At 42.1% G+C, this 144,179-nt stretch overlaps 1 protein-coding gene and 1 long non-coding RNA gene across 4 annotated transcripts; one reads left to right on the top strand and one right to left on the bottom strand.

The window, feature by feature from the left end:
• Positions 1-33,794: 33,794 nt before the first annotated feature.
• On the bottom strand, positions 33,795-107,645 carry lyplal1 (lysophospholipase like 1). Of its 3 annotated transcripts, XM_048535998.2 has the most exons (6): positions 107,476-107,645; positions 97,899-97,998; positions 95,564-95,733; positions 81,370-81,485; positions 53,799-53,915; positions 36,131-36,547 (listed from the first exon to the last, which is right to left on the bottom strand). In XM_048535998.2, the coding sequence occupies exons 1-5, from the start codon at positions 107,552-107,554 to the stop codon at positions 53,817-53,819; spliced, it is 564 nt and encodes a 187-aa protein (XP_048391955.2). In that variant the 5' UTR covers positions 107,555-107,645; the 3' UTR covers positions 36,131-36,547; positions 53,799-53,816. The 3 variants fall into 3 exon arrangements, with proteins under 3 accessions (XP_048391953.2, XP_048391955.2, XP_048391952.2); XM_048535996.2 differs by lacking the exons at positions 36,131-36,547; positions 53,799-53,915 and adding an exon at positions 33,795-34,858; XM_048535995.2 differs by lacking the exons at positions 36,131-36,547; positions 53,799-53,915 and adding an exon at positions 79,779-80,262.
• A 1,561-nt stretch (positions 107,646-109,206) lies between these two features.
• On the top strand, positions 109,207-116,690 carry LOC125454790 (uncharacterized). The gene is made up of 3 exons (XR_007248101.2): positions 109,207-109,427; positions 112,784-112,840; positions 114,711-116,690. It is a non-coding gene; the product is annotated as an uncharacterized LOC125454790 (long non-coding RNA).
• Positions 116,691-144,179: the final 27,489 nt, after the last annotated feature.

Here is a 144,179-nt window from a genome sequence, read left to right as displayed (position 1 = left end):
CAACCTGTCTGTCCTCCCTAGACTGACCTATCCCCCCTAACTCCCTAACTACATTCACCTTCACTGGCTCTAACGCCACCTCTTTGACCTGTCTGTCTCCTCTCACCCTATTTTCTCCTTCATCCATCTTCTATCTGCCTCCCCCGTCTCGCTATTTATTTCAGAATCCCCTTCCCCTCCCCCATGTCTGAAGAAGGGTCCTGACCCGAAACGTCAAGCTTTCCTGCTCATCTCATGCTTCTTGGCGTGCTGTGTTCATCGAGCTTCACGCCGTGGAAATTTTTAACTTCTGTTTTTATGCAAAATAAAACTTTGAGTGCTCTAGACACACATAAGGTCCTTATGTTTGCCTGCTCCTTCTGCCTCAGCACGGGAGCCATGCTAATTTCCTGCTATGTCACAACTGGCAAATGGAATTATGGTAAATGTTTGTCATTTAAAACTCTGTAGCAGTGTTTAAATGAACAGAAATGCTTCACTGCCATCTGATGTAGGTTTTTAGATGCCTTCATTCCAATTGTGAGCAAAGCTTGTCAAAGTCTGTCCCAATCAGCAGCTAAACCAGGATTTTGAATGAATCTAACATCTATCCTTTTCAATACAAGTATTTGATTCTTGAAACTTCTTTTCACAAAGACTTCAGCCCATAATATTTCTTTCGCTTTGTTTGAAGTGAGACTAATTTGTGTGGATGACAAAAAGGCACTGTTTCTTCTCTAGGTACATTGGCTACACAAATAATGCATGCTTCATGATAAATAGGGCTTTATAATAAAAATATGTGGCGGCATATCTATGGAGTATACTGCATTGTGTTTGTTACGTTTTAAACAAGAACACTCCAAAATCTCAGATTTTTTTTATCGATAGTATGAAGCCACAATACTTTGCAGTTCAAAATGGAAGAAATTTTGTTAAGGATAAGCACTTAACAAAGCAAGCACACGATATTATCTGAAATAAGATCACACATTCTAAATCATAGAATCAAAATAAGTTGAAAATGAAACAAGAGGCACAGTGTGGCTGATTGTAATCTATAAATTACTCATTAAATGGCAGGTGTAACTGAGATAGGGGTTATGAATAGATGGAATCATTGGACTGCCTTAAGAGGAAAGGCTGGACAGAGTAGGCCTGTATCCTCTGGAGTTTAGAAGAGTTAGAGGTAACTTAATTGAAACATACAAGATCCTGAGGGGACTTAACCAGGTGGATGTGCAAAGGATGTTTCTTCTTATGCGAGAATCTAGAACTCAGAGTCATAGTTTGAAAATAAAGTAGTACCCATTTAAAAGTGAGATGAGGCAACATTTTATTCTCTCAGAGAGTTTGGAGTTCCGTTCCTTAAAAGGCAGTGCGGACAGAAATTTTAAATATTTTTAAGGCAGAAGTAGATAGATTCTTGATTACCAAGGGGATGAATGATTATTGGGGATATGCAGGAATGTAGAGATGAGGTTAAAATCAGATCAGCTATGATCTTTTTGAATGCCAGTATTAAGGCCTATTCTCGTTCTTTCTTTGTATGTTCATCGTTAATGTCAGACAAAATGCCCTTCAAGATTCTACCTTCCTCATGAAGATTTTTGGCTCCCTCTCTGCTCGGATTTTACCTGATGCCCGGCCCACAGCAGCAAATAACCCAACACGCATTTCAGGAGTGAAGGCTTCATGAAAGATAACACAAGTCTGCAGAACATGCCCAGTTCAGCTCGTTACGTTCTGGATGGCACAGATCCACAAATGTTATATCTAAGAATTTGAAAAACCTGCAAATTTAGTATGTTTGCTTCTATAATGAGCTCTTTATTCTTCAGCCTGCTTGTACTGTACTGTTGGATTCATATACCTACTGAGGTTGGATGGCTATATGCTTTTGTGTATGTTTCACCCAGTTCTAGTCTCCCTGGAAGTTTGGGTTACAATCGCACTTTCAATTGTAGTTTCCTTTTTGTTTGCCTTTACAGTTTCCCTTTTCAGTTGAGGTCAGCCTTGAAAGTTATAAGCTTTGAAACCTCAGATTCATTCATAAGTTTGACCATTACTTTCAAATTCTAATCAATGAAATATGTTTTTATTGCTTAGTATCTTCCAGCTCAAACAACTTTGGAAGTAATAGTTGAGGAACTGAAGTTCAAGAGTTACCTGGACACTTTACTGACATGCCTTAGATTAGCTAATTCAAACAAAGTCTGTGAACAAGAATATGAGGGTATGATTTGGTGAGGCAGGTACGGGGATCCAAGATATAACTCTCAAAGAGCCTCATTCGTTGCAATTATCTTGCAAGCTATAGATGAGACTGGAAACTGCTCAGAGCATGATTTTGGGAGGGGGACGCATTCAAGTTGGTGGGGAGGGGGTTGGAAATAGAAATACAGTAGTGGTAGGGTACAGTATAATTCAAGGGAGAGATACTGATTCCTGTAACTATGAGCATGATCCTGAAGGCTGTGTTGCCTGTGTGGGGTCAAGGTTAAGGGCATCTTTTTGGGGCTAGGGATGAACTTAAAGCAGGAGTCGAGTGATCTGTAGTTCATCGTCCATGCTGGTACAAAGATGACTAATAGATCTAGACAGGAGGTTCTGTTGAAAGATTTTGTATTAGGGTTTAAACTAAAAAGCAGAAACTGTAAGGTCTTAATCTCAGGATTATTACCTGAATCATGGAAAAACTTGAGTAGGGAATGGCATGTGTGCCTTTACAATTAGAATGGAAGGAATGAGTTTCAATTCATGGAGCACTGGCACAGTGCTGCATTAGAGAAGAGATGTTCAAGTGGGATGGGCTTCACTTGAACTGCATTAGGACCAGTGTCTTGGTGGATCAATTAACTATGGTGTTTGAGATGGCCTAAAGCTAAATGAGGGATGAGGGGTGAAGGGTTCCATGGAGGGGAAACAAACACTTACAATGCAAAAGAATATAATAGCATTGCAGTGATAATGGGAACTGCAGATGCTGGAGAATCTGAGATAACAAGCTGTAGAGCTGGATGAACCCAGTGGGAAAAGCAGCATCAGAGGAGCAGGAAAACTAACATTTTGGGTCTACACCCTTTTTCAGAAATGAAGAAGGGTCTAGACATGAAACGTCAGCCTTCCTGCTCCTCTGATGTTGTTTGGCCTGCTGTGTTCACCCAGCTCTACACCTTGTTATCTACATATTCGGGGATATGTGATCTTTTTGAAAGGACAAGCAAAGAGTGAAGGGAGGTGGCCAGTTTTGTTATACAAGATGGTTCAGATGATTTTGAATCATATGAGTGGAAGTAAGATGTAACAACGGAGAGAAGACACAGGTTAAGACAAAGTTGGCTGGAGTGGACTAGGGAAGGAGTTTAGCAGAAAAGATGATTGAGGAAAATGAGAATATTTTTAAGAAAACATGTCATGCCTAATGCAAAGATATATCCCAGTGAAGGAGAATGGATTTAGGAAAGGGGTAAACCAACCATGGTTAACAAAGGAGGTTAAGGATAGTATCCAGTTGAAAGAAAAAAACATACAACATGGCAAAGATTAGTGGTAAACCAGAGGATTGGGAATGTTATAGAAGTCAACAAATGGTGACCAAAGAAAGAGTAGAAAATAGACTATGAGAAAAGGCTAACAAATAATACAGACACCAACAATGAAAGCTTCTTTAAATATATAAATTAAGAAGAAAGAGTCCAAGTGAACATAGATCCCTTTGTGAATGAAGCTGAATAAATAACAATAGGGTACCAAAAAATGTTCGAGGTTTTGAACAAATATGTTGCACCAGTTTTCATGGTAGCAGACATGAATAGCATTCCAAAAATACTAAACCATCAAAGCTCAAAGGGGACAAGGGGGTGGGGTGAGGTAGTGGTGGAAATAAATACAAGAAGTATCGTTTGAGAAAAATTACTAGAGGCACAAATGGCGTAACGGCTGGGGAGTCCCCAAGATCTGATGGTTGCATCCTAAAATTTATAGGAAGTAGCTCTTCAGATAATGGGTGCACAATGTAATCTTCCAAGAAACTTTAGATTCCGGAAAAGTCCCAGAGGACTGGAAAACCACCAATCTAACATCCTTATTCAAGAAAAGAGGGAGACAAAAAATGGGTGACTAGAGGTTCGATAGCTTAGCATCTGGCATTGGGAAAATGTTTGATGCTGTTATAGAGGATGTAATAGCAGAGCATTTAATATACAGAATACAATCGAGCAGAATCAGCATGGCTTTAGGAAGTAGAAATCATGCCTGATGAAACCATCACCATTATTTGAGGACTTACAATTTAGGGATTAAAAGGAACAAGTGGGTGTATTCTATTTGGATGTCTAAAAGGTGTTCAATAAGGCACAATTCATAAAGTGATTTAATAACATCAGTGCTCACGATATTGAGGTAGTGAATTAGCATGGATACAGGGTGGCCAATTAATAAAAGACAGAGAGTTGTGTTGGGGGTGGGGGGTGCATTTTCAGTTTTGCAGCCTGTAAGTAGTGGAGTGCCACAGGAATAGATACTGGAGCACAATTATTTATGATATCTGATTTGAATGAAGGAAGTGACTATGCTATTGGCAGGTTTGCAGATGACACAAAAAATGTGTGAAGTCAATTGATGAGGATGACACAAACAGTCTATTGAGGGATATAGGCATGTTAAGTGATTGAACATAAACTTTGTAAATGGAGCATTGTATGGGAAAATGTAAGGTTATGATCTTCGGCTGGAAGAATTGAAGGTTGAATATTAAATGAATGGAGACTGACGACAGAAAGCTGCAGCACAGCTACAAGTGAAAGTGAATTATTTACCCCTGTGGATTCCCTCACTGCTTGTCTTCCAGGTACCAGTGCCTCCTTGTGCTCTTACCTCAGTGGATATAGCATGGCTTGTGAAAGGCTGCTCATCAGACTTCAACTGTGCGCCTTACGTGTCTGGCTTTGGACTGTAGCACCTTGGCAAGGCTGGCTGATGGTATGGAGTGGCAGTGATAGGAGCAAGAGTTTTGCAATCCTGAATGAGCACAGCATGTTATGCTGCATGGAATCTCAGCCACTTTGTGGGGCCATGCCCTCAGCAATCCTCACAACCCATTGGAGTGTAGTATGTTGGACTGTGACATGAACCTGCAACCCCTTAGCATGTCGCAAGTGAGGCAACTTCTGTCTGAATTTTCTTTTCAGCAGCCAGAGATTGCGTAGCTTTTGTATGCATGCATCAACTTGCATTGCAACCCATTACATTGGAGTTTAATTTAGATAAATGTGAAGTGTTGCATTTTGCTAGTTCAAACCAAAGTAGGACTCACACACTCAATGGTAGGGTCTTAGGCAATGTTACGGAGCAAAGAGGTCTCGGGGTACAGATTCATGGCTCCTGGAAAGTGGAGTCACAGGTTGACAGGATGGTGAAGATGGCTTTCGGCTTGCTTGCTTTCATCAGTCCAAGCAGTGAATATAGGACTTGGGACAACTTGTTGCAGCTGTAAAAGACCTTGGTAAGACTACATTTGGAGTCCCACGTGCAGTTCTGTTCACCCTACTACAGAAAGGATATTATGAAACTAGAAAGAGTGCAGAAAAGTTTTACTAGGATGATACCTGGACTGGAAGGTTTGATTTAGAAGCAAAATTTGGATAGGCTGGGACATATTTCCCCAGGACAATAGGGACTGAAGGATGATCTTATAGAGGTCTATGAAATCGTGAGAGGCATAGATAAGCGAGCAGGCCAACAGCTTTTCCTCATGATAGGGGAATCTAAAAGTAGAGAGCATAGGTTTAAGGTGAGAAGGGAGGGATAAAAAAGGGTCTAGGGGGTTATTTTCTTCACACTGAGGGCAGTGAATGTGTGGAATGGTTGCCAGTGGTAGTGGTGGAGGCAAGTACAATATCGTCTTTTAAGAAACATTTGGACAGGTGCATGGATGGGATAGATATGGAGGGATACGGACTAAACGGAGGCAAATAGGACCAGATCAATTGTGAAAACTGAGCAGCATGGATAAGTTGGGTTGAAAGGCCTGTTTCCATATTGCAAACCGCCATGACTCTATGACACAGTTGGAATAATAGCTAGGTCGGTAAATGATCAGTTAGCCACTGCAGCCTCAGTCCGGGCATGGGCTCCAAGCTTTGTCACTTGCCATGTACCACACAGGAGCCGAACCCTTGCATGCTTTGTGACAGTGGAAGGAGATTCTGTGTCGGTCTGCCAGTGTACCAACAACCTCAATGCACATGACAATCAATGGTTTTCTCCATGTCAATATTGTCATAGAAGTTACTTGTAGCAGAATGCAAATGCATGATTTTGAATAGGCACTATCCTTTTCCACTGAGGTGTCTGCAGCCACTTGTGCTTTGGTCCCACCAAGTGTGTATCCTATTCTATACTCATCTTTAAAATTCATATAGTACCATAATTAGTTAATGAATATACGAAAAAGAAACAGAATATCATATTCTGCCAATGGTCTCAATGTGGACTTTACTAGCTTCAAGATCTCCCCAACACCGACCTCATCCCAAGACCAGCCCCCGCATCCCCGCCTCATTGAACTGTCCATCTTCTTTCTCACCTATCTGCTCCTCCCATCTCACTGAACAATCCCCATCACTACCTAGCGACACTCACCTTTACAAGCTTCATCCCCGCCTCCTTAACCTGTCAATCTTCTTTCCCACCTATTGGCTCCTCCTACCTCACTGGCCTCCAATCCCCACCACTACCTACCTGCTATCATCGACCCCCCTCTTTATTTCAGAGCCCCCTTCCCCTCCCCCATTTCTGAAGAAGGGCCCTGGCCCGAAACATCAGCTTTCCTGCTCCTCTGATGCTGCTGTGTTCTTCCAGCTCCACACTGTCATAAGGGCCCTTGGGCCTTCTCTGCCATTCAGTAATATCATTGTTGATCTGATCTTGGCCTCAGCTTCACTTCCCTGCCCATACCTGCAATTCTGTACTCCTCTACAGTTCAAAAATCTATCTCATCCATAAATACACTCAATGTCTCAGTCCCCACATTTCTCTGGAATAGCGAATTCCAAAGATTTATGATGCTCCTGATTGCTTCCCCAAATGGGTGATGCCTTATTTTGAAACTGTGCCTCCTAGTTCTTCTCAAAAGAGGAAACCACCTTGCCATATCTAATCTGTCAATCCGCACAGAATCTTGTGAGTTTCCCTCGGATCACTTATCATTTGCCGGAAATTTGATCAGTATAGACACAATCCATTCAACCTTTCTTCAGAAGACAACTCTTTCATTCTGAGAATTAACCTAGTGAACCTTTTCTGGATGCCTCAAATACAAATATCCTTACATAAGACAAAAACAATGTACTGTACACCAGGCATGGTCTGACTGACACCATATGCAGTTGAAACAGGACTTTCCCATCTGTATACTCCATCCACCTAGCAATTAAGGTCTACATTTTATTTGCCTTCCTACTTACTTGCTGCACCTGCATCTTAACTTCTGGTGTTGTACAAATAAGGACACGCAGATCTCTTAATATTGTGGGAATCTGTGGTTTCTGTCTGTTTAAGTAATAGCTTGCATTTCTATTCTTTTTACTAAACCCTGAATTTTTCCAGATTAAACTTCATCTCCCAAAGTATGGGAATTTACAACCAATGCATCTACAACTTCGCTGCCATTCTTTTAAGACCCAGGAAAGGAGGCCATCGGGTCCAACGGCTGCACTGAAGTTTTCAAGTGACTGATGAAGCACTGGTGTTTCTGCACTAGAGGATAGCTACACCTCTCTCTTTTGAGTTCCTGCGTTGCTAAAGCCAGCAAAGTGGCAGTTTTTAGGATTATGAAACCGTGGCTTCAGAAGGGAGGGGTACATATGAGAGGGGAGTGTGGGTTTGGAAAGAAAATTGTTAACGGCCACACCATCAGTATCTTAGGTATCATGCCAGTTGGCAGGATGAGGCTGAAGTGGGAGCGTAGGAGGCAAATAAGGAGTAACATATGCTGAACACTCTCAATGACATTGGAAGCTTTGCTACAGATGGCTCTATAAGATGCAGCACCAAGTCCTGAAGATGAAAGTTGTTCATATGTGCATTGCACTTTTATTTCTTCTCTCATTCAGAAACTAATAAACACTGTCTTTCCATTAATCTAAAATACTCTGATTAAGTTGGCCCCTTTTAATCATGAGTTCATTTCGGACTGGGAGAAAGGTGCTCATAAGGTAAAGGATTTTCTTTCAACTAAACCTCGATGTGATCAACTGAGGAGGCAGGTAAATAACAAAGCCAGCTGTTCATCCATCCTCATTTGGGAGCTTCATGGTTTGAGATACTCTGCTGGAGCAGTAACAAAAGAGGAAACATTTCTCAGGGTCTAATCATAACAATGGATGACTAGGCAAGGACAAAGATAACAAAGTGTGGAGCTGGATGAACACAACAGGCCAAGCAGCATCTTCGGGGCATAAAAGTGGACATTTTGTGCCTAGACCCTTCATCAGAAAAGAGGGATGGGGAGAGGGTTCTGGAATAAATAGGGAGAGAGGGAGAGGTGGACCGAAGATGGATAGAGGAGAAGATAGGTGGAGAGGAGAGTATAGGTGGGGAGGTAGAGAGGGGATAGGTCAGTCCGGGGAGGACTGACAGGTCAAGGGGGCGGGATGAGGTTGGTAGGTGGGAAATGGAGGTGCGGCTTGAGGTGGGAAGAGGGGATAGGTGAGAGGAAGAACAGGTTAGGGAGGTGGGGATGAGCTGGGCTGGTTTTGGGATGCTGTAGGGGGAGGGGAGATTTTGGATCTTGTAAAGTCCACATTGATACCATTGGGCTGCAGGGTTCCCAAGCGGAATATGAGTTGCTGTTCCTGCAACCTACGGTTGGCATCATTGTGGCACTGCAGGAGGCCCAGGATGGACATGTCATCCAAGGAATGGGAGGGGGAGTGAAAATGGTTCGCAACTGGGAGGTGCGGTTGTTTATTGCGAACCAAGTTTAGGTGTTCGCAAAGCAGTCCCCAAGCCTCTGCTTGGTTTCCCCAATGTAGAGGAAGCTGCAACGGGTACAGCGGATGCAGTATACCACATTAGCAGATGTGCAGGTGAACATCTGCTTGATGTCAAAAGTCATCTTGGGGCCTGGGATGGGGGTGAGGGAGGAGGTGTGTGGGCAAGTGTAGCACTTCCTGCGGTGGCAGAGTAAAGTGCCACGTGTGGTGGGGTTGGAGGGCAGTGTGGAGCGGACAAGGGAGTCACGGAGAGAGTGGTCTCTCCAGAAGGCAGACAAGGGTGGGGATGGAAAAATGTCTTTAGTGGTGGGGTCGGATTGTAGGTGCCGGACGAGTCAGAGGAAGATGCGTTGATCCAGAGGTTAGTGGGGTGGTATGTGAGGACTAAGGGGATTTTCTTTTGGCGGTTATTGCAGAGGCGGGGTGTGAGGGATGAGTTGTGGGAAATGCAGGAGACACGGTCGAGGGCGTTCTCCACCTATCTTCTCTTCTATCCATCTGTGGTCCACCTCCACATCTCCTCCTATTTATTTCAGAATCCTCTCCCCATCCCCCTTTTCTGATGAAGGATCTAGGCCTGAAACGTCAGCTTTTATGCTCCTAATATGCTGCTTGACCTGCTGTGTTCATCCAGCTCCACGCTTTGCTTTCTCAGATTCTCCAGCATCTGCAGTTCCCATTATCTCTGAAGACAAGGACAAAATCTGCTTTCAGGCTTCAGCTTCGTTACAACACCTCTTTTTTTCCATGTTCAGATTACATACTATAATAAATGGTATTCAGAAATGTACCACTACTCATCTTACTTTTCTGAAAGCCTTTTGAAAACTCTGCTGCTTAATGCTAGTCAGCCTTCTCTACATTCTTGTCCACATGTACTTCTAGCACTTCCATGTGGCTAGACTTCAGAATTCTGCTTAAATGTCTGTGTATTTCTGTCTCCCCTTATAACACTGCTCACATCATGCTATTAATGCTGAATGAGGAGCAGTTCCATGACATCATTACAAGGTTGTTCCAGTGTCCTACACAGCATCCCCGAGTCTGGCATCTTTGGAAAGTGCGTGAGGGTGAGGTTAAGTATTTGAAATCTAGACCTGAGTCCAGACTGCTAGGAATTGATAATGCATGAATGATGGATGCATTGAGCAATCTGAAAAACAGACTGGATGGTGAGTAGGAAATTTCTTTTAAAGGTGCATTCATGAGGTTTGAGCACCCATAAAGGACTGAAGGAATAAAGGTGGATTACAGGCATGGCATAGGGTCTGGGGATGTAGTTAGTGATGCATGTGTGGTAAGATGTGGCAAAGAAACATACTGGGCTTCATGGAGAGAAGCCCTCTGTGAAATGCAGTAAAATAAATGTTTTACCTAAAATATGTGAGCTACAGCCCTTAGTCTTCTTTGCATTGAATTTCAGCTTCTCTACTATGATGTAGTCTGATTCTCAGCTGCCAAAAATGCACTATTTACTCAGGTTCTACAGGCATACTCTTCACTAAAATGGCTGCTATCTTCAAAACCTGATCAACTCTGTTTATGAATAGTGTGGATCTAATCATACTGTAATATTGTCTTCAAGTATTGGGAACAGTTGCAACAGCTGTACATTATCCTATTCAAAACTCTTGGAGTTCACCTTCATCTTCCTAAGCCTTCCTATACTGCATCACTGGGACCACCATATGAGCACTGATCGCTCTTGATAACCTTTTATATAGTTTCAGGTTTCCGCTTTTCCTGATGTTTTGGTTTCCAATTGCAGTTTCAATCTCAACTTCCTTCAATTAGTGTTTGTCTAAAAAAAAACTACAAGCTTTGAAACCACAGAATCAATCACACATGGACTCTATGTAGACAAATACACCACTGACTAGCACAATAACAAGAGAAAATTGAACTGTCTTACTGTAAAAAAAGGATTGTTCCTTTTCCACACTCTGATGGCTGATCTTTGGATGCAGGAAATGATTTGCTCAATCTTCTGTAAAAAGTGGGTGAATTGTGAGGTTTGGAGGATGGTCAATTCCAAATTAATACTTGTTTTTCTCATCTTTTAGAATTCAGGGAAACAACAACAGTTCTGGACATATATCGTTGTTAAGTGCATGGCCTCAGCTCGGCATCTCTCATAGAAATAAAGCTAAGACTGGGAATTCAATAGCTGAAGGAGATCATGTGTCTCAGCCTTCACAGCACTGTATGTTGTTGTTCCAACACATTACTGTACAACTGTAATCTTCACTTGTGGGGATGAAGGGGTGGAGTTACTCAAAACCTTTTCATCAAATACAGATAAATGTTTTTGGCTTTCCCCCTTCCTTTCAATGAACTGGAGAGAGTGGCGAGGTTGCTGGTTAAGTCAAAGTTTGAGTTTTAGTCATGTGTAGCAGTGAAAAACTCCAGAAATAAAAGCAGTGGGTTGTGTTATCCTGCACTTTATCTGCTATATTCATACAAATCAGTTTAAGCTGCTGGGAATCCTCAAAATTTAACATTGCAACTTTAAAAGAAAATAATTTGAGTCGCCTCCCAGTATCGGAATTTGCTCTCAAATTGACCCAAATTCACAGTCCAAATATTGGTCAAAACAACTGAGTATTGCATGACTCTGGGTGTGCCATAAAAAAATGTTTTTTTTTGCTGAAAATTCGAGTAGGCAAGGTCTGGGAAATTGGCTGAAGTCCAACGTTTGTATTTTATATGGGCTGTGCTCTTTTCCGTGGCATTTATTCCACGGGCAGTCCTTTTCTTTAGCTTTGGCGAAGTTACGACTACTCGGTTCACAGATTTGGCAGGAAGATTTTGAGAGGTTTGTTCAGTAAGTTGTCCCACTTCATGTCGCACAACTTTCTGTGGTTAACCAACAAATATCACAAACAGGCAAACATTTGGTTAAGAGTGCAGTAATTAAAGCCAAATGCTATGATGTTATAATCAGCTGATAATGATTTAACAGAAAGTGCAGCAGCAGTAGGCTGGATAAATTATGTTGGCAAACCTCACTGCTTAGGCAGCAACTTTCAGATGTTCCTTTTTAAAATCTTCTGTTCATTTGCATTTTTGCATTATTTCAGCATGTTTCTCATCAAGCGCTTGATAATATAAACCCTACTTGTAAAGTGAACATTATGTTTGTGAAACAAGAAAAAAAATCTAAGCATGATTTCTTTTTTAAAAAAATTATGCATTCGTTAACTAATTCCAACATTCCCAATGAATTCTTTTGTGTTTTTCCAATAACTTATGCACTTGAATGTCATACAAACAGTAATAGACAGATGACAAAAAAACTGTGACAAAAGGAAAAGTAAAATAAATACCGGTACATAATCCTAAAACCAGATATTTTAGAATGAATTTTGCATCACCTATTTTAATTTTGTTCAATGAAAATGAACTTATCTGGTCAATTAAATTCAGAGCTGAATAGTGTTGGATTTGTATTTGCTTTGTTGCTTGCGCACTGTTCTATCCCCATGCTCTTTTGACACTACCCACCCCGGACTGGTCTGATCCATCCAGAACAAGACATGGCGTACATGGGTTTGGGCCAAATTCTGTAAAATGGTTTTGAAATATTTAGGTTGTTGTTTTTGATGATACAGACCTGATGGGCTGAAGGGCCTTCCTCTGCGCTGCAGGCATCTATGATTCTATAACCCTAAATACCTGAGCCAAAATCCATCAAAATCAAAAATTCAATATAGCCTCGGTTCCAGAATGCCAGTTTTGAAAGAAATTGTTAAAAAGTGTCCATCAGATCAGTGAACGTCTGAGAAGAAAAAGCCTCCAAGTGCTCTCATGAAGGGTCAGTTCGCAGCTTTAAGCTATTCGTTTTTTGGATACTAATCAATCTTCTCTGCATTAGGACTGAATTCTTTCTTACTTATGCAATAAATAGGTTTGTGCTACTTTGTGAAATCACCCACTGGTAAATGACTGAAAACAGTCACTGACCTTATTTGCAAGGTAAACATATTTTAAACTGCGAAAGAAAAGAGTGCTGTCATATTGTGTAAGTCAATTTTGGAAGAGAAGAAACTCAATGAGTCAATTGCTTGAGTCGGGGGGGGTGGGTCTTTGATAAAACTTGCAACCACATTGAAACAAAGTTTCCAAAGACAACCTCCAATTGTAACCGTGCGGAAAATCAGTGGAAAGTCAGGGAAAACAGCATAAGTAGCTGTCTATAGCATTTGGATTGAACTTAATGCATACCCCACATCCTTCCCTGAGGTAAGCTCAAGGGAAGGGGAGAAGGCATGCGAGTGGGTAGGAAGGTACAAGGTGTAGATTCCACCACCTTCACACTCTCTTTGAGGAGAATGGGCCAGGAAGATTCAAGGACAACCATCCTAACCAGAGACTAAATAAGACCCTGAAAGGCCTCTCCATGCTGGAGGATATGAAATCACACAGGCCTATTCCTAGAAAAGCCTGATATGTAGACCTGGTTTGGGAATGCTCCTCCAGGCTTGGCACTCAATGGAGTTTAATGGAGGCGCTGGCCAGTGGGACCTGGAGGAGGACCCCTCTTTGACTTTCAAATCAACAAACCTCTTTGCAGTAACTGGATCTCCTTGTCTGGTCTTAAAAAAACTTGGGCCTTCAGACTAATTTCTCATGTAAAGCCCAACGCAGTACTGTCAGCAGTCCCTGCTTCTTGTGTCACTGCTGGCACTGGACAACAGCTGATTTCTGGGAAAATACCCCTCAGAAATTCTGGGGATATCAATGGTAGAAAGGTAAGTGACTAATTGAGACCGAGTCCCATCAAACATCCTGAAAAAGTGTTGCCATCGGTTTTTCAGTTGGTCGACAAGCCATCTACTTATAATTGTTAAATTCAACCCTTTCTTTGGAATGTTTACTAACCTTCTGGCAACTTTACAGTGATGGATCGGGAGAATCTCTTCACCATCAGCCATAGTAAAGTCTGAGACAAAGCCCATGCTATGACAATACTGTGATGATTATTGCTATAACATAGGCTCTTAGGAATTCCTTACCAACATAGGGACTTGCTCTCTTCTGCTCTGGTAATCATGTGGTATAGCAATACATCTACTACTGTATCCATGCTAACAGGCTTGAAGAGAGCTTAACACAGTGCATTGAATATGCTAGCTCCACCTACATATGGCTAATTGCCATTCTGATTAGCAAATGAAAATGAGTCATAGACAGTGATAATGGGAACTGCAGATGCTGGAGAATCCAAGATAACAAAGTGTGGAGCTGGATGAACACAGCAGGCCAAACAGCATCTCAGGAGCACAAAAGCTGATGTCTTGGGCCTAGACCCTTCATCCAGCTCCACACTTTGTTATCATGAGTCATAGACACCCTAATTTCTATGATTTTCTTGCTAGGTGAATGTACGTGTAGTTTAACTTCCTTATGTAAATGTTGTTACAATTGCAAGACAAAAAGGAAGGCATGTAAATGTTTTCTTAGTGATTACAGGCTTTATTCCCTTGTTTGTTCAAGGCTAATAATTTAATTAATGTGATTTGCACTTACCCGTATTGTCTTACAAAAATGCGCTATACAGGTAGATGTATTTCTCATGTGTATATAGACATAGCAAATATTTATTACCATTTCTATATCAAGGAAGTAAAACATTTCCAACAATCAAAAAGTAAAACCAGTGTAACCTGCTGTCGGCAAGTTCCGTTTGATAAAGTTAGCTATGTTACAATATTCAGACTTAGTAAGAACTGCTGATGCTGGAGAGTGAGATAACACAGTGTGGAACTGAAGGAGCACAGCAGGCCAGACAGCAGCAGAGGAGCAGGAAAGTTGACGTTCCAACTGGGGCCTTCTTCCGAAATGGGGGAGGCGGAATAGGAGCTCAGAAATAAATAGTGATAAGGAGGGTGGGGCTGGAGAAAGTAGGTGGGATGGTGATAGGTAAGCGCAAGTAGGCAGTGGTGGGGATCAGTCAGTGAGTTGGGAATGGCGGATAGGTGGGAGAGAATACAGACAGGTTGTGGTAGATCAAGGAGGTGGGGTTGAGAGGGTGGGTTGGTGGTGGGATGAGGCCGGGGGTGGGGAGATTTTGAAACTGGTAAAGTGCACATTGAGACCGTTGGGTTGTAGGCTCCCAAGGCAGAATATGAGGTGCTGCTCCTCCAGTTTCCGGGTGGCATCATTGTGACACTGGGGGAGGCCCAGGGTGGACATGTCGCCCAGGAAGTGGGTGAGAGAGTTGAAATGGTTCACGACTGGAAGGTGTTGTTGTTTGTCGCGAACTGGGTGCTGGTGCTCTATAAAGCGGTCTCCAACCCTCTGTTTGGTCTCACTGATGTACAGGAGGTCACATCGGGAGCATTGGATACAACAGACCACATTGATGGATGTGCAGGTGAACCTCTGACTGATGTGGAAGGTTTGTTTGGTACCTTGGATGGAGGTGAGGGGGGATATTTAGGGGCAGATGTAGCATTTCTTGTCATTGCAGGGAAAGGTAGTGGGGCTTGTGGGGAGTGTGGAGTGGACGAGGGAGTCGTGGAGTGAGTGGTCCCTACGGAAGGCAGATAGTGGTGGGGAGGGAAATATATCTTTGGTTTTGGGATGAGATTCCAGGTGACGGAAGTGGCGGAGAATGATATGTTGAATCTGGAGGTTAGTGGAGTGATATGTGAGGCCGAGGAGGATCCTATCTTTGTTTTGTTGTGGGGGTGCAGTGCGGAATGTGAGGGCAGAACAGCGGGAAACGCAAGAGATGTGGTCAAAAGCATTTTCGATCACTTGAGGGGGGATGTTGCGGACTTTGAAATAAGAGGGCAGCTGGGATGTTCAGGAGTGGAATGCCCCATCTTGGGAGCAGACCTGGTGGAGGCAGAGGAATTGGGACTAAATGCTTGCATTCTTGTGGGAAGGTGGGTGACAGGAGGTGTAGGCCAGGTAGCTGCGGAAGTCGGTGGACTTGAAATAGATATCGCTTTTAAGGCGTCACCAGAGATGGAGACAGAGAAGTCCAGGAGGTATCAGAGATGGTCCAGGTGAATTTGAAATTGGGGTGAAAGGTGTTAGTAAAGTTGAAACTGTTCAAACTCCTCATAGGAGCACGAGGCAGCATTGATAAATCATCAATGTAGCGGAGGAAGAGGTGCGGTAAAGTGCCAGTTTAACAGCGGGAAAGGGACTATTCCATGTATCCTACACAGGGGCAGGCATAGCTTGGGCCCATGCGGGTTCCCATGGCCATCCCCTTAGTCTGTAGGGAATGGGAGGAGTCGAAGGAGAAATTGTTAAGGGTAAAGATGAGTTCGGATAAGCAGATGACAGTGGCGGTGGAGGGGCTGCTGGTTGGGCCTGCGGGAGAGGAAGAAGCAGAGCGCTTTTGGGCCATCCACGCGGGGGATAAAAGCGTACAGGGATTGGATGTCCATAGTGAAGATGAAATGTTGGGGGCCAGGGAACTGGAAGTCTTGGAGGAGGTGGAGGGTGTGGGTGGTGTCCCAGATGTAGGTGGGGAGTTCCTGGACAAGGGGAGGAAACAGAGTCAAGGTAAGGAGAGATGAGTTCAGTGGGGCAGGAGTGGGCAGAGACAATGTTACAATGTTAACATTTTTGTATATGGAGCAGTGCTTGTGAGCCTGAGGTGTGTCAGTTCCGTCTGCTTTTCTTTTTGTTTCTTTTTTTCTCTTTTCTCGTATTTTTATCTTCTACGTTAGTTTACTCCTTGGTGAAGAGCTCAATTATAGCAGCAGCAAGTGGGCCCAGCAGCGTGAACTCGTATGCGTGTGTCAGAGGTGAGTTTGAGTTCTTGGCACTTCTGCATCATCATTGACTCACAGCTGTTGCTGTGTATCCTTTGTCACGTACATTCAAAGTAAAATGCAGTGTAAAGTGTGCACCGTCGCTCGTACGTAAGCGCCATTCACAGAATAAAATACAGAAAGATAACTTAAAGAGAGTCCAACTTTCCTACTTTGCTGCTTCATCGCTGCCAGAGTCCTGCTCCAGGCTACACCAGTCTGTGCCATGCCACTGTCAGGGGCCTACTCCACAAGGAGAACAAAAGCCCCACACCAGGCCTGACAGGCCAGTCGACTGACTCAGCCGGCTCTGAAAACACCTCCGGAACCCATCGAAGCTGATTCCCACCAAACAGCTCTCTAAGCCACATGTTGCCCTGAGACTCAGCCCCCACAATGCTCCGGTACACGGCCTCACAGTCGCTCCTGCTACACGACCATCTGTTGTTCTGGAGATGTGGCTCCTCTGCTGCTCAGGGATGTAGCCCCTTGGCCCGTCCAGGGCGTGTTCTGACCCACGTCCGATCCGCCAATGTCCCTCTGGCCCGCACTCACTCCGCTGTCCCTGCAGGGCATGGCCGCGCACTCAGCTCCTGCCTGGCCCAGTTTGAGGCTCGGTGGCGTCAGGGACAGCTGCATCAGGGAGGTGAGCCTGAAATGGACTCATGGATTCAAATTGAGCTGGTTCAGTACCCGGCAGCACTGATGGTACCTGCATCGGAGAGATCCAGTGTGGGTTCATAGCGATGAGAGCATCGGTGGAGACGAGATGGTACCAAAGAGCAGTGACTTTGATCAAGCAGCAGCAGAGCAGCGAATGGGCCTTGTGCCTGGCCAGCAGGCCCATGGCCCATAATGCTGCACTTGACAAGAAGGACAGCAAAGTTGGACACTTTCATTATTTTTTCACTTTTCTGCTTTTATATTCTATGTTTTCTTTTAATTTTCATTATTTTAAGTTGATGCCGGAGAGTGGTAACACTCTACTACACTTTTCACTGTATTTTGTAACAAGACACAAGTGAGAATAAATAAATCCAATCAAATCAAATAAATCTATACATATATATCACATATATATGGATACAGACTTTAGTGGTCGGCTCAGTTTATAGGCTATTGAATGTGAATGTCATTCTGAAGCTGTAGAATCCTGACAATTTGTTACTGGGACATAAAATTGGCATTACAAAGCACAGCCAGGAGGTCCATGAGAAGGATAGTTTTGAATATTGCAGAGAAGTATAAATTTGTTTGAAAGTCTCAGAAGAGACAGGCTGATGGTCGAGAAAGATGAGAACCAATTTTGTTGACTTATAATTCAGTTAGAAAGGGTTATTTTGGTTCTTAGATTTGCGACTGTCACTATTTTGTCTGCTAGAAGAACTGGATAACGATGTTCTCCTGCAACAATATGAAACAACATTACATCACTGCAAGATTATCCACTTAGTGTTCATCTAATAAATTCACAATTTTACATTATAAATGTGACACAATGTAACATTCTGCTTTTAAAAGAAAGGAGAAATGGAGGCTTATCATGAGAATGTAACATAAAGAAATCATGGAAAGAATAGAACATTTGCTCCTTTTAAGCATACTCTGCCATTCAATATTGATTGTGGCTTTAACTCCATTTTCCTGAATATATTCAATGATTCAGCCTCCATTGCTTGCTGTGATAATTACAAAATCGAATGGCCCTCAGAGAGAACAAATTCCTGCCGGCCTCCAAATTAAATAGGCTAACACTTTAATCTGAGCTCCCTGTGAGGAGGCATCAAACCTGTCAAATGCCGTCAGAATCTGAAATATTTCATCTCATCTTCTAACTCGAATCACTAATGGTCCATCCTTCTCAACCTTCCTCATGAAACAACTGTTTCATTCCAGGAATCAATCCAGGGAACCCTCTATGCAGTACCTCCAATATAAATATATCCTTCCTTAAATGCAGGGACCCAAGCTATATATAATAATCTGGGCCTGGTCTCATCAATGCCCTTTACAGTGGTAGTAAAACTTCCCTAATTTTATACTCCATGGCTCCCCTGGTTCAGCATGTTCGAACTGACATATGTTAAGGTAAATAGTCTACACATTCTTATCTTCTGATTCCCTACTTTCTTGACTAGAAGAGTTGCATTAGCTATTATCAATTTTCTGGCACCTTTCCAGTGTCTAGGAAATTTTGAGAGATTAGAACTAATGCATTCTCCGCTGCCACTTTATTTTTAGACCTTAGGGTGTAGACCACTAGGTCCAGGGGACTTGTTACCTTATTGTTGCATTGGTTTCTGTAATATAGTCCAGTCATACAGATACGTTCAAAACATTGCCAAAATGGGATACTTCCAGTCTAGAATAGGGCATTTAGAAACCACCCCAAAGCATATTATACCTAACTTTCTTTATTGAAATGTTTGTAAGTGGCCACTTCGCATGTGTGTGTGTATGTGCGCGTAGGTGTGCGCGTGTATATGCGTGTGCATATGTATATGTTTGTGTGTGCCTGTGTGTGTGTGTGTGTGTGTTGTGTGTGTGTGTGTGTACTTGTACATGCACATCCCATGGTAGAAATCACAGTATTACAGCAAGCCATTTGTATAAAGTTGGCATTTCAATCCAAGCACTGGTATGCCCAAGTGTGATCTTAGAATTTCTGGCAAGTGACCTTATGACACACGAGGAACAATTTTATGTATTTATGTTATAATGATCGGGACTTAGGCTGTAACTTGGAGAGGACATTATTCACCTGTGTTGCTGCTTTTATTTTCCTTGGTATTGGAGGTTTGTTATGATTGGATGAGGAAGGTTGATCAACTGCTCACTTTTTAATCCTATTTCAGTTGTATGTAACAAATACTTTTATTTCATTTTTTGCACATAGCTTTGCACTCCTACCAAATTTAGTTACAAAGATCAAATGAAAGAAAGCCAATTTTAAGGTTTCTCTGAATGAAAGAAGGTGGAGTTTTATTCCTTAGTGAATCCAAAGAAATTTAGAAAATGCAACATTAAACACATAGACGCAAATACAGGCCACAGAGTGTTAAAAAGAAAGTGGTTGGGGAGAAGGTTACCCAGCAGAAGCAGAGATACCAAATGCAATTCCAGACCTTGTCCCTTGGTTACAAGAATAAGAGGTGGGTCTAACTGTCTTGTTTCTTCCATAATGATGAAGCTACTGTTGGCCTGATATTCTCAATGAATAATTGCCCCAAGTTGTTTGCAATGGTTAGTTTCTGATTTCTTCAGAGAGATTGAGAGAGGAGAGAAGCATCCTTGTGTTAACGGTTCATGTTGTTTTCTCTCTCCCATTTGGTCAAATACGACTGCCAATGCATTGTTCCTTTGCAGACTCTGTTGTCAGTGTCATTGTTTCACCCCAGTCTGGATAGTTATAGACAATCTTCATCTCTCACATGTGTAGTTATCATGCGAATATGAATAAAATAAGTGGTATAAATTTATTCATGCCTGACTGAGTTCCTTTGCTTTTGATTAAAATAGTTAGTTTAATATAGCCAATCTCATATATTACCTGGTCTGGTCAGGTAATCTTTTCTGATCAGTGCCATCTGAGATGAGGAGAAATTTCTTCAGCTGGAAAGTGCCGCTCCTGTGGAACTCTCTGCCACAGAAAGTGTTTGATGTCAAATCGTTGAATGTTTTCAATAAGGAGATAGATATAATTGTTAGGTCTAAAAAGATCAAACAATATGGGGAGAAAGCAGGGACAGAGTGCTGAGTTGGATGGTCAGCCATAATTGTATTGAATGACAGATCAGGCTTGAAGAGCCGAATGGACTACTCTTGCTCCTATTTTCTATGTTTCTATGCTTTTAAAACTATTTTCAGTTCATGGAAGTCTTAAGTATTGAAGTCAAATAGTGAAAATTGAATATTGACAACCCATCTTATAATAAGAATAAGTTATAGGTGTGCATTCTGTTGATTTCCCATGCAGCAGCCTAAGATTGGAAGGAGTAGATACTGAATCCTGGTGTAGAGGGTGTGGTCAAGTGCTTTAATTTATTTTGGGTATTGTTGAGCCTCTTCAGTGTTGTTACAACAATGGCCATCCAGGTGAATCATGGATATTCCACCACACGCTTCACTTAAATCCTTGAATAAGAAAGTTTCATGAGGCAGAAAGTATGCACCTTCTGTTTATTCGTATTGCCACAGTTTTACCAGCTGGGTCAACCAACTTTCTGGTCAGTGATGGAGCAGATTACTACAGATGCAGGTATCTGTGCTGAAAACAAAACTTGCTGGAAATCACAGTGGGTCTGGAAACATCCATGGAGAGAGAGCAGGTTAATGGTTCGAGTCTAGACGATCCTTCCTCAAAGTTCTGATGAAGAGACTTATAGATTCGAAATATTGGCTTGCCCTCACTCCGTGGATGCTGCCTCATCAGCTGCGATTTCCAGCATTTTTTTTTGTTTTCAGTTCTGGTCAATGATGACTCTTTAAGATAATGCTTGTCAGTTTCCCACTATGACTCCCAAAGGAGATAGAGTGCTCGGTGATGTGGTGGCAATGAAAATAATCTGTCTCTCAACATCAGCAAAACTAAAGAACTGATCATTGACTTCAAAAAGAAATGAGGAGAACATGCCCCCCTCTACATCAATGGAACGGAGGTTGAGACAGTTGAGAGTGTCACGTTCCTTGGAGGACGATAACCAACAGCCTGCCCTGGATTTCCCACATAAATACAATGGTCAAGAAGGCACAATAAAGCCTCTTCTACCTCAGGCAGCTGAGGAAATTTGACAAGTCCATAAGGAAACTCACCAACTTTGAAAGATGCGTCATGGAGAGCATACTGTCTGGGTGCATAATGTCTGGTACAGCACCTGCCCCACCCAGGTCTGTAAGAATCTACAGAAGGTTTGGTGCACAGCCCAGATCATCATGGAAGCCCATCTCCCATCCATGGACTTCAAGTACTCATCTTGTTGCTGCAGAAAGGCTGCCAACAGCATGCAAGGCCCATCCTGCTCTGATAATGCTCTCCTACAACCTCTTCCATCAGGCAGAAGCTGTAGAATCTTGAACACATGTACCTGCTTCTTCCCTGCTATCATTACGAATGGGCTCTCTAACTTTGAGTGATGCTGATCTTGTTAATGTTGATCTTGCCTAGCGCATGTCCTGTGCGGAGTAAACTGTCTGCCATACTCCGTCAAAGTTTGTTTTTCACCCTCTGATGTGTGTGTCCTTGATGCTATGATCTGCCTGTACTGCGCGCAAATATTGCTTTTCATTGTACTTGGGTACACGTGACAATAAATCAATTCAAATTGTTGTAATCCCTCAGTAAACTTTGAGAGCTGAGTGTGGCGGTCTGCGTGAGACCATAGGGTAACAGCCCCTTTGTGGTCCCATCCCCTACACTGGGAAGCTCTGCCTTAGAATTTAGCAGATTAGATTAGATTAGATTCCCTACAGTGTGGAAACAGGCCCTTCGGCCCAACAAGTCCACACTGCCCTTTGGAGCATCCCACCCAAACCCATCCCCCGAAAACCCACACACCCCTGAACACTACGGGCAATTTAGCATGGCCAATCCACCTAGCCTGCACATCTTTGGACTGTGGGAAGAAACCGGAGCACTCAGAGGAAACCCACGCAGACACGGGGAGAATGTGCAAACTCCACACAGACAGTTGCTCGAGGCTGGAATCGAACCCGGGTCCCTGGTGCTGTGAGGCGACAGTGCTAACCACTGAGCCACCGTGCCACCCCGTAGCCAAGGATTAAATGTCAGTGGTGGTGCTGCCGGATGTCAGTGGGAGATGGTTGGGCTCTATCTTATTCATGATGACCATGTGTGAAATTTATATTGTCTGAAAGTTGCCAACTATTTGTCAGCCTGAGCCTTTGTTGTTTTTACATTGTGCTGTGTGCTAGCATGAGTTAGCTAATTATCAATCCAATATACATTCTCTGTATACTAAGAACCACTGAGGCCAAAATGTTAACATTTTTGCAACAGATGTTCCAAGTTAAAAAGTCTTGAAGATGTTATCGAGTAGGGTTTGGATTTCAACACTACAGAAGTTCCTATTTTTTTAGTTACTTGTTCTACACGCGGTAAATGTTGAAGAATTGCGGGATAGAATTTATAGGGTTGATCTGGTTGAACAAAATCACAAGTGATTCATGATCACATAACTGGCAAGTTATTAATTTTGGTGCAGCACAATATGTATACTAAATTGTGAATTTCATATAAAGTGGGCAATAGATAACGCATACCAGGTTGTAAAAATGCTCAAATAAAAGCAAAATACTGCAGATGCCAGAGTTCAGAAATAAAAATAGAAAGTGCTGGGGAAACTTACCAGGTCAGGCAGTATCTGTGGGGAAAGAAACAGAATGAACTTTGTGTGTCCCATAACCTTTCTTCCAACGCGTTTTCTTCTGATTCATTTGGGGAAAAAAAATGTTGCTGTTTAAGGAGGGATACAGTTCTGAGTTTTGAGCAGAAACATGTTGATAGGCAGTGGCTTTTCTTGCATCTAACCATGTTTTACTTCACCTGGGAATGACAGCTCCTGATGCTGAATACCCCAGGCAAAGAAATATGCTCTTTTCCAGGAAAAATATTCATCCTTTTAATGAGTGCAAATGCAGATATTTTTCTGCATGTTAACGCAGAAGTGTTCAGACTTGTGACTAATCTCCACAAAATAGGTATTACATTTAATGTAGAATGCCATGACGTGTAATATAAAGATTGTCAAAGTATGATCATTCCAGAGTATAAATGTGGGTATATTGTGGCAGAGAGCAAACTATTTCAAAACATACACGCACAGGCAGTGAGGACAAGTTCTTGCCTTGGCTAGAAACATGATGAATTGTTAACTGCTTGAGTTGGTTGGTAAAAAGCTTCAAAAATTTTAGTCTCAGCCATTATTGAGTTTGTCATATTACTTGGGTCTAATAGATGTAAGACTAAAGATTAAATCGATTTTCTCAAAGTGAGAGGATTAAAAATCACTTTTTACAAAATGGGGCAGTAATCTTGGTGAACTTCCATGATAACCTGCAACTAAACCAAGACTGTTTAGTTTAGATAACTCTGCACTCACATCATTACTAATTACAATTATGCCATGTAGGCTTAAACATAGCCCATTAAACCAGTTTTGTGTCCCTTAACAGCCCTGACTGCTTTTTGCATCAGCAACTTTTTATTGAAAGACTCTACAATCACATTAGTTGAAATTTAGTTGAAGGTGAGAATGAAATGTTGGCCCAAAGCAGATGGAAAATTTTCAAACATGAAGGAATAAGAACAGGAAAAGAAAACTGACGCCCTGAAAATACTGCAGCTTATTACTTTTACATATTGAACACATTTGCATAAGCTTTTTCTTTGCTCCAGGCGTGCAATTGGTTGCTGAATTTCTATTTTTGTTACTGTGGCTTGCTCCTTCAGAGCTGGACACAGTGAAGTGCATTTTTGTAATTTACTTCATGTTGGAATAAACTGCATTAACTTTGCTGCTTTGTTGTGTGAAGAATACATTTGCTGGGGTTAAAAATGTTGTGTGTTTCTGTTAAATTCTATTTATATACATTCATTAAGGTCACTGGAGCATGAGTAGGCAATACGGCTCCTGCAGCCTACCCCAGCACTCAGTGAGATCCTGACTGATTGGTAGCATATCTCCATTCATTCAACTTGGTTCTGTATCTCTTAATAACCCTTTGTTTAACAAAACTCTATCAATCTCAAATCAGCATTTTCAATTGACCCTGCCTTAACAGCTTTCGGAGGAGAAGGTTTCAGCTTTTCTCTTTTATTTGTTTGAAGAAATTCTTCCGGCCATCACCCCTTAACAGCCTAGCTCTTGCAAACTGAGTAAAAATGTTTTATCTTTGCTTGAGAATAGTCCTCTGTGACATCCACACCACAGAACAGCTCTGCAGAAATAGTCCCTTACCACATTTTGCAGAAATGGTTTTTGTTCTAAAATTTTGAGTTTTTTTTGTCAGGGGAAAGAGTGAATGTTGCTGCTTATCAAGGTAAGGGATGTCACTGTTGTGGAAAACAGCATTTTATAGTTTTGGCAGGCATTGTCAGCATCAAGTATTGCTGGAGTTAGATACATTGCAGACTTGCTGTAGAGTAAAAGTCCCTCTATTCTGGGCCAACAATAAACTGTGATTTAACCCCAAACTCAGCACAGCATCTCTGTCTGGCTGTAAAAATGACGTTTCTATTTCCCAGACCAGCCAACCCGTGGCCTCTTTTTGAGCGACAATTGCCAATTTCATGGAAATCATCAGTAACTATTGGCTGTGACCTGACACTCAGCAAGGCCACGACTGAGATTGCCCAGACTAATTTCCCCTGAGCTCCTTCCCACGCAACGACACTTTTATCCTGAAGGTCTGAGCTGGAATTAATCCTAATGCTGGATGTAAGAATTGCATTCTCTCATGCTGTGACACCAATTCCTAATGCAACCAAGGATTCGGTCAGCGTTGTACTGTCTGCTTTTTTTATCCACAAGTTTTGAGTACTTCTGTGAGAATTGAAACAAAAATCCACACATATTTACAGACAGTCCTAGTCAGCTCTTTGAGTAACAGTAAGGTTGGCATCAACCAATGGCAGTGATTAGATTGCATTTTCGGCGCCTGTATTAAATTCCTCATTGTCTTTACACCAAAAGTACATTCCAATGCTGCCAGTGAGAATTTAGCAGGATTAGCTTGACAAATAGTGACACTGAATCCTGATTGGTCATGGTAGATTCCAGTCACCGCCACTAGGCAACACTGAGACCCAACAAGTGTGTCCAACAGCATCCTCCTCCTCTCATTTTACATACACAGGGAAAACCTGCACCTAATATACACAATTTTTCTTTTTCTTTCTGCTTTTGTGCTCTTTTTGATATCGTTTCGATCAGTTTTGGGCAATGTGGTGGCTTAATGGTTAGCACTGCTGCTTCACAATGTCAGGGACCCATGTTTGGTTCCAGCCTCGGGTGACTGTCTGTGTGGAGTTTACACATTCTCCCCATGTCTGTGTGGGTTTCCTTCTGGTTTCCTCCCACAGTCCAAAGATCTGCAGGTTAGGTGGATTGGCTATCCTGAAATTGTCCGTAGTGTTCAGGGATGTGTCGGCAGGACAGATTAGCCATGGGGAACATGGAGTTATGGAGACACAGTAAGGGCCTGGGTTGAGATAGTCTTCAGTGGGTTGGTGCAGATTTGATGGGCCAAAAAGCCTCCTTCTGCACTGTAGGGATTCTATAATTCTATAAATACAGTACTTACAACCATTTAGAAGAATATACATAACATTCTGATAATGTAAATCTTTTCCTTGCTTTCTTTCTCAGTTAAATTGTTATTCTCTTGCTTTAGAACCTGCTTATTATTCTGTCACTGTCCTTTATCTGGAATTCATGCCATATCTTGTCGTCTGCTATGTTCCACTTGTTGAATATCATTCTTTTATTTAAGGGTGATTTCTAGAATTGTTATTGAACCATTTTTCATGTTTGGTGCTGTTTCCAACACGAATCTCTGTTAAAGATGTTATCCGATGTACAGCAAACGTACTCGAACAATACTTCTGATACTATCCCAGTCCCTACCTCCCCACCTATACTCTCTCCACCTATCTTCTTTTCTCTCCATCTTCGGTCCGCCTCCCCCTCTCTCCCTATTTATTCCAGTTCCCTCTCCCCATCCCCCTCTCTGATGAAGGGTCCAGGCCCGAAACGTCAGCTTTTGTGCTCCTGAGATGCTGCTTGGCCTGCTGTGTTCATCTAGACTCACATTTTATTATCTTAGTAAGCACATTGTTGACCTTAGGTTTTCTCAGAGAACAAGTGGCACCTAGACTCCAGAGGATTCTCACACTGCATGAAGAACATTTACATTCGATCCTGATAAACTGGTGAGAATTGTAAAGGATGGAGCCATGTGTTTCGACAAAGTAATGGGTCAAGAGTATTGGAACACACACAGAGAGTTGTGGTGATCGGATGTCCCTTGCTTGAAAATATTTTGGAGAGACCAGTGCAACAGCACAGTGACTGCAGAGTTAAGTCCAACAAAGAACAAAGAACAGGACCTTCGGCCCTCCAAGTCTGTGCTGACTCATGATGCCTTTCTAAAATAAAAACCTTTCGCCTCCACACGGTCTGTATCTCACAATCCTTGCCTATTCGTAGATCTGTCAAAATGCCTCTTAAACATTTCTACTGTATGCACCTCCACCATCTTCTCCAGCAGTACATTCCAAGCAGTGCCAAACTCTGTGTAAATAATGTGACTCTCACATTTCCTTTAAAATTATTCCCTCTTAGCTTAAAGCTATGTGCCCTCGTAAGTGGCATTTCTATCTTGGGAAAAAGACTTTGACTATCCATGCCTCTCATAATTTTGTAAACTTCTATCAGGTGCCCCCTTCATCCTTCAACATACAATTGGAAACAAACCAAGCTTGTCCAGTCTCTCCTCATAGTTAATACCCTCTAAACCAGCCAACATCCTGGTAAACCATCTCTGTACCCTCTCCAAAGCCTCTGCATCCTTCTGGCAGTGTGGTGATCAGAACTATACACAATATTCCAAATGTAGCTTAACTAAAGTTCTCTCCAGCTGCAACATGACTTGCCAGTTTTTATACTCTGTGCTTCAGCCAATGAAGCCAAGCATTCTGTATGCGTTCTTGTCCACTGAATCTCCTTGTGTTGCCACATTCAAGGAACTGTAGACCTGTACATCTATATCCCACTGTGTGTTGATACTACTAAAGGTTCTTCCATTTACTGTTTACCTCTGTCCTGCATTAAATTTCCCAAAATATATCACCTCACATTTGTCTGATGAAACTCTATCTCCAATTTCTGCGCTCAAGTCTCTAGCCTATCTGGCATTCCCCCTCTCTATCTGCAGCTCCCCCAGTCTTTGTGTCATCCACAAATTTACTGATCAGGCCACCTGCATTCTCCTCCAAATCATTTTTATATATTATTAGCAATAGAGGTCCTCAGTGCTTTGGGAATACCACTGGTCACAGATTCCAGTCAGACCAACATCCTTCCACTACTACTCTCTATCTTCAATGACTTAGTGGAGCCTTCTTCAAACTGAGGGTACTGGAACATTGGCATCATGTTCATGGTAGAAGGGCTGAAAACACACAGCTTAGTAGCCCGTAAATCAAACATAGCAAATATTGTTTTAACCAGCATGTTATGAACCAGTAGGCTTGATAAACCAGCAAAATGTATACCCGAAGCTTTGGCATCATGTTTATTATATTATGGTGATCTCTGATGTCTGAGTAGTCGTTGAGGGTGAGAATGAGAAGGCTTTCTGTCGGAAAGTTGAATTTAAGGCAAAGTTGCTTATTATTTAAGTGATTCATATATTATTATATAATAGCGATGTGCATATTCCTTGCAGTATGTTTTTATTACTTACTGTGTGTTTTACATCATTTATGCAGACCTCTCGATCAACTGGAATATTTGATTAACTGGCACACTGCTGGTGCCGTAGGTGCTGGTCAGTATAATGCTTGCTGTACTTTCATCTCCGGCAGAAGACCTCCATTTCTGACATCCAGAATGCTTTGCACCACAAATGTCTTTAAAGAAAAATGTTTGGTAATGGAATTTGAGCGATGTAAGGTAGTGTTGTCCAATGGTCTGCTATGCTCCAGGACTTTTAATTCTCCGGCCCCCAAAACCTCACCTTTACCATGGACTCCCAGTCTCTGTACACGAATACACATGCCGAAAAGCCCTCCGCTTCTTCCTCTCCCACAGGTCCTACCAGTCCCCCTCTGCCGACACCCTCATCCAATTAACAGAACTTGTCCTTACCCTCAACAAATTTTCCTTTAACTCCTTCCACTTCCTACAAACCAAAGAGGTTGCTATCGGCGTCCGTATGGGTCTGAACTATCAGAGATAATGGGAACTGCAGATGCTGGAGAATTCCAAGATAATAAAATGTGAGGCTGGATGAACACAGCAGGCCAAGCAGCATCTCAGGAGCACAAAAGCTGACGTTTCGGGCCTAGACCCTTCATCAGAGAGGGGGATGGGGAGAGGGAACTGGAATAAATAGGGAGAGAGGGGGAGGCGGACCGAAGATGGAGAGTAAAGAAGATAGGTGGAGAGGAGAGTATAGGTGGGGAGGTAGGGAGGGGATAGGTCAGTCCAGGGAAGACGGACAGGTCAAGGAGGTGGGATGAGGTTAGTAGGTAGATGCGGGTGCGGCTTGGGGTGGGAGGAAGGGATGGGTGAGAGGAAGAACCGGTTAGGGAGGCAGAGACAGGTTGGACTGGTTTTGGGATGCAGTGGGTGGGGGGGGAAGAGCTGGGCTGGTTGTGTGGTGCAGTGGGGGGAGGGGACGAACTGGGCTGGTTTAGGGATGCAGTTGGGGAAGGGGAGATTTTGAAACTGGTGAAGTCCACATTGATACCATTAGGCTGCAGGGTTCCCAGGCGGAATATGAGTTGCTGTTCCTGCAACCTTCGGGTGGCATCATTGTGGCATTGCAGGAGGCCCATGATGGACATGTCATCTAAAGAATGGGAGGGGGAGTGGAAATGGTTTGCGACTGGGAGGTGCAGTTGTTTGTTGCGAACTGAGCGGAGGTGTTCTGCAAAGTGGTCTCCAAGCCTCCGCTTGGTTTCCCCAATGTAGAGGAAGCCACACCGGGTACAGTGGATGCAGTATGCCACATTGGCAGATGTGCAGGTGAACCTCTGCTTAATGTGGAATGTCACCTTGGGGCCTGGGCTAGGGGTGAGGGAGGAGGTGTGGGGGCAAGTGTAGCATTTCCTGCGGTTGCAGGGGAAGGTGCCGGGTGTGGTGGGGTTGGAGGGCAGTGTGGAGCGAACAAGGGAGTCACGGAGAGAGTGGTCTCTCCGGAAAGCAGACAGGGGTGGGGATGGAAAAATGTCTTGGGTGGTGGGGTCGGATTGTAAATGGCGGAAGTGTCGGAGGATGATGCGTTGTATCTGGCTGTTGGTAGGGTGGTGTGTGAGAACGAGGGGGATCCTCTTTGGGCGGTTGTGGCGGGGGCGGGGTGTGAGGGATGTGTTGCAGGAAATACGGGAGACGCGGTCAAGGGCGTTCTCGATCACTGTGGGGGGAAAGTTGCGGTCCTTGAAGAACTTGGACATCTGGGATGTGCGGGATTGGAATGTCTTATCGTGGGAGCAGATGTGGCGGAGGCGGAGGAATTGGGAATAGGGGATGGAATTTTTGCAGGAGGGTGGGTGGGAGGAGGTGGATTTTGGGAGGGACATGTCATCTAAAGAATGGGAGGGGGAGTGGAAATGGTTTGTGACTGGGAGGTGCAATTGTTTGTTGCGAACTGAGCGGAGGTGTTCTGCAAAGCGGTCTCCAAGCCTCCGCTTGGTTTCCCAAAATCTACAAACCTGCCTGCCCTGGTCGACACATCGTCTCAGCCTGCTCCTGCCCCACCGAACTCGTCTCCACCTATCTGGACTCCATTTTCTCCCCTTTGGTCCAGGAACTCCCCACCTACGTCCGTGACACCACCCATGCCCTCCACCTCCTCCAGGACTTCCAATTCCCTGGCCCCCAACACCTCATCTTCACCATGGACGTCCAGTCCCTATACGCCTGCATTCCGCATGCAGATGGCCTCAAGGCCCACCGCTTCTTCCTGTCCCGCAGGCCCGACCAGTCCCCCTCCACCGACACCCTCATCCGCCTAGCTGAACTCGTCCTCACCCTCAACAACTTCTCTATTGACTCCTCCCACTTCCTACAGACTAAGGGGGTGGCCATGGGCACCCGCAAGGGCCCCAGCTATGCCTGCCTCTTTGTAGGTTACGTGGAACAGTCCCTCTTCTGCACCTACACAGGCCCCAAACCCCACCTCTTCCTCCGGTACATCGATGACTGTATCAGTGCCGCCTCTTGCTCCCCAGAGGAGCTCGAACAGTTCATCTACTTCACCAACACCTTCCACCCCAAACTTCAGTTCACCTGGGCCATCTCCAGCACATTCCTCGCCTTCCTGGACCTCTCAGCCTCCATCTCAGGCAACCAGCTTGTAACTGATGTCCATTTCAAGCCCACCAACTCCCACAGCTACCTAGAATACACCTCCTCCCACCCACCCTCCTGCAAAAATTCCATCCCCTATTCCCAATTCCTCCGCCTCCCGCCCCATCTGCTCCCACGATAAGACATTCCACTCTCGCACATCCCAGATGTCCAAGTTCTTCAAGGACCGCAACTTTCCCCCCACAGTGATCGAGAACGCCCTTGACCGCGTCTCCCATATTTCCCGCAACACATCCCTCACACCCCGCCCCCGCCACAACCGCCCAAAGAGGATCCCCCTCGTTCTCACACACCACCCTACCAACCTCCGGATACAACGCATCATCCTCCGACACTTCCGCCATTTACAATCCGACCCCACCACCCAAGACATTTTTCCATCCCCACCCCTGTCTGCTTTCCGGAGAGACCACTCTCTCCGTGACTCCCTTGTTCGCTCCACACTGCCCTCCAACCCCACCACACCCGGCACCTTCCCCTGCAACCGCAGGAAATGCTACACTTGCCCCCACACCTCCTCCCTCACCCCTATCCCAGGCCCCAAGATGACATTCCACATTAAGCAGAGGTTCACCTGCACATCTGCCAATGTGGTATACTGCATCCACTGTACCCGGTGTGGCTTCCTCTACATTGGGGAAACCAAGCGGAGGCTTGGAGACCACTTTGCAGAACACCTCCGCTCAGTTCGCAACAAACAACTGCACCTCCCAGTCGCAAACCATTTCCACTCCCCCTCCCATTCTTTAGATGACATGTCCATCATGGGCCTCCTGCACTGCCACAATGATGCCACCCGAAGGTTGAAGGAACAGCAACTCATATTCCGCCTGGGAACCCTGCAGCCTAATGGTATCAATGTGGACTTCACCAGTTTCAAAATCTCCCCTTCCCCAACTGCATCCCTAAACCAGCCCAGTTCGTCCCCTCCCCCCACTGCACCACACAACCAGCCCAGCTCTTCCCCCCCACCCACTGCATCCCAAAACCAGTCCAACCTGTCTCTGCCTCCCTAACCTGTTCTTCCTCTCACCCATCCCTTCCTCCCACCCCAAGCCGCACCCGCATCTACCTACTAACCTCATCCCACCTCCTTGACCTGCCCGTCTTCCCTGGACTGACCTATCCCCTCCCTACCTCCCCACCTATACTCTCCTCTCCACCTATCTTCTTTACTCTCCATCTTCGGTCCGCCTCCCCCTCTCTCCCTATTTATTCCAGTTCCCTCTCCCCATCCCCCTCTCTGATGAAGGGTCTAGGCCCGAAACGTCAGCTTTTGTGCTCCTGAGATGCTGCTTGGCCTGCTGTGTTCATCCAGCCTCACATTTTATTATCTTGGGTCTGAACTATGCCTGCCTCTTCAGTAGGATATGTTGAACAGTCCCTCTTCCACTGTTACACTGGCACCATCCCTCACCTCTTCCTCCGCTACGTTGATGACAGTATTAGTGCTCCCTCGTGCTACCATGAGGAACTTGAACAGCTCATCAACTTTACTAACACCGTTCACCCCAACCTCAAATTCACCTGGACCATCTCCGATACCTTCTGCTCCTTCCTGGACCTCTATGTCTCCATATCAGATAACCAATATCTATTTCAAGTCCACCGACTCCCACAGCTACCTAGACTACTCCTCCTCTCACCCACCCTCATGCAAGTATGTAGTCTCTTACTCTCAAATCCTCCACCTCCACTGTGTCTGGTCCCAAGATGGGGTGTTCTACTCACGGACATCCCAGACCTATTTCAAGCACTGTAACAGGCCCCTGTCTGGTGATTGAAAATGCCCTCAGCCACATCTCTTGCATTTCCCACATTTCTGCCCTCACACCCCCTCCCCCCAAAAAACCAAAGACAGAATCCCCCTGGTCCTCACATACCACCCCACCAACCTCTGCATTCAGCGTATCATTCTCCTCCACTTCCGCCACCTACAATCCGACCGCACTACCAAAGCGATATTTCACTCCCCACCCTTATCTGCCTTTCATAGACATTGCTCACTCCATGACTCCCTCATCCATTCCACACTCCCCACTAGCCCCGTCACCCCCAGCACCTTTCCCTGCAGCCGCTACACTTGCCCCTACACCTCACCCTTCACCTCCAACCAAAGCCCAAGACAAACTTTCCATATCAACAGGGGTTCACCTGTATATTCTCCAACCTGGTCTACTATATCTGTTGCTCCTGATTTGATCTTCTCTACATCGGTGAGGCCAAATGTAGACCTGGTGACAGATTTTGCAGAACACCTACACCCCGTATGCTATAATCAACGCCACCTTCCGTTTGCCAACCATCTTAACTCCCTTTCCCACTCCCTGGGTGACGTCCATTGTGGGCCTCTTCCAGTGCTACAATGATGCCACACACAAACTGGAGGACCAACACCTCATATTCTGCCTTGGGACCCTACAGCCTGATGGCCTAGACATAGAATACACCAGTTTCAAAATCTACTCACCCACCCGCACACTCCCCCTCCCCTCCAGCCTCATCCCATGTCCAACCCTCCCTCTCAACCCCTCCTTTTTGGCCTGACACTGCCTGTCCATCTTCTTCTTGATCTATCTGCCCCATCCTTTTCATTGACCAATCCCCACTACACTTACCTGCATTCACATATCACCATCACACCTATATTCCCCCAGTTCCACACCCTCTTTCCTCTGTTTATTTCCCAGCTCCCTTCCGCCTCCCCAGTCCTGATGAAGGGTCTGGGCCCGAAATGTTGACTCTCCTGCTTCTCTGATGCTGCTGGACCTCCTGTGTTCCTCGAGCTCCACATTGACCGGATGGTGATACTCCATTTGCATATAAAGCATTTATATCAGCATATTTGTTTGGTTTTCGTTAATGATTAGGCCACTGTTGGTTTAACATTGAAAACAATTATAACAAAAGGAAAAGACATGCTTAGCTGCAGCTGGAGAATTATTGTACCCTATATGTAAGACCGTTACATAAAATGTGTGTTAACTGGGCATTTTACAATCTGTGTCAGTTTTCAACCTCCAGCAAAATCATTCTTTTGTCATAGAAGAGGAATGATTTATATTTGTGCAGCATTTTTCATGAGTCCACATGTTCCAAAGTAGCACCGTTGATTACATTGTCTTGTCCTTGCAATAAATAATGAGAGACAAGTTGCTCATTCAAAGAACTACTCTATCTTCACATGGTTGTGCAAGTGGCATCACAGAAGAACATTTATTTATACCTTCCAAACATATTTTAGTATTTTGTATTACTATTCTTTCTCCATCTGCTGCATCTTTCACGAGTATATCATTACATTGCATTGCTGTTTTTCTCACTTTTCCTGCTCTGCCTTTTCCTCATGGTGTAAAAATGGTGATTTTATATTTATGACAAGGTGCTTTTTGGTGATCAGTCCTACTTCTATAAGTTCAAACTCCAGCAGTGATGAGGTTTATATGATTACTATGTTTGGAACTGTGAGAGGAATAGCAAGTGGATCACATTCTCACCCTCAAGTTAAATTTTAATAATTCCACTCTCCTCCCTGAGCTGCCACATCAACTATCTCACAAGCTGCAATGGAGGTGCTTATTAGCATCTCACCAACAGCACAATTCATTGGACTTCACTTTCTCAACTATTTTCTGCCCAATCCCCAATCATTGCTTCAGAAAACAGTTGGCATATGCATGGTGATATTTCACTTCTTCCTCAACTTTTCAGTAAGTATGTACAGTGTTTTCCTGACAACAGCTTTAAACATGAAAGGTCTAGGCCCGAAGTGTCAGCTTTTCTGCTCCTGAGATGCTGCTTGGCCTGCTGTGTTCATCCAGCTCTACACTTTGTTATCTCGGATTCTCCAGCATCTGCAGTTCCTACCATCTCTGACAGTCATCCACTTCTCCAAGTACAGGCAATGAGTCTGAGTGGAGCAAGGTAGCCTCTCTCTCTGGGTCATCTCCAAACCCAACTGGCACATGGCAAACAGAGGGGGCAGCTTTGTCTGGAATACAAACACAGAAAAGGAGTGTTACTGACTGGAGGGTGTAGCATTGAGAAAGCAGCAATCAGGGAATGCCAGTGTCTGCCCTGTAAACAGCCAGGGCTCTGGTACCAAGAGGGTAGCTGTGGTTGAAGGGCATGGAGCCAGGGAAGCAGTGAAGAGAAGGAGGAATAATTTAGGCATGGGTGTGCTCCAGTCATTCTGTGGGGGGGAGGAGGAGGATGTCCTCACCTGCAGTCACTCCAGGAGCAGTGAAGGGCAGTGTCCAGGGTAATATCCAAACTGAGACCAATTCATGTGTGGAGTTCAGTCAAGGAGCATCTTGTGAAGTGAACACTCACAGGAATGAGAGACAATTGGATGTGGTGGCATTAAAACTAAAAGCTAATTGTCGAGGAATGTATGGTCTTGTGGCAGGGGGTAACTAAGGAATGTAAGGCTGCAGTTTACCTCAATCAGGAGAGGGATGAGGGTCAACAGGGGCCATGTGACATTTTTTGTGAGGGGCACCAAAACAGGATTGGGGACCTTAACTGTTACAATGATGGGCTCCACAGTACAGGATGTGTATGGTGCCGGGGAGAGATGCAGTGATGCCCATAAGGCTAACAAGGATCATGAACCAGTGACAATGGAAGACAACGTGGGGAGACAGAGATGTGGTGGGTCACAGAGTGGTGTTGATCCAACTTGTTGACTGCATTTGGCCAAAGCAGCCAAGTGAAAGATCATTTAACCTGGCTCAACACCCCCCAGGTTTAAAACTTTTTTCAGTATGAAAAGTACCTTGAGCTTCTCTCTGCATCAAAACTAACTGCTGTGCACTAACACATGGGAGACCATTCAAGTTCTATGATGTAAAACTTGAAAATGGCTTTCTTGCCCTGCTTGGCAATAAATATGCTCCTCCTAAAGGTTAACCAGGGATGAACTGGAAGTGAGTAGGTTCCTGACTCCTCCTTCACCCCTCCATACCATCCCCACTGTTAAGATTACAGTGCCACCCACAGGCACCAGGATACTGACAAGCCATTTTAAGTATGATATTGTGAGCATGGTAACTTTTGTTTCAGTTCACAGTAACCACACAAAATACTGGCTATGGTTTCTAGCAGGTGTCACTGGAGAATAACCAGAATGGAAATCCTGGCTGATTCGTCCCTTCCTGGATCATGGAACCTAGGGTCAATTGTAGGCACCCAACTGATGGTGTTATCGCCATCTTCAGTTGAGCTAGAAATGGGAAGTGTCAACTGATTAAAGATGATATCTGTATTTTATTTTCTAATTTACATGGCTTTAAACAATACTGGATAATACAGAATAGAAAAGAATAGAATAGAACAGAAATCTATTGACACTTTTACATGAAAAATACAGTGAAAAACTTTGTAAATCACTACATCAGGGCATCTATATTAATGACATAAGTCATACATAGTCATAAAAGAAAGTAAAGACAAAGTGCATCACAGTTCATTTAACAGTTCCTGGGCTCAGGGGAAGCTCCTGGACTGGTGGAATGCCCAGAAAATGCAGCCGGGATGAAACTGCTATGCCGGGCCGCTTGAATACTGGGCCGGAAGCTTCCATGGAAAAATGCCACCGTGCTGGGCTGAGACCACCACTCCTGGACATGACTGCCTGTTAGGCTGCTGGAATATGGTAATAAATTTCATTTCATTAAATCTGAAAGAATGAAAAATAAGAAATGGTTTCAGGCTTTTTGTGATTTAGGAATCCTTAGATTGATTTGGATTTTAAACCATAAGTATGCATATTCATATTGTTCCAATAGTGCTAAATACAGACAATCAACTTTTGACTTCCATCATCTGATTGTTATAACTAATACCTTTCGTGGATTAAAATGGTTCTTACAAAGAAAGAAATACAGACCTAAAATGGCTGCAGTATTCACCTCATCATAGACTGAAGTAGGTTTTGTGAGATGCATGAGGAATAAACTAAATGATCAGTACTGAAATTCCCATTTTTGTGTTCAGATATCTTAGTCAGACAACTGAGTCAGCATCAAAAAAAAATGCACCTCCAGTTTACTTCACATGTGTATGATAAAAGCTCAGTTACTAGTTAAACAGTTTGGAAAGAAAATGGAGCTGGACTCTAGAATATACATTGAGCTATATTTCGACAGCTGCTTTTGCTCAGTACAGGATAGAGAGAAGAAAAAGTGAATTCGCGACAAGAGCTGGAACATTTTATCTCTCTGCCTGTTTCTCTCATCATCTTGGAAACCAGTAAGAAAGCAACTGGGACAATAGGCATTGACTGAGAACATAAGGATAGCCACAGTTTTTTGCGCTGCTGCAGCTATGATCAATAGTTAATGAACTGTGGTGTCAAACTGAAAATTCTTACATCCCAAAGCCTCTCAGAACTGTTTAAAAAGTGTAGCCTTATTACTAATTGTGTATATTACTCTCTTTTTAAACTTAGTACCTATGTTTGTGTGTGTGCTTAATATTACATCTAGATTAATTTATTTTGGGATTAGTAGATAATAAAATTCCTCTTACCTTCAGTCAAGAAAACATCCATAATTGGTACTTTCATTTTCTAGCAAATTACATTTTAATTGAAGTGTGATAGTTGCCTACTAAAAAGAAATAAAAACATGACCAACTGAGAAAGAGATAAAGAGAGTGGAGCCAATTCTCTGTCCTCACCTGGTTGTGACAATACATACACTGAAGGAAATGTTGCAGATGCACCAGCCTTTTTATTGATCATTGAGTCCCAGCTTCAACATTAATAAAGTGCAGTTTGTGCTTAATCAGGCAGTGTCTAATTCCTCGCTATTCAAGTATGCCCAAGCTGTAAGTGACTTCACCATCTTCTGTGTGTCCTCTTATGAACAATGCAAGATTAGAATGTCCACAGGACTGGCAGTTCATGCTGCTATTGATATGCCTGGGGGAATTCTGCAGCAGCACCCCCTCTGACCTTCCTCTGAGAATTTGGCAGGTAAGTAAACCATCGGAGACCCATTGCAAACAAAAATGAATTTGAGATGTCTCATAAACAGAGGATGAAAACGTGTCAACCATAACAGATTAAGCTCTGCAAGGCAACATAAGGAGATTCTGCACAGTGAGCTAAAAGTTACATTTAATGCATAATGTCTCACTGCAGATTTTATTTCCTCCAAACTTAAAGGAGTTATTTATGAATTATTACAACAGAGGAAAGTGATTAATATGGGAAATGATACAAAAAGCAATTCAGCAGAGATCTGATTTTTACAAATTTTGTAAAGAGGATCAAGCCTTTTGAAAAGTGTTAAAATTGTGTGAAAGTTGGAATATGTTCAATGAATCACTGCATTTATTCCTGATTTGTATACAAATCCCAAACTTGTTTTTGACAGTGGTTTTGTGTACTTTACAGTATTACTTCCCGTAGGAGAGGCCTAAAATAATAAAAAACTACTTTCCATTGCTGTGTGAATAAAGCATAAAGTGATTTCATATTATTTTCCTTTCACCCAACTTGGTCAGTTTTTAATATATACAACTGAAACACGCTAGGAAAACATCACAAAGTCAGAAGTTTTTTTACAGCATTAACAAGAAGAAAGAAAGTTATGTCGCATGCAAAGTTCAATCTCTTGAACCGGACAGTGGAGCAGACAGACTGATTTAAAAAGATAATCTCAATGCCTGAAGAATATAATTTGCATAAAAAATGACAAGGAAGAAACACTTAGTACCATGAATGTGAGATTGCAAATAATGCACAATACTTGGGGTAAATGCATTTGTTCCTGATTAATTTAGTTTCTCTGCAAACCGTATCTGTTATGAGCAAATGTAGGAAGGAAACATCAGTACATAAAACAATTTGATTCATCATTAATCAATAATCAATAAGATTAATGATTATTGTCAAAAATTTATGCAATCTAATAGTGACATAAGCGCATTTATTATTTATTAACTGTCTGCCAAATTCTGCAATGGAACAGAAAATTGAACAATTAGACTGATGAAATTACCTCATATTGCACTGTATTGTGATCACTATAATTTATTTGAATGCTGAAAAGTTAAAAATACACAGAGAAGTGGAAATTTGAAGTATTTACTTGTGGAGATGGCGGGGGTGGAAATATGGGAGGTGGGGGGGAACTGGTTGTTTAATTTTACACCCGAGGTCAGGCCTTAAGCATCTGTAGGAATTCTTCCTGGAAACTAATGATCATTGGAAACTGGCAGTCAAAACTAATTTATATTGCTCTTCCAGAGTGAAATTCCTTCCATCTTAGGACTGCATTTCGAGAGATTATCACTTTGCAGAACCAACATCAGTATGACACAAAAACAAAGAATATGACCATATTTAAACAGGTTAAATAATGTTCATGTATTATGTTGTTTAAAACTTTTGTCAACACTTGCTCATAGTCAACACATACACAGAGACGCAGAGATACATACACACACATACATGGAGTATTAACAATATTTTGAGTCATCTTTCTGGTACAGTGCCATCCATTATGTGCTAGAGTTTTTACAAGGAAGGTAATACTTTTAAGAGTGGAAACAGAAAACAGTTCAGTTTCCAATTGTGAGCTAATGCCTAGGTCACCATCAAAAGCTGAAAAGGGAGTTGATCCAAAATAAACAATGGCTGCACTTTTTTTTATAAAAAGCTCTCTTTGATGGCTTCCAGTTATGTGTAAAAGAATGTAATGGTATTGACCTAAACGCTTAACAAAGAACTTACTGCCTGAACATTAATTCTCCAAATGATGATACTTCCCATATTGCATTCTGCCTTGATAATTTGTGCATTTCACATTAAAGAGAGTAGGGAAGTCTTCTTATAGCAGGTCAACGAAATAGAGAGATGCAAAATACATGGAACCTCAGAATTAAACCAAACCTTTTAATCCTTCAGTTTAATATTAACCTAATAAAAATGTGCATCTCATAATTTTTCCACATAAGTACTGACGAGCCTAATGATTCCAATTAAGCAACACAAGTAACACAATTGAGTGGAAATCTATTAAAATACTTTGAATGATCTGATCATATTAATTAAGAATACACTGCAGTCAAAATAACAGAGACAGTAGTTTTATCATCCAATCCGTCATGAGAATTCCAGTATGATGAATATATTTCTTGTGTTACATTAAATGATATCAATTCAGACTGAGTTCAATCATTTTACACCTTTACACATCAAGCAGATATCAGAAATGGTCTGTATCAAGTAGCTCAGCGAAGAGAACAGGAATAGTGTTGTAGATCTACAGAAATGTAGGGACTTCACTCAGTTTACAGTCTTGAGTTCACATTGTTACAGATAAAGCTGGGCCATTGCTCTAATTCCACTCTCCCACAGATCACAACATAAATAAAATGATCTTTCCAGTTATCAAGGTGGTCAACTAAATACTTCATCGATATGAGGTTTTAACTTTAAAAAAATCTGGCAAAGAGAATTGTTAATAAGCATAAGTATTTGCTCATTATCAAAAGAAAACCTACTTAATGTGGATGCAGTAATTGTTAACACTCACAGTCAGTAATACAAAAGCATAAAAGCTTAACCCTTTAAATATTCCCAAAACACATACACACAAGCAAGTATGCACTTCAGCAAAGATTGAAAACAATCAGATTTCTCTGCAGAGACTGACTTTTTGAAAAAAAAAGACTTTGATCGTCAGTTATTCTTGAAAGCAAAATGATAAAGCACGGAATGTTCTAAGTCTGGTGTTTTGGAGTTTTTGTTCATGTGGTCAAGTCAAAGTTGTTTGTCCTGTCTTAATACACAGCTTGCTACAGGAAATGCAATATTGAAATGTTTTCTCAATCATTCTTTTAGAAAAACAAATTGAATTTATCATGAAATTAACAAGAGAGTTACTTTCAGAAATAGGAGAGACTGGCTGGGCAGGTCTTCCTTGCAGGCTTTTTATTTCCCACCGAGACCAGATAAAAACAAGAAACTCTCCAAGTCAGTCATTGTTCAAACATCCCCGATCAGGCTTTATAGCATAGCAAGCAATGATTTTTCCTTGGACGTCTCTTTTAAATAAACTCCAATGTTGACCGTGACCTTTTGATCACTGCCTTTGAAGAACTCACTTCAAGTAATTCAAGAAAACTTAAAATTAATCCATTTTACCACAACCATTTGCAAATAAGGTGCTCCAAAATATTAGACATGAAACATGTTCGTAAAACCTCTATGCTTGGAAAAAATACAAAGCATATTTAAAATCAAAATGGCTTTCAACTTATCAAAGGATGCGTCACATCACCTAAGTACACAATCTTGGTTTGACGGGATCTCCATTAGCAATCCATACTGAGTGAAGAACTGGGTTAACCTCTCGAGCGGAAATTGTGCTCAACATCATGGCAGCTGTGAATATGAAGGTCTTGTGGCATCTTGCTTTTGCTCTTGGTTAAGGGCCCACTAAATCTACCAATTCTCTACTAAATAGTTCTTCAAAAACTGGCAAGAATTAAAGGTGCCTGTTAGATTATATCTCGTGGCGGGATTTACACAATTGTACTGTGTCTTTTGAAGAGCTGACCAGTAAATAGGTTGACCTCTAAGTTTTTAGATCATCCGGATTCCTAAAAGGTCTGGTATACGGTTTTCATGGGCAATCTTTAATATTTCTTGATGAAATTTGGGCATTACCTCCATCCGAAGAAGCACTCACACAGGTCTGTGAGGAGATCTCCAGATTCCCATGTTTCACATTGTAATGGTCCAAACGCCCTTGGCTTCAACTTGAGTTTGAATCAGTTGGGTTATTTAACTCTGGATCAACTTTCTGGGCCTTGATTAGAGAAGACTTCTTGAAGACTTCTTCCTTCAGAGCATCTAAATCCCCAAATAATGTTTGAGATGACTGTCTGGTCATGGTGCCAATTTGACATCCAATGATAGACTTTGTTTAACCAATCACCTGGTCACCACACATAATGGAAATAGCAAATTTGAGAAGATTTGTAGCTCAGGTTGAGGTTCTGGATGTAAGTTTGGTCGCTGAGCTGGAAGGTTTGTTTTCAGACGTTTCGTCACCTTTTTTTATTTGAAAAAACATACTTTATTCTTAGAATGTACAAAAAATAAAACATTTATACACCTACCCAGTCATGCAAGCTGCTCCCGGTTACCCAGGGGGTACGTACACCAACTAAAGGCAAAAACAAAGCAAAGAAGAAAAAAAAGCAAAGAAAATACCCCAGCAGTCGTCTCCCCGCACAATCCCAGTTGGCCCCCTGACCAGTTGGGGAAGGCGCCAGCTGGGCCCAGTTACCAGATAGGGCCCTTGTTTCTATTCTGGACGAGGGGTTTCATATGGTGGTCTTTCCCCACCGCCGCTTGGCGGCGGCTGCCCCAAGCTTTAGCACGTCCCTCAGCACGTAGTCCTGGACCTTGGAGTGCGACAGTCTGGAACACTCGGTCGGGGCCAGTTCTTTCAGCTGGCAGACCAGCAAGTTGCGGGCAGACCAAAGAGCGTCTTTCACCGCATTGATGGTCCTCCGGGCGCAGTTGATGTTGGTCTTGGTGTGCGTCCCGGGAAACAGCCCGTAGAACACGGAGTCCCGTGTCACGGAGCTGCTCGGGACGAACCTCGACAAATACCACTGCATCCCCCTCCAGACCTCCTGCGCATAGGCACACTCCAGAAGGAGGTGATCGACAGTCTCGTCCCCCCCGCATCCACCTCGAGGGCAGCGTGTGGTGGCACAGAGATTTCGGGCGTGCATAAAGGATCTCACCGCCAGCCAAGCAATGTCCTTGTGCTTGTTTGAAAGTTCTGGCAATGAGGAATTCTGCCAAGCAACTTTGGCAATCTGCGTGGGGAACCACACGATGGGATCCACCCTCTCCTTTTCCCGAAGGGTCCCGAGGATACTACGTGCTGACCACTGCCTGATGGCCTTGTGGTCAAAGGTGTTGCCTTTCAAAAATTTCTCCACGAAGGACAGGTGGTACGGGACGGTCCAACTACTCGGAGCGTTCCGCGGCAACGAGGCCAGGCCCATCCTTCGCAACACCGGGGACAGGTAGAACCTCAGTAAGTAGTGACACTTGATGTTTGCGTACTGAGGATCTACGCACAGCTTGATGCAGCCGCACACAGAGGTAGCCGTCAGGGCGAGGGTGGCGTTCGGTATGCACTTTCCCCCATTTCCCAGGTCTTTGTACATGGTATCCCTGCGCACCTGGTCCATCCTCAACCCCCAAATGAAGTGGAAGATGGCCTGGGTGACCGCAGCGGCGCAGGTCCAGGGAATAGGCCAGGCCTGCGCCACATACAACAGTACCGAAAGCCCCTCGCACCTGACAACCAGGTTCTTACCTGCGATGGAGAGGGACCGGAGCGTCCACCTACTCAGCTTCTGCTTCAGTTTGGTGATACGCTCCTACCAAGTCTTAGTGCACGCCCCAGCTCGACCAAACCAAACACCCAGCACCTTCAGGTAGTCTGTTCTGACCGTGAAGGAGATGAAGGAGCGGTCGTCCCAGTTCCCGAAGAACATGGCCTCGCTCTTACCCATATTGACTTTGGCATCGAGGCCAGTTCAAACTGGCCGCAGATGTCCAACAGCCTACTCACCGAATGACGATCGGTGCAGAAGACGGCGACGTCGTCCATGTACAGGGGGGTCTTGACCTGAAGGCCTCCGCTGCCTGGGATAGTCACGTCCTTCAGGCTCACGTCCTTCCTGATGGATGTGGCGAAAGGCTCCATACAACACACGAACAAGGCAGGAGAGAGCGGGCAGGCCTGCCTGACTCCAGATCTGACGAGAAAACTGTCCGATTCCCACCCGTTGATCGAGATTGCACTAATCGTGTTGGTGTAGAGCGGCCGGATCCAATTGCGGATGCCCTCTCAGAACCCCAATTTGGAGAGGACGTCCCTCATGTGAGCATGAGAGACTCTGTCAAAGGCCTTCTCCTGGTCCAGGCTGATGAGGCACCCGCCTGTCCTGTACGTAGGCGATCGTATCCCTGATGAGCGCGAGGCTCTCAGGGATCTTCCTGCCCGGCACAGCACAGGTTTGGTCAGGGTGAATCACCGACTCCAGAACAGACCTGACCCGGTTGGCTATGACCTCGGCCAGGATTTTGTAGTCCACATTCAATAATGAAATGGGACGCCAATTCTTAATTTCTTGCCTCTCCCCCTTCCTCTTGTAAATGGGGGTGATGATGCCCTTCCTCATGGACTTGCACATTTCCCCTGCGTGAAGCGCACTATCGTACACCTCCAGCAGGTCTTGGCCGACCAGGTCCCACAGAGCGGAATACAGCTCGACCGGTAAGCCGTCGCTCCCGGGAGTCTTATTCCTCTCAAAGGACTTGAGGGGTCTGGTCAGTTTGTCCAGGGATATCGGCCGGTCCAGCCACTCCCTCGTGCTGTCGTCCAAGACCTCCATGATAGACGACAGGAATGACTCGGAGGCCGTGCTGTCCGCGGGCTTCGTGTCGTACAGTCCGGCATAGAAGGATCTGCTGATCCTCAAAATGTCAGGCCGAGACGACGTCACCGAGCCGTCGTCCTCCTTCAGCCGGCTAAGCACAGAGCTCTCTTTGTGCACCTTCTCAAAGAAGAAATGCGAGCACGTCTCATCCTGCTCCACGGAGCGGACCCTGGGCCAGAAGATTATCCTGGAGGCCTCCATGGCGAAGAGCGAGGCTTGCTGGCCCCTCACCTCGCGGAGGTTCTCCGTGAGTCGCGACAGCTTTCCCTGCCTCTCTCTCGCCTTCCGAACACCCTTGAGGACAAAGAACCTCTTGATGTTCTCCTTGACTGTCTCCCACCAGTTGCCTGGAGACTCAAAGAGGGGTTTCACAGTTCTCCAACGGCGTGTTCCCTCTTAAGCTCCTCAACGTTCTCTGGGGTCAACAGAGTCGTGTTGAGCTTCCACATTCCCTTGCTGGCCGGCTGGTCGTCCTGTAAGTGACAGTCGGCCAGTAGGAGGCAGTGGTCAGAGAAGAACACCGGCTGGACGCCGGTGGACCTGACCGAGAACGCCTGTGACATAAGAAGTCTATCCTTGAGCGGATAGACCTGTCTGGCCGTGACCAGGTGTACCTCCGCTGTGCTCCGTCTGCAGGGGTGCTGAAGACGTCGAGCAGCTTGGCGTCCTTCACCGTGCCCATCAGGAATCTGGACGTGACGTCCAGTTGACTCCCCCCACCCGCTGTCCCCACGCCGGATCTTCCATCTGCATCGATGATGCAGTTGAAGTCTCCGCCTAGGACGACTGGCCTGGACGTAGCCAGCAGGGGTGGAAGCTGCTGCAGGACGGCCAACTGCTCACTCCGTACCGCTGGGGCGTAAACGTTGATCAGCCTCAGGGGAGCGTTCCTGTAGGTGACATCAGCCACTAGGATGTGCCCCACCACCACCTCCTGAACTTGAGAGATGGTGAAGTTGCGCCCCCGCAGCAGAATAGCCAGGCCCGAAGAGTGACAGTTGTTACCCCCCGACCAGATCGAAGGCCCACAGGTCCAGGCGCCGGACCATTTCCCATACCTGCTGAGATGCGGCATCCTGCACTCCCGCAGAAACAGGAGGTCTGCCTTGACGGTGGTCAGGTAGGCCAACGTGGACACACATCTTGCGGTGGACTTAACACTGCAAACATTAACGCTCGCAACTCGTACCCCCATTGTGGGCAGTGACCGCAGTACCCTCCCCGAGTCCAAGGTCCAGCCCCTCCATCTGTCCCTTCATGCCCTTTGCCCGGGCTAACTGCTGGACGCTCTCCGGGCTCAGGAAACCGTCCGTGCTGCCTTCCAGGTGGCATCCCCCCGTCAGGGTACGGAGGCAGGAGAGTCCGGCTCTGGGTCAGGCTGGGGACACGCTATTTCCTGGTTCCCGCCAGAAGATTCCGGGGGGCCCTCCAGGGCCCCAGCAGTGCGTGGCTGGGTGTCAGAGGGAGCCTCAGGACACCTCCCGTCACCTGGAATTGGGGTGCTGCTTTCCTTCTCCCTTGAGATCTTTAGCTTCTGCTTTGGGCGGGCCTCCTCTGAACCCCCCTCGTCAGAGGAGCTCTTATAGCCCCCCTGCAGCTGCCTCTTCCCGCCTGATGGTTGCGGTGCTGGGGCCCGCCAGTGCACCTTCCTCCTCGCCTTCCGGACTGTCGTCCACTCCCCTGGGTCACCTGTCACCTCCTCCATTGACTCTGGGTTGTCGGGGGGGGAGCGGAGCCTGCAGAGGCGATTTGCTGGACTTGGGTCCATCTTGCGGGGCTGGGCCCTCCTGCACGACCTGGCCCTTTTGCACATTAGGGGGATCCTTGCACGGGCCTGGTGCCTTCCTTTACTCCAGGGGCCCCTGCCAGCGATCTGGGCGTAGGTGGTCCCCTGCCACGGGCATGCCCTATAGAGGTGGCCCGCTTCCCCGCAAAGGTTGCAGCTTTTTTCTTTTGGGCAATCCTTTGCTAGGTGTCCCTCCTCCCTGCAGTTCCTGCAGATGGTGCCTTTGCAGTCGGCCGCCACGTGACCTGACCTACCACAGGCATGGCAGACTTTAGGTTGCCCTGCATAGGTCAGGTAGCCCTTGCTCCCGTCGATCGCGAAGCTGGATGGTGGGTGTACGATGTTCCCATCCGCGCCCGTCCTCAGCGTCACCCTGACCTGCCTCTTACTGGTCCAGATCCCGTTGGTTAGGTCCCCTTCCACCTTCACGTACCTTCCAAGGAAGGTCAGGACATCAACTGCTGGCACATGCGGGTTGTACATGTGTACAGTCACCATACGGCTCCTCTGCGCTGGCATCACAAACAGCGGGACAGCGGTCAATACAGAGAGGGGGCCCTCACCTCCTTTCTCCTTGAAAACCTCCAGGAAGCGCTCGCAAAGCTTGGCACTCCGGAAGGTCACATCGTAGAAACCTCCTCCAGGGAAATCCTGCAGGCAGTAAATGTCCGCAGCAGCAAACCCACAACGGTCCAACAGGACCCTCTTCACGAAGAAGGTGCGGTCCACAGGTGCACCTTCATCCACCTTCTTCATGGAAACGCGGATGGTGTTCCGGACCCCCTGACCCGGGGCACGAGCACTTGCCGCAGCCATCGTTGCAGGTTGGCTGCTCCCCTGAACCAGCGTTAGGCCGAAGCCAGCATTAAGATCTACCGGTTGCAAGGGTGCACAGCCAACCTGACGTCTTCCTTCCACCTCCAACACAGTCGTGCTCTCCTCTTTTTGGTCCACAAAAGAGTGAGTCTTTATTTTGTTCCAGATGTAAGCTGGTTCACTGAGCTGCAAGGTTAGTTTTCAGACGTTTCATCACCATTCTAGGAACATCAACAGTGAGCCTCCGGTGAAGCGCTGGTGTTATGTCCCGCTTTCTATTTATCTGTTTAGGTTTCCTTGGGTTGGTGATGTCATTTCCTGCATTGGCGATGTCATTTCCTGTTCTTTTTCTCAGTGGGGTGGTAGATGGGCTCAAAATCAATGTGTTTGTTGATGGCGTTCCGTTTGGAATGCTATGCTTCTAGGAATTCTTGTGTGTGTCTCTGTTTGGCTTGTCCTAGGATGGATGTGTTGTCCCAATCAAAGTGGTGTCCTTCTTCATCTGTATGTAAGGATACCAGTGATAGTGGGTCATGTCTTTTTGTAGTGTGTTGGTGGGTTAGTGGGCTACCATGATGCCAAGAGGTCTGAGTAGTCTGGCAGTCATTTCGGAAATGTCTTTGATGTAGGGGAGAGTGGTTCTGGTTTCTGGGCACGTTTTGTCTGTTTGTTTGGGTTTGTTGCTGAGAACTCGGTGGACTGTATTCATTGGGTACCTGTTCTTCTTGAATACGTTGTATAGGTGATTTTCTTCTGCTCTTCATAGTTCCTCTGTGCTGCAGTGTGTGGTGGCTTGTTGGAATAATGTTCGAATGCAGCTTCGTTTGTGGGTGTTGGGATGGTCGCTTCTGTAGTTCAGTATTTGGTCCGTATGTGTTGTTTTCCTGTAGTTACTACTGTCTCACACTGCCAGGACCAAGGTTTGATTCCAGCCTCAGATACGACAGGGAAATGCACGAGAATTCCTAGAAGCATGGCATTCCAACCAGAACTCCATCAACAAACACATTGATTTGGAGCCCATCTACCACCCTCTGAGAAAAAGAACAGGAAATGACATCACCAATGCAGGAAATGACATCACCAACCCAAGGAAACCTAAACAGATAAATAGAAAGCGGGACATAACACCAGCGCTTCACTGGAGGCTCACTGATGATGTTACCTAGAATGGTGATGAGACGTCTGAAAACGAGCCTTCCAGCTCAGCGACCAAACTTACATCCAGAACATAATGGAAATATTCCTGGGAGCTTCTCTTGTAACTGCTCTGTTCCTTGACCTCACTGACCTTTCTGTGATGTTTTAACAAAGATCTGCAGCTTAGGTTGTGGTTGGAGTTGCTGGTTGGTTTGCCAAGCTGACTGGTTTTCGTGCAAACATTTTGTCTCCCTTCAAGATGCTATTGTCAGTGCTGAGTGTCTGTTGAAGTGCTGTTGATCTGTCCTGCTCTGAATTTATATGATCCGGTCTGTCATAGTGGGCAGTCTTGTTTCTGGTTTCGTACTGTAGTGGTATGTAGATGGGGTATATGTTTGTTAATTTTACTGGTGGTTGAAAACCAGACCTCCAGAAATTCTCATCTTGTCTTTGCCTCTCTTGTCCTATTGTAACCTTGTCCCAGTCAAACTGATGTCTTTCTATGTTGGAATGTATTGAAATGAGGGAGAGTTGGTCGTGCTGTTTTGCTGTGAGTTGGTGTTCATGTATTCCGGTGGCAGGTTTCCTGCCCATCTGTCCTATGAAGTGTTTCTTGCAGATGCGACATGGTATTTTATGTATCACATTTATCCTGCTCATTGTGGGTATGGAGTCTTTTGTCTTTGAGAGTAACTGGCGAAGTGTGGATGTTGGTTTGTGTGCTACCCTTATTCCAAGGGATTCTAAGAGTCTTGTAGTCAGCTCTGATGTGTTTCTAACGTCGGGTACGGTGGCCAGTGTGTTGGGCGTACAGTGTCTTCTTGGTGTTGTTTGCTTGCCAGGAATTGGCAGATGAATCTGTTAGGATAAACATTGTTTGCAAAGACTCTGTATAGGTGTTCCTCTTTGTTTTTGTGCAGTTCTGGGGTGTTGCAGTGGGTTATCGCTTGTTTAAACAAAGTTTTGACGTAGCTCTGTTTGTGGGCACTGGGGTGGTTACTATTGTAATTCAGGATTTGGTCTATATGCGTAGATTTTCTGCATGTGCTGGTAAGGAACTCCCCACCGTTTGTTTGTTCCACCATTACATCTAGGCATGGGAGTTGATTATTGTTCTCTTCTTTCTTGATGAACTTGATCCTGGTTAATATGCTGTTAATAATGTGGTGTGTTTTTTCTGACTTTGCTTGTTTAATAATCACAAACGTATTGTCCATGTATCTAACCTATAATTTAGGCTGGATTTGGGGAGGGCTGTGCGTTCCAGCCTTTTCATAACAGATTCCACTAATGAGCCCCGAGACGGGTGAACCCATGGGTGTCCCATTAATTTGTTCATTTCCCTGGCCATTCAAGATGGAATGTGTGGTAAGGCATAGGTCTACTAAATTTAGCATGTTGTTCTTGCTGACGGTTTCATCGGAAGTTTGTATTTTGTGATCGTCCAATAACGTGGTGAGTGCCAACTTTGCTAGTGTCATATTGATAGGGGTGAATAGTACTGAAACTTCAAAGGATGCAATCATTTCCTCCTTGTCAATTTTTATGTTCCTGATGGAAGACAAACATGAGAATTCCTGGAGGCCTGGTTTTCAACCTCTGATGCAATTAACAAACATGTTGAAATAGACGCCATCTACATACTGCTATGGTACAAAACCGGAAACAAGACTGGCAACCATGACAAACCGGGCCATATAAATTCAGAGCAGGACAGAACAACAACACTTCATTGGAGGCTATGCAGCACTGATGATGTCACCTAGAAGGAAGATGAAACATTTGCATGAAAACCAGCCAGCTCGGCGAACCAACCAACAATTTTCTGCGATGATTGGAGAATCTACTGCCTTCACTACTGCCAAATCCTTCCCTTGAAGTAAATGTACTCTGTTCTTGATTAAATAACAGACAACCCCTACATTTACTGTCTAAGGTATTAGATTATTTACGTCTATTAATATAAACAAATGGATATATACTCCCTACTAATATCATTTGGGAAAACTTGACATTGATATCACTCTCCACTTTTTCCCAGCAAAAGAACTTGAAAAGCTCCTGTATCTCCAACTATGACAATAGCTTTACTTGCCTCATTGAAGGATTAAAGAATTACCGTTCCTTCTTGACGAGAATTCCTTGTAAATTTCAGGTATCTCATTTATGTCTCCTGTGTCCCCAGCACTATTTATACTGGGCCTCACAGCTGCTGTCAGAGTTACAGTACTGTCTGCTGCACTTTCAGTCAGGGCTCCTTACCTGCATTGACCCAGTGCAACATGATAGCACACAACTTCCAGCAATCTGCAAGAAGATGTCCAACCCTGGGGTAACAGAAATGATTAGGCCTTGGAACATAAATTCCACCTTCAGCAAATTCTTTGCTGACCTAATGGGGAGGTTATGTGGCTATTCCTTCTCATCTCAGGCAACACACCTTTCTTTCACCTTCCTACCCTCTGACCATATTGGGATCATGGGCTGAGAAAGGAAGTGTGGGACTTGTGGACAAGCTCATAATCATCAAATATTTCTAAAGCCTGTCTTGCTGTTGCAACCTTTTGGTTTTCTATGTAGTTCCCATCAAAGTAGGGAGTGAATTTTTATATTCTTCCAAGAGAATTGTTTCCCCAAGTGCAACACACAAACATAGTTTCTCTCTTTAATAGTAGGCATGGTCTTATTCATCTTTCCATTAAGGCCAATGGAGAATTCCTTCCAACCATGGAACATTTCCCTGACCTGGGAAGCTGCCTCTCATCCAAGGCTGACATCATTGTGGAAATTCAACATCACATCCAGAACTTTTCAGAAATATGGGAGATCTGATGGGCAGCTCTTCCTCTTCGGCTTCTTGCCCTTCAACTGAAAGACCACGTAAAAAGAAACTTAAATATCCAGGGCTGTGCTGTTCAAACAGCCCTAACAGGGGGTGCACAGCAAAACAAGCTGGCATCACCAGTCATGTGATTTCTAGGAAGACTTGTGAAAACATTTCCAATATTCAAAGTGGCCTTCCGAACTCTCTCTCTTAAAAGACCCACTCCAAGTATTTCCACACATCTTGAAAGAAATTAATTTTGTCACAATCATTCCAAATTTAAGGACTCCAAGAAATATTAAAAATAATATCAGAATTGATTTTGAACAAATGTCCGAAGAAAGAATTTTATTCTGAAAAGTTAATACTGCAGTCAATAAAAATTATACCACATTAAAAACAAAGACTGAGAGCTATTATTTATTAGGGGTGACAGAATCAGGCAACAACTGTAGGATAAGGGTATTCTAGATGGTCAGAAACGTTACCATTTTGAGGTTGTTGACTTGCTCGCTGAGCTGGCTTGTTGTCGTTCAGACGTTTCGTCCCCGTGCTAGGTGACATCATCAGTGCAGTCTCCGATGAAGCAATGTTATTCTACTCCATTTGGAATTTACACTGTCCGGTCTGTTATGGTGAGTAGTGTATTTCCGGTTTTGATCTATATGGGTTTGTATGTGGGGAAAAATTCTATATGTTTGCTGATTGAAGTATGGCTGGAAAACCATGCCTCTAGGAATCCCCGCGTATGTCTATGTTTGGCTTGGGCTACTATGGTTGTTTGTCCCAGTTAAATTGATGGCCTTCATCTTCTGAATGTTAAGGAGAATTTGTTGTGCCATTTTGCTGCTAGCTGATGTTTATGTATTCTTCCTGTCTGTCCAATGTAATGTTCGTGACAGTTGTTGCATGGTATTTTCGAAACTATGTTTCATTCTGCATGTTGTGGGAATGAGGTCTTTAATCCCCAAGCAGAACCAAGTGTGATGACTCGATAGGTCTTGACAAATAGCACGGACTGCAGTTCCACAGAGGCTTGTTCACATCTTTCTAGTAGAGTCAGTTATTGAAATGGAAGAAATAGACATAAAAATGTGGTGTTCATCCTGTTCATGTCAATGGAAAATGTTTGGGGAATTTCCAAGCCATCCTGAGAACTCTGATGTTCCACATTACCTCTTCAACACATTGTTCAATGGAGCAACCACTTCTACTGATCTGATATCAAGGCATTAATGAACAAGGCCTCTTATAGTTAAACACATGGAACAAGAAGCTAAAGTCATTGTTTTCAGAGCCTTGCATAAAAAAATTGTTCCTCTAATTATTTGAAAACTTTGAGATTTTGCTTGGTAAATGCACTATACAAGGTGTTTTAATTGATTTTTTATTTTCTGTTTATTTGTTTGGTTTTAATGTGATTTAATTCTCTGAGAAGGGTATGATGTAATTATAAAAACAGTTATTTACTATACCAGTTAGCATAGTCCCCGATACTCTGTAGAATAGGGGAAACTGTTTACTTTTAATTACAAGCCTAGTTAAAGTCTGAATGAGGCAATTGTAATGCCCAATGTTTCAAATTTAAGTTATTCATGCCATGATAAAAAAAAAGATTGCATTAACAGGCAATGACTGTGATTGTTTTCATGGAACTGTTGATTTACAGCTTGCTGTTTTCTACCTTTGCTCTCCATTTGCCAATAATGCTGTGGTAGAGGCTGCTTTTGTGGAGAACCTCACACAAACACCTATATGGAGGTTTTACTGAACATTTTGTGCAGAGCATTACATCATTTTGGCTAGCAGCCCACAAGGAAGGCACTGCCAGCACTTTGGGCCTGTGCAAAAGGTTAGTGCGTGTGTCGATACCATTATGTAAACCGGCACTGAGGGGAAGCTGTAGTGAATGGAACTTTACTGAAAAATGCAATGAGCCTGTCAGCTGTATATTTGTGCATGTTATAGAAGCATCTTTCTGCCACCATTGCTTTAAAAATACTTAAGAAGGCAGATTTATTGTAACAACAGTGTCTATTTATTTCTGTTGGAATTTTGAATATTTTTGTTTGAACTGTGAGCACTGAAAGACATCATTGGAATTTGACTGAGAGAAGATATGGAACCCCGCTGTATTAGGAACCTGAGTCAATAGACAATGCTTAATATGCAGAAAAATGCCTCACAATAATTGTTACATTGTATCTCCCATAGATTTTAATAGAACTATTAAAATCAGTAGCCCCTCCTAACCAATTTTAACTGAATCAGATATCAAAGTCTGCTTTGTTTCTTTTTTAACTGAGTAATAGTGGATCTTCTATGGCTTTGATTACAGGTTGTCTGGCATCTGGAGCACACGTGTTGTTTCGCTATTAACCTGAACTGTGCCTTTAAGATCATTGCCTAGGTATTTTGTGCAATGTGAGAGAAATGTAGCCCAAGATCAATCGGAGTTTAACCATTGTTTGGAGAGAGAAAGATTGCAGGCTGTCAGATGCTTACAAGTGTCCAGCACAAGGTCAGAAATAGTGTACATTTCTCTTTAAAATATAGTTTTTACATTTTGAAATGTGATGGCTGAAATACCATGCTTGGAACATGACAGGCATTCATACACAAACAGTATATTTGTTGATCTGTCATGATGTTGCACATGGAGAATCAAGATTTAGATAGTGTTGAAGCATTGTCTAACAATATTCTCAAATAAAATGATGACAGAATGTGAAAGAACAGAAAATCACTGAAACTTGTAACCATATTGTAACAGCTTAGATTTTTTCATAATTGAAGAGATTAGAAGAAAGAAAATATGTTTCAATTCTTGACACAACTGCAGCAAGAATAATCAGTTAGGTGCCATATGTGTCTAACCTGATTGCTGTCTTGCATCTAAAATAATAAATCCAAGTCAAATTCCCGACGACACTTCGAGGATCTGTCTCTCAATGCGATGTCCTTCTCAGGCAGTTGTAAACCATCCAATTTCCACTTCAAAGAAGAAAAAGAAAGCCTCACAAATAGATTGGTGCACACTAATTATCATGGGTTTGGGTGTCTTGAAGTCATGAAAGGTGATACATAGATACAAGGCTGCCCCTTCAGCACAGAAACACCAACAGAAATATGCATTTTAACTCATACAATTAACCACAATAGATATTGAAGTACAATTAAGAGGCAGCCAATGACAACTCCAGAACTAACTAAGCTCCTGGCCAAGATGTTTTATCTGGCAGCATCTGACAATTGGCCAGGTATGTCCTGTCCATAAAAATTAGGACAACTTATTAGTAAATGTCTCACTTCTGACATTGTGATGGAGGGAAGGACATTGGCAAAGCAGTTGAAAATGGTTGGGCCAAGGGAGCTACCTTGAGAAAATGATACAGTGACTTTCTTTGGCTAAGAAGGCTTTTCTCTGACAAGGACAGCCATCTTGCTGAATGCTGGGTACAGCTCTAATGTCCAGAGAGTTTTTCTTGATGTTCATTGACTACAACTTTTCTAGGGCTCTTTGACGCTACATTCAGTCAAATCTGGCTTTGATACCAAGGACAGTCACTCTCACTTGACCTTTGGAGTTCAGATTTTTTGTCCATGCTTGGACTAAGGCTGTGAGAGATGTCCAGGGTCAAGTGAACCTGGCAGAAACCATGCAGAACATCAGTAAGAAGGTTATGGATGTGTAAATGCCATTTCATAGCATTGTTGATGATGCTCTTCATCACTTTATTGATGGTGAAGTGTAGACTGGTGAGGCGATAATTGGTCAGATTGGAGTTGTCCTGATTTTTGTCACAGGACTAACCTGGGCAATTTTCACATAGTTGGGTCGGTGCCAGTGTTGTAGCTGTACTGGAACAGCTTGGGCAGGCACACAGCTAGTCCTGAAGCACAAGACTTTAGTACTATTGCCAGTAATTGTAGTGTCTGCGTTATTAGACATTTCAGGACCAATCATCACTCGTCAGGTACTGAAGCAGCTGCGTCCATTGTCGCAAGATTGAAGCAACATTTAGGTTTGGCTTGATAAAGGCAAATAACATTGGTGCCTCACAAGTGCCAGGGAATGAGTATCTCCAACAAGATAGAATCTAACCATCTCCCCACTATGTGCAGCAGCATCAGCAGCACTGAAGCCTGACTATTAACACCGTATGGATCGCCATTGACCAGAAACTTAACTGGATCACCCTTCATGCAAAAGCAGATCAAAAACTGGGAATTCTGCACTGGGTAACTTAGCTCTTGGCTCCCTTAAGCCTGTCAACCAGCTACAAGGTACAAGTCAGGAGTATGATGGAATAGTAGCCTGAATGATTTCAATCCAACTACACTCATGATTGGGAAATATATTGTGATTCCTTCACTGCGTTTGTGTAAAAAAACCAAAACTTGGGACTTCCTTCCTACTGTGAATGTACCTACAACAGATTGAATCAGCAGTTCAAAAAAGAGATTTTCTACAACTCTCTACCAGCAATTATGGATAGAAAATAAGCGCTGACCCTTCCAGCAACATTCACGTCTCAGAAAAGAATCATTCGAAAATATAACTGAATGGAATAAATGACACATTCAGAAATGGCATGACAGATAGATCAATGAATTATAGGCAGAAGATACTAGTGAACTAATCAAAGAAGTAGATATTGGTAAAATTAATGTGCCACATTTCAAGTTCTTTTCATTATTTTTCCGCAGAAAGATGCGACAAACTGTTTTTTTTACGTTGTGGACTGTGGACTGTAAAGAGAAAGAAACTCTTTTTCAGAAGACAGGGATTTAACACAATGGTAATATTATTTCATAGCAAGGAATTTGATACCTAATGTGAACTTTTTTTTATGGCTACGCTTTTCTGCAACTTGCAAGCAATCAGGAACTGAGATGTTGTTTACATGTGAATCTGACTGGTTCTCAGCTAACTGGACAGTTTGGAACTGGAGATAGTAGGAACTGCAGATGCTGGAGAATCTGAGATAACAAAGTGTAGAGCTGGATGAACACAGCAGGCCAAGCAGCATCAGAGGAGCAGGAAGGCTGATGTTTCGGGCCTAGACCCTTCTTCAGAAATGGAGGAGGGGATGGGAATTCTGAAATAAATAGGGAGAGAGGGAGAGGCGGATAGAAGATGGACAGATGAAAAGATAGGTGGAAAGGAGACAAACAGGTCAAAGAGGCAGGATGGAGCCAGTAGAGGTGAGTGTAGGGTGGGAGTTAGGGAGGTATATGTCAGTCCAGGGGGGATGGACAGGTCAAGGGGGTGGGATGAGGTTAGTAGGTAGGAGATGGGGGTGGGGCTTGAGGTGGGAGGAGGGGATAGGTGGGAAGAAGGATGGGTTAGGGAGGTGGGGACGAGCTGGGCTGGTTTTGGGATGCAGTAGGGGGAGGGAAGGTTTTGAAGCTTCTGAAATCCACATCGATACCATTGGGCTGCAGGGTTCCCAAGCGGAATATGAGGTGCTGTTCCTGCAACCTTTGGGTGGCATCGTTGTGGCACTGCAGGAGGCCCAGGTTGGACATGTCGTTGGGGAATGGGAGCGGGTGTTGAAATGGTTCGCGACTGGCAAGTGCAGTTGTTTAGTGTGAACTGAGTGTAAGTGTTCTGCAAAGTGGTCCCAAGCCTCTGCTTGGTTTCCCCGATGTAGAGGAGGCCACAATGGGAACAGTGGATACAATACACCACATTAGCAGATGTGCAGGTTTTCTTGGGGCCTGGGATGGGAGTGAGGGGGGAGGTGAGGGGAGGTATAGCACTTCCTGCAGTTGCAGGGAAACGTTTCAGGTGTGGTGGGGAGTGTGGAGTGCGCAAGGGAATCCCAGAGAGAGTGGTCCCTCCGGAAAGCAGATAAGAGTGGGGAGGAAAAAATATCTTTGGTGGTGGGGTCGGATTGCAGATCCCGGAAGTATCAGAGGATGATGCGTTGGATCTGGAGATTGGTGGGGTGGTATGCAAGGATGAGGGGTATTCTCTTTTGGTTATTATTGCAAAGAGGAGGTGTGAGGGATGAGCTGCGGGAAATGCGGGAGACACGATTGAGGGCGTTCTCGACCGCTGGGGGGAGAGATGTTGTGGTCCTTGAAAAACGAGGGTATCTGAGATGTATGGGAGTGGAATGCCTCATCCTGGGAGCACGTGTGGTGGAGATGAAGGAATTGGGAATACTGGATGGCATTTTTGCAGGAAGGTGGGTGGGAGGAGGTGTATTCTGGGTAGCTGTGGGAGTTGTTGGGATGGAAATGGATATTGGTTTCAAGGTGGTTGCCAGAAATGGAAATAGAGGGGTCCAGGAAGAAAAGAGGTATCAGAGGTGGTCAGGTGAACTTAAGGCTGGGGTGGAAGGTGTTGGCGAAGTGGATGAACTGTTGGAGCTCTCCGTGGGAGCATTAGGCGGCGCTGATACAGTCATCAAAATAATGGAGGAAGAGGTTGAGTTTAGGGCCAGTGTAGCTACGGAAGAAGGATTGTTCCACGTAACCTACAAAGAGGCAGGCATAGTTTGGGCCCATGCGGGTACCCATGGCCACCTTCTTTGTCTGTAGGAAGTGGGAGGAATTGAAAGAGAAGTTGTTGAAGGTGAGGACGAGTTCAGATAAGCAGATGAGGGTGTTGGTGGAGGGGGCCTGGTTGGGCCTGCAAGACAGGAAGAAGCAAAGGGCCTTTAGACTATCTGCATGGGAAATGCAGGTATTTAGGGACTGGATGTCCATGGTGAAGATGACGTGTTGGGGATCTATCTTTCCAAAATCCACAAACCTGCCTGCCCTGGTTGACCCATTGTCTCCACCTGCTCCCACCCCACTGAACTTATCTCCACCTATCTCAACTCCATTTTCTCTCCCTTAGTCCAGGAACTCCCTACCTACATCCGTGACACGACCCACACCCTCCACCTCCTCAAAACTTCCAGCTCCCTGGTCTCCAATGCCTCTCCATCTCTCCCTATTTATTTCAGAACCCCCTTCCCCTCCCCCATTTCTGAAGAAGGATCTAGGCCCGAATCATCAGCTTTCCTGCTCCTATGATGCTGCGCGGCCTGCTGTGTTCATCCAGCTCTGCACCTTGTTGTCTCAGGTTGGAACTTGAAACATGTTATAAAGACACAAACACATAACAGTGAATAATACACAACAAAAGCTCTCCCCGACAAAAACTGCCCGTTCTCTGCAGTAAAAAAAAACTCAATTTAAATTTGGAAGGTTTAACTGGAAAAAAGATGTAGTTACCTTTCTTGTAGAATTTGCTGTGAGGTGTGATTTTTGAATTGATAAATCAGAAACAGTTTTTCAAGTGACTCAGTTGCTTTGTTCTTCTTACAAACAAACAGAAGCTTCAAGAAGTAGTAAAGGAACTATATTCATGCTTTCTATCAATCTTGGTCTGAAAGTCAGGTAAATTAGGATATTGTGTGTACCTTCAAAAAAGTTTTAACATATGGTACAACTCCAGGAATGGCAGGTTTCAACTTACAGAGATGCTTTCCCAATGGGTCATAACAAAGGATCAGAAGAAAAATGATTTTTAAGGCAAAGTTTATTATTGCAACTCAAAAAGGCATCTGAGGAAGTAAATAGTTGTGATGATAATGAGTTAGCCTTACTGTTATTTCTTGATAGGTTGTAATTGATAAGTGGTTCAGTAGCTTGTATCTATGATTGTGTAATATCTACATCCATTATGGTGAAAGGTTTTTGGATCCATCATTCATTCTACTTTACTGTGAGCATAGGCATGAAAGCATACGTTCAAGGAGCGGGAGGAAAAGGTTCTGCCCCTCCAGTCTGCTCTGCCGTTTGATATGATGATGCGTGATCTCATCTCGGCCTCAACTCCACTTTCTTGCCAGCTCTCCATAACCTTTCGTACTATTGCTTTTTAAAAATTTATCTCCTTCTTAAATTTACTCAATGTTCCAGCATTCATTGCACTCTGGGATAGTGAATTTCACAGATTCATGACCCTTTGAGAGACGTAATTTTTCCTCATCTCTGTTTCAAATCTGCTACCCATTATCCTTAGACTATATGCTCACATTTTAAAGGAATAATGTAGAAATATCTGTTATTGAGAAAAAGTCTACTTTTTGCAAGAATGATAGTTGAGGCAAATCAGTCCAGAGAAAAAAAGGCCTCAAAAGTCATGATACCACAAAATAGATCAGCTTATGTCAGGAGAGATGATTCACAGATAGTTAGCACCTTCATTGTTTTCATGTTTATAAATGTGGGCTACATTACATTTCTCCCAATGTGTTCACAGAAAGAGTGGGGACTGGAGAAGGCCCACAAATAATCAACAGTTTCCAATGTGTTGGTTAATCAGATGAGAAAAAAAAAGTTTGACAGGATTTGTAACATTAATATTCCCATTTTATGAATTAAAATTAAAGAATTTCTGTAATTTTATGATTATATGTCTGGTTAAATTCTTAACTGAGAAGAAAGAACTGAATAATAAAACCATTTAAAGATAAACTTGAATCATGTAATTGTTCTATTTATGATAATTCGTACATGGAAATATTTTATAAAATGACGTTGGTTCAGCCACTTTTGGAGTATTGTGTATGGTTCTGGTTGCCCTGCTTTAGGAAGAATATTATTAAATTGGAGAGGATTCAGAAAAGATTGATCAGAAGGTTGCCAGGACGACAGGGTTTGAGTAATAAGGAGAGGCTGGATAGGCTGGGACCTTTTATTCACTGGAGCGTAGGAGGCTAAAAGGTGACCTTCTGGAGGGTTATAAAATCATGAGGGGTATTGATAGACAAAAAGCAAAGGTCTTTTCACTAAGGTGGGGGACTTCAAAACTAGGGGGCATATTTTCAGTGAGAGCAGAAAGATTTAAAAGGGAAACTTGGTTGGATGGGCGAGTTGGGCCAAAAGGTCTGTTCCATGCTGTATGACTGATCTACTTGCTTAGTTTTCTCCTGTTTGTTAATTCAATTGTGTTCATTTGAAATTATCAACACGACAATTATGCACTTTGGATAAAAAGCATTGGCAAAATCTACACTTTTTAAAGACATAAAGTGTGTTTCAGAAAATTATCAACACAATGAAGAACTTTCATACAGGAGGCTGTAGTGGTGTAAGGTGACTGCCTGACCATTTGTTACCTGCCTTTGTCCATGTTTACTCATTCTGTCTTCCTAAACTCAAAAGCTAAATCCATTTGTTCATCTCTCACCCTTACTTTAAGTTTCACCTTAAAGCTCATTTTTGCAATTAAGCTTTTAATCACCCAACTTAATATCTCCTGAGTTCTGAGGAAGGGTCACTCAACCTGAAACATTAACTCTGATTTCTCCCCACAGATGCTGCCAGTCCTGCTGAGTTTTTCTAGCAATTTCTATTTTTGTCTTTAATATCTCCTTCTTTGGCTTAGTATCAATTTTGTCAGTGTTCCCTGTGATTCATCACAGCTTTCCTATGATAATCTCCCCTGTTCAATGTTGTTGGGGCGTTATACTGTGGACTTTGCTCTTCCATGTAGGTTTCCCAACTAAAATAACTTCTACTGCTACCACACTCAAACAGTGAGATGTTTTACAGGGCTGTGGTAAAGAGTGCATTTCACACAGAAAGGCTCAAGGGAAAATGCTTGTGGTGGAAATATTTGAGGCATTGAGTAAAAACACAATCAAGGAGAAGATTCCCTGGGAGGTTTTTGAAAGCAAGTGATGGAGGAAATTACAAAGAGCAGGATCTTAGTGGCTGAAGCAACAACTGGCAAAAGTAAACCAATCTTGGAAGCATGAAGAATGAACACATATAGCTGAACGAGGTCATCAAAGTAATGAGTAATTTAAGGTGCAGAGAGAAGATCTTTAAATCAAGACTGAGAGGTTCAGGGAGCCACCGGATTTTGGCAGAAATTTGACTGTGGATACAATTCTTTTGGTATAGAAAAAATTCATTTTGAAAATGCATGTTGGGCAAAATTTGTAAAGAAAATAGTGCAATTATATGATGTCTTAGTTTTATTGTTCTGTGCTTCTTAAATGAATATAATTAAACATCTTAAAATGCATTTTACAATACCAATCTAATTCCATTAAATTGAATATAACTTTTTCTATTTTTTTCTTAGTTAGTGGAACATACCCTATAAATTTAAATTTGCTAATCAACCTCCTCTGTACAGTAGTTATCAGCTTTCTTCATGCTCAATTGAATGTTAGAGCAAGTTTTGAAAAGGTTTCAGGGTTGTTTTACTTTCAAGTGTTTAGTTTTAAACATCAGTCCTGGAGAAAATAGTTATTGAATTTCAGAAGCCAATTATTTCACAGTCTTTCTGTTGTTATTTGAAGTGTCCTGAAGTAAATATACACTGTGGTGCACCACATGTATTCTCTGCAAGCAGTAGCTATAGTAATAAAAAATACTTACACAATAAAATACTGTTAAAATACATTTGGGACACTTGTAATGGCATGGTGCATAAAAATTAAAATACTGAAATATTGATCAGTAATCAATAATATTGGAAGACCTCATTCTAGAAGTGTTTATAGCATCTTTGCATAGCGTGTTAGAATCTACAACAATGTTTTTCCGTAGTGTCTTACACAGGTTTTCTACTAGCAAAACAATTAGGGAAAAAACAACGACCTTACGTAAGTGCTCCAAAAAGCCATTTATGACTTTTGCCTTTGATTGATTTGTACTGTGGTCTAATAGTCATTGAATCATAGAATTTCTACTGTGTGGATGTAGACCATTTGGCCCATCAAGTCTACACTGACCCTCTGAAGAGCATCCTATGCAGACCCATACTCATACACTATCCGTGCCTTTCCCATATCTAATCCACCTAGCTTGCACACCTCTGGACACTACGGACAATTTAGCATAGCCAATCCACTTAACCTGCACATCCTTGGACTGTGGGAGGAAACTACAGCACCTGAAGGAAAGTCACACAGACACAGGGAGCATGTGCAAACTCTACAAAGACAGTTGTCTAAGGCTGGAATCAAACCCAGGTCCCTGGCACTGTGAGGCTGCAGTGCTAACCACTGAGCCACCATGCCACCCCAATAATATTTGTTTTATGATGCTCTTCATGGGAATATTAAAATGAACAGTGCCGCAAAGAAATTGCTAGACAAGTCCTTCAGCACTGTCTGTACACAGGTAGGACAGATTGGTTGCAGACATGGCCATTCAATTGACTGGTGAGATAGTGACAACCTTGTAGCAAATAAATATGGGAGCTCTGATGGGATTAAATGCCAATTAGTATTCTGTTGGCTGCAGTCAGGTTTTGCAGGGTGCAAGTTCCATCTCCAAGAACTACTGGTCAATTAGACCTTGGTAGGTTTTGGGATCTGCCGCTGGGAGTGATGGCCTCTGCCAGTACTGCAGGCGACCCCAGGAGAAGGATTGTCATTTATGTCCTTCCGTTGCACTGTATAATACCCTCTGTATCTCTCAGGGTGCTGCTGGGACAGCATATATTAAATGCTGCCTGCAACAACTGAAAGATGTCATATAACGAGATGTCATTCATACTGTCAACTGCATCTCTAAAAATACTTTTAGAAGTTGTAGTGAAAATTAATACAATTGTGTAAAATACTACATCGAAAAAAAATTATGCTGTTATACTTCTCACATCCACAAATATAAAAATGTCAGCTTCCCTGGGAAGTAATTTCAAAAAACAATTACAAGGTGCATCTCAAATTTAATCAAAGAGGTAGATCTGAAGAATGGCCAAATGAGAAGATAGTGATTTTGGTGGGGAAGTTAAGAGCTTAGCACCTGAACAACTGAACATATGCAGGAGAAAAGGACTTGAAAGATTGATTCAATTGAATCCTAGAATGAAGGGGCTATCATACGAGCAATGTTTAGGTCTACTGCCAACGATGTTTAGAAGAACGAGAGGCAATCTTTTTCATGCTAATGATAATGGTCTAACGATTAGTTACTCATCAAATATTGATTAACTCCATGGGTTAGCTTATTAAAAGCTGTAAACTGTATTACAAGTTCTGAAGAATATATTACAGAAAACTAACTTATTTCTTTATGAATAGCATGCAGATCCATAGCAGACTAACTGCTGGACAGGGATGGAACACACTATAAACATTGCTTCAAAATCCATGGAGTCCTTAAGGGCAAATCCTCCTTAAAGGTAAGGCACAAAGTTTAATTATTTACAATAACAAGTGCCCTATGGGTCTGTATAATGAACAGGGAAATCGCTGATCTCCAGGTCTTGTGATGGTGATATTGTATATCATTCCTGGTTGTGTTTGGAATTTTTTACACAATGCAACAGGGTCTGGGAGGCTGTTTGGAAACTGGAACATATCTGATTTGTGCTCCATTTTGGCTCACTGTTGTCTTGTCCATGAACTTTCTAAGATCTTGGTTCTGAGTGTATTCTTGCGACTTTGACTGGTTGCCATGCTCCTTCTGTGAGATCCTAGGTGCAGACTTGTCCCACTTGTAATTCTGGAAAGTATGGCACCTACAGTTTTAACATGCATGTTGACCCTTTCTTGCAGAATTGCAAGCCGTCATCAAGTTTAGCTGGGAGTATTTTGCATACAAATCGGTAAATTGGCCTGAACTAGCTTGTCAAACAAGAGCTCTGCTGATGATTAGATGATTGCCAAGTGACTCTTAGTGGTGGGCATTGTAACCTTCAGCGCTTCCTCCAAGTGTTGTTCACCAGAGGTGGACAGTGGGGGTCACACTTTATAGTAATCAGCAAGAAGCTTCCCTACCCATCTTTGACCTGGTACTGTGACACTTCATGGCATTCACATTTACTGCCAATGACTGCCAGAGCAACTGCCTCAGCAACACAACTATTTTTGCTGTCATCGGGTTCTGGTACCTAGTTTAATGCTTGGTGGTCTGTTGGGTTTCATTTATTTTTTGAGACTTTCTAAAGGTTGTTACTAATGAGTGGTTTACTAGACTATTTCAGAGAGCAGTGAAGAGTCAATCATATTGTTGTGTGTCTGGAGTCACATGTACCAAGTAAGGATGGCAATTTCCTTCCCTAATGGACATTAGTGAACAAGATGGTTTTTTCGGGCAATTGGACATGGTCTTCATTACACTCATCATTCCAGATTTTATACAACTGAATTCAAATTCCATCATCTGCCACAGAGAACTCATCTTCCACATCTTGCTACGTGTGGGTGTTTTAATGGTTGCATTAGCCACTGGATTTTTGCCAATAACCTGTAAGCTTCATCATCCTGTGAGAATCACTTCAATCTTAAATATAATGAAAAATCTGTGGGAACTCAACATCCAAACTAAAAACAGAAAGTGCTAGAGAAACTCACCAGGTCAAGCATCAGCTGTGGTGATAGAAACAAGAATTAATACTTCAAGTTCAAAGGGTCTTCTTTGGAACTCTGCCCTACATCCACCTTTCAGTAACTCTACCATGTTAAGAATCTTTAGTGTGTTTTACAAATCTTTCTGGAAAGCTTCCACATCGTTAGATGTAATCAATAGTTCAACAGTTTTGTCTGCTACCTCCTTATCTGAAAGATTAAAAAAAAACTTCTTTTTGAGCATGTGCTTATTTCGGATTGTGTAGGTTTCTGTCTAAACTCTAGTCAATGAATATAAAAGTTTAATCCGACTCTGAATTGAGTTTTCCATTGTGGTCCACATCTTTTGGTGCTGTTACCATTTTGGCTGCTAATTCTAATATGTTAAGTCTGTGTAGATAATTGCTAATTACCAAGCATATTTACATGGCCTGCTTTTTTCACCTTGGACACACTCAAATCTAGAAGCTTCAGCTTTAAGTGCTGCTTAAACATTTTAAATGCTGTTAGCTGATCTGCTGTGTGCCAACTTAAATCAGTGATTTTTGTGGATAGTCTGACAGCATGCCTTTAACCTTCCCTTACTTGCACATGATCTGGTGCATGCCCCGATTACTTGCCTTTCTCATGTGAGATAAACAGACGTCTCGATAGATCTGTTTGCTCAGCAGTAAGCTTTGTTTTCAACATTCTTGCATGTTGTTATGAACAAGGACATTGAGGTTGCCTCGTGTGCGTTAGATTCATAGAATCTCTAGCATGGAAGCAGGCCATTCAGCCCATCATGCCCACACCGACCCTTTGAAAAGCATCCTACCCAGATCCACCAGACCTACCCTATCCCTGGAACTCTGCATTTCCTATGGCTAATCTACCTAGCCTTTCGCATCCCTGGACACTATGGGCAATTTAGCATAGCCAGTCAACCTAATCTGCACATTTTTAGACTGTGAGAGGTAATTGGAGCACCTGGAGGAAACTCATGAAGACACAGGGAGAATTAGCAAACTCTAAGCAGACAGTTGCCTGAAGGTGGAATTGAACCCAGGTGCCTGGTACCATTTAGTTTAGTATCAAACACTTTATTTGTAGATTAACATGTTTTCTGACTGTTCAAGTGCAATATGCCTAAATAGCATGATGCTTTGTACTGAAGTCATCATATCATGTTAATGACAATAGGTTTAACAATTAATTACACACCAGGGATTGATTAACGCGATGGGTTAGTTTATGTAAAACAATAAAACACAATATGAGTTATGAAACATACATGATGGGAAACTGACTGATTTCTGCCTCTGCAGAGTGCAAATCATGGCAGATGAAGTGCCAGCAAGGCTATAACATTATGTACAGTCAACACATGGGGTATGTAAAAAGAAACTACCTTTAAAACAAGGTACACTTATTGAAACACATAAGATTCAAGAAGTGACTCAGTGTTTAAAAAAGGGGGTCTCCAATTTAAGACTGAGATAAGAGATTTCTTTTTCATTAAGAAGGTGGCCAATGTACGGAATTCTCTCCCCCAGCAAGCAGCAGAGGTTGGGTCTTTGAATGCATACTGAAGGGTGAGATTAATGGATATTTGATTTACAAGGAAGTCAAAGGTTCTGATGTTTGTGGGAATGGGAGGTTGCCAGTGGTGTGGCACAGAAAAATTGAGTTAAGCCTGCAATAAACTCAGATTGAATGGTGGGTAAACTCAAGGGGCTAAATGACCTACTGCTGTTCTTCAGCCTTGTGTTCTAATAGGGACAAGATGCTGAGGAGACTAGTGTTGGAAGAACGCAAATTTCTCATTGGGTTATTGGATTGATAGAGGATTTAGAAATAGATGATGAGGCTGTGGAAAGACTTCATAAAAGAATAAGAATCTTAAAATTGAGGCACCATTGGATCTAGACTCAATGTAGGTCAGAAATCAAAGGAATGAAAAGGTGAATGAAACTTGGTAAAGCTTAGTGAATGACATGATGAGGAAGATTCACACCTCTCATGTCCTGTGTTCTCTGGATTCTCCTACAATATGTTGTCTAATTTTCTTCAAGAGATGACAACTGAATCTACTTCCATTACCCTCTCAAGCTGTTCACAACTTATTCAGTATAGAAAATTCAACAAATTTGCTTCTGCCTTTGTTGTCAATAGTTTTGAACATTTGTCTTCTGGTTAGTGACCTTCCCCATGGTGGAAATAGAGGATGAGATTTTAAAAGCAACTCAGGGTTGGGAATGGAGATGGGCGGGCTGTAATTTCATGTGGCTGGTCATTGTGCAGGTTTAGAATCACACAGAATCCTGAGCCATGTTTGGAGAGGTTTGGTTTGGACAGGACCAGACACTCCCCATAACCAATGGATAGCTAATTGAGGGAAATTAGGGCCAATGCAGGCAAGAAACCTCTGCAGTAGGGACAAACAACCGTGTTGGGATTACATTACAAAAATGTTGTGCTTCACTATGCAAAGAACACCCTGAAACCACTTCAATCAGGTGGCTCTCTTGCTCTCCATCAGAAATCACACGCATCCAACTTGGCCAGTGGAGGTGCAGATGTGCAAATGCTGTAGGACCTCCAATTGCCTCTCCAGTTTCTGGAACTGCTTGGCCTGACCTGCCAAAAACCCAGGTGGTCTGTCTGCTGGGTGTCAAGACCAGAAACAGGTAACAGCTCTGGATTCCTGACTCTAGACTTAAAATGCAGCCTAGGTTCTCTGTAAAAACTCCATCAAAACTGCACATAGTTTTGAACACCTCCACTGAATTTTTCTTTCACCTTCTTCGTTCTGTGGAAAACAATTACAATTTCTTTAGTCTAGACACAGTCTTGCCACAATACAATGTTTTTAGAAGTCCTGTGACTCTGCAAGGCATTCTATCATAGGGATGTTTTTGTTCAAAGAGTGTATCCTATGTTACTTTGATACAGTATATTGCACATTAGGTTAGAGTAATCATAACTCTTCCGAATGAATTTTATGAACCAGGATGTGAAAAAAGAGAAAGGGTGTACATACTCAAACCATGAACTGATCTGGATTATTTAACTATTTTGCTAAAATTCCCTAGAGTACATGAATCATGGACTTTTAAAAGACCAAAGACAATGAATGATTTCATGTTGTGTCTAGTTATTTGGAGCCACCTGGCACTCGGCTGCATTCTGATTTGTACATTTGTATAAAAGAGAAGTTTACAAAAGAGTTATTTCCTTTCCAGTTCTCGTTTAACACAGAATAATGAGGTACATACAGGTTCTCAAACCTAAAACAGTAAAGAATAATTTAGCAGATGTGAGATGAATGTTCTGTAATTTCCTGAAGCAATGCCTTACAAACTTTTTTCCATGTCACACAAGAATGTGTGCAGAGGCTGTTTAACCACATAATAGTGGATCAAGTTAATATATTTTCAAACGGATGCATGCAATTTAAGGCTTATGCTACTGTATCATGTTTAGCTTTGTGACATGTACAGTAATTTAGTGGTCTGGTAACAAAAGAAGCAAGGATTATGGAGCATTTTGATCAGTTAATAGTGGTTAGCAGTAATTGATGAAACCAAAGTGTTAAATACACATTGATGTGTTGTAAAAGAAATGCCTGAATGCAGCATAATTTTAGTGACATATTCGTGTTTTTATGTCTGAACCTGAAAATGAGTTTCTGTGGTTAATTTAACAGTCTTGGTAGCAGACTATTTTGATTTGAAAATACATAAATGCTGCAATTATTTGTCAAGTAATTATGCAAACCTTATCTGTAACATTGCTTCTGAGATATGTTGTTATAAAATGTTAATAATGAAAACACCTGTATCAGATTACAGTCATAATTGTCATGTATATTTGTTCAATATCACACATGAAAGAATAATCAGAAAAGAGAGTGTGTTTAAACAGAACAGTATATTTATATAACACGTGGAAAGTTAAATTACTATCATGATTATTATGGATGTTAATAATTGGGCAGGAACGTGGAAAATCAATACAACATTTCCAATATTTGTTTTTGTGCATTTTAAGATTTACACATCTGTGCAGACATTGTTTAATCATCCACAGACTAGACACTGAGGAGCGACATTTTCCAACTATCTTGGAAGTATATTCCTTATGAAGTACATTCCCTTTTGAATCTGGAATGTACTTAAATCCAAAAATGGATTTTAACAAACACTTATAGCTTACTTTATGACCAGAACTAATTCTATGTTTCTTTAAGGCTGTAGCACTGATATAAGACATTTCAATCTTTAGAATTTGATTCAAGCATCATCCTTATTATTGACTGTTGGAATGTAAGTAATACTTATCATGTTACAAAGAATATTTTAAACCTAAAAAAATGAACTTAAGTCATTAGCTGCATAGAAAACCGATAGATATCTTAAAATGTTTGAGTCCTACGTACTTTGTAGCACATAAAAACTGCATTAAAAACTTGTAGTCTGAGTTGTTCTGGGAAAAGTGTGCGGTTAGGTGGGGTGAAACTCACATATGACAGGAACCGTGAAGCAAAATAGGTATTTAATGAGGTGAATTTGGTAAGATAGGCCAAGAGAAACCATTAGACTCATGTCAACAAACCCTCCAAAAAAAAACTGGATATAACGAAGACTTAGCCAGAAAAAGTAATATTTGGCCCATGGTCTTTGGTCTCTATTACAAACTCTTCATCCTAATGGTTTCTATCCCTGCCAACTCTGTTAAGCTCAGCAAGCTGCATCTTGGTGTTGCATTTTATCATGGGCCACAATTCTGCTATTTTACCAAGATGGCCTACAACCACCTCTACAACTCTTCTGACCAGATAGGGAGGGGTCATGTCTCCTCTCCTTTTTCTAATGTCTCTCCTTTGCCAGGTGCAATAAACTTCTTCGTTTTGTTTTAGCACATAGATATTACACTTTAAATAAACATAAATAGATTGAAAATGGGCAGCCAATTCTAAGGGTTTTTGGGAGAAAAGAATGTCATTTAAATACCTACCACCACGAAAAGTAGTCATGTGACAGCACACACACACACACACACACACACACACACACACACACACACAGATAATGAGGTCACAAAGAGAAGGGGGTGGGGTGTCCAATAAGGCAAAACACCTGCAGTTAAGAGAAAAAAACAGATCTGATTCTCACTATTTAGTTATTGTTCTATTTCCTTCGCAATAGCAAAGTTTACAGAACATGAGTTCTCATTGAACGATGATTTTTCCAAGTTGCTTTTCAAAAGAGCAGGTTTCTGCAAATGAGACTGAGGCTGACAGAAAGAGGGGAGCTTCCAGTATCCTTGCTATTTTCAGTCCACATTGCCTTTCATACTCTTTTCAATCAAAGAATGCTGTTGATATGCTGTTCCTTTGTAGATTCTGTTGTTTCATAGAATAGAATCCCTACAGTGTGGAAACAGACCCTTTGGCCCAACAAGTCCACACTGACCCACAGAGCAGCCCACCCAGACCCATCCCCCTCATCTACATATCCCTGAACACTGTGGGGAATTTAGCTTGTAGGTGATTTCATTTCAAGCCAAACAGTTGCAGGCAGCCTTGCATTTTTCAATATGTGCAGTTACTATACAAGTGTGAGTAAACAAAATATGTGAATTTCTTAATACCTCACTCAGTTTAATTGCTTCTTGATTAAAATTGTAGCTTTCAGTGAGCTTGACTGTACACTCTGGAATTCTATCCCTAAGACTCCTTGTGAATCCATCATAGTCTCTATCTTCAAAGTTCTCATTAAAACTTACCTCACTCACCAAACCCATTTGCCCTAATATTTCCTTGTCTCTTGGTCAAGTAATATCTCAATTTTAGAATTCACATTTTTGTTTTCAAACGAGTCTATTGTCGAGCTTCTGCCTTCCGCTAAACCCAATGAGTTAAATTTTCTCATCATTGCATGACTTGGAGAATGCTGCATCAGTGGGAAAATATAACAACAATGGAACAATGAGATTTCCAGTCTAGGTAGAAAGTTCAATCTTTTACCCAAGGTTTTAATGGGTAGATGAGAGTCTCACTAGTAAGTGGCGTTAGACTGTTTGCATGCATTGACATCTCATTATTACCTAACCTCACTTTATTTATATGTAAGTTGCCATTTCCCCAGGTAATGGAGCCAATCTGGATGCAAAAATCACCGGTGAAAGTTTGATAACAAAGTGTGGAGCTGGATGAACACAGCAGGCCAAGCAGCATCTCAGGAGCACAAAAGCTGACGTTTCGGGCCTAGACCCTTCATCAGAGAGCTCTCTGATGAAGGGTCTAGGCCCGAAACGTCAGCTTTTGTGCTCCTGAGATGCTGCTTGGCCTGCTGTGTTCATCCAGCTCCACACTTTGTTATCTTGGATTCTCCAACATCTGCAGTTCCCATTACCTCTGATGTGAAAGTTTGAGCAGGTACCTGCTGGTTACTGTTTCCTTGTGTATTCCCCAGACTTCCATCTTGGCCAGCATTCCTGACACCTCAGACCACACCTGATGGACAGTGACTGACTGCTCCCTCCCATCCCTGTCCCTTGTATCAGGCAAGCACCAGCTTCATCATATAAGCATGGCACATCTCTTAGAATACAGTTCACCATGTCAACACTGCACTTTGGAGCTCATGGTGATCTAACATTGCAATGCTGCTGCCAGGCTGCTCTGCACATAGAGACAAGCACTATCTCATGGATCAGAACTGTGAGCATCTCAAGGGGGTCTTATCTTGTTCTCTTAGCAAACACTCTCTTTGCACCCTTCTTGAATGCTCATATCAACTCAGCCTTGCCTCCTCATTGGGAATTTACAGACTTACAGCACTTCTATGTTATTTTGTTTTCTGGCACAGACACAGAGCCAGGCAGCCGGTCATGTGTGCCAGTAACGAACAGTCAAGGAGATGGACATGTTGCTGCATGGCAAAATGGTACGTTAATATCACACCTACACATGTGCTGGCGGCTTATACAGCAAACAAACTGAATGTGCTTCAAGAAAGTCACCTCAATCCGGCGGTAGGGAATGGCAGCAGTCAGTTTTGAGAATTGGAGGTGGTATGCTGAAATGCAGAGGGGACAATAATTGTGAATGGGATTACTCAATGCATACGCGTGGAAGACAATAGATCATTAGTTACTATGGATGGGTGCAGTCATCGATGGTTACAACTACTGTGGCCTTGACACAGGGAACATTAACTGTGACTTCTTTGTGTCGAGGCTATTCAGCAGCTGCTGGTGGTTGATGCTGGTCCTGAGTTTGCTGGCACTTGTTCTTCAGTTTCTCTGCATGGAAGGTGCTATTCCTCCAGCTAAATGTCCTTACCTTCTTCCTCAGAACACTGCCGCTGCTCTCTTGGATCTTTAGCATCCATCAAATCCTTTCCTTTCTTGCAGATCACAACATCCTAGGATAATAAAACACTCTCTGTCTGGAGTGTTCGGTCAGATCACTCCAGACCAATTCAAGCATCTTGAGGTCATCTATTGTCTGCTTCATAATGGCCCTGGTAGAAGAATGGGCAGGACCATGCCTATGCTCACCTTCAGTCAGTAAGATATCAGTTCTTCTTGCAGAGAGTAGCCTTTGTTTCCCGGCAACCCTCCTTGTCAGGCATTCAACCCTTGAAATGAAACAGAAACCTGAGAACTATTTAGGCATCTTGGCAACTTCCAGGTACCTTACACAGATTTCCAAGATATGAAACCAAGGATCACAGTTAAATTGAGCATTGACCAAATGGCCCCTTTTCTACTGATCAATTATTGTTACGATTTGCTGTAGTCAGAAGTGCCCTGCAGAATGTGCATGCCAGCTATGTTGGCAAAGCCCACTGCCAAGCTGCAGCAGTGACCTTTTCATGGGAAAATGAGATGAAGCAGTATGATGTGGCACAAATTATTTTGGTAACAAAGTTGAAACATTTGTGGGTTGAAAATTCAGAGATCCCACATATGTCGCCAGTGGCCTGGATGCCGCCAGTTGCATAAAGTGTGGAGTTGCTGTCACCTCTTAAAGCTTAAATATGCATTTTTTAAAAATCTTTTAGTCTTAAAATTGACAATCCTTACAACTTTAATTAGTTCTAGTTATCTTCAGTCTGTCCCTAGTTTTCTTCTTTTTGGCTTGGTATTTGGATATTTATTATTAAGTCCGATATTTTCAATAATTTATTGTCCAGCTTATACCCGGGCTAGCTGGGATTTCGTCAATAGTATGCCACTTTTGCTTTCTCCTTTCTTGGCTTTTTCCACGTGATTACGATTAAACTTTGAAGTACTAGTGATGTCAATGCGAAACAATTTCAATTTAGAGTGTTGTCATTGATAAGACTCACCATCACCTGACAATCTGCGTCTATGGATGGCCTGTTAAGAGTCACATTTGTCAAATGGGGAAGCTGTGCAACATGGCATCAATTTCCCTATCCAACACAATTTCCATGAACAGAAGACAACATAACTTGCAGCATCAAGGTGGCATGGATGCCTTTCACACTGAAATTTCACTCATTAATGTTTCAACTATAATCGGTTTGACTTTATTCACATGTGAATCATAATTATTTCCTGAGACTAGCTTGGTCAGAGAACCAACTGCTCCTCATGGTTGCCTTGCATTGATGGTTCCAGAGGAATTAGAGGCTTTTTTTTATTGTGGAAGAAATGTATGATGTTCTGGCATTCATTTTTTACTGAATGCTTATACTAATGTTCAATGTGGTACTAGTCACTCTATGGGGCTTGGCTGACATTGTCTCAGTTCACTCGCAGCAGGAGTAGTTTAAATGCTGCATTGAATTGTACAGATATTGCTGGCCAACATTCTGAGATAGACATACTTTTGTATAGAAATGATATCAGTCCTTAGGTCCCTATTTTCTGACTGTCACAGCCAAACACGATTGCAGTAACACCCCCAGGACATAAGGCCTTCCCTTTCAATCCTTCATGAACCTCCATGGCCACCTTCTGTCTTCTCTATGTCCCTTTTTCAATTGTTCATGTCCCGGCCCTACTCTCCACTGATTCTAACCTGGCAATTCCAAACCTCCATGCTACAGTCCATTCTGTGCATTCAGTGGATTCAGTGGGCAGAACATGAGATTTTGCAAGAGAAACTTCCTAGTTTTAACAGATCTCCATTTCTCACATTGTTATCACAAAAGACTACATTTGTTTTTCATTGCTTTTATAATGATGCTAAGATAAAGTCACTTTTAAAAAAATATTAACAGTACAAGCTTGGGAAAATAATGCTAAACAATATTCCTTTTAACTATGGAATATTTTTATAACTTCTGAATTTCAGTACCTCCAAATTGACTAGATTTTATCTGAACTACAACGTGCTGCTTTTGGAAAGTCTGGAGGGGACTAAAATCATATTTCATAAAAAAAAACTACTGTTTAACATGGCACCAGGAAGCTATTCACTCTGTATTAAAAAAACCCCTCAAGGGTGAAACATTAGGTGGAAGCTCAAAAATGTAGTAGGCAATTAAGATAATACCTGTCTGAGCTCTTGTCATTGATGTATTTAATTTCCCCCAAGATACTAATTTTAAGGCATCATTTAACATATCACTTCTTTCTATCCCACCTGTATTTAATTTATGTCACAATAATTCCACTCATCTGGAGAGGTGTCTGGAATGGTTAAAATAAGGAACATTTGATATTTAAAACTCAAACTAATAGACTCACTGGTGAGCTAAAGACCTTATAAAAATCACCGTATTCTTCAAAGAGAACCCTGGAAAATCATTTGCTGCACAGATCTGATGACAAAATAGATCATGTGCAGCACAGAAGTGTATGAATACGAAGTGCAGGAGTGGGTACAAAAAAGTTGCTCCAGAGAATGAAAGCTGTATGTAGAAATATGTGTAGAAACAATCCACTGTTTATAATGAAGCATTAGCTCAATCACACAAAAAATATTTCAAAGGCACCTCAGATTTTAAATAAAATTAAACTTTCTGAAAACTACAGCAATTACTCATTTATGCGATAATCTTCAGGCCAGCCTGAGATTTAGTGGTAAATGTGGGAGCAATAAGTTGCTGCTTTGATGAAAGTGAATGCAATGACAAACTGGCTTTAGGAATTTTTAAGTAATAATGAAAAAATGACAGAGCGATATAAAAAAAAACATCATCAGCGCAATCTAATTTGACCCGAAAGCAAATGTTAAAATCTTGAAATAGCATGACATAGAGGCAGTGTAATGTGCTTCAAACACTGAAATCATTATTGGCACTACTGTTCTGGCTCCTTGACAAAAACTATGAAGGAACTTACTAAGTGTTGTTCTAACTATAAAGTGTAAAGAGTCACGGTCAGTAAATGTTAAGAGATCACAAACCAAAAATGCAAAGTGAATTTGGGCATTTTCTTTTTAAAAAAGCTCAGAAAAGACTTTAATCCAGTGTTTTAGAAAGGTTCAAAATATCCCAAAACACAATTCATGAATAGGGTAACACAGTATGGAGCTGGAGGAAGACAGCAAGCCAGGCGGCATCAGAGGAGCAGGAAAGTTGATGTTTTGGGTCGGGACCCTCCCTTCTTCAGAATAGCAGGTCTTGTGACACGGTCCAGCAAATCCAGGCACAAATCCACCTGCCTGGAGGGTTGTTACGCCTGAACAGGTTGATTAAAATAATTACACTTCATGAACACATGCAACAAAAGTTTCAAGAATTGTGGGTTCTTGCTAGTAATACACTAATGACTCAATTTGCCGATCATTGTGAGCCTTCAACCAAGTGGTCAATCAAATCCTCGTAAGTTAATTCTGTTTTGATAGTATGATCAAGTAATATCAGGCTATTTATACTGATATGTATTCTATTCTTTAATTAATAGTTTAAAGGTTTTAAAACAGGTGAAGTTAATGGGACAGTCTAGGCTGCCATATTATGGCCTAGAAATTCCCCATACATGCTATCAGGAAGTTAAACCCAAAATAAGGTAGCACCTAATCTTTTGATTAAGTCTTATTAAAACAAACTAGAGTGTAAAATGGGCACAAACTGGCCTGATGAATCTAAGTCAAAGGAAACCTTTGATGTCACATCAAGCCCCAGAGATTGACCTTTGAAATGGGTAGCAGGAGGACAGAAAATTCTTAGTTTGCCCCACCACAATAGGAAGAATGCTTGCACAGATGTCCATCATGGGGGCTGAGGTATAGCTGCATGTTGCGGTCAGGCGAGCCAACTCATGAATTTGTGCAGTGAGCTGCTTGTCTGCCATGGTGCTGAGCAACTTAGCTCCCAATTTATGGAACCACTCATTCCGTAAACTGTCTATACCCTGAACATGCCACTCCATTCACTGCCCCAATGGTTCCACATACCCTCCATTCCAAGCTATGATCGTCCACTCACCTCCATGGCCCCTCATACTTTCCATGCCAAGCTATGCCACTACACCCATTGCTGCAGTTCCTCAAAACCAGAGGCCAAGTATGTTCCTCCATCCCTTCATGTCTATGTCATATCCTCCATTGATTGAAACTTTACTTTGAACCAAACTTGGCTGAGAGTTCTGACATTCACGGGGGAGTTGAAATAGCTGAACTCGGGAGAAAACATAGCTTAATTGATGAGCTCTTTGTTATTCATTCACATGATGTGGGTGTTGCTGGTGTGTGGAGAATGCAAAGAGGTTGCAGAAGGCTATAGATAAGTAGGGAACTGGATAAAAACATAAGAGGTAGAATATAACAAGAAGCGTGAAGTTATCAACTTGCAAAGTTAAAATTTTAAAAATGTTATCTGAATCACGAGTGATTGAGATATGTATGTAGATAAACAGAAATACGAGTGATACATCAGCTTTATAAACATCATTGTTTATAACAGTAAAGAAACCTTACTATAACTGCATAGCACATTGGTAATTCCACTGTTATAAAGAGAATTCATATATATTAACTTTTGTGGATCTGAGTTTGAAAGAGGGTGGAGGTGCCAGACTGCCTTCTCAATGAAAAGATACATTGGACTTCTTTCTTACAAAAAAAAGCATTTGTTTGGAAACCATGCTGATCAGGATTGCTGGAATACATTAGACTGGTTCCTGGATTGAGGTAATTGTCCTTTATGAGAGTTTAAATAAACTGACACCATTATCTTTACAGTTTAGAAGAATGAGAAGTGATTTGATTGAAATAGGTGAATTTCTTGAGGACTTCACAGGGTAAATGTTGAAAAAATGTTTCTCCTGCCTTGGGAATACAGATGGCTCAAAAGAAGCACTTGCCTGTTGACAACTGAGAAGAAATTTCTTCAAAGAGTTGGTAACCATTGAAATCCTGTGCTCCAAAGAGCTGTGGTTGCTTAATGGTGGGTATGTTCAAGACAGAGATAGGTTATTCAGCACAAATGGTATTAGAGGAAAGGGGGATCATGTGGGAAGGCAGTAGTGGGTGGAAGATCAAACAGGATCTTCCTGAATTGCACACGAGATTAAAATGGCCAAAAGGCCTATTCTAGCTCCTACCTTTTCTGTTAAGCAATGAAATCTGCCTGTTCTGATCTGTGTGAATGAACCTGTCAAATAAAGGTGAGCAGGAAGTTTGCGCTGTCTGCTAGCCAGCACAACAATCAACTCACCACAATAAACAAGAACTGATTGTTGATTTCTCTGCCATTTCTGGGAACATCCGTTGTGAAGAACTACACTTTATGACCATCAACAGCAAATTAATATCTGTACATGAAATGGTTTAGGGTACCTGAAAGAAGCAATAAGACACCACATAACTGCATCCAATTTCTTGTTTAGCTAAACTCAAATGACGCCACTTCCAAAAAGCTGTCTTGTTGTGAGAGTCAAGATTATAAACTGAAAGCCTGGTAGAGGGCTCTAACACCGTAGAAACCTCCAAGGTGAAGACTATTACTAACTGATTTAAACTGGTACTTAACTATCAAAAAGCGGTAGTAGTGATTTCCTATAAGATAGTTCTCTGTAGCACTGGAACTGTTGCACCCACATTTGGAATAGCCTGAATTTCACTTGGATAAAAACTACAGGTATACAAAATTGACTGCTCCAGCAAAATCGTGAATTAGCTTGAGAGTAACCTGAGTGAAATTTGAAAAAATTAAATAATGAGATACATTGGAAGTTAGCCAATTAAAGGACAATTAAGTTTATCTTTGTTGGAAGTGGCAAACCGTTTCAGACAGGATGGGAGAAATGGCGCTGCCACAAGCATATAGAACTGGGATCAACAGACTGGAATATCTGATCAGTGATTCATTCAAATATTTTACCAAGCAGAGGGTATGCATTAATTCCAAAACAAAAATGCACTGTTTTGAGAAAACAATGTTATGCTTCACATAAACTGCACAAAACCTACAGCATAAATGCACTAGTTGGTTCATTAAGCCTACGCTGGAATCTAAGGTTTTGGTGTAGATCTGGAGCTCGGGTTGTGGGTGCCGAGGTGGTTTGTTGTTTTGCAGACATTTTGTTACCATGCTTGGTAACATCTTTAACGGCCAAACATATGAGCAAATCAATGGGACACCCATGGGATCACCTATCTTCGGACTCATAGCAGAAGCAGTGATGCAAAGATTGGAAAGGGCTGCCCTTCTGCAAATCTAACCTAAACTATGGATACGCTACGTAGACATATTTGTCATCATTAAACGGACCAAATTAGAAGAGACACACAAACTCATAAACAACACCCTCAGGGGAATACGATTCACTGGAGAGGAGGAGAAAAACAAACAACTCCTATTCCTGGATGTCATGGTAGACAGCAAGATAACTGGGAACTGCAAACGCAAGTACATCAAAAAGCCACACACACAGACCAGGTACTGAACTTCAACAGTAACCATCCCAGTACACAGAAATGAAGCTGCATGCGAACACTATTTATAAGGGCAACAGCACACTGCAGCAACACTGAACTATGCGAAGAGGTAGACGAATATCTCTTCCTAGTGTTTAAGGTAATGGATATCCCAAGAACTGGGTCAAAAGATGCCTAGCAGAACAGTATCAGAAAGATTCTATAGGCCCCAACACACTCATCACGCTACCCTACATCAGGAACACATCGGAACTCACCACAAGACTCCTACAACTGCTTGGTATCAGAGTGGCACACAAGCCGACGTCAAACCTACAACAAATGCTCACCCGAATTAAAGACCCACTCCCCGCCATGGACAGACCAATGTTATCTACAAAATCCCCTGCAGAGGCTGCCAGAAACACTACATCCGACAAACAGGAAGGAAACTAACAACATGAGTACATGAACACCAACTGGCTACAAAAAGACACGACCAATACTCACTCATCTCAATCCACATGGACAAGGAAAACCACGACTTCGACTAGGACAACACCAAGAGCCTAGGGCAAGCTAGGCAGAGACAAGCACGAGAATTCCTAGAAGCATGGCACTCAATGAAGCAGGCTATTAAAAAACACATTGAACTCGACCCCATATATATTCCACTATGAAGGAAAGCTGGAAGTGAGGCAACCCATCTCAATGGAATCCAGAGTTTGAAAACCGGGTGGAAAAACACACCAACACTTCATTGGAGGCTGCACTGAGGGTGTTACCAAGCATGGTAACAAAACGTCTGCAAAACAACAAACCAGCACGGTGAGCCAACCAACCTCAACTACCCTGGAATAATATGAATATTACTGAAGCAATGTATGTTGAGATAATGGGAGGAGTGATTCCTTTTCGTAAAAGTATTCTGATTCTAAAGGTTGCTATTCAGTGAGAGGTACTATGCCAGGTTTCGTGCATGTCATAGCACCATCTATCGTTCCATCCTATATTCCAGGTAATCAGGAACGCTCTTGAGAAACCATATAGGGATCCATTGAGACAATTTTAAAAAATTTTCTTCAACTAAGAATGGAAGTGACTAACCTTTTTCAAAATATACAGATGCCACATGCCTGCAAATGTGGGCAACTCTACAAAATCAGGGATAGTAGGAACTGCCGATGCTGGAGTCTGAGGTAACAAGATGTAGAGCTGGATGAACACAGCAGGCCAGGCAGCATCAGAGGAACTGGAAAGCCGACATTTTGTGTCTGGATGCTTTCTTGAAAGCTGATGTTTCGGGTCTGGACCCTTCTTCAGAAAAGAAGAAGGGTCCAGTCCCAAATCGTCAGCTTTCCTGCTCCTCTGATGCTGCCTGTGTTCATCCAGCTCTGCACCTTGTCGTCTACAGAATCAGGGTTGCATTTATTCCAGATTTTATTTACTGAACTAGGGAGATGATCAGAATGGTCAATTTAAGAGTTTGGTAAATTGCATTAAGAGACCACAAGAGATGACTGGAACTAGACTTGGTTATCTTCTAAAAAGAGAGATTCAGCATCCTGCCCTTCTTTGCAAAATATGTTACTTTACATCAATGGTAATGAAGTAATCAGCAGTAAGCATGTTAAGTGTAACGAAAAATTGATAATAGCTTTTTTGAAGTAATAGATTGTGAATCTAAACAAAGTACATGAGGAGTCCAAAAGTATCAATCAGCAGTGTAAGAACACCGTGATAATGGTGAACTATTTAATAAAGCTAAGTACATTCATTAGACATTATAAGTCAACAGTGCATTGCCAGAAAAGCAGTATACATAACAATTTATCAGTGATTTTAATTTATTTCTCCGATTTTCAGATTCACCCACGATATATTATCATTCTTGACAATATTAGCTAATATATTACAATATGTACATGAAATATGACTACTTCAGTCAGGATGAATAGCATTACTGTTCAACATTAGGCAGTTTACGTAAAATCCATGACTTCAGCTGTTCTAACTCTGATTTGCAAAGTTCATGATAGAGATTAGGAAAAGTCTTAAATGTGGCTTTCACTCCTAGTGACTGTAAACCCAAACAACTCTCTTTACCCCACTCATATAAAACTAGGTGGTCATTCTTTCCATGACATTGAAACAATTCAGGCATTGAGGTTTTAGAATTCTGGATCGCCTGGAGAGAAAACATAGATTTATAGACATAGATTTGGTGCATACTGTTTGCAATTTATTTCTTCTTATTTATATATTGAACAAAATTGGAAAACAAAGCACAATGTTTTATTTTTCAAATTATCACTCTATAACATTGATACCTAGATGTAAACAAACATCTGAAAACTTGCGAGCAGGTATAAATGATCACCCATTAACACTGCTGAACTACTTTAAAAAAGTAGTAGACACTTAAAATTTGAGGGAGTGTGAAGGTCGAATCTACTGGCCTCTTCATAAAACCAAACATTCACATATTGTTTTTAATATCAAACAGAGCTAGCCCGTGGCTCTAAGCAAACATGCAAATAAAATGGTTACAGATTAATTCATTTTGAACTTCTTAACATATTTAAAAAAGCAAGTTATAAAGAAAGTGGGTTATTGAAAAAGTGAAAGAAATGTTTAAATTTAAATTTAAAGGTCAATATTAAAAGAATTAAACTATAATGCATCACTGGTTTGAAATTATGCCATGTGATTTTGTAAATACGTCCATATAAAATATCTTTCCTATTTTAACAATGGTATTAAATTCGTGGATTAATATTTTAGAACTTAAAATTTCTCAAGAATAGTTGATGTATCATTGACAATATTTTAACATATCTAAGTTTAAGGATATTATCCAGTGACCCCTGATTGAAATCAAAATTAAGCTCAACAGTGCTTAAATAAAATGCTTATTTGATAGCTTTCTGAAGTGAGATGATGGTGAGTTTAAGCCCCACTTCAGAACTTTGTCTAATTTAGACACACTTCAGTATATTAAGGAAATGCTGCATTGTTAAAATTTCAAATAAGACTTTAAACAGTGGTTTCACCTGTCTGTTATGCTGCATATGAAAGATCCCAGTGCACTTTTATCAAACAACGCAATTCTTCAAGTGTAGTCAACATTGTTTCCTCAATCAATAATATCATCATATTGCTCATATTCACCACTAAATTTGAAGTATTTAAGAACAGTTACACCTCAAAAGACACTCAATGGCAATGCAGTCATTGGGATGTGCTGAGGTCACAAATGGTGCAATGTAAATAAAAATTCCATCCTTCTGCTTACCTGGTAAACAATAGAATCCTTATTCAAGAAACTGGACAAAGCAAACACTCCTGCTACTTGTTGGTGAAATCTATAGGCTAAGTGCATAGCCATTGTCCCTCCCATTGAAAATCCCCCTGCAACATCAAATACAGATCAAAATCAAAAGTTTAATAGAGTACATTACAAATTGAATGCAGACTGATGTGGTCAAGCTTGCTTTGAGAGTTTTATTATACAGAAACAGAAGATTGTCTCATTAGTGACATGGACAATTTAATTACTTTAATAACTGGAACTCAAAATACTCTCCTCATTCGCCCCACCCCAGCTACCCCCTCAAGTTTTTAATCAAATATTTTACACCTATAGCCTCTGGTTATGGACTCACTCACCAGAGGAAGTCGTTTTATTTTATTAAAACCTCTTTAAATTATCAAAGTCCTTTGTTCAAGGTAACATTCAAATAAATCTCTTTTGCTACCTTTGAGGCTTTATATATTTTAGTTTAGTGTCCCAAAGTTTTGCACTATTCCAGCTGAGGCCTAACCAGTGGTTTTGAAAGTTAGATGAACATATTCTACGACTGTCCATAAACCTAAGTAACCCATTATGTTTTGTATCAACATATTAAAGCTTATGGAAATATGGATTTGGATCCAAATGCTCTCTCTGATCATCTGCACATTCCAAAATTGTGCCTTAATTTGTAATGTACTGTCTTTTAATATTCTGTATTAATCCAACCCTTTGAGCTCCACCTTACATGCTTCTGTCAAATTCACAACCTTACCTGTGCCATTCTCAAGGCTGTAACCATCCTTCTTGCTATCCACTGTATTGTGAAGTTTCATATCATCTATAAATTTTATAAAACTACTAAAGGTTCAGACGATTTATCAAAACTGAAAATTAATATTTATAAAACTGACTCTTGGGAACCCCATTTTGAACCACAGCCTAGTCTGGACATCACCCATCCACTAACAGTCTCTGCTTTCTGTCATTCAGCTAACTTTGTGTCAAGTTTTCACTTTCCCTTTAATTTCGAGCCTTCCACCTCCTTAACGGGCCTCCTGCATTGCACTTGCTTGAACGTCTTCCAGAAATCCATGTAGACAACATATAATACACTAACTTGATCACCATTCTGTTAAATTGTCAACAAATTAATTCAACTTAGGCAATCACAATTTACCTTTAACAAGAGCATTGGTGAGGCCACTTTTAGATTAGTGGAGACAATTCTGGTCATCCTTCTTATAGAAGGATGTTGTTAAACCTGAGATGTTGCAGAAACGGTTTACAAGGATGTAGCCTGGACAACAGGATTTGAGCTAAAGGGAGAGATTGAATAGGCTGTGCCTTTTTTACCTTGGAGTGTTGGAGGCTGAGGAGTGATCTTAAAGACGTTTAAAACACCATGACAATAGTATGAATAGCCAAGGCGTTTTCCCTAGGGTGGGAGAGTCAAAACTAGAGGGCATAGATTTACAGTGAGAGGGAAAAGATTTAGAAAGGATCTGAGGGGTAACTTTTTCACATAGTGTGGCGCATGAACGGAATGAGCTGCAGTGGTGGAGTTCTGTACAACTACAACATTTAAAAGGCATCTGGATAAGCTTATACAAGGATGGGTTTAGAGGGATATGGACCAAATGCTGGCAAATGGGACTAGATCAGATTAGGATGTCTGGTTGGCACGAACATGTTGGACTGAAGGGTCTGTTTCCATTCTGTATGACTCTAATTCCATGCTGGCTCATCTTGATTAGCTTATGTCTCTTTAAATGCAAATCTATTTTTGCCTGAAAATACTTACCAATAATTCTCCAACTAATGATAGGTTGATTAGTCAGTAGTTTGCTGGCTTACCCATATTCTTCTTCGTGAATAGAAGTATAACATAAACAACTCTAAACATTTAACTGAAGAATTTTTTTTAAACTGAATCCAATAACTCTGCTTTTTCCCCCTTTGCCTCTTTTAGTAATCTAGGATACATTCCATTGACTTGGTAACTGGAAACCCAGTTCAGTGAATCCTATTAGCACATTTACTCCACCTCCTAGTACATTGTACATAACGTCCTCCACACTTTGGTGTAATCTTCACATCATCTGGATTCTTTTGAGGAGATAGATGTACAGTACTCCTTGCATACTTTTACCATATCGTCCACTTTGAGCATGTAACAAAAGGATATAGCAGAGAGACATGGAGGATCATTTGGAAGAGGGATATCAAGCCTAAAGATTTACTATAAGAACAGATGCGCTAGCTTCCTAAAACTACTATCCACTTATCCTTACCGCCCTACCAAGGTTAAGCTGCTTTTGTTATCAGGAGATACTACAGATGCTCTTTTCACAGTTTAAGAGAAGAGTTAAGAGTTATCCAATATGATGATGATGTTTGGTAAGGTAAAGAGCAGAAAATATCTCAGCTGATGTTTGAGTCAGTGACTTGAGGGCATAAATCTGAGATGTCTACCAAAACAATGTAGGGAGGAGTGGACTGTTTAAGACACTGAATACCCCACCAGAAATAGTAGTGTACGTGATCAATTCTTTTGTCTTCCCAGAACAATACCAGCAGAATGGAATTTAAAATTGTTCAAATAAAAAATGTCACTTTTAAATAAAACAATGACATCTACTTAATGCTCGGTATCAATATGTTCTAGACTGAAGATGCATTTATAATGCAGCAGAAAACAATTCATACACTGGAAATTGGTAACAAGGGACAGAAAACACTGGAAATACACAGCAGTTAACATCCATCAAGAGAACAGTCAATTTTTCAGGCACGTAGCCCTCACTGGAAGCATTTTAATACATTCAGAATAACGTGGAATAGGAAAGTTGAATAGGTGATGAAGATGATCTTGAGGTTAGACAATGAAAAAAGTTAAGAAACAAAGACTGCATGAATATCCAAGGGAATGAGGGGTAATACAAGACAGATAATTGCAGGTCAAATGAAAATTAAGAGAAGCTGGCAAAATAAGTGGTAAGAAAGAGGTTTGACGGTTGGAAGACTTCACAAAAACAGAGCTGTATCACCTACAAATCTGACAAAGAGTTTCCACCCTAAATATAAACATATTCGTTTAATATCACTCATGGGATACTTAATGAAAAAGATGAGATTGCAAGCCATAAAAAAAATCTGTAATGGTTTAAAAACCTACTGGAATGAGAATGGTAAAAAAAAATCTTGAAAAAGATTGGGAACCTTCAAAATTATGATAGGGAAAAAAAGAAATTCCAAAGATGGAAGGAACCAGTTCTGGAACCGGATTCGATTTCCTGGCTTTAGGCATGTTTATTTCCAACCAAGGACAAGGGAGGTATCAATGGATATTAGCCCTTTTAATAAATTTTGAGTGCCACAACTGAGTGTGCACATGGACACCTTAGCACCCGTCTCCAATTTTCTGCAAACATCAAATGTGTGCTTCTCATTTCTTAATTCATTCACAGGATATGGGAGTCACTGGTTGGGCCAGCATTTATTGTCCATCTCAAGCTACACATGAGAAAGTGGCAGTGAGCTACCTTCTTGAAAGAGTGCAGTCTATTCGCTGTACGTGAACCCACAATGTGGTGGGAGGAGGGGAGGAATTCCAGGATTCTGACCCTATGATACAGAAGGAATGGTGATAAAGTTCCAAGTCTGAATAGTAAGCAGCTTGGAGGGGAACTTGTAGTTGGTAGTGTTTTCTGCCCTTGGTCTTCAATATCATTGTGTTTGTGGCTTTAGAAGGTGATATCTGAACATGCCTGGTGAATATTTACGCATCTTGTAGGGAACACACTGCTACTACAGATCATCACTGGTGACAGTGGCATTAAATGTTTGTGGATTTAGTGCCAATCAAATAGGCTGCCTTGACCTGGTTGGTGTAAAGCTTCTTGAGCTTTGCAGGAGCTGCACAAGTGTGAAGTATTCCATCACACTTACAATTTGTACCTTGTAGATGGTGGAGGGGCCTTGGGGAGTGAGGAGCTGAGTTACTCATTGCAAAATTTCCAGTTTTTGAACTTCTTTTGTAGCCACAGTATTCATATGGCTCGTCCAGTTCAGTTTCTGGTCAACTGTAAACTCCAATATGTTAATAGTGGGTTATTTACTGATGGTGAATTCACTGAATGTTCAAGAGTGATGGCAAGATTCTCTTTTGTTGGAGAGTCATTGCCTGGCACTTGTATGGATTAATATTTGCCTACTTTGTTTCCATATCACATTTTTTACAATTAATTAGTCACAGCACAAATGGAATCAAAAATTAAAAGTTTCCTCAATATGATTTTAGTATTGAACTTTTATCAAAAAAGGAAAACTCAAATGGGACAAGAGAAGATATAATTTGCACAGATGGGAGTGTGTTTCTCTTAGTTAAAATCAACACCTACAGTGGACAGAATGCTATTTTCTACAGTAGACATGTAAATGGAGATGGTTAAGAATAAGCCTAACCTTCAGATAAAGTAAAACAGAAGGATATATGATAAATTAACCAGACATGTGAAATAAGTATCAGAGATAATGGGAACTGCAGATGCTGGAGATTCCAAGATAATAAAATGTGAGGCTGGATGAACACAGCAGGCCAAGCAGCATCTCAGGAGCACAAAAGCTGACGTTTCGGGCCTAGACCCTTCATCAGAGAGGGGGATGGGGGGAGGGAACTGGAATAAATAGGGAGAGAGGGGGAGGCGGACCGAAGATGGAGAGCAAAGAAGATAGGTGGAGAGGGTGTAGGTGGGGAGGTAGGGAGGGGATAGGTCAGTCCAGGGAAGACGGACAGGTCAAGGAGGTGGGATGAGGTTAGTAGGTAGCTGGGGGTGCGGCTGGGGGTGGGAGGAAGGGATGGGTGAGAGGAAGAACCGGTTAGGGAGGCAGAGACAGGTTGGACTGGTTTTGGGATGCAGTGGGTGGGGGGAAGAGCTGGGCTGGTTGTGTGGTGCAGTGGGGGGAGGGGATGAACTGGGCTGGTTTAGGGATGCAGTGGGGGAAGGGGAGATTTTGAAACTGGTGAAGTCCACATTGATACCATATGGCTGCAGGGTTCCCAGGCGGAATATGAGTTGCTGTTCCTGCAACCTTCGGGTGGCATCATTGTGGCAGTGCAGGAGGCCCATGATGGACATGTCATCAAGAGAATGGGAGGGGGAGTGGAAATGGTTTGCGACTGGGAGGTGCAGTTGTTTGTTGCGAACTGAGCGGAGGTGTTCTGCAAAGCGGTCCCCAAGCCTCCGCTTGGTTTCCCCAATGTAGAGAAAGCCGCACCGGGTACAGTGGATGCAGTATACCACATTGGCAGATGTGCAGGAATCCGACCCCACCACCCAAGACATTTTTCCATCCCCACCCCTGTCTGCTTTCCGGAGAGACCACTCTCTCCGTGACTCCCTTGTTCGCTCCACACTGACCTCCAACCCCACCACACCCGGCACCTTCCCCTGCAACCGCAGGAAATGCTACACTTGTCCCCACACCTCCTCCCTCACCCCCATCCCAGGCCCCAAGATGACATTCCACATTAAGCAGAGGTTCACCTGCACATCTGCCAATGTGGTATACTGCATCCACTGTACCCGGTGCGGCTTTCTCTACATTGGGGAAACCAAGCGGAGGCTTGGGGACCGCTTTGCAGAACACCTCCGCTCAGTTCGCAACAAACAACTGCACCTCCCAGTCGCAAACCATTTCCACTCCCCCTCCCATTCTCTTGATGACATGTCCATCATGGGCCTCCTGCACTGCCACAATGATGCCACCCGAAGGTTGCAGGAACAGCAACTCATATTCCGCCTGGGAACCCTGCAGCCATATGGTATCAATGTGGACTTCACCAGTTTCAAAATCTCCCCTTCCCCCACTGCATCCCTAAACCAGCCCAGTTCATCCCCTCCCCCCACTGCACCACACAACCAGCCCAGCTCTTCCCCCCCACCCACTGCATCCCAAAACCAGTCCAACCTGTCTCTGCCTCCCTAACCGGTTCTTCCTCTCACCCATCCCTTCCTCCCACCCCCAGCCGCACCCCCAGCTACCTACTAACCTCATCCCACCTCCTTGACCTGTCCGTCTTCCCTGGACTGACCTATCCCCTCCCTACCTCCCCACCTACACCCTCTCCACCTATCTTCTTTGCTCTCCATCTTCGGTCCGCCTCCCCCTCTCTCCCTATTTATTCCAGTTCCCTCCCCCCATCCCCCTCTCTGATGAAGGGTCTAGGCCCGAAACGTCAGCTTTTGTGCTCCTGAGATGCTGCTTGGCCTGCTGTGTTCATCCAGCCTCACATTTTATTATGTGAAATAAGTAGTCTGGAGGCCTGAAGAAATAGCCAGTGTGGGGTCAAATTTAGGAGGATGGGGGAAAAAAGGTGAAAAAGCTGATAAAAAGGGACAATTCAGACAGTGATTTGATTGATCTATCACAAAACGTTCAGGGTTTATTCCTATGAAAAAGGGCTATAAGAAATAAATATTGCCAGAAAGAAGTATTTTACTATTTATATAAACATTTATCATGAATCTCTTGTGACTGTTCATTGTTAGCTGGAGTACTTGTTAAGCATGTTCTAGTTGCTAAGACATACTGAGAAAGGTTACAAGATTACAGGATTTTTTAGCATTATGACTTCTTTTCAAGTAACAACAGTACCAATAATGAATAGAATAATTTTACTGTCACAACATTTTCAGTTAACCTCAATGGACGAGATGTATTACACATGACACAAGAATTTTGATTTACCAAGTATCACAATTTTGATAAAATCAACAGAAATGAAAGACTTTATTCAAACTCTTCACACCTATCTAAACTCATAATGAGACAGCTAATGAGTTAAAAAACCATAATTCAATCGTTCATTTTTTCCGAGGTATTTCTTCCTGAGACTTAGAAGGATCTGTTGAAATTCTGAAATTTTTAAAAGCAATCCATTTATAATTTTCTATAAATAGTAACTTCAAACAACGTAAGAATATCATAAAACTGTGCTAAGCACAATAAACCATTTATAATTGCTTTTAAAACACAATGCAATTAAAGAAATCAAAGCAAAATTCCCATGCACAGCAATACAAAGCCAGTACCAGTATTTTAAGTAACTCGTTATAAGGTAAATTATTGCACCTACTTAGTCACATGCTGGCAAAGATGCTGGCAGTTAGTCATGACGGCGCCTTTTATGTATATAAGTACCATGAGATGGAATGACTATGTAATTACATATTTTATGTGGTTGACCGATTGATTTTCCTTTTGAAATGACAATATACAGAAAGGTTTGGTCAGTAAGTTACTTTTGTACGGAAAAATCCTGCAATTTGTCTGTCAATACCAAAATGCCTTCTGGTGAGTACTGTAACCATAATACAGTTGTTGACTTCAGCCAATACATTTGATGACAAACAGTCTTATCCGAGGATCTGGATAATGTTTCAGTGAAGCCCAATTTTAACACATTACTTTTAATTCATCGTGACTGGTGCAGTTTTATATATTTGAATCTCAAATTTCATACAGTTTGTTATCAGTTTCTTCAAACATAAAACAACAGAAAAAAAAACTTTCAGCTTTGTGAAACTATGTGAGCTTATTTAGCAATGTTCAGTATCTGTTAGTATCCAGCAAAGGCATTTCCTCAATATGACAATAAGTAAACTTTATCAGAGATCAAATAAAGCTTCTCCAGATAACTGCAACTTCTGTTTGATTCCTTGTGAGGGTTCCTTTCTGTCTTCATTCAGTAATATATTATTTCAAAATGCACGGGTCCTTAAAGGGAAACATCTTTTTTATGTGCACGTGTACTCAATGATTCATTACATAATCCAAAATATTACACAGATTTAATGCTGTAATTGATTCATTATCATCATGCTTTATGCACAGAAGCATGAGAACAGTTTATTTTTATGGAAAACCACTACATTTAAACTTCAGTGATTGTGAATGCTACCCAACCATTTATAGAATCAATGAAATAGAACATTGATTTTACATCAGAGAAGTTGCACATAAAATGTTCATTTGCTAAATGCCACTATTACGATACTGAAACATAAAATCCAAGCACAAGGACCAACTAAAGCACAAGTCTACAGACAACTTGTGTTACTTATACTTTTCACCAATTCAAATGGTTTTAATGAATTCCTAATACATAAATACTTAGAAGTATTTAAGCAAATATCTATACACTGTTGAACATATACAACATAATTCCTAAACTACTTCTCAGTATATTTTGTTTCATATTATTCTCATACAATCAACCTGAAATAGCCACATGGGCTTGTCATCATATCTCCACAAAATTAGTTTGATCATTTGATCTGTTCTGTCAGTGATTGTATTTGTGATCATGTCCACACTTCATTCTCAATCTATAGATTCAAACCAGTCAATTGTCAGATGCATTTGAATTGATCAATGTGGAAGTTCTTAAAACGTACAATTCTGAATATCTGAAACTACTTGGGTAAAAGGATCTTTACATTAATTGTTTGTTTGCTATAGTCACAACCGTCCTGAATATCACTAGCATGTGTTTTCATTTCAGATATACAACATGTACAGGATTTTACTTTTCTATTACATGAAGCTTCACACCCATGAAGTGTAAATGGGGTGGCTACAGCTAAGTTTCCAGACATGCCCAAGCATCAGCAACCTAGGGAAAAAAACCTTCTGCTATGTTGACAGAGCCATCTAATTCCTACTGTCAGTGAGGACTCCAAGCTCAGATGGAGTCCTTGCCAAGAAATTTTCAAATCTAGAGGAGCCCAGCTTTCCATTAAAAATGCTCACAATTAAATCACAATGTGGGATAAATAAGCCATTCCTCAGGAATTTAAAGATGCCACAAGTATTGAGATGCACAATGGAAAAGGACAAAAATGTGAAAGGCAACCACGGAGGAATTTCACTGTTTGCGATGTTTGACAATATTCTCGAAGAGTCCAGCTAACAGACTCTGTTAAGCCACTTGGAAGAATGTGTATTGCCAGAAAGTCAAAGTGAGTCCAGGAAAGGCAGAGCTGCTTGCGATATGACCTTCAACCTCTGATGAATATAATAGAAATGATGTGAATAATGGATGGAACTTTACTGTGCATTTGTTGACCTAATGTAGGCCATTCACATGTAAACAGAGAGAGCTTGTACAAAGTCTTGGCCACATTTGGATATCTTGACACAATTTTAAAACAGATACAGCATCAGAGGAGCAGCAAAGCTCATGTTTGGGCCTAGACCCTCCGAAACGTCAGCTTTCCTGCTCCTCTGATGCTGCTTGGCTGCTGTGTTCATCCAGCTCTACACCTTATTGTCGCAGATTCTTCAGCATCTGCAGTTCCTACTATCTCTGTAAAACAGACACTGCTGTTTTACAATGGAATGATAACTAGAGTCACTGCCTGTGGTGAATAGACACATTGGTTGGTGTAACAAGTGATGTGTCATAGACCCTGCTATTCTGTATTTTCTTTTCTGTCATGCTATTTGGGACATTTGATGGAAATACTGATGGAATATACATCCAATTGAGAATCTGGGATAATGGAAATCTGCTAATGAGTTATCAGTGATTACAGAATTATAATTGCTGTTTGTTGAAATTGTACAGATGGGAATGGCTGAAGACAAAGATTTTGAAAATTTCTTAGACAAGCAATCAAGAATGTATTGTATTTTTTATGATCTGTAGAGAATGCAGATTCTTCTAGTCCACTTCAAAAACGTGGATTATTAGACTTCAAGAAAACATTATTTTTCTCTTTAAAAGTAAAATACCATGGATACTAGGAAAACAAAATAAAAACAAAGCGCTAGAGAAACTTGGTGGGTCTGGCAGCATTTGTTGTTACAGAATTCCTCATATTCCTCGAATAAAAAATGTCAGAAGAAATAGTAATATAACACTCATAAGGAATAAGAAGTGAGTCCAAAACAAAAATAAGAACTAAAAAAGATATACAGGTCAGTCTCTGAGTGACTGAAGAAGAGTAGAAGGAAAAAGATTATCACCATCATGGTGGTTGTTATTGTTAACCTTGATGTTGGTATTTGAACAGTTAATGTTGAGATGGGAAGGCAACTGCCTTGGGCTATTACTGCTTGACCATTAATTCAGAAACTCAGCTAATGTTCTGGGGTCCCAGGTTCAAATCCAAATGTGAATTCAAATTAAAAAAGAATCTAGAATTAAGAATCTACTGATGACCATTAAATCATTGTTGATTGTTGAATAAACCCAGCTGGCTCACTAATGTCCTTCAGCGATGGAAATCTGCCATCCTCATGTGGCTTACATGGGGCTCCAGACGTGCAGCAATGTGGTTGAATCTCACCTGCAATCTGAAATAGCCTAGCAAGCCATTATCTTGTACCAATTGCAACAAAGAAATGAAACCAGATGCCTAGGCATTGATCCAGGCACCGGAAAAAACAATGGCAGAAACAGCCCTGTTGACCCTGCAAAGTCCCCCTTACTAACATCTGGGGTCTAGTTGGGACAGCTGTCTCACAGACTTGTCATGCAACAGCTTGACATGGTCATACACGCAGAATTATACCTTACAGGCAGTGTCCCAAGACACCATCATCACGATCCTTAGATATGCCATGTCTCACCGTCCTCGGATGTGTCCTATATCACTGCCAGGAAAGACCCAGAAGAGGTGGTGGCACTGTGGTATACAGTTGGGAGCGAGTTGCCCTGGGGATCCTCAACATTGACTCCAAACCCCATGAAGTCTCATGGCTTCGGGTTAAGCATGGGCAGGGAAACCTCCTGCTAATTACCATGTACCATCCTCCCTCAGCTGATGAGTTGGTACTCGTCCAAGTTGAATAACACTTGGAAGAAGCACTGAGTATGGCAATGGTACCAAATGTACTCTGGCTAGGAGATTTCACCAAGAGTCTAACACTAAGAGAGGCTTGGCAGCAGTACTACTGATTGAGCTGGTCAGGTCCTAACCGACATAGCTGCTAGACTGGGTATGCAGCAAGTGGTGAGGGAACCAATAAGAGGGATAAACATACTTATCCTCATCCTTACCAATCTGCCAGTTACAAATGCATGTGCCCATGATAGTATGAGTGAAAGCGACCACCACAAATTCTTGCGGAGGCCAAGTCTCACCTTCGTATTGAGAATACCCTCCATCGTGTTGTGTGGCACTATCACCATGCTAAATAGGACAGACTTCCAACAGATCTAGCGACTCAAGACTGGGCATTCATGAAACACTGTGGGCTATCAACAGCAGCAGAATTGAACTCCAACACAATCTGTAACCTCGTGGCTTGGCATATCTCCCACTTAACCATTGCCACCAAGCCAGGGGATCAACCCTCGTTCAACGGAGAGTGCAAGAGGACATGCCAGGAGCAGCACCAGGCACACCTGAAAATAAAGTGTTAACCTGGTGAAGCCCCCAAACAAGACTACTTGCATGCCAAACAGCATAAGCAGCAAGTGATAGACAGAGCTAAGCAATTCCAAACCAATGCATCAGATCTAAGCTCTGCAATCCTGCCACATCCAGTCATCAACGGTGGTGGACAGTAAAACAACTCACTGAATGAGAAGGCTCTGTAAATATCCCCATCCTCGATGATGGAAGAGACCAGCACATTAGTGCAAAAGATAAGGCTGATGCTTTTGCAGCAATCTTCAGCCAGAAGTGCCAAGTGAAAGATCTATCTTGGCCTCCTCCTGTTGACCCCAGTATTAGAGATTTCAGTCTTCAGTTAATTTGATTCACTCCATGTGGTATCAAGAAATGGTTGGAGACACTGGATACTGCAAAGGCTACAAGCCCTGACAACACTCTGGCAACATTACTGAAGACGTGCTCCAGAAAATGCTGCTCACCTAACCAAGCTGTTCCAGTTCAGTTACAACACTAGCATATGCCTGACAATGTGGAAAATTGCCCAACTGTGGACATAAAAAGCGGGACAAATTCAAACTGTCCAATTACTGCCCTATCAGTCTCCTCTCAATCATTAGTAAAGTGATGGAAGACGTCATCAATAATGCAATCAAACACCATCTGCTCAGCAATAACCTGCTCAGTGATACCCAGTTTGGGTTTTAGTAGGGCCACTCAGCTTCTGATGTTATTGCAACCTCGGTTCAAAAACAGAATTCCAGAGGTGAGGCGAGAGTGACGGCCTCTGACATCAAGGCTGCGTTTGACTGAGTGTGGCATCTAGGAGCCCCAGCAAAACTAGAATCAATGGGTATCAGGGGGCAAACTGTCTGGTGGTTGGAGTCATACCTACACAAAGTGTCAGGTATTGGTTGTTGGAGATCAGTCACTTCAGCTCCAGGACATCTCTGCAGGAATTTCTCAGGGTGGTGTCCTAAGCCAAATGATTTTCAGCTGCTTCATCAATGACCCTCCCTCCAGCATAAAGTCAAAAGTGGGGATGTTAGCCATTGATTGCAACCTTCCTAACTTTTCAGATACCGAAGCAGTTCATGTTCAAATGCGCCAAGATGTGGGTGATATCCAGGCTTGGGCTGACAAGCGACGAGTAACATTCTTGACACATAAATGCTAGACGGTGACCATCACCAAGAGATAATGTAACTTCTGGCCCTTGACAGTCAATGGCGTCACCATCACTGAATCCCACACTATCAACATCCAGGGGGTTATCATTGGCCAGAAACTCACCTCCTGACCACGTCCCACCAAAGACTGTCCACCATTTACAAGGCACAAGTCAGGAGTGTGATGGAATACTGCCCACTCGCCTGGATGAGTGCAGCCCCAATAATACTCAATAAGTTTGACACCATCCAGGACAAAGCAGCCCGCTTGATTGCATGGGCATCCAATCCCCCCATCATCAATGCTCAGTAGCAGCAGTGCATACTATTTACAAGATCCACTGCCGGAATTCACCAAAGATCCTCAGACAGCACCTTTCAAACACACGGCCACTTCTATCCAGAAGGACAAGGGCAGCAGAAGTATGGGTACGTAATCACGTCCAATTTCCCCTCCAAGCCACTGACCATCCTGACTTGGAACATATATTGTCATTCCTTCACTGTCACTGGGTTAAAATCCTGGAATTCTCTCCCTAATGGAATTGTGGGTCAACCTACAGCAGGGGGACTGCAGCAGCTCAGGAAAGCAGCTCACCACCACCTTCTCAAGGGCAACTAGGGTCGGGCAATAAATGCTGGCCAGCCAGTGATGCCCACATCCCATGACAGAATTAATAAAAAGATTCTTGGCTTCTGTATCAGCCCTGTTTTAAAAACAATGCTAGAAGTTACAAATTTCACATGTCCAGAAGTGATCCAGGCTTATAATGCACTGTCCCTCGCAATAGTATGTCAACTAGTTTGACATTTCAGTGAACATCTAAGCTTTACTGCTTAGCATCTGTGCAAAATGTTTGAATCAGATAAAACATAACTATTGGGATATGTTTTCGCCTCGTACACAGTGATTATATCTTTCCAATGTCCATGGTACTGTGTGTATAAATAGTACTGTTTTAATTGCAGCACCAATGTACAACATCATATAAGTAATACCAGTTATATTTGTCAGTATGGATAATAAACAAGAGTATACATCTGCCAAAATAATTTCATGTTAAAGGTTGTATCTGGCTGGTGGTTAGTTTTTGGTCTGTCTGACAGCAAACTAAAAGGCAAAATCAAAAGCATATTACTCTTGGTTTAATTTATCACTTGCTATAAATGTTAAAAACCACTAGATCCATTTGAGTGAAATTACAACAGTGCAAGATTTACCAATCCACTGAAATGGTGTATTTTCTCTCACCAGAGTTGAAATAATGGTATTAGGTTTACCCAGTATCAGACAAGAAATCATGTTAGAAGCAGAATGATTAGAAAAGTACACATATTTTCTAAAGTAAAACAATCTTCTTTGCTCAGGAGATTGAAAAAATTGATTGGCTCCAAAAACTAAATGAAATGACCAAGGTTTTAAGTGCAAAGGGATATGATCAACCATATGCATCTTTATTTTTAGACGGTGAACCTGTGATAAAATCCAGTCACCGCACCAGGATAAATATGTTTGATAGAAGGATAGCAGAGAGGAAACAGGAATGGAAAGGAAAGGTAGATTCTCAGATTACTGCGCATTTTTTTTTAAATGCTGGGAAAATTGATAACATATTTTACCTAAGATTATTCTGTCCTTTGCAACTCCAGCATTCACCTCTTCGTCCACAAAGCTACCCAATACGTGGCACATTGAATCTACTGATTCAAGATGTTCTGGGCAGTTTATGGAAATTTTGTATCTGTCAAACCACACATTTGACATAGATTGCTTCATTGGTGTATAGGATCTGAAAAAATGAAAATAAAAGCAAGTTACAAGCACAAAGCAAATTTAGGTTAGTAAAGTTGCAAGAATCACAATCTAAACCAAAGACTTCAAAAACAACGCAAAGTGAGAAAAAGATAAACCAGCCATGTTTTACAAATTGGTACGAAAACATAAATATAAAGCTGACATGTGTGTTTACTTTAACAATATTATAAACACATTAACCCTAAAACTAACTAGTTTTCTGCATATAAACTGGCATTTTTCTAGCTACCATCAGTTCTGAGGAAGGGTCACTGGACCCAAAATGTTAACTGTGATTTCTCTTCACAGATGCTGCCAGACCTGCTGAGCTTTTCCAACAACTTTTGTTTATGTAACTGATTACATTGGTTGTGCTGAATCTATAAATCTAAACTAGCCTGTTACTGTGAACCAACTGTTTCCTGCTCCCATTCTTCTGCTTCAAGGAAAAGAGTCTGAAAAAGAAAGAGAGCACAGAGCTAAGAAGTGGGGCAAGCAACTGCAATAAGGCAGGAGGATGGCAACTAATGGTGGATGGGGTAGCAATACACAAAGAGAGTGAGGGGTGAATGATACGGGCGTGTGCGGATGAGGGATGGGATGGTGAGCAGATAATGGGAGGGATGTGCGGAGGGGAGATAGAGACACGTAGCTGACAAAGTCATGTGAAAGGGGTCCCCAGTGACCAAAAGGAGATGCAGCAGGTGAGGGAAGGAGAGGGTTGTTTTGGCAGATTAGCAACAGGGACGAATGTGAGTGAGCAAAAGGAGGCATTTGGGTGAGTGAGCGACGTGGTAGCAGGTGATTAAGCATCAGTGGGGGCAAATGACAGAGGTTACAATAAATGAAGTGGCATTGGTAAATGACTGGGGCTGAATGGGCAACAGGAGTTAGGCTGAGCAGACAGTGTGGGGCATTGCCCCCTCATCTGTGTGGCTGCTGGAAAACTGCACACATCAACTGGCATGTCAACGAATGGAGGTGTGTGAATAGGAAACTAAATTACAGACAGCAGTGCTGTGCAGGAAGAGAGGAAGCAAGAAATAACAGAGGAGTAAGTGATAGGGAATAAATAATGGAAAGGCAAGCAAATGGGTGGAGAATGAAGAATAGAGATGAGTGATTTGAGGCAAATCAGCAAAGGATTCAGAGTGATGGCTTGCAAGCAGATGGACGGGGTTGCAACTGAGGTGCTAAAATTGGTGAGGGGCAAAAGGTTGAGTAAAGGAATTTTAGGAAAGGCAAATGTGAGGGAAGGTGAGTATTATGAGATTAACAGATGTAAGGTAGTGGTGAGTGCTGGGGTGTGATAGGGAGGAATGAATCATGACGGAATCAAAATAAAGAGAGCGTATGGAAAATGGAACTGTTACAGACGGTAATAGTGGAGCAGGCTTCCTCTTCTTGATTCTAACTTCAGCATAATTGAACAAAAACAGAAGTTGCTGGAAAAGCTCAGCAGGTCCGGCAGCATCTGTGAAGAAAAAAAAATCAGAGTTAACATTTCTGGTCCAGTGGCCCTTCCTTCTGAGGACCCAAAACATTAACTCTGATTTTATCTTCACTGATGCTGCCAGACATGCTGAGCTTTTCCAGCAACTTTGTTATTGTTCCTAATTTACGGCATCTGTAGTTCTTTCGGTTTTTATTCAGTATAATTGAATTTGTAAAGGGAACAAAAGGGTAGAAATGGATGGATTTTGGGAGGCAAACCAATTCCAACCCAAAAAAAAGAGGAACAGCAAGGTCAAAAGACATGCATTTCAAGAAAGAAAGTAAGAGAGACCAAGTCAGATTGGAACTGGAGAGAATCAGAAGTACAGAGAATATAAGCTGCAATTCCCTGTGAGAAATGCACGGGAATCGTTAAATAAGCATTTCTATAGCAGATTTCAGAAGACTCTAAAAGGTTGAATATTTGAAACTTTGAATATTCATTCTCAAAATAGCTGTTGAAAGGCGAGGTCAAAAAACAGTTCTGATAATCTTGTGAATTTACTATGATTCCGATAAAACAGAACAGTATTTATAACTCAGTCTCCCTCATAAACAAAATGTTATTTCTTGTATTTTCAATTCTGGTTGAGAGAATATGGTTCAGCCTTAATGAATTTTAAACAAGCTTGCATTGAACATCTATTTTCATGTATTTTTAAATACCTTAAAGGTGCTGTTGGATAAATTATACGTATGTGTTGAAATATCAGATCTTGATTCAGAACATCTTTTATCCATGCTCTTATACCTTGCCCAGTATCACCTAAAAGACACAAAAATGTATAGAACAGTATGCAATGTTCAAGCTACTAACATGTGAAAGGAGAACAGCCAAAAAAGCAGAACTCAGCAACAGCATTTGTAAAGTAATATGTGAAATACTGGCATCTCCACCCAAACTAAACTGATCATTAATTTCCACATCAGCAACTCAGTGACTATCAGCAAATTTCAGACCCTTTCTTGCAGCAGACCAATCAGGAATGAACATGCCCAGGTGACTTGGAGTCAACCTGAATTGTAACCGTAAAAAAACCACAAACACCTGTAAAAGGGTTTCACAAAAGACCAAAAAACACACAGTAAACAATATCCAGAAACTAGCAGCTACTAGCTGGGATCCAGTGCATGCATACTTATTACTGTTCGGATTTTTCTCATGTACTGTTCAGTAGAACACTGTTCCCGTGTGCAGATAGATAGGAGCTACACAAAATAATTGGACACTGTCCTCAGCACATTAATTTGGGTGATTAGTGATATGCTCAGATCAACACCTGCATAATGGCACGCAGTCCAGCATTGATGACGTAAGGAATGTGATTTATGTATATATTCCTATCCAGTCTGCATCCAAGAAAGGGTTTAGTAACTGACTTGCACAGTAAGAGATCGATTTCCTGAAGTGTATTTAAGATTTTGCTTTCTTTGGGTATAGTTTTACAAGTGAACAAACATTTGTGCATTAGGTTTCAAATAGGAGTATCCACTAGTGGATTTTGTTTTGGCTTCAGGGAAACACCTACCGCCTGAAGACAGTCACCTTGGTTTCAGGCTTGCAAAAATCTTGGCTGAAGCTAAATGTGTAAAACACATACTCCTAAAGAAGGGAAATAGTTTAGAGCTGTTAAAAATAAAATCGATTACCTTCTGCAATGCTCTCCTTAAAAATACCAGTGGCGCTAGGAGTTCCATATCACTTTTTTTGGGGGAGTGGGCCATCGTCAGTCCTGTAGGTCAAGTACAACTAGTACAGGGATTCATGGGAATTCAGTCAGGGAGCTGCACAGATAAAAGTCAGTGGTCCAGTAACAAATCAGTCAGGGCTGTCCTTCCATTGTTCCAGAGGGTGGGCCACAGCCAATCATGGGGGTCTGCTCACCAAAAGTGAAAGGGGATCATCATCAAGGGCCACAATTGTGATAAGGAACTGGAGAAGTCAACTGTGGGAATTGGAAGCAGATGGGGAAAAATTATGAAGGGAGGGAACTTGACATATTTTTGGGGTGGGGGTGGTTGGGCTGGACAGACAATAGTACATGGATTATTGCAGGTGCAGAGGGTACAGAAAGCCACACTGTGACCTTGCTGCAGGAATCGGAAAGAGAGATAGCACATTACGTTGATCTGGCATGGCGTAGCTGTTGGGCCCAGGGTTCAGGAGGTAATGTTGTAAGATGTAAATGAAAGTCTGTTGGGAACATGTGGAAGCTCACACTTATGATGGGATTAACAGAGTTGTCATTGGTTGACTCGCCGAGCTGGTTTGTTGTTTCGCAGACATTTTGTTACCATGCTTGGTAACATCCTCAGTGCAGCCTCCGATGAATAGTTGGTGTGTTTTCCCACCTAGTTTTTAAACTCTGGGGTCTGTTGAGATGGATTGCCTCACTTCCGGTTTTCCTTTGGAGTGGAATGTATATGGGGTCAAGTTCAATATGTTTATAATAGCATGCTTCATGGAGCGCCATGCTTCCAGGAATTCTCGTGCTTGTCTCTGCCTAGCCTGTCCCAGGATCTTGGTGTTGTCCCAGTCGAAGTCATGGGTCTCCTTATCCATGTGGATTGAGATGAGTGAGTATTGGTCGTGTCTTTTTGTAGCCAGTTGGTGTTTATGTACTCTTGTTGTTAGTTTCCTTCCTGTTTGTCCGATGCAGTATTTCTCGCAGTCTCTGCAACCTGTTCTGGTTCAAATATTCCCCACAGAGGTTCAATGAAACATGCCCAACACAGGATCTAGCCACAGTAATGGCAATTGTTGCAGAGGCCATGATGCATCAAAGATGCAGAGAAATCAAGGAGGATAAGATGTACCAACATGTCTAGGACCAGCAGCAACCCACAGAGACTGATGAGTTGCCTGCACCTCATGAGGGCACAGCTTAAACTCTCCTAAAGATGTGGAAGAATAAAGATGGTTGAGTGTTTATCATCCTCAATGCCTTTTCCTCCAGATAGGCAAGGCACATTGCCGCCACAGTCTGAAAATGTAAATGGACAATGTAAAGAAGCTATTTATAAGTACAGGAAGTGCTCGTATATCAGATTGCTAAAATGACACACCTGTATGATATTGTGCTTGGAAGTATGAGAGTTTGTAAACTGGGAACGGCCTGTACATTTGTGACCATGAGCATCTATTTGAATGAACTGTCATCTATACAAGCCCTCACAAGCTGCTCTTTTTTGTTTCCCTCTCACTACATGTACTGTGAAGAACTACTCCTGGCTGGCAGTGTTTAACCTGGTGCATAGCCAGGTTTAAAGTGGAACCATTAACGCCATCTGCCAGAGGGGCCAACAGTGCCAAGTATTTTGTGATGGGCACAAGATAATGCAGGTGTGGAGTTGGACTGAAAGGTCTGTTTCCATGACACTACAGTGTTGTAACGGTAAAAAAACATGAATGCATTACACTTGATGCCCTCATCGCAGTCATTGATACTAATTGTAAATAGCTGAGGCCCAAGAATGGATCTTTATGGAATTCCACCAGTTACAACTTGCCACCTTGAGAATAACTTAACTATTTTTGCTGTTTTCTGTTAGTTAACCAATCTTCAACCACGCTAATATATTACTCCCAATTTTATGAATCTTAATTTTGCGCATCAACCTTCTGTGTAGCACCTTATCAATGCCTTCTGAAAACCCAAATACATCCCTTTATCTATTTGGATAGTTACACCCTAAAGATCATTAATACATTTGTTAAAGTTGTCAACTGCATTTTGACAATGCCTAATTGCAATGAATTTCTAAGCACTCTGATAGTTCTTTATGATAAGTTTCTGCCATTTCCCTACCAGTCTGAAAGCACATGCAACCTGATTCCCTTGACAGTCTTGGTTCCTTACACTTTATGGTTTGTTCTTTGTACCCTTCACTGTGAAGGCAAACCCAAAATATTTGTTTAACATCTCCTCTGTTTCCTTTTCACAGTTTTTCCCTGTTTCTAAGGAATCCAAAGTTTACTTTAACTAATCACTTCTTTATTACACACTTTTTAAAAGGTCTTACAATGTGTACATTGTACGTCCATTCACATTCTATTTTCACCCTGTACCAACGTTTTGTTGATTTTTAAAATCCTCCTTATCCTCATGTTTGCTTTTTTTGGCAACATGCAAGCTTGTCTTTTTAATCAAGTTAGTCTTGGAGTACCACTTTAAAAAAATCACTTATAGTATGTGAGCATTGCTAGCATGGCGAACATTCATTAGCCATCTCTAATGGTCCTGGAGAAGGTGAATATTACCTTGTTGAACATCGCTGCCATCTACATAGTGAAGGAATCCTCAACAGCTCTAGAGTTCAAGAATTTTGATCCAATGACAGCAGTAGAACAGCGACACATTTCCAAGTCGGGACAGTGCGCATTTGCCTGAGAGGAGCATGGAAGGAATGGTGTTCCCAAGTGCTTGCAGGACTTGTCCCATGTGTCAGAAGTTCGGGTTTTGTAAAGTACTGCCAAAGAAGCCGTATAAGTTGTTGCACTCTGTCCTTCAGATGCAGATGTAACTCACCAATGATTGAAACAGTGAATGTTAAAGGTGGTTACTCGGTGCCTATCAGGTAGGTTGCTTTATCTTGGATGGGTGTTGATCTTCTTGAGTATTGTTAGAGTTGCACTCATCCAAGCAAGTGGAAAGCATCCTGTCACACTCCTGACTTGCGCTTAGGACGGTGTGAAAAAGCAATTGAGGAATTCTTCACAAGATAGGCAGCCTCTGATCTGGCAGTGTAACCACAATATTTACGCGGTTGACTAGACACCTAACTAGGTTAATGATGACATCTGAAAAGGTGGGCAGTTAGGATTACATTAATGTCAAAGACAGATGGTAAGATCGTATTAGAGACAGTCATTACCTAGCACTTGTGTGGCCTGAATACTACTTGCTTTTTACCAGTCTAAGCCTGAATTTGGGGATGTCCAGTTAGTTTGTTGTTAACATCTTATTAATGTTTCATTTTAGAGGCAATTTTTAGTTCTGGGAAGATTACTGTTGTAAAGATAATTAAGCGCTGGACTTTAGTGATTGCCAACACACCTAAAGAAACTGTAGCTTACATAAGTGAAGGTGCCCTCAGTGTTAAGATGGGACTTTGTCTTGACAGTTACAATGTGGTGGTCACCACTCTCAATGCTGTCATGGAGAATATATCTGTGCCATTAGAATGCAGTCAAGTTTGTTTTTCCTTCATTTTAATTTTTTCACTAATTTCCACATCTAGAAGTTGTGTTTGGGACTCAGCCACCTTGGGTAGTAGTGATGCTACCGAGTTACTTTTGTTGAGGATGCTGATATCCTCAACCCAAAACCCATTCTGTCCCTTTGCTGTCTTCTGCATTTTGTCCAAGTACTGTTTAACTTGGCAAGTGCAGATACTTCACCCCAGAGAAGACTGTAAATAGGAGCAAAACAGGAAGTTTCGTCACTAATTTTAAACCTGCTACCATGTGATGTCACAGAATCTGGAATCAATGCTGACAGGCTTACAGCTGTACATCATGGTATATCACTTCCAAAATACAAAATATCTTTTATGCTTATGTATTTTTGATTATGAATTGTTACTGAAACTGTACTGTTTTAAAATCAAAGATTGTAGAAGGAATCACTGCAATTTTAAAAGCAAGTTACTGAAACTGGAAGCTGTGCTTACACTATAATAATAAAATGTGAAGCTGGATGAACACAGCAGGCCCAGCAGCATCTCAGGAGCACAAAAGCTGACGTTTCAGGCCTAGACTCTCCGATGAAGGGTCTAGGCCCGAAAAGTCAGCTTTTGTGCTCCTGAGATGCTGCTGGGCCTGCTGTGTTCATCCAGCCTCACATTTTATTATCTTGGATTCTCCAGCATCTGCAGTTCCCATTATCAGCTGTGCTTACACTGCTGCTTTGTTCAAGAAGCAGGGCTGGATGTCTGTAAATGGGATGGAACCAGAGGATGGACACTGTGTGATTCAGCTAGCAACAGTATATTGATTGGTCTGCAGCATTGTGACCATTGTAAATGACAAAGGGTATCAGTCTGACAAGAATTCTCTGCTTGGAAGGTCAAGATTTTTTGGATATAAATTAGACTGGCAGAAACCTTTGGATTGCTGCAAGGGTAGATTGTACGTCTTGCTCTTCAGTAAAATATCCAATGACTGGTGAAAGCCAATTTATTTTCCCACATCTGTTGCTGTAAGCTGTGGTTTTGAACCAAGTAACTATTTCTTTCCAGTTAGTGTACCAATTGCCTGTGCCTCCTATCATAAATGTAATCAATGAATTGTCTTCCACTGTCTTCTGCAGCAATCATTTTCATATATTCACTACCCTCTGGCAGAAGGCATTCCTTATCTTGGTTCTAAAGAATTGCCCCCTCACTCTGTGGCTGTGCCCTCAGGTCATAGTTTCTCCTAGCAGTGGAAACATTTTCTCCATGGCCACTCTATCCTAGCTCCTGTAAGTTTCTTAATTAAGTTTAAATACGTTTCTGCAGTTCTGTAAGTTTCAATCAGATTGACTCTCATCTTTCTAAACTCCAATTGTACAGATCCAGATTCCTCAACCACTCTTCATGTGAGTCCTTTGTTCCCTGGGGTCATTCTGGGAAATCTCCTCTAGACCCCCTGCAAGGCCAGCACATCCTTCCTTAGATATGGAGGCCAAAATGCTCACAATATTCCAAATGTGGCCTGACCAAGTACAGCCACAGTAATTCCTTTCTGCGCTTGCAGTCTGGTTTTCTTGAAATCAAAGCTAACATTGCATTTGCCATCCTAATTGTCAACTTAACTTGCATGTTAACTTTAAGAGAGGCCTGAAATAGAACTTCAAATTCCCTTTGTGTTCCAAATTTCCAAAGCCTTTCCCCATTTAGAAAACAGTATAGAGAGTCATAGGGCTGTGCAGCATGGAAACATACCCGCTGGTACAACCCATCCATACCTATCGGGCAGTCTAAATTAATCTAGACACATTTGCCAGGATTTGGCGCTTATCTCTCAACCCTTCCTATTCATGTACCCATCCAGATGAGTTTTAAATGTAATTGCACCAGCCTCCACCACTTTGGCAGCTCATTCTATACACTCATCACCCTCTGCTTCTATTCTTCCTACCAAAGTGCATAACCTCACACTTTCCCACATTGTATTCCATCTGCAACTTCTTTGCCCACTGTCCTAGCCTGTCCAAGTCCTTCTGCAGCCTCCACACTTCCTCAATTATTTGCCCCTCCAATTAAATTTGTCATGTGCAAATTTAGCATCAATGCGCTCAGCTCCTTCATCCAGATTGTAAATGGGTAATGTGAATAGTTGTTGTCCAACACAGCCCACTGCAGTCACTAACACGCTTCCTGAAAAAAGACCCTTGACCCCGACTCTCTGCCTTGTGCAGATCCTGGTCAGTTGACAATCTGCTCGGATGCTCCTTGTATTTCGCTATGACGTATGTGTTGATGTATGACACTGGACTTTCACTATTATTATTTGCAAATTATTGAACAATTCCTTTGATACGTGCCACCAACAAATTAATGGAAAAATATTTGAACCAATCACATTTTGTTGCTTTTTTATGCTTGACGGTTGAAACATTTTCCAAGATGATGCCTTTAGGAGAAGACATTTCTATTTGGAAATGGAATAACTAGTAGAAAGCAATCTTAATAAATCACTCACACTATCAATAATTCTCAGTGTTCAATTTTCTACAGTTCTACATTAGCACAGTGTATTAGAAGTATGGAGGGCATTGGAAAGAGGACTTGGAACTGGATTAAAAAGTGAATGTTTAACAATCCACATCAAAACGTTGAGCATGCCTACTGCTGCGATAAAGTACCAATGTAAGCAAATCCCTGAGCAGAGAAGCATTACAATGTTAAATCAGTGTCTTCAAAGAACAGGTGGGAGAGAGGTACAAACACGTTGAAAATTGTGTGTGAAAACTGGCAAAATTCAAGAGTCAACACAGTATGGAGCTGGAGGAACACAGCAGGCCAGGCAGCATCAGAGGAACCGGAAAGTCGACATTTCAGATCAGGGCCCTTCTTCATAAATGGGGAGGGGGAGGGAAGCTGGGAAATAAATAGAGAGGACGGGTGAGGCTGGGAAAAGTAGGTGGGATGGTAATAGGCGAGTGCAGGTAGGGAGTGGTGGAGATTGATCAGTGGGATGGGTGGGGCAGATAAATGGGAGAGAAGATGGACAGGCTGTGTCAGGTCATGGAGGCAGGGATGAGAGACAGGGCTGGAAATGGGATGAGGCCAGGAGTGGGAGATTTTCAAACTGGTGAATTCCATGTTTGGGCTACCGGGCTGTCCGCTCCTGAGGTGGAATACAAGGCGTTGCTCCTCCAGTTTGCTGGTGGTATCATTGTGACACTGGAGGAGGCCCAAGATGGACATGTCACCCAGGGAGCAGGAGGGTAGTTAAAATGGTTGGCAACTGGAAGGTGTTGTTGTTTGTCACATACAGAGCACAGATGCTCCACGAAATGGTCTACGCTTGGTCTCAGTGATGTACAGACGGCCATGTAGGGAGCAGCAGATGCAGCAGACCAAGTTGATAGATGTGCGGTGAACCCCTATCTGATAATGAAAGGTTTGCTGTTGGCCGGGGGGGGGGGGGGGGGGGGGGGGGGGGTGTAGGATAGATGTAACTCCTCACACAGTGGCAAGGAAAGGTGCCAGGTGTGGTGGGGGGTTGATGAGGGAGTGGTGGAGAGAGCGATGCATATGAAATGCAGATAGGGGTGGGGTCGGATTGTAGGTGGTGGAGCATGATAGATTTGATGCAGAGGTTGGTGGGGTGATATGCGAGGACAAGAGGGATTCTGTTTTTGTTGTGGGGGACGGGAGGGGATGTGAGCTCACCAGTGTGGGAAGTGCCAAGAAATGCAGTTGAGGACATTTTCGAACACCAGAGTTAGGATGTTACCATCCCAGAAATAGGAGGACACCTAGAACGTTCAGGAGTGGAAAGCACCATGTTGTGAGCAGACAAGGCAAAGGCAGAGGAATTGGGAGTAAGGGATTGCATTCTTGCAGGAGGCTGGCTGAGAGGAGGTGTGGTCCAGGTAGCCATGGGAGTCGGTGGGCTTGAAACTGATGTCAGTTTTGAGGCGGTCAACAGAAATGGAGATGAAGTGGGAGGAGTTCAGGATGGGGAAGGAGGTATTGGAGGTGAATTTGAGGTTGGGGTGAAAGGTGTTAGTAAAGTTGTTGAACTGTTCAAGCTCCTTGTGGGAGCATGAAGCAATGCTGATACAGTCATTGATGTAGTGGAGGAAGAGGTGCCGAATAGCGTCAGTGTAGCAATGGAAAAGGAAAAAAGGCAGGCATAGCTTGGGCCCATGCGGGTTCCCATGGCCACCCCTTTAGTCTGTAGGAAGTGGAAGGAGTTAAGGGAGAACTTGTTAAGGGCAAGTTCAAGTTCTGTTAAGCAGATGAGAGTATCGGTGAAGGGGGACTGTTGGGCCTGTGGGAGAGGAAGAAGCAGACTGCTTTTAGGCCATCTGTGCGGAAGGTGAGGTATTGGGGGCCAGGGAATTGGAAGTCTTAGAGGAGGTGGAGATTGTAGGTTCTGTCCTGGACATAAGTGGGCAATTCCTGGAACAGTGGGAAAGAAAAAAGAGTCTAGGTGAGCAGAATCAAGCACAGACAGTAGGTCAGCTGGGGCAGTCGGATTTGTGCATTTTTGGAAGGAGATGGAAATGGGTGGTGCAGAGTTGGGAACGATGAGCTTGGAGGCTGTGAGTGGGAAGTCACCTGGGATGATGAGGTTATGAACGGTCTGAGAGATGGAAGTTTGGTGGTGAGGCGTGAGGTCATGATTCAGGGGGCGATAGGAGGAGGTGTCAGAAACTTGTTGCCCGGACTTGGTGATGCAAAGGTTAGTGGGCCATACCACTACAGCATCCCCCCTCATCCATGGGCTTGATGGTGAGGTTCGGATTGGAATGGAGGAGGTCGTGTTCGGTGGAGGTGAGTTTGGAGTGAGGGGGAGAGAGAGAGGGGTGGAGATTCAAGAGTGGCTGTTTAACTGCTCGGCAGCATTCACTGGTCAGACTTTTTCTGACATTAAACAGTTGACAGGTGGTTCGGATCTCCAAGTACATGATATGAATAGCAGCAGTGGGCAGCCTCAGCCCGACGAGGTTGGGTGGAGGGTTTCACTTCCTCCACCAGATCTGCAGGCCTTGTACAATCATGAAACAAATTACCGAGCTCTAACCTGACCCGTGCAGGAAAATCACGGATGCAGTAGGCTTCTTAGTCCGAGCAACGATGGTCCTCTGTAAATGGACCGCCATCTTCGAGTAGGCCCCTCCCACCCCGAAACGAGGCCGGGAAGGGTGGACAGCTAACCGTCACCGCGCAGCTTGAAGTCGCCTGGAAACCACAGCGCCATGACGTCTGTATGCGCAATGGCGTAAAACGCTATTGGGTTTGTCGTCGGTGTAGTTACGCGCATGTGCACTTTTTGCAGTGGTTTGATTTCTCTCTGCTGGTGCGATCGTTTTCTTTGTCAGGGACAAAGTTTCTTTCTCTTTATATTGTCCCCATTACGTCAGCTTCCAAGTCTAGGCTATCACTGCATTACTGAGGGAGTGCAGCACTGTCAGAGAGTCTTTTTGGGTAAAGTGTTATATCAAGGCCTATCGACTGTAGATATTTTCTGATCATCCTTGTCAGAGACGTTATTACATACTTATGGAGCAGATGGGACTTGAACCGGGGAACTTTTAATCCAGCAGCAGGAACACTAGCACTTAGACAATAAAATGTGAGGCTGGATGAACACAGCAGGCCAAGCAGCATCTCAGGAGCACAAAAGCTGACGTTTCAGGCCTAGACCCTTCATCAGAGAGGGCGATGGGGAGAGGGAACTGGAATAAATAGGGAGAGAGGGGCAGGCGGACTGAAGATGGAGAGAAAAGAAGATAGGTGGAGAGGAGAGTATAGGTGGGGAGGTAGGGAGGGGATTCAACATAGAACAGTACAGCACAGAACAGGCCCTTCAGCCCACAATGTTGTGCCGACGGTCAGTCCAGGGAAGACGGAGGGGTCAAGGAGGTGGGATGAGGTAAGTAGGTAGCTGGGGGTGCGGCTTGGGGTGGGAGGAAGGGATGGGTGAGATGAAGAACCGGTTAGGGAAGCAGAGACAGGTTGGACTGGTTTTGGGATGCAGTGGGTGGAGGGGAAGATCTGGGCTGGTTGTGTGGTGCAGTGGGGGGGGGAGGGAACGAACTGGGCTGGTTTTGGGATGCGGTGGGGGAAGGGGAGATTTTGAAGCGGGTGAAGTCCACATTGATACCATTGGGCTGCAGGGTTCCCAAGCGGAATATGAGTTGCTGTTCCTGCAACTTTCGGGTGGCATCATTGTGGCACTGCAGGAGGCCCATGATGGACATGTCATCTAAAGAATGGAAGTGGGAGTGGAAATGGTTTGCAACTGGGAGGTGCAGTTGTTTATTGCGAACATGTCCATCATGGGCCTCCTGCAGTGCCACAATGATGCCACCCGAAGGTTGCAGGAACAGCAACTCATATTCCGCTTGGGAACCCTGCAGCCCAATGGTATCAATGTGGACTTCACCAGCGTCAAAATCTCCCCTTCCCCCACTGCATCCCAAAACCAGCCCAGCTCTTCCCCTCCACCCACTGCATCCCAAAACCAGTCCAAACTGTCTCTGCTTCCCTAACCTGTTCTTCCCCTCACCCATCCCTTCCTCCCACCCCAAGCCGCACCTCCATCTCCTACCTACTAAGCTCATCCCGCCTCCTTGACCCCTCCGTCTTCCCTGGACTGACCTATCCCCTCCCTACCTCCCCACCTATACTCTCCTCTCCACCTATCTTCTTTTCTCCATCTTCGGTCCGCCTCCCCCTCTCTCCCTATTTATTCCAGAACCCTCACCCCATCCCCCTCTCTGATGAAGTGTCTAGGCCCGAAACGTCAGCTTTTGTGCTCCTGAGATGTTGCTGGGCCTGCTGTGTTCATCCAGCCTCACATTTTGTTGTCTTGGATTCTCCAGCATCTGCAGTTCCCATTATCACTAACACTAGCACTGAGATTACTTGACCCCCCTCCTGAATTCATTAGGATTGTCAACTCTCCATGATAGGTCTGGACACTCCAGGAATTGAGCATGAATCGCCAGAACACTGCTTTGGGCAACATGGGTAAGGAATATTTAAAAAGATTGAGTTTTCTTGTCTTTTGCATTTAGCATTTCTGTTTACTCAATATGAAAATGTTGAAAAATGACAGGGAACAAGTCTGTTTTTGTTGACATTCAAGCATTGTTCATTTCGTTAATGAGTATTTTGACTTTATAAGTTAGTGCGGAAGCAGCATGACTTCAGGATGAAATATTGGCCAACAAGTGTTGGGAATGACGGTCAAGTGGCTATAATTGAGGCCATAATACAGGATAAGATAAATATGCACTTTTTTAAAAAAGGAGCTACTACTAGATAGTCAACATGACTTTGTCAAGGGCAGATCGTGTCTGATAATTTTAATTCCGTTCTTTGACGAGATGACAAAGGCAGTGGATGGGCGTACTGCTGTGCATGTTAGTTGGATTTTCAGAAAGCATTTGATATGGGGCCACATGGTAGGTTGGTCAGCAATTTAGAAATATTTGCGACTGATGGGAGCAGAGGGGAGGTATAGGTGGGGATCTCTCAAACTGGAGATGAGTTGAAAGCGATGCTCCACAGGGGTCAGTGTTAAGACCCTCGCTTTTTTGACATGCATGAATGGTTTGAAAACAGATGTTCAAGTCAAAATCCGAGATCTCAGACATAAAATACCTCATTATACCACTTGGAAGGAGAACAGGATGTGATCTCTAATTTGGTTGTTGTCAGTATTTATCCCACAATCCTAACCCTGTAAGCAGATTATTTTGTCAATATCATATCCCTGATTGTGAGAGATTGCTACGTGCAAATTGGCTGTTGTGCTTAATATATTACAACACCCCCTCCTGTTGCGTGTGTATATATATCAATATCCTGGGACTGTGAAAGGCACTATAAACATGCAAGTACCTCTTATATATAACTCTCCAAGACATCCTCTAATTCTCGTTTTTCATGGAATCATCAGTTGCCGAGGCCTTAGACACCAGTGTTCTTTTAATATGTCTTTTCCTCTCTATCTAACGTTCTTCCTTTAACCCTACTTCAAATAAAGTTGGTTAATTTGTCCTAATATTTCCTTATGTGGCTTGGTGTCATATTTCATCTTGTAATGCTCCAGGAAAGTGTGTTGGAACTTTTTTTGATTATGTTAAGGGCATTATCAATCTACGATTGTATAGCTACATAGATTTCATGTAGAATTGCCCAGGGGAGTCAGGACAAACTATAGACCCCCAGTTATTGTGATTTCTAGGGTGAGTTAAAGTTTTTAGAAAAATTGAAATTTTCCAGTTAATAACTGAGAATACCACATCAATGTTTCATATCTTAAAAATTGATGTTTAAATGACTGAAAATACTGTTGACTAAACATTGTTTTTTTTGTAGCCATTTCTACTTTAGAAATGGGTATAACTTTATTGATAACTCTCAAACTCGGCCACCATTCTGAGCTTAAACTTCCAACTGCATTCTGCATGCAGCACAATAGAATCAGTTTTTTTTCTGTTTTAAGGTGGTTCTACCTGTTAGTGCTTATTTATGAGTTGCCTACAGACCACAAAAGGTAAAATTGCAACAACTGCTCATGAAACTTAGATTTAAAGTCTGAAACCTGATATCAAAGTGGCTTCCTGTTCTTCCTATTCCAGTGCAAAATTAGCTTTATACCCAAGAAAACTTGATTTGTTATCGTCAAACTCAACTTCCTTTCACTTCCGATTAAAAAGAGAGAAGTTGGTGTCATTTTACCCATAAATACCTTGAACCTCCCTCCAACAAAATAAACTACTATCTTCTTCAGCGATCTCTGTCAATTAAACACCTAGTCTGTCAAAAAGCCATTCAGGTCACATGACTACTTGTAATTTAGCCTATATTTACAAATACAGTCCCAAAAACTAAAAGATACAACCCTGAACACGGTACAGGATAATCTTATAATCCTCACAGTTGTGACACAAGTGGTGTTGAACCATCAGTGGAAAAAACCTGCAGCAGAAGACAACAGAAGTATTCACATAGATACTCATAGACATGACAAAATCAAAATTGAAGCAAACTCTTAAAAAAGCAAAGGATTTGATATAAAACTTGTCAGTTACTGGTTTTTCCCCCCAAATATAAACAAATATAGATTGATACTCACTCGTAGCTTTCTTAAAATTCATTCATGGGGTGTGGATGCCACTGGCCAGGTCAGCATTTGTTACCCATTCCTAATTGCCCAGAAGGCAGTTAATTATCAACCACCAGACAGGCTTCTTCTCTAAAGAATATTGGTGAACCAAATGAGTTTTACCTGACAATTGACTGGTTTTGAGGTCATCATTGAACTACTAATTCCAGATATTTATTGAATTCAAATTCCACCATCTGCCAGGAGAGGATTTGAACCTGGGTCCTGAGAACATTAGCTGGGTCTCTGCATTAATAGTCTAGTAATAGTACCATTGGGCCTTCACCTCCCCTTATTATTATTCATTAAATTTCTAACAGGTCAGACCCCTTCAAAGTAATCAAACTACTGCAGGTGAAAATGCTTTACTAAAAAAAAATTAAAATATTACCCCTTCTCCTAAGCATATTCAATAAAAAAAACTTTACCACCACAGTTGAATGATGCAGTTATTCAGCCGTTTGTGCCTGTGTTTGATCTTTGGTGGAGCTATTCAATTACACTTGCACTTCCCAATCCTTTCTCTTTCACCCTGCTTATGTTTCCCATTCAGACACCTTTCCAATTTCCTTCTTAAAGTTGTTACTGAATATGCTTTCACCACCATCTCAGGAAGTATTTTCTTAGAACAAATTACTGTACGTAATGAAATTTGTGATAAGTTGATTCAAAGGGAGCCTGTTGATGGGAGAAGGGTCTAGGTCCGAAACGTCAGCTTTTGTGCTCCTGAGATGCTGCTTGGCCTGCTGTGTTTATCCAGCTCCACACTTTGTTATCTTGGATTCTCCAGCATCTGCAGTTCCCATTATCACCAATAAAGGAAGCTGTTGTGTAACCCAATTTGTGCACCAACGCATTGTATGTTAAAAATGCAAATGACACAGTAAATACATGAGAAATGTCTTTATTTCTTGATTTGTTCATTCCTTATGATATGTAGTACAGAAGAAGTCTGGAAAACTTGGTAATCTTTTTCCGTTCAGCATACTGTCTTTGGAGGAGGCTATCATGTTTGGCTGCAGTAACAACATGTTTTCAGAGATAATGGGAACTGCAGATGCTGGAGAATTCCAAGATAATAAAATGTGAGGCTGGATGAACACAGCAGGCCAAGCAGCATCTCAGGAGCTCCTGAGATGCTGCTTGGCCTGCTGTGTTCATCCAGCCTCACATTTTATTACAACATGTTTTCCATGTTTTTGTGTTACAGTACGAAACCCCAAAGCATTTCTGTGGCCTTTGCAGCTTCAACTAGGGAAACAGGCAGGTGAGTATTGGGCTTTCATCGGCTCTTCAGGGTCATCAGGATGATAACAATCTTTTCTTTCTGTTGATTCATTTTATCCACTTTCCTGGTCCATGCCTCAGAAATGCTCCATGTCATTTGGGTGGAATGTAACCCCGTACAGTCTGAGTAGTGTCTTAACCTTGCAAAGCAATGGGGCATCCTGGATTTTTTATCACAATTTTTCAGTGCCATCCTAGTTGACGCAGGCCATAATAATGACAAGTTCTTCACTTTCCATCATTTCACCTTTGTATATTAAAAAAGAAATCTGGTAAAAGACAGTTAAACAGTCCAATTGCATCAATTAAAAAAAATTCTTGGAGTGTATTCATTCAGGACACTGACAAGACATATTTTGCACTCTAGCATGACCTGACTCCACTCCGATCACTTGGCATTAGCATATGACAAGAGTGCACAAGTTTGGTGAATCTGGAATTACCAATCCGGAACTTTTTTAGTCGTGGGCTTCCTTCTGCCAGCTGGAACGGCTGACATCTTTGCCAGGACAAAGTTCTGAGTTATCTTCACTTGACTCATCACAATTTAATTGAAGTCCTTTTCCCCTCTTCTTGTTTCTGGTTTTTCCTTAATTGCTTAAATTCGGGTTCTCTGATTACTTACTCTTCTAGCACTGCAAACAGTTTCTCTTTTTGACTATATTTAGTATACAAATGTCAATTAATGTAAAAATGCAAGCAAATAATTAAATCAAAGACTATAACACAAATGAATTTAAACTTATTCCCCATGCCTATTAGGTTAGGACCATGTGCAGGGAGATAGGATTATTTTAGAATGGCATCAGGGTTAGGGCAGACATGGTGGGCTGAAGGGCCTGCTCCTATGCTGTATGTTTCAATTTTTACGTTTGTTCTATGTTCAACATATTCCAACTGCTAGAGAAATGTAAGAACATGGTAAAAGCCTTTACCTTATCTTCCTACATTTCACTAAGGCATATGACACCTTTAGAATGGCAGGACTCTATAAGAACACCACATGAGATGAAATTAGTGACCACAGTGGACATAATAGCCTGGTTTTCCATGGTGGGATCATGGTTCAGTGGGAGATAGGAAGAGGTATCTGAGAGCTGGCATGCAGCCTTTGCAATGTAGAGTTCAAACCACCATATAATAGCAGGACCACCCTTCTCGGCCGGCTTAATTACAAAGCCAGGGTTGGATCCAAGAGCATGGAGTGCAATCAGTTCACAAAGAGATAGGTTCAAATGACTGGGGGCAGGTGGGGAGGGGTGAGCGCGTGCAGAGAAATTGAGGTGGTAAATGTCACATTGACAGTACTTGATGAACAGGTCGAGTGCAGGTAAACAGCCAGAAGGAGGGATCCAGGTGGAGGGAGAGTGTTGGAGGTGGGTGAATGGGTCTGTGGGACAGGGAGAGGACTCTTGTCCAAAGAAATAGGCATGGATGTGAAGGTGATACCAGACGAGTTCGATGCCAGGACTCTATAACATATAGGAAAAAAAAAATCATTCACCAAAACTTCTCAGCCTCATCTACTCCTTTTGCTTGCAACAGTTTCAGGGTGAGGGGTGGAATGAAACAAAGCTGTACCCTAGCCCCAACTCTCTTTTAGATTCTTTTCCCTGTTCTGAAGCTATACCTTCTCTGCAGATGTGGATAAGTAACCCAGTTAACCACTGGGCAAGACAATAAACTTTACAATTCATTAAGATTGAAAATGAAGCTGAAGACACATCCCATCTTGATCAGAGAACTTTTTCACATTTAGGATACTGCACTAGTTACCCACAAAGCAACTCAGCTGCATAGACTCTTATACCATCTCTCTTATGCCTGTAATTTGTTCTTTCTGACCTCAGGCATCTTTGCTGTATGTGACGGATTATGGTACATCTGGCAATCATAACTGCAGCAGCCATCTCCAAAGGCAGAGCTCCCAAGTGTTTTGCACAAACAAGCAGATGCAGCTTTGATGGACTGGGCATGGTGTGAATTTGCAACTGAAAAAGCATTTTACCTGATGCAGCAATGCTATGTTACTCTCAGTAATATAAGAAGCTGGGTGTGGAGATTCTGGTGTTGAAGAATCCAGATGACATTTATTACAGTTAGATGTAAACAAAATGTTCATAGGCATATAAGTGTCTGGGCTAACATTAGCTTCCAATTGCAATAGAGGTGCATTCTTCAAGTGATCCCAGAGTAAGATGAATTATGAGTACTTATACCTAACAAGGCACATGCCGAGATAGTGATTATGTGATAAGCATGTCTCATACAAGTATACAGACTGTGAGATGTCACTCAACAGGGCATTCCTGCAGAATGGAAAATGGTCACATGCAGAAAGACCTCCTGTATGTTGAAGTTATCAGAGCTAGACCACCCAATGGTGTTGGATAAAAATTTGTGCAGTCAGAGCCAGCGCTGAGTTAGCACTGGAGCATTCAGAGAACAGATCATTCCGAGGGATTGCTACCTTCATGCCTTACTACTGGTCACGGCATTTGGTTCAGTCTAGCAATAAGAGTGGGGCAGTTTGCAAGGTTTTCATTAAATCACAGCAGAGAGTTCACTGAAGAACAGTTGCAAAGTCACAATCAGTTGGCAAAGAAGACAGACTGAGTTGGAGGTGGGCTCCACGTGAAGCTATAATGTTTGGGAGATGATTAATAGCACTGGCTCTGTCTCATCAGAACTCAGGAAGAAATTTTGAGTCAGTAGGTGCCTAAGTAATTTGGGGCTTCATGAGAGATGATGAACAGTTGGATAACTCTGCAGTCAGAACTCGAAGAAATTTTAGAGTTGTGTAGACACCTGACTTTTGAGATTCAGTATTGAGGTGGAGAACTGTATTCTCAATGGGTGGGAGATCAGCCATGATGGCATGATATGGCTGGTGCAAGTCCAGTACCACTCTCTGTGGACAGCGAGGTGTTGCAGGTAGTCAATACCCATGGAGCATGCCCGAAGATGGGGAGGCCTGGAGGAGCAAGCAGTGAGCTGGAGCCATCATGTAACTGCTCTGACTTGCATGCCAGGAATAGACACCTACTTGTTTCTTTCACACAACTTTCTAGTTGTGTAAAAACTCCACGTAAGTGAGACGATAATAGGTCATGATGAAATGTAAACACCAGGAAATGGGCTTTGTGCCACTTACTAGAGAGAGTCTCATCATGCCATTCAAATGATAGAGGGGTCAGTGTCGTGGTGCAGTGACAACAATCTCTTGCTCAGTGTCAGCAAAACAAAAGAACTGATCATTGACTTCAGGAAGAAAGGTGGAGGACCCCATCCCCCACACCCCCATCTATATCAATGGAGTTGAGGTGGAGAGGGTCGAGAGCATTAACTTCCTAGGAGTGACGATAACTAACAATCTGTCCTGGGCCTCCCACGTAGATGTGACGGTCAAGAAGGCCTCCTCTTGTTCAGGCAGCTTAGGAAATTTGGCATATCCATAAGGACCGTCACCAACTTCGACAGATCCACAATAGAAAGCAGTCTATCTGGGTACATAACAGCATGTTACAGCAAATGCTGTGCCTGAAGACTTAAGAAACTACGGAAAGTTGTGTGCATAGCCCTGTTCAGCACAGAAGCTAACCTCCCATCTGAGGCTCCTGTCAGGAATTTTTACAAATGTGACATTGACTTCTTGCACCGAGGAGTTTCCAGCTGACAAAAGGAGGAATAGGGTGGTAATAGGACTAGAGCAGTCAGGAAAGAAGAATAGGGATGGATTGGGAATATAGAAATCTTGGAGGTGTAATGGGAAAGGAAGATGGGCAATGCTTCGAAAGCCTGTAATTTCAAATAAACCTGTTGGACGATAACCTGGTGTCGTTTGACTTCTAATCTTGTCTTGATGGAAAACACTTTAACCCCAGTTGCCTCCATGCCAAAACTAAATTGACAACTTTTAAAAAACAAGATCTAGTTTCTGCATAACACCTTAAATTTGGCATACAAAAACCTCAATCAATCCTTGAATTTTGCTGAAACAAACCTCTAATATCAACACACATCTCTTCGGCCAAATAATGTATTTTGCATGTGTGTTGAAGGAGAATCTCTGGAATAAGTTGAGCACTTCCCATACACTGGCAGCTGCCTCTCTCAAATACCACCATTGATGACATGATCCAATGTCAGATTGTGCTATGTCAGTACAGTCTTCTGCAAACTCTGGCAGTGAGTGTTTGACAACCAAATCTCCACAATCAGCAAATGTCCTGGTCTACAGAGCAATATTGCCACCATGCTCTCGTGCTGAGGTAAGACCTAGACTGTATCATGACACATAACAGTGCTAGAGATATTTCATCAACAAAATCTTTGTGATATCCCCCAGATTAAATAGGACCACTGATAGTGTTGAGCTTCTTACGACCAGGTTCACAGGAAAACACCTGATTAATCACTTTTGATGGATTGAACACTCTCTGGATGACCGAAACACATCTCCCTATCTAGTCCTATTTTTCTAACTCTAATGGCCAATGTTTCGGGGAAGAAGTTTGAAGCCCTCTGTGAAGGGTGGCCAAATTGACCCTAATGATCAGACAATGCTGTTACCAATTGTTAAGCATGGTAATAGTTTGTCCATCAACCTGCATTATGCTTTGAGTTACATTGTCTCAATGAAATCATATGTTTTGGAGACATGGACAATAAATAAAAAGACTACTGATAAAAACTACAAGGATTCAGGATGGGGACGTGTAGGAGGATATTTTACATATTCAGTGCAATCAAAAAAGGCTTATGATGAGGTGCTGGAAATGGCTGGACCAAAGAGTAAATTAGAGCATTACAAAGAGAAACAAGTACAATATTTTGGTCACATCATTACAGTAGATGATAGAGAACATTTATGACCCTTATGATTTTATAAACTTGTATAAGGTCACCCCTCAACCTCCTATGTTCCAGTGAAAAAAGTCCCAGCATGTGCAGCCTACTTTTATAACTCAAACCTTGTATTTCCAGTAAATCTTTTCTGAACCTGCTCCAATTTAATGTTATCCTTTCTAGAGCAGGGCAACCAGAACTGTACTCAGTACTCCAGAAATGGCCTCTCCAACATCTTGTACAACCTAAACATGATGTCCCCACTGCTATACTCAATGGTCTGAGCAAAGAAGACCAGCCAAGCTAAACACCTTTTTAACCACCTTGACTACCTGTGACACAACATTCGAAGAACTATGTACCTGAATCCTGGGTCTTTGTGTTTGACAGTGCTAACCAGGGGCCCACCATTAACTATATAAGACCTGCCCTTGTCTGCTTTACCAAAATACAATTCCTCACATTTGTTCAAATTAAACTCCACCTGCCCCTCCTCAACCCATTGGTCTAATTGATCAAAATCCCTTTGTAATCTCAGATAACCTTCCTTGCTATCAACTGTACCACCAATTTTGGTGTCATCCACAAACATACTAATCATTCCTCCTGAATTCTCATCTAAATTGTTTCTATAAATGACAAGTAACAGTGGATCCAGCACTGATCCCTTTGGAATACCACTGGTCAGAGGCTTCCAGTCTGGAAATCAACACTCCACCTCCATCCGTTGTCTGCCGCTATCAAGCCAATTTCATATCCAATTGACAAGCTCTCCTTGAATCCCATGTGATCTAACTGTGCTAATCAGTCTATCATGCAGAACCTTGTCAAAGACAATGTCTACTGCCAAGTTAAATGGAACCACTGTCTCTTCCCCTCTGTGATGTCTCAGCAGTTCCAGTAATCTACTAGAAGGCAGTTTTCTGGACAGCTGTGACATCCTACAAGCTCTTTTCTATGCTGCTATTCACTTGTTTCTATAAATGGGAGACAATTTTAAATCTGTCTAATCACTGGAAACAGAACAACTGGATAATTAATATTTAATATGAGTCTGATCCACTGAGTTCACACCCTTATCTTCAGATTTCTTTATCCTAGCCTCTATATTCGCTCTCACTTCTATCCCACTTTACACACTCTAAACTGTGGCTGGAGCAGCCATTCATCTGACTACATATCCTTCACACTAAAATATGATCCTTGCTCCTCTACTTAATTTCAGGTGGTGAAGATGTCAAGACCCCAGTGTCAATTTAAATGGAGTTTCAGAATATTTGGAGGACCAAACAAACTAAAATTAAAATACTTGACATATTTTCACATATGCTTCCAGAGCATCCATCAAAGATGGAAAGTTTGAATTCCTTCCCTTACAACTCAATTTGTTTTTTCTTTGCAGTTTCCTATTATTCTGGCATTAATATATGTCATCTTTCCACTTTGATTTTTGGCTTACATGTTGATGGATTGATGTGCACTATTTTAATTTCAATTCTCTAGCTTGCTGTTTGTTTGAAATAGATTATAATCGTGGATGGGTTTGTCCAAAGCAATCATAACCTGATTGAACCAGACCTATTAAAAGTATTTCAGTTGCTGTAATTTGCAGAAATTAAAAAATGCTAAGTTTCATTTATAGTTAGTTGGGCTTTTCAGGGTATTTTTACCCCACCTAGCTAATTCATATGAACTAGGAGCATCAAGTGTTCATAACTACTGAAATTAATGCATTAGGAAGATATATCCCATATGGGTAAAAAGAATAATCAACATTTCTGCAGCAAACATTAATTTATTTTTATTTCGAGTTTGTGCTCTAGGATTACAATTCTCTAAATTTTTACTAGATATACTCATTTATTCAAAATATCTGTTATATTTTGTTTGTGATTTTGGATTAGTGGTCTCAAGAACCATAAAGCTTCACCAGCATATCATCTACCAAATTTTATTATTGGGGAATTGGCTCTTCTGGGTGGCAATTCAGACAGAAGAAATGGAACATATTGATTAGTCTATCTGAGTCTGTTCCTGAGAATTTGCTGTATTGTTCCTTTGAGATTCACTTTTTGTATACAATGACATTGATTAGGCACCTATTCTGCATCAATTCAATTAGTTTCAAAAGTATTTAAGCCTAATATGAAAGACATTGAAGAATATTTGTCATAATTAATAGTTGACCGCCAGGATGAAATTGCTTATTTAATAATTTTTTTTAGAAAACAACACTACAGCCAAGTTATTTATTCATGGCTCAGAATAACTGAAAGTTGCCAAATATCTTGGGTGTGAACATGTTACTGGACAAACTCTCTGGCACTGACTTCTGAAGAAACTCCTGAGAATCTAGTTGGCTTTGTGGTGGGTCTTGGATGAACACATTTTTGTTTGAAAAGATCATCTTGAAACATTATATTTTGATTTCTGCAGGATGCCAATATGCAAAAATGCCAACAAAAAATTTTTAAAATTCACTAACAGTGCTTAACCATGTTCTTGATACAAAAGCATATTCTATACAGTATGTACAGTACAACTTTTTCTCCATTCTGGTGTACTTTAAATAAGTTCCATGAAGGAGTTGTAGAGAGTTTTATTGTTGTGGTAAATTTAATGTGGGTCCTTAAGCATGTTGTCATTTTCTGGTGTCCAAATATTTCCTCAGCCTTGAGGGACTAAGCAAACAAAAATGTTCTGGTTTTTCTATGTGTTGAAAGCCATAAAGTAAGCAGAACCACATAAATTAATAATTAACAACTATTGAAATGTGATAAAATGATCTAATAGACTATGTCATCTTGGTTTGACCTGGCAGGGATCCATGATGTGATAATTTGAATTTTCGACTCAATCAAAGGCCAATAGAAACGTTAGTGATTAAACACAACTCAGACTATTCGATACATTCAGTCCATATTGGCAATCACCCTGTTTTAAATCAAATCGCTCTAATCACAGACTGTTCTCATATTTGTTCAATCCCTTTTCCTTCATCTATCAATTCCAGACTATGTTAGCAAAATGCCTACCTTAGTTGTGAACTGTGGAACTAAAATCCACAGTTGCATTTTTTCTGTGTAAGTCTCTCCAGTCCTGTATCTTAGGCCTCTTGCTGCTAATGCTTTGTCAATGGTGTCTGAAAACAAATTGTGTGGTACGAACAGCAAGAGTTGCTTGCAGATTCACCACTTCAGTATTTCGGCTCTTGCTTCTCTTGAATAAGCTATATTTCCTGAAAAATAAAAGTGGTTAGCTTTGGCTGACCGTTCTTTCTTTTAGAGCATTGAAGAGTCTGCTTCCATCTGTAGGGGTACACATTTGAATTATACAGGAATAACATCAATCCTAATCAGCTTTAACAGATCTCCACTGAAGAAAATTATAAAAAGCCTACAGTATGGCAAATTTTGTCTAACTTTATATACCAGTCCTGTCCTTCTATAATTTTAAACACTTTCATCATGACACTTTGTAGTATGCATTTTTCTAGCAATAACTAAATACATGCTTTAAAAAAATTCCTTAGTATTTTTCTTCCTCATACCAGGCAGCAGCTGAATGAATCTGCGTAGTTCTCTCTCTAAAGCATCATCATACTTCCCTGTACTGCACATAATATTCTAATTGAGTTCTTATTAAAGTTTTACATGGACTCATAGTTAGCTTTTGGCTTTTACATTCCATACCTCACAAGATAAAGCTAGAATCCTATTAGTTATTTTTTTCTACACATTTTTAACTTGAGAGACTGTCTTTATATAAACTACATAAAACCCCATGACTATGATTTGACCCAACTGTTCAATGCTGGTGTTCTGTTTCCATGTTTGTATGATGAGTGGCTTGCAGGTAATAGTGTTCCTATGTAAATGCTGCCCTTGTCCTTCTAGATGGTGAGGTTGTGGGTTTAGGAGGTGCTATGTAAGTGAATTTCTAAAGTACGCCTTTTCGATGGTACACACTACTGCTCTTGAGTATCAGTGGTGGACGAAGAAGATGTTGATAGAAGTGATACCAGTCAAGCAGGTTGTTTTGACAAGGATGGTGTCAAACTACTTGAGTGTTGTTGGAGGTGCACCCATCTAGGCAAGTGTGGATTAATCCAAGTTTCTGGTCAATAGTAACTGCCAGGGTGTTGAGAGTTATGGGACTCAGTGACGGTAATGCCATTGAATGCCAAGGGAATATAGTTTGATTCTCTCTTGTTAGAGATGGCCATTGCCTAGCACTTGGGTGAGCCCAAATGTGGATATCGTCCAGATATTACTCCAATTGGGCTTGGATCATGAATGCTTCCCACAGGCCCAATGCAGTAGATGCTCCCAGGCTACTTGGGCCAAATCGAATCTTATCTTAGGAAAACTACTCATATGTCCTCATTTGACAAAGGAAAAACACTGGATGCTGGAATCTGAAAAAATTGCAGATGATGCCAGACAAGCTCAACAGATTGAGCCACATGTGTTGAGAGAAGAACACTGAATGTTTTGAGGCCAGCGTAACTCTTCTTCAGAACTTCATATCAAAAATTCGACTAGCCACTATTCTAATGGTCCCTGTATAAGGGAGGACATTGGGATCAGTGCCCGTGGCAGCTGGGAGAGTTACTGTCTGGCAGGTGAACATATGCGCATTAGAGTTTGGTGCACTAAGTCCAAATGGATGTTTTTGAAGAAACTGGATTAAAAATGGTAAATTTGAAATTTTTGCCAGTTGCATGAGAATTCCAGATGCTTAGGTACCAGATAGAGTCTTAAGAGTCATAGAGTCATAAAGCATGGAAACAGGCCTTTTGGTCCAAATAATCCATGTGGACCATGTTCAGAAACTAAACTAGTCCTACTTGTTTCAGAGACGGTAGGATTAGTGTTTTTCTGAAGAAGTTCCTAGGCCCAAAACGTCAGCCTTCCTGCTCCTCTGATGCTGCTTGGCCTGCTGTGATCATCCAGCTCTATGTCTTGTTATCTCTAGTCCCACTTACCTGTGTTTGGCCCATATCCCTCCAAACCTTTCTTATTCATGTACTTATCCAAATGTCTTTTAAATGTTGTAATTGTAACTGCATCCACCACTTCCTCTGGCAGTTCATTCCACGCATGAAACACCCTCTCTGCAGAAAAAAATGCCCTTGTGACCCTTTAAAACTTTCTCTCTCACCTTAAAATATGACCCCTAGTTTTGAACTCACCCACCCTCGAGAAGAGACCTTTGCTTTTCACCTTATCTATGCTCCTCATAATTTAAACCTCTATAAGTTCACCCCTCACCTCGTACGCTCCAGTTAAGAAGGACCAAACCGATCCAACCTATTTTTATAACTCAAATCCTCCATTCTTGACAACATCCTGGTAAATCTTTTCTGAACCTTCTCCAATTCAATAATATCTTTATTACAGGACAGTCAGAACTACACGCAGTACTCCAGAAGAGGCCTTACCATTGTCCGATATAAACTTAACATGATGTTTTCAAAAAACTCAAATTGTGTTTGTGAGTCACAATTTCTCTTGCACAAAACCATGCTGATTATTCCTAATCAGTCCTTGCTTTCCTAAATGCATGTAAACCCTAACTTTCATAATGGGGAGTTTACTGTAATTCAACGCAATGACACATCAAATTTTAAAGTACCTCTGAGAACTTTAGTTGTAATTACCCAGATTCAGTCATTGCAAGAAGTTAATACCATCAGGCTATCAGTCTGGACTGGATTCAAATCCACAGCCTGATCTAAACTAACAGTGCAAATCCTATCCCTTTCATTAGGTTTAATCTATTTCTAGGTGTTAGAGTACAACTGAATGCCAATCATTCAAAACTTTATAATACCCAGTAGCATTTAGTAAGTGAGAAAATAGAATTGTTTGTGCCAATCTTTGAGATCTACAAGTGCCCTTAAAGCTTCAAATCACATCTGTGGCATCAGGTCACACTTGTGAGGAAAATTGCAGAGGATGCTGCATTTGTAAGAGTGTTAGTGAACACACATTGAATGAACACTGAAAGCTTGTAGAGCAGGCAGATTCTGACATTAATCAGTGTGCAATACTTTTTTTCTCTATTCTCTCATGGGATATGGGTGTGGTTGGTTGGCCTGCCCCTTTATTGCCTGTCCCTAGATGATTTTGTCATGGTGGTAAGCACAGACTTCATGACCCACTGCAACCTATGTGCTATTGGTAGACCTACAATCCCATTATGGAGGGAATTCCAGGATTTTTGACCCAGTGGCAGTTGAAGTATGGTGATCTATTTCCATGTCAGAATGGTGAACTGCTTGAAGGGGAATATCCATGTTGTGGTGTCCTTATCCTTCTAAATGGAAGTTCTCTTGAGTTTTGAAGCATCTTGGGTGAATTTCTGCAGTGCATTTTGTAGATATTTCACACCGCTGCTATTGATTATAAGTGGTAGATGGAATGGATGCTTGTGGATGTCGTGCTAATCTATTGGGCTGCTTTGTGAGCTGATAGTGTCAAACTTCTTGAGTGTTGTTGGAGTTGCACCCCTGTAGGCAGTCGGGGATATCTCATCACATACTTGTGCCTTGTAGGATGGTGGACAAGGTTGGGGAGTTGGGAGCTGAGTGACTTGCTGCAGTATTCCTAGTTTCTGCCCTACTTTTGAAGCCACTGTATTTATGTGGTGAGTTCAGTTGAGTTCTGGTTAATGGTAACCCCCCAGGGATGTTGACAGTGAGGGGTTCAGAATCATAGAATCATAGAGCCGTACGGCATGGACAAAGACCCTTTGGTCCAACACACCCCTGCTGATGAGCTATCCTAAATAAATCTAGTTACTTGTGCCAGAGTTTGGCTCATATCCCCTAAAAACTTCCTATTCATGCACCCATGTTGTTGTACCAGCCTCCACCACTTCCTGTGGCAGCTCATTCCATATGCACCACACTCTGTGTGAAAACGTTACCCCTTAGGTCTGTTTTAAATTGTTCCACTCTCACCCTAAACCTATGCTGTCTAGTTTTGGACTCCCCACCCCAGGGAAAATACCTTGGCTGTTCACCCTATCCGCGCCCCTCATGATTTTAAAAATCCCATAAGGCCACTCCTCAGCCTCCAACACTTCAAGGAAAATAGCCCCAGCCTATTCAGCCTGGCCGTATAATTCAAACCCTCCAACCCTGGTAACATCCTTGTAAATCTTTTCTGAACCCTTTCGTTTCACAAGACCCTTCCTGTAGCAGGGAGTCCAGAATTACACGCAGTATTCTAAAAGTGGCCTAATGAGAAAGTAACACCATTGAATGGCGGAACTAAAACTGGACATCACTGATTGGTTATCATTGAGCAGGTGCTGCTTAATAGTAGTTGATGATACCTTCCATCACTTTACTGATAATCGAGAGTAGATTGATGGGGGCCTTAATTGGATGGTTTGAATTTATCCTGCTTACTGTGTACAGGACATCCCTGAGCTATTTTCCACATTATCAGGTAGATGTCCATGTTAATGCTGTACTGGAAGAGCTTGGCTCCAGGAGTGACAGGTTCTGGAGTACAGGTTTCCAGCACCATTGTTGGAATGTTCTCAGGGCCCATAGCCTTTGCAGTGTTCAGTACCTCCAACTGGTTCTTGATATCATGTGGAAAGTATCAAATTGACTGAAGGCAAGTATCCATGACATCGGGGACCACTGGAGGCGGCTGAGATGAATCACCCACTTGGCACTTCTGGGGAAGGTTGCTGCAAATGCTTCTTTTGCACTGATGTGTTGGACTCTTCCATCATTGAGGATGGGACTATCTGTGGAGTCTCCTCCTCCAGTGAGTTGTTCAATTGCACATTACTATTCACGACTGGATATGGCAGGACTGCAGTTCTTAAATCTGATCCTTTGTTTGTGGGATTGCTTAGCCTTATCTCTTGCTGCTTATGCTGTTTGGCATGCAAGTAACCCTGTCTGGTAACTTCACCAGGTTGGGTCTGTTGGCTCTGTCCTGCCAAAACGATAGGACATATCTAGGGATGGTAATGGTGGTGCCTGGGACATTGTCTGTAAGGAATGATTCCATAAGCAAGATGATGTAAGGCAGTTGCTTGATTAATCTGTGAGATAGCTCTTCCAATTATGGTACTAGCTCCAAATGTTAGTAAGGAGGATTTTGTAGGATTGCCATTGTCATTTCCAGTGCCTACTGGTCTATCCAGTTTAATTTCTTGGTTGAGATTTTGTAGCAGTTGAAACAACTGAGTGGCTTGCTCAGCCATTTCAGAGGGCAGTTGAGGGTCAACCACATTTCTGTGGTCCCGGAATACATAAAGGCCAGACCAGGTGAGGGCGGCAGATTTCCTTCTGTGAAGGACATTAATGAATTAGATGGACTTTTCCAACATCAATAATGGTTTCATGGTCATTGGTAGATTCAAAATTCCCGACATTTTAAAACGGAATTCAGTTTCTACCGTCTGCTGTGGCAGGATTGAAACCGGGTCCCCAGAACATCAGCTGAGTTTCCAGATTAATAGAGTGCCGATAATACCGCTATCTGAAGGCTAATATAAAATAATGTATTTTCATTTCATTGTATATTTGATTGTGGACTGAAATAGGAAAAGATATATATTAAAAATCACAACTTGTTCAGGGATGACCACATGTTTTGAAAGCAAATAACCTGACACTCATTGTGAATACTGTTTACACAGCTGTTGGTTCAAGCAGTAGCAGATGGTTTGCAGTTGAGGTGGAGCCAAGGACTGTGCACAAATGGAGATTCAAAAAGCTGATCAGTCTGTGGGCTTGTGGACTAGTTATTGATGACAAAGTCCTTCTGCCTGCCAACAGTTATCTCGTTGGTTCCTGGAGAGCTAAACATTTTTAGGCCATGAACAAATAGAAGGAAGCTATCAGATGTTCACAGGCTTAGAACCTGTCTTTGTTCTCTGCAGTAAAAAATACTTTAAGCATGAAGGTGGCTGGTTTACTTTCTCCTCAGCAGTTGTTTTAACTGCAGCTTTTAATTGATGTCATCTCCTTTGTAAGTGTGAACTCACTCTGTGCCTCCTGCAAACAAGTGAAAACATCTGGAGAAGGAAGATTGAGAGGCAGTGTTGGTGATCAGCACAAGAATCATCTTGGGATGGGATTGCTGAACTGCTATGTAGTTTTTCCCTCTACCTATAACATCCATTTATTTTCCTGACTAATCCTGACTGTATGTAAGTATAAAGGGGGAGTTTAGGAAGGCCTTAGAGCTTTAACTAGTAGAGATTTTTGGGAAGGCTCATAATTGCTTAGCTGTAGCTCGAATCTGTTTATGTTTAGTGAGTAGTTATTTTTGATGAGGCAGAAACCTGGTCTGTGCTTTCTGATGATCTGGGTCCAGAAAACTGATGCATTGTAAGTCCAGTTTACTTTTTAAAATCTTTAACTTACATGATGACTCCAGGAATAGCTAGTTTTGATGTTAAGTGAGCTGTGAGATATTGTATTATGATTCTCTTTACTAACTCACTCACAAGTGCACAGTGTTTAAAACACTGCATTTCCATTCACTCATTCACAAAACCGTGTTAAATAAACATCCCTTCCAACCCATTACTACTTCTTTACACCTTTCCCCATGCTGCAAACAGTGTTTCTGTATCAAAGGCTACTCCTGAATAAGTGTTAATACCATAACCTACAGAGAACAATGCCATCCCTGCCATTGTGTCTCCGTAACTCACTCAAAACTATGGAAATATTATAATATCAATTAGCCTTAGCAACCATTTCTTGCGACCTGAATAGGTTGCTGAACATCCAACAGTTACCTCCACTATTATGTACGTTTTAAATACATATTAAATAAGGCCACTACCCCTTTAAGAAACTCACACTCAAAACAGCGCTGCTGTGAAACTGCATGAATGAATGTGGAAGAACCGTCAAAACCGGCAATAGTAAATGAAATCTCATGACCCAGCTGCGGGAGATCAGTTTGATATCGTTTACACTTTTATTTAATACATGTATGACTTCTTACTTATTTGGATCATAGGGGTCCAGTATTTTTACTAACATTACTAGCTTTAAAGACAAAACGACTAATACTTCTTAATTATGCAAGCTCGGACCAGACAGACATTCTAATCCCATAAGGAGTAGCATTTAGCAAGTGCTTAAACCATCTCCTGCTTGCCCAGGACAGATGTCACACAAACTTGTGTACAATAGATACAACGATGTGACACCATAATGCTAAAATTTTAATATATGTAAAAACTATGTATAAAAGAGGCTACTGTAAAACTGTTCTTTGGATTCCATTGTCATCTCAGACTGTTATTGCAAATGCTCAATGAAGAGGCTATTTCACCACTCACTGATTTTGGTCATTATTGAGCACGATCCCACATATCCCATTGAGGCATGCCACTAATTTGACACTAGTGGTGCTATAATAGACTTTAACAGACCCCTAATGCCCTTCGTGATGTTGCTAGGATTCTATAAATGTTCGATATTTTTGGAGGGATTTTCAAGTTCCAAAAATCTATCAAAGCAAGGTAAAAAATTGAAAGTAATTTTTGTTGACTTTTCAGATTGGGCACATGGATGGACTAGTAGATATTACATTTGCAATACAGTCTTACTTAGAGAATGAACAAAGCTCATACAAAGTAGGACAAACTGCTGAAAGAGGGAAAGAAAAGAGGAAAAGTACTTTCAGCAAGAAGCCAATTCTAGGCAGAGTGTTCAAAAAATAATTGGCTGAACTCCAGTGTGGGGCTGATTGTGAGACACTTGTGATACAGGAAGGGGGAAATCTGTCAATTGTTGCAATCTGATGAGCTGTAATCTGACAGCAGGACCAGACTCTGCTGCTATAGGCTGACAAAGTGATGGAGGTAATGAAAATTTATGCATTTGGTTCCTCACAGGCTGAAGCTGGGAAAATTTGAAAATCTCTCAGTTTACCATTTACTTTTCAAAAGGGAAATTACTGTGGACTTTAACCTGGCTGGATTTATTCTGTAATGCCCGTGACAGGTAGGTGTGCAAGTACATGGCTTCATTAGTATTGTCGGCCTAACCATTGCTCTGACACCACACATCATTTTTAGGCACTGAAAGCCCCTCCGCACCATACCAGAGCCAGAGGGATTCCACTGCCCTGATATAAGGCTGAATCATGTCAGGCAATGCCTGGCATCTTGGCAACAGTCATGATGGCTTAATTCTACGATAGTTGCCGTGCCAACTGCATTTGAGCCAGCACAGTACACTGAAGCTTGGCACACATGGGACAGATGCAGTGTGCTGCTAACTCCAAGTGTTATCCGGGCACATAGCACTGCCAGCACTCCCTCAACTTTTCTCCCGGTAGTGCAGCCTCTGAGGTCTGTTCATGGCATCAACATCCAGAACAGGAAATCATTTTTGTGATTGGTTGTCAATGCTGACCACTGTGCGCAGACACTTGGAGCAGCAGCGCACGCACGCAGCTGAGAGGGAACATTGACCTCAGTATATTTAGTTTCCAGCTTTGATTTCCTTGTAACCATGTCTCCATAATGGCTGTATGATCCTACCTATTAAGCTGTGTTCGTGCTGCAAGCCCATTTACTTTGTTTTGAATGCCATGCACATTTATGTAAAGAGACATTAATCTTGCCTGTTTGCCATTTTCCCCCCTTTGGGTCTATTTACTGCTTTTTTATGCTTGTACACTCTGTCCCTTCCTGTCCCCATCTGGGTACTATTGTCAAAGTAGTTGCCCTGCAATGGGCCATATCCTTTAGCTTTTTACATCTATATGCTCCACTTCCTGATCCCTTGCCCCCCTCCAACTTGTGCACATCCCTAGTTCAAGTGAAGCCTGTCTCACTGGAACAGCTCACTTACATCACACTTATATTGATGCCAGAGTCTCATGAACTGAAACGTTCTGGGACTCTGGCACCAATCTTTAAGCCATACTTTTAGTTCCTGACTTTATGTACCATGTGCCAGTTTGTCGTGGCTGAGATAGTAATCCTAAAATGATTGTCTGGGAAGTTCTGCTTTTCAGTTTAGCTCCTAACTGTTCACAATCTTTCAGTTGAACCTCCTTTCTAGTTCTATCACTGTTGTTAAAACCAGTATGGATGATGACAAATGCATTGCTCCTATCGATCTCCAAGTTTCTCTCCAGCCCCAATGAGACACCTTTAGCCCTGGCAAGAGGCTGGCAACACAGACTTCATCTGTAGTCATGGCTAGTTTAACAGTAACTATGCTTCTAATTATATGGTTCGTTATCTCTATTTTGTACCAATTTTCTCCCAACACTTGAATGGCTCCCTTTATCATGATGTGATGGTTAATTTGATCATCGTCCCTGCAGTTCCACTTGTGTGCACACAGCTTGCAAGAACCTACTTGCTGGACAATTTTAAGGGGCAGCATAGTGACTCAGTGGTTAGCAATGCTGTGCCACAGCACCAGGATTAGGGGTTCAATTCCACCCTCAGATAACTGTCTGTGTGGAGTTTGCATGTTCTCCCCATGTCTGCATGGGTTCCCACTGGGCACTCCAATTTCCTCCCACAGTCTGAAAATGAGCAGGCTGGATGGATTGGCCGTACTAAAATTTCCCATAGTGTTCAGTAATGTGTAGATTAGGTGCTTTAGCCATGGGAAATGCAGGCTTATAGGGTAGGCTGATGGGGCTGAGTGGGATGTTCTTCCAAGGGTTGGTGTGGGCTTGTTGGGCCGAATGGCCTGTTTCCAAACTGTATTGATTCTATTCTATGGTTTAAAAATTCTCAAGAGCTGCCTCTTGGGTGTCCCTACCAGCCCCACATACAATTACACACTCACCTCAATCTAGCCTTTTAGAAAACTGATACCCATATTATCAATGCCCACTGGCTGTCATTCACTCAATTCTGGTGTTGCATTACATCACATCTCTTTGCTGTCCTCAAAAGCATGCAGTCTTAGAACCTGAGTTGTTTGCTGTGAACATGAAGAGGAATGACAGCGTATCTTCAACATCATGTTGGATTGTTCAAACTGCTGCTGCCTACACCCTCCTCAAGGGACATCACTCTCATGGCTAGCACCATCTCACTGGTGTGAATGAACCCACGATTGAAGTGGGCACTGCAGCAGCCTTTGAAAGCTTGAAAATATGGGCATGAATTTAGTTACAGACAGGAGGCAAAGTGTTAATTCCACTACTGCGGTCTTACGTCTACTGCTGCCTAGTTTCTGTTGGATGAGGGAAATTAATATCAAGACTTAACAGTAATAACAAGAAAGAAATACAGCAAGATTTTGTTTTGCACACCTTGTTTTGGATGTTTTTACTCCATGCTGAAGAAGAATGTGCACATTGTTTAATTGTACACTGTCTGATAGGCAGGTGTCCAACATTAGTAAGTGAAAAAGCATAGATAGTTTCTTATGGTGACTGATTCAATGGAATGTCTGGGTGTCTGCCTAAGTGCCAGCAGTGTTTTTTTTTTGCTTTATTGGAGATATCATCCAGGATCAGTCTTAATGGTAAGCAATGCATTCTAAAAAAAAATTTATTGGTGTTTGATGAAAAGCAGTTGAGCTTTCTCAGACAAATGGAATTAGAATAAAAAGGTTCCACACTGCACATTCTGATAACTGCAACAAGAGACAAAACTGGAAAATAGATGGGAAACTCGGCAGTGCCAGGATTAATATGACACTACACCCACTTAGGTCATGCTCTTAAATGTTAAAAAGTAAGTTCATTCCTTTTTTGGAATAGTACTCCCCATTTTCCTTTCTGCCTCCCATTTCAAAGCAACCAATCACAGACTGTCAGAATGGTGCTCACAAATTCCTTTGCTTCCTCCAGTGCTTGAATGACATTGCTGTGCTTTACCATCTGATTTCTGGCCATAATCGTTCATTAGTAGGAAAAGAATGGCTTAAAGAGAAATTAATGTTATCATACAATCAATGATTTGACAACTATTGGAAAACATTTGATGGCTTGTGTGTTATAGCACTGACCTGGGTAGATCATTCTTCAACTTCAAAAGTCAGCATCTGCTGCACAGCTGAAGAGAAATTTCCGAGGTCTGGAGGTGGTGATTGTTGGAAAACATTAACTGTAGCCTGGGAATGCAGACATAGTATTTTGCTCTTTAGAGATGGAGCAGGAGAAGTAACTTCTGTAGGCGCTCAAACCTTTTCCACTGACCTACTATTCTGGCATAATCTAACTGTAGCATCCACTTAGCAATTTCCCTGTCAAACCCTCAGCATCTTATGTTTTTCAACAGATCACCTCCCATTCATCTAAAATCCAATGATTATAGGTCCAATTTGCCTAACTTTTCTAATAAGAAAACCCTTTCATAAATAAATCAATATTGTGAAAGTTCAGTGACCTGCCTTCAATGCAAATACAGATTTTTTGAATAAGGAGTACAAAATTGTACTCTAGATATTGTCTCATAATCATTCCTCACAGTAGTAAGGAGGCTTCCTTACTATTATATTGCATCCCCCTTGAAACGAGATCAACATTCTATTTGCCTTTCTAAATACTTGCTCTGCCTGTGTGCTGTTTGGTATGAGACCACCCAGATTTCTCTGGACCGCAGTATTTTGCCATTTAAATAATATTCTCCTTTTGTATCCTTTCTACCAAATTGGACCATTTGGAACTTCTATTATTTTTCCATATAATATTCCAGCTGCCAATTTTTGTCCATTGTCAATATCACTTTGTGCAATCTTTGTAGCCTCCTCATGACTTTCTTTGCTGTCTATTTTTGTATCCTGAGAAATTTAGCTACAATACAATCCATTCTTTCACTCAAGTGATCAATATAGATCATAAATATTCCATGCAGCAATAATTTCTATGCTTCTTGCCCTAAGTACAATTTGCCAAACTGAAAATAACTCATTTATCTGACTTTCAGCCTCCTGTTAATTAACCAACCCTCCATCAACATAAATATATTATATCCAAAGCCATTGCTCTTATCTTCTGCCCTATTGCAGAAATGTAACGCAACTTGTGGCATCTTATGATAGGATTTGTTATTGATTATATTTATAATTATCTTATTATTCCATCTTATGGAAATTCAAATCAACTGCATCCGCTGACTCCTTTCACATAAACTACGTGTTATAGCCTCAAAAAATTGAATAAATTTGCTAAACATGATTTCCCTTTCATCAAACAATGTTGTCTTCCCCAGATTATATTTTATTTTGCTCAAAGTCATGCTATTACGTTCTTTAATAATGATTCCAGCATTTTCCCAATGTTAGGATAACTTGTTCAGACTTCGCTGCGTTCTGTCTCCTTCCATGAATAGCAGGGTTATGTTTGTTGTTTTTAATACCTCTGGAAGATTACAACCAATGTATCGACTATCTCTATGGCTACTTCCTTTAATTCCTCGGATGTAGGCCATTAGGTCCAGGAGACTTTGCAAACTTTGATTCCCTTAGAATTCCTCGTACTTTTTCCGGTGTCATTGGGGTTATTTTACATTCTCCTTCCTTTTATCCCTTCTAGAATTGGAATGCTTTTGGTCTGTTCTAATACTAGATAATTGCAAAATATTTTTTTCAAAGCCTCTGCCATCCTCTTTTGTTACAAATGTTAAGTTTGTAAAATTGATATGTTTTAAACCAAGTCTTCAATTAAAGGAAAAATGCATATGATAAGAAGTTCATCACGTGATCAGTTATGAGTTGACATGGTTACCATGGGCACAGTGGGGGCCAGCTAAAGACTGTCCGAGAGGCTTACTGAAATGTTCACACATGAACAAAGACAAGAACATCTACGCTAACTGCATATGGAATTTTTGTCTCAGAATTTTTTTTGAACAGTAGTAGAAAGAAGGAGACATCTCTCAGATAGAAAATAAGCTGCAGCTTGTGTGGTCAATAAAGAGGAAAATGTATATTTTCTGTGGTCTACCAGGTAGAATGTGTGAGAGAAGGCAGCCTTTTGATCAAAGCGATGGAATCTAAAGAATTGTAGAGATTTGTCCTGATGTGGCCTGGAGTGGGGGTGGGCGAGCAGTAAAGGAATTGTTGAAGTGGTCTTACTGGTGATATTTGGTTTGGAACTTCTCCAAAAATGAAAAAAAAAGCCATCTTCTGATAGTCACTCAACATTATAACTTGAAACAGGGAGAAGAAAAATAATTGGAAACTGGAATGATAGTTGGGAAACCTGCTATTTCCCAGAGAAGAGTAGATTAGCCTTTTTTATTTTTACAGACTTTATTGAAGGTGATGCAATGTGTGATTGTGGCATCAGTTTTCATTCACGTTGAAGGTAAAGTGATTTTTTTTCTGTAGAATATTATTTTTCACCTAAGTATTGTTTAACTCATATTGCTTTTAGTTTTTTTGTTATAGCAAAAGTTCTTAAAGTTTGAAATCTTGTGAAATTCCTTTAAGTTGGTCTCTAAAAGTTCAAATATAATTTATTGTTATCTATATATGCAGAGAAATTTTTCCAATTAATTCCTAGCGTCATCATGTTTGGAACCCATGTTTATTTAAACTACTCTCTTTTTATATGCTTCAAGATGCTCTTATTCTGTGTTTTTATATTCCTTGCTAGTTTAGAATCAGGTCCTGGTCAGAGTCTACTACAGGCCAGACATGTGTTGGAATACTCTCCAATTACGTGGATGGGTGCATCTCCAACAGAATTCAAGAAATTTGAAAGCGTCCAGGACAAAAAGGCCTACTTGATTGCCACCCCATCCAATACCTGCAACATTCGCTCCTGTTTACCTCCGATGCACAGTGGCAACAATGCGTACCATTTACATAAAAAATTCATATAGAAAATAGCAGCAGACATTTACCATTCAGGCTATTGAGCCCACTCTGCCACTCAGCATGATTGTAGCTGATTGTCTATCTCAACACCCTACTCCTAATATCTGTCAACATCTTTAGTCCAGAGAAAGTTACCTTTTTCTTTCTTAAACATATTCAATGATTTGCTCTTCATAGCCTTTGTGGTAGAAAATTCCATAGGTGCATCAGGCTCTGAGTGAAGAAATTTATCATCCCAGTCAAAAATGACCTCCTGCAACCCTGACACCATCACCTCTTGTAATGCCCTTCTGTTCTCCAAAACTCAGAGAATTGCTATCCCTGTATCAAATATGTCCAAACCTGTCAGAATTTTATGCATTTCAATGAGATCCCCACTTAGCCTTCTAAACTCCAGTGATTATGGGCTCGGTTGATCCAATGTCTGTTCATGCATCAAGCTTGCCATTCCAAGAATCTCTCTGGTGAACCATTGGTGCTCTCCATCTAAGGCAAGTATACCTTTTCTGAGATAAGGAAAACAAGATTGTACACAATACTGGAGCAGTGCTCTCTCTAAGGCCCTTTACAGCAGCAGTAAGTACACAAGCTCTCTTACCATGAAGGCAAACAGACCATTTGCCTTTCCAATGACTTGCTGCACTTGCATGCTTATTTTCAGTGACTGGTGTACAAAGATACCTGGACCCTTTTAACATCAACGTTTTCTAGACTATTAGCAGTTAAATAAAACTTTTCCATCCTCTTTGTTCTGCTGAAATGGACAACTTCACACTTATTGACCTTGTCTCTATCTGATGTGAATTTGCTCAGTCACTCCACTAAATCATATTGAGGCCTTTTTACATGCTCCTCAATCTCAGCTTGTTTAGTTTGATCGGCAAACTTGGAAATATAATATTTGATTTCCCCCAATAAATCATTTGTGAATGTTCTAAATAGCTGATGCCCATGTACTGATCCCTGTAGTATCCCACTTCTCTGTGCCCAGCACACTGAAAAAAGAGCCATTTGTTCCTGCACTGTATTATCTGCTAACCCATTCTCAGTCTGTGCCAGTAGGTCACCACCAATCCTATGTGCTTTGATTTTGTACATCAACATGTTATCTGGCACTTAATCAAAATTTCTCTGAAAATCCAAATTCAGCACAACAACTGGTTCTCCTTTATCTACTTTGTTAGTTGCATTCTCCAAAAAATACTCTAGTGGTTTCCCTTTCATATATCCATGTTGGCTGCATAATCCCATCTGTATTTTCTAAGTGTCCTGTTGTCACATCTGTTTTTAATTGATTCCAGGAGTTTCCTACGGCTGATGTTAGGCTAAACAGCATGTAATTCCTGATTTACTACCCCCCTCCTTTTCAAATTGTGAGGCTACATTTGCTGCCTTACATTCTGCTGGATCCATTATAAATCTATAGAATTTTGAAAGATAACCAACATATCCATTATATCCATAGCCATCCCATTTAGTACCAAGGATGTAGACTTTTTGTCTTTGGACTTATGTGAGCTTTTAACCCCATTAATTTTTCTAACAGAGATAGTGGGAACTGCAGATGCTGGAGAATCTGAGGTAACAAGGTGTAGAACTAGATGAACACAGCAGGCCAAACAGCATCAGAGGAGCAGGAAGGCTGATGTTTTGGGTCGAGACCCTTCTTCAGAAAGGAGGGGAAGGGGGTTCTGAAATAAATAGAGAGAGAGGGGGAGGCAGATAGGAGATGGAGAAGCGAGAAGATAGGTGGAGGGGAGACAGACAGGTCAAAGAGCCAAGGTTGGAGCCAGTAAAGGTGAGTGCAGATGTGGGGTTAGGGAGGGGATAGATCAGTCCAGGGAGAACCGACAGTTCAAGGAGGTGGGATGCCGCTGGTAGGTAGGACAAGGGGGTGGGGCTTGAGGTGGGAGGAGTGGATAAGTGGGAGGAAGGACAGGTTAGGGAGGTAGGGACGAGCTGGGCTAGTTTTGCGATGGGGCCAGGGAAGGGGAGATTTTGAAGCTTGTGAAGTCCACATTGATACCATTGGGCTGCAAGGTTCCCAAGCAAAATATGAGGTGCTGTTTCTGCAACCTTTGGCTGGCATTGTTGTGGCAGTGCAGGAGGCCCAGGATGGACATGTCATCCAAGGAGTGGGAGGGGGAGTTGAAACGGGTCATGACTGGGAGGTGCAGTCAATTGTTGTGAACTGAGTGTAGGTGTTCTGCAAAGCAGCCCCCAAGCCTCTGCACTTCCGCCATCTGCAATCTGACCCTACCACCAAAGATATTTTTCTGTCCCCACCTGTATCTGCTTTCCAGAGGGACCACTTTCTCCGTGACTCCCTTGTCCGCTTCACACTCCCCACCGGCCTCACCAGCCCCACCACCCCCGGCACTTTTCCCTGAAACCGCAGGAAATGTTACACCTGCCCTTACACCTCCCCCCTCACCCCCATCCCAGGCCCCAAGAAAACCTTCCACATCAAATAGATATTCACCTGCACATCTGCTAATGTGGTATACTGTATCCACTGTTCCCGATGTGGCCTCCTCTATATCTGTGAAACCAAGCAGAGGCCTGGGGACTACTTTGTCGGACACCTACTCTTGGTTCGCGACAAACGACTGCACCACTCAGTTGTGAACCATTTCAACTCCTCCTCCCACTCCTTGGACGACATGTCCATCCTGGGCCTCCTGCAGTGCCACAATGATGCCACCCGAAGGTTGCAGGAACAGCACCTCATATTTCTCTTGGGAACCCTGTGGCCCAATGGTATCAATGTGGACTTCACAAGCTTCAAAATTTCTCTCCCCTGACCACATCCCAAAACCAACCCAGCTTGTCCCTGCCTCCCTAACTGGTCCTTCCTCCCACCTCAAGCCCCACCCCCTTGTCCTACCTACTAGCGACATATCACCTCCTTGAACTGTTGGTCCTACACTGACCTTTACAGGCTCCATCCCCATCTCTTTGACCTGTCTGTCTCCTTTCCACCTATCTTTTCCTCTATCCATCTTCTATCTGCCTCCCCCCTCTCCCTATTCATTTCAGAATCCACTTTCCTTCCCCCATTTCTGAAGAAATGTCTAGACCCGCAACGTCAGCTTTCCTGCTCCTCAGATGCTGCTTGGCCTGCTGTGTTCATTCTAGAATGTGGGTGTTGCTGGCTAGGCCAGAATTTAATCCATAATGCATTAGGAAGAAACTCAGTGACAGTGAATGAATAGTGATGAAGTTTCAAGTCAGGATGGTTTGTGACTTAGCGGAGAACTTGCAAATGATGGCATTCCCATGCATCTGATACCCTTGAGATAACAAGGTGCAGAGCTGGATGAACACAGCAGGCCAAACAGCATCAGAGGTGCAGGAAAGCTGACATTGGGAAAGCTGACAAGTCAAACAGAGACACACACGAGAATTCCTAGAAGCATGGCATACCAACCGGAACTCCATCAACAAACACATTGATTTGGAGCCCATCTACCACCCTCTGAGAAAAAGAACAGGAAATGACATCACCAACCCAAGGAAACCTAAACAGATAAATAGAAAGCAGGACATAACACCAGCGCTTCACTGGAAGCTCACTGATGATGTTACCTAGAATGGTGATGAAACATCTGAAAAAGAACCTTCCAGCTCAGTGAGCAAACTCACATCCAGAACCTCAACCTGAGCTACAAATCTTTCTCAAAACTAGCGAATAAAATAATTTCTTTTAGCCATCTTTTCATAATTTCTAGACTTTTTCCCATCTCCACAATAATCTTCATTACATGGAAAGGCTCTTAATGAATTTAATAGTGTCAGTAATTTCCTTATTTCCTTAGATAGCTACAGACACTCACATTCCTCAGAGACTTTCCTTCTGAGTATATTGTTGTTAAGTTATGAACAATCTCCTGAAATGTCTGCTGCTGCTTATCCATTGTTTTATGTTTTACATTGTTATTCCCATCTATGTTAACCAGTTCTGTCTTCATACCTTTGTCCTGGCTTTTATTTGAATGCAATACATTAGTTATGGATGCACCTTTCTCACTCTCAAAATGAATGTGAAATTCAATCACGTTATTGTCAGTCTGCCTCATAAGATCCTTTACTAAGCATTAGCCAAATATTCCCATCTCATTTCACAATATCAGGTCTAAAATCATGTGATCCCTGGTCTGTTTCACTATATATTCTTCTAAGGAACTGGCCATGAACCCAGCCTCAATGTTACTTATTTCAAAGATCTTTGTCCTAAATATATGAAGACTATAATTACCCACCAATATTGCAGTACCTTTCATACAAGCATTCATTATTGCTTGATTTATACTCTGACCTACAGAATTACTGATAGAGGGCTTTTACTACTCTCAGGAGTGATTTCTTTCCCTTGTTGTTTATTATCTTCACTCAAATTGATTCAACATCTTGATCTTCTGAGCCAAGGTAATTTCTCACGAAGGTACTGATCACATCTTTTATTAACTGAAATTCCTTGTTTTTTCTTCCTATTCTTTCAAAACATCAAAATACTGTCATCAGTTCTTTTAAGAAGAGTTCATCAGGATGTGTTGGCCAGAATTTGTACCTCAGTCAAGAGCACTAAAAACCCTAGAGATAATGGGAACTGCAGATGCTGGAGAATCTGAGATAACAAACTGTGGAGCTGGATGAACACAACAGGCCAAGCAGCATCTTAGGAGCACAAAAGATGACGTTTTGGGCGTAGACCCTTCATCAGAAAAGGGGGATGGGGAGAGGGTTCTGAACTAAGTAGGGAGAGAGGAGGAGGCGGACCGAAGATGGATAGAGGGGAAGAGAGGTGGAGAGGAGAGTATAGGTGGGGAGGTAGGGAGGCGATAGGTCAGTCCAGGGAGGATGGACGGATCAAGGGGTTGTGATGATCTTAGTAGTTAGGAAATGGAGGTGCGGCTTGAGGTGGGAGGAGGGGATAGGTGAGAGGAAGAACAGATTAGGGAGGCGGGGACGAGCTGGGCTGATTTTGGGATGCAGTGGGGGAAAGGGAGACTTTGAAGCTTGTGAAATCCACATTGATACCATTGGGCTGCAGGGTTCCCAAGCAGAATATGAGTTGCTGTTCCTGCAACCTTCGGGTGGCACCATTATGGCACTGCAGGAGGCCCAAGGATCCTTAGACGACATGCCCATCCTGGGCCTACTAACCTCATCCCACCCCCTTGACCTGCCCGTCCTCCCTGGACTGACCTATCCCCTCCTCCCACCTCCAAACCTATCCTCTCCACTCCACCTATCTTCTCCTCTATCTACCTTCGATCCACCTCCCCCTCTCTCTCTATTTATTTCAGAACCCTCACCCCATCCCCCTCTCTGATGATGGGTCTAGGCCCGAAATGTCAGCTTTTGTGCTCCTAAGATGCTGCTTGGCCTGCTGTGTTCATCCAGCTCCACACTTTGTTATTTAGCACTAAATGATTGTTTAGCCGTTATCACCTCGTTGTTTATTTGAAGCTGAGTATGTGAAGTTTTCTGCCATGTTTTCTGGAACAATGACTACACTTCAAAAGTACTTAATTGCTTGTAAGTACTTTGAGATGTCTGGTGATCTTGAAAGATGCTAAATAAATGCAGATCTTTCTTTAGTTTTAATCCATCTAATTTTCAAGTCTGATTACTGGTTCTTGTACTGAACAGGCTGATGTTAGTTCAGAATAATGTATTTATATTTTCCCAAAACATCCTCAGGGACACATTACTTGAACAGAGAAAAAGGGATTGTATTTGCATTCATGCATTACACTATTTGTAAATGACATAAGTGTTGTGTGTATTGGATTGGCTTCCTCTGAGAAGGAATGTTAGTCATAATTTGCGAAAGTGAAAAGGTATGCTGACAGAATTCCAGTGCTCTTTAGAGAACAAGATTATAGATAATGTCAAACATGGTTCTGTTTAAAATCTACAAAATTTGGTTTATGGAGTGTGGTTAGCCACCCACAATATACACTGCATGCAGCATAGAATATTTTTTAACAATATTAAAGGGGCCGTGTTGTCTTACAAGAAAATCTTACAAGACAACTTTATTTTTCCTTAAAAAAAATGTTTTTCTAAGCATTGGATAATTATGTAATCATTTACTCAGAATACCTGATTACTCTGTACCAGAAAGTGTAATTCTGTGCGCAATTTTCAGGACTAAATTATTCCTGGCTGCTCAAAATTCTTGAGAATAATTTTTAACTCGAGTCTTAATGTGAATTGCCAACTCTGAGTGAAGGTATGCCTGGAGATTTAACCATATAATTTCCGCTGTCCGCCCTCTGTGTCCCAAAACACCCACCACTGACCATCGAGCCTGTCTGCATTTGTATATGACATTCCTATAGCAATGGAAAGGTGACTGGATCATCCTTGATTATTGGTAAAATAGCCTTTTATTCATCTCAGTTAGAATGAATAAATATGGTGTTCAAAGCAAATGTAAAAAAAACACCCATTTTGTTGTGAGGTATTGGTTCTGAAGGGGTTAATGCTGGAGACTACATTAAACTGCACCCAATCTGATGTCATACCTTCTTGGATAACAAAGTATCGAGCTGGATGAACACAGCAGGCCAAGCAGCATCAGAGGAGCAGGAAGGCTGACGTTTCGGGGTCTAGGCCCGAAGTGTCAGCCTTCCTGCTCGGCCTGCTTCATCCAGCTCTACACCTTGGTCTGCTTCATCCAGCTCTACACCTCGGTATCTCAGATTCTCCAGCATCTGCAGTTCCTACTGTCTCTCATACCTTCTTGGGTTAGATAAGTAGGAGAATTGCTCAAGATTTCAAAGGAACAGTTGTGTATTCTATGTCCCCTTTATGTTAGGAACAATGTCTAATGAGCAACTTGTACCTAATTGCCATTATGCAATAAATTACATCTTGCTAAGGCAAGAGCATCATCTACTTAAGACTCACCATGATGTGGAGATGCTGGTGTTGGACTGGGGTGGACAAGGTCAAAAAATCACACAACACCAGGTTATAGTCCAACAGGTTTATTTGAAAACACAAGCTTTTGGACCGAGGCTCCAACAGCTTGTGTTTTCAGATAAACCTGTTGGACTATAACCTGCGTTCATGTGATTTCTGACCCAAGACTTACTATTGGTTGTTCTTCTACCACTTTAAACCAAACCCATAGATCCTGCCTTGCAAAAGTATCCTGGAGGTTAACCTTTGTTCCATGGAGATTCCATGCCAATCCTACGGGAATGGCAATTCTACTACTCTTTTTGTGTAAGAATCTACTGGAGTTGGAAATTAATATCCTGAATGCTAGTGCCGGTAACTTAAAATAAGTGATGTTTGGCTGCATGGTTTGTGCAGAACAAGGCTTGTTGTGGCTTGCAATCAAGTCACTTTACCTTGATCTTTGCTCATGTCTGACTATTCAGAATGACCATTTCAACTCCAGAAGTTCAAAAAGAGTCACTGAGAAAACAAGAGAGAGACAGAGCAACATAGAAGATGAAGTTACAGAAAGATAAATTGAGGAAATGCAACAGTGATCAGTACCAACTGGGAAAGAGGGAAATGAATAAGAACCACAAACAAGCAGAGAGAAGAAGAGAGGAAAAAAAGACAAACTAGGAGACGAAAAGTGACAGCGAGACAGAGAAACAAACACAAACTTAAAAGGCCGGAGGGAGAAAACACAATACACGGATGGAATTTAAGACCCCCGCAGAAAGGTTCAGAGGTAAGAGGATATTTATTCAGAGGGGAAGTTGTATGCCCAAATTGGATCGAGGGTGGGAAGACTCATGGATAACATTTCAAATTTGCTTTCATCTGAGACCTTTAAGTGGGAATTTATGCCAAATTAAGGGCATCATGGAACTGCCACTGATATTCAACCAGCTGCAATTTGGGAACTGTTCAAGTCGGGAGCCAAATTGCAAAGCTTGGTAAGATTTGCATATGGGGTCCCAGTTGGGGTCTCTCATTCAAAGGCACTCAGTACTTGATCCTATTTGTTACCATTGCTGCCTTCCTTCTTCTCCCATCTTTCCTCTCCAAGCCCCTTTGTTTTCTCACTGCCATTTACCTGGGGATATCCTACTGATCCCAGACCTCTGGTATGCCCATTGCTGGCAGCAACCACCACTCCCACTGTCTACAATGGACAGCTGCCTATGTCCGATAGGTCAGCAGATTTGGGGATGAGGAGGGTGGAATTTCTAAACTCCCACGGTTATTGATGGTGGGGAATGCTGCACAGGCTGTTTAAGTGCATGATTGCACGGCCTTTCTCAACGGTGGTGTCATGGATGCACTTGGTATCTCTTCAACGGTGAAACCTCCATCACTTGGATGAAATATTGATCAAGCCTGGCTGAAAATGAATTATGTACTTGCACATTGCTATTGAAATATAGTTCAGTGGATATTCTGGAATCTTGCTCCATCATCTTTCCAATCTGACTATTCGACAGGAGCACCTTTCATATTCCAGTATGTGGTATTATCGCACAGGTTTGAATTAAAATGGGAGATGTGTATTTCTTGAAAGTCACCCAATTGTCTGGTTTTCATGAATTTAGATAGTGGTAAATGTAACACTAAGTTAACAAAAAAAAAGCTGTTATGGCCAAACACAATGTGGGTAAAGAGATAAGCCATCCAATGCCTTATCACTGGATCTTAATACTAGCAAGGAAGGAGCTAGTGAAGAATTTTCTTTTGCATGATGACTCCTGTCAAACAATGTAGAGCTAGACAGCACTTTTTAAAAAAATTTAAGGTGATTTTAGAGAATTTCCAGAATAAATGATCTTTTAGTTTTGATGACACCTTGACAAGGCATTTTGGAAGGCCTCCCTGTGTGTTTCAACAGACCTCTTTATAGCTATAGCAGCAAGTGAACAGTAAAACATGATATACAATGAAGTTGTGCTCAAAGTTCTCTGTAATAGCTTGTGTATTCCCAATTAGCTCATTGCAGTGAGAGAGAATTACATTAAACGTTACGCACCAAAATTCTCAACTTTTTTCTAGAAGGTGTCATCAGGGAATTTAAGTGGCAATCAATTCTTTAAATGCCCTTTTGACAGCCAATCATACTGCACACTTTAATTCCTTTAACAATTTGGTATCTTGTAGTAATATAGGCCAAACCACCTTGACATCTTAAGTCCACACCTTTGACACTTTGCCAGCTCTTTCTTTCATGCCAAAAGTATCAGAGAAAAATGACAATCTGAGCTTCTCGGAACGCTAATATCATTACAAAGTTAATTTAAAGCCAACTATCTGTTGTTAAAAATAGACTTGTGTAAAGATTCACACACTAAAATAGATAAGTGGATATATCCTAAAAATGTGTTTTCAGTAAAAATGATAGCAGGTCAAATATGTAATCCATTCTTTTTAAGCTAGATACATATCAGCTCACCTCCATAGGCTTGACATGTGTACCATTGCACGTTAAGCCACTTATGGAAATATATTAACCTATTACATATGAATATATGAATTAGCAGCAGAAGTAGGCCATTCAACACTTCAGGCTTGCTCCACCTTCAATAAGGTCATGAGTGATTGGCTTGTGTTTCAAATTCCACATTTGCATTTCACCCCAGTAAGCTTTAATTCCTTTTCCAAACAAGAATCCATCTACCTCCACCTTAAAATATTCAATTCTTGAAGATAAACATATCTG

This window comes from Stegostoma tigrinum, chromosome 9 (assembly GCF_030684315.1).
Source record: "Stegostoma tigrinum isolate sSteTig4 chromosome 9, sSteTig4.hap1, whole genome shotgun sequence".
Classification (NCBI taxonomy): Eukaryota; Metazoa; Chordata; class Chondrichthyes; order Orectolobiformes; family Stegostomatidae; genus Stegostoma; species Stegostoma tigrinum.
The sequence above is the reverse complement of the archived record's forward strand: the minus strand, read 5'-3'. Positions and strand labels throughout refer to the sequence as shown.

Coding starts and splice junctions, on each gene's coding strand:
- lyplal1 (XM_048535995.2), bottom strand. CDS start 107,554: ATGGCGGTCCATTTACAGAGGACCATCGTTGCTCGGACTAAGAAGCCT. Junction 97,999..107,475: donor GATTTTCCTGCACGGGTCAG/GTTAGAGCTCGG, acceptor TGTGTCTTTTAG/GTGATACTGGGCAAGGTATA. Junction 80,263..81,369: donor AGGATTCTATTGTTTACCAG/GTAAGCAGAAGG, acceptor TTTTCTCTCCAG/GCGATCCAGAATTCTAAAAC.